Here is a 134168-nt window from a genome sequence, read left to right as displayed (position 1 = left end):
GTCCCTGGCGACCAACCGCTGGTCAAGAGCCTAACACAGCCGTTAGGCACATAGAAAGCCATATTTTGGCGAAGGTAACAACATTGTGTATGCTAGGTTTGACTGAAGTGTTTAAAAATTTTCTGTTGCGTTTTTATGAGCGTTTTTAGAGAATTAGAGAATTATGGGTAAATGTGCCTTGCGAATACCGCTATCTCTCATTGCTGTTCATTCGCAAACCACTTATTTAGTCATGTTCGTCTCGCTTAAGTTTCAGACATTCTGCTCCTTCCAGACAGTCCGGTCCGGACCACAAAATTCTTTGAAGCTGTTAAAGGGAAACAAGAGTCTAGAAAAATTTGCCCTACAACGCAAGTTCATGCAAGCTTGAAACATGAACTGAACATTTCGGCGAACTTTACCGGGATCCCTGTGGGCTTGATGTTCGTTCAGCTGAGAGACTTGTGTGGACGATCTTTGATTTTTGACGCAATAACACTAGGGAGGAACTCAAGTTTCCAGACTCTTCCCGCGCCCTGTAGTGAGTACATGGAGTAGCAGCTGATTGAAACTACGCAAGTCATTCTAGTGTGACGAAAGTGGATTCAAAGTCATCGCGAGTCGCGATCCTATTCGCAAATGTGACACGGGTAGAGATCGCCATCGTTTTATGAGTCGGTTTTGTTTTAATGCTTCCTTTATTTTGATCATCAAATAATTCTACGTCTATATCTTTCACAAGTAAGCATACAAAGAGATTTCAAAAGTAATAATGCATGCGCGTAACCCATTAGTAAGTAAGTAAGTAAGTAAGTAAAATTTTATTTACACAGGATAGCCCATTCAGCTCTAAGGCTGGTCTCCATAGGGGCCCTGTATCTTAAAAAATAATTTACATCAAGAATTTTCATGAACTATTACATTTAAAATGCTTAATAAAAATATTCCATTCTCAAATTAACTCCAGTAAGAAAGAGCGCATTTGAACGTCACGCAACGAAACGATTCCATTGCAAGACAGCACGTCAACGGTGTTCAATAACTGAAAATCACCCTGTAAGTTAACAATTTATTTGGAAATTCAATTTGTGTGGTAACTATACACTAGAGTTTTGACCCTGAAAACGCGCCTAGTCTGAAATGTCAGCGCCTCCTCCCCCTAACACACAGGGGGCGCGTCCCCTGTGGGTTAGGGGGAGGAGACGGCTGACATTTCAGACTAAAAATGCGCCGTACATTGAAGCCTTTGATTGAAATGAGCCAATTAGTGAAGAGAATTTTAATCACGTTGGCACGTTCGCGCCATGTTTAAAATTCATTTAGTGAGTTGACGAAGTAACACGAAGCAGCGCCATGTTGGAACTGTTCTGTGCAAACAAGACGAAAGAGAAATGGCGAGTTGAATCTTCCTTCTTTATTAGCTTATCTACAAGAAACAAACGTATTTTTAGAAGCAGCTCAAGAAGCCATTGAAACACAGGTAAAGTGTCAGTTAGCCAGTTTTCACCGTGCAATGCACATTTGCCCTCATTCCGCGGTTAATGGAAGTAATTCAGAAAATTGAGCCTCTCTATGGGTACCCACGGTCTTCGTTTTCTTCGCGATTTTTTCGCTTATCTTCGTTTTTTTAGGAAGATCTTCGTTTTTTCAGATTGAAATAGTTTAAACGTTTATTCAGTGTTATTCACAATTGATAAATATTTCACTTCAATAGGAAATTGCATAACTCACTGTTTAAATTCACGAAAAGCAATATAAACAGTTATTGAAACAATAAAGGATTGTTGGATTCTTTGGCGACGTTTTAACCACATTTTAACATGCTAGCAACTGATGAGATTCCTAGAAATCGAAACCGCAGTCTTGCAGGAGAAACAATCTTAGACACTCGCCAAAAGAAATTCCCCAATATCCTAGAGACTCACAAGAAAGTTGTCTGTCTTAGCTTAAAATATCTGCTGCGGACGCGAGCTAAGCCACAAAATAATGGAGGTACATGTCAGCTCTAAGAACACAATAGCTGTTTTTCAGATAAGAAGCAACTCAAAGAGCTAAACGACAGCGCTACCTGAACGAAGCTATAGCTCTCGAAAGTGAGAGAAAACATACAATCTTCACGCAGCGAGATACAATAGCAGAAGCATTAATTCACGAGTTAAGAAATCCACGGATCCTATATCTGAGTGTTCCATTTGATCACGCAAGTTTTGGTAAATTTTCAGATCTTCCCTTCAATCTAGAGTTCTTCGTTTTTTTAGCGGTGATCTTCGCGTCTTCGATTTCTTCGGATATACCCATAGAGAGGCTCAAAATTGTCCTTTTCCTCGCTGAACGACGCCTGTAGCTTTGCAAATTATCAAGCAGATACTAACGTGTAGTTCCTGTCTAAAACAGAATAAACGGCTGTGGAAGCCAGTGAAATCAAGTCGAACAGCAACTCACATGTCCAGACGAATTCGCGTGGTATTGAAACATCGAATCTGCCAAGCTTACAAGGGACAGTGTTCATTCACGCAAAGGAATTAAATCAAGGTAAGTCTTTTTCTTTATCAGTTGACAATTTTTTTATTTAAAACAATTTAGCTTTATTATATTTTGAGTCTAGTCTGAAATGTCAGCCGTCTCCTCCCCCTAACCCACAGGGCTGACATTTCAGACTAATTTTGTGTCCTGTGACCTTGAAAAAGCTCTGAATAATATTTTACGGTTGAAATGAAGCCAAGAATACTCGTTGAACGAGCCGCGTGGGTTTAATTTCACCAGCAATTAAGCGCGCTTCAGATAAAATTTGGCTTTTATTAATTGTATTATTTGAAAGTAGAGCTCGAGGGAAAATGAGGAAAAAAATAGAGTAAAGGAATACAAAACTATGGACAAACTTCATCCTCTCTTGTTGCTAGTTAATGTTTTTATTTCGCCACTGACTTGTACAATTCAATTATTGCCTATTTTGAAGCGCTAATGGGTAAATGTAACATTTTTTGCACTGACAACTTTACAATTTAAGCTAGGGTTGTAATTGAATGTTATGCAGAAATTTTCCGTAGAAATTCAACAACAATAGTGGATGTATAAAGCGTTTCCATTCACGTGACTACCGGCCATATTGGTTTATTAAAACAAAAACAAAAAAGTAGTTGCATAAAAATAGAGTTCGATTCCCAGAGGTTTAGTTTAGGACACCAACATGGCTGCCATTTCTTTGTTTTAGGACACCAACATGGCCGCCGTGACGTCATGTGAAAACACTTTCCACATTTTCCAAATAAATACTATGGAAAATTAGATATTTTGTAGTTTTAAACCAAGCTGTTTACGAATAATTCTTATAAAGTAAATTTTAATCAATTGGTATAGAAACAAGACCAGTAAATTAACTTGGAATGTCCGGATTCTTCATTGTTAATGCAGCTGGTTATAACGCTAAACTAATCCTAACACAAGCTAACAATATAACAAGTGACTGCGTTCTAATGAAGATTTCCAGAGGTTCCAAGTGAAGATTTTTCAGAAAAGACCCAAGTAAACCATAAAGATCATTAAAAGATATGCCTATAATGAACAGCTTGATTTAAATTTCTGAGTTTATAATGTCTATTGTCGTTCTAGAGTGAGTTTTAATTTAATATAATTTAACTTAACTGTCAAGGCTTATTCTTTTTACTTCAGTTGTATCGCCTCCTTTGTATGAAAATCTGGTTTGACACGTCCGATAATTAAAAATGTGTATAAACATGCTTCAGTGCCTTTAAATAAGGTTTAGCTATTTTTTCTTTTTTAATTTTGGCTGATAGAAACTACTTATTTGTTTGTTACATTTTGAATTTCTTATGATATGGAGAAGGGAGACTGATCTCTCCCTTGTATCACAAGCTACAGCCCTCTCTGAACCCCCCACGCCCCCCCCCCCTCCCGCCTCGCCGCCTATGCTCGTTGAGAACTCCTGATTTTTAGCATGCACCGGCGAGCGTGACTTTGTGGCGTCACACCAAATTCAAAAACAATATCTCCGCTTCCACAAGGTTTACAGAGACGATTGAAACAGCAAACCACTGTCTTCACGGCTGATATTCGCTATAAAGCTGTTTACTTGCTGTCTATTGAAGAGCCGAAAGATTCATTTACTCTGTCGTTTTGTCTCTCTCACTGTTGGTCACTATAATTTAATCTCTTTTCTTGTGCTCTGTCTTGTTCTTTTACCCGCTGTTGGTGACTATAATTTCCTGTCTTTTCTCGTGCTCTGTCTTGCTGTTTCACCTGTTGCTCGTCATTGATATTTCACCTGTTTGCTCATGCTCTCAGTCGCTAGTTTTCTCGTTTCTTTCTTCTTTTGCTTTTCTAAAAATCAGTTGGCCATCCAACTTCCAATCGAAAAGCCGGGGGTTGCAGGCAAGGGTGAAGTTGAGCTCTGTGCCGTTCATATTGGTTGTCCTGTAGCGCTGCGTACGGAAGGACAGTGACGTCATAAGCAAAACTTTTCGCATCGGTGAAGTTCGTATCGTATGACCTGCATGTAACACTGAATAAACTATTCATATCATGCCGTTACATGTACGTGTCGTCCTTTTAGAAATAATTGATGACTGACAGACGTTTTTAAATGTCCGAAAGTAACGGCTACCCGAATATTGCGGCCTACCAAATCCGAAAGTAACGGGCCCTGTTACTTTCGGAATTCTACGGTGGAGGATTTACAATATGTGTCCCAATGATGATGGATAGCAACTGAAAAGACAGATAATGCATATTATGATTAACAACAGCTGACAACAAATGGACGGAAATTAACTGACAACGACTGAATCATTCATGTCTGTTGAAAAATATATGTTGAATAATGATGCTTATTCTCTAATCTATCAGTTGTTCAAGTGTTATCACTCATTAGTTAAAGACTTAAAGCGGACAGAGCAGATTTGGCACGATTTCAAGATTGTTTCCACGTATGTTAAATAGTCATGTTCGTCTCGCTTTTTTAGACATTCTGTTCCCTCCATACAGTGATCACAGAATTCTTTAAAGGTTTAGTCTTGCAAGCTTGAAACATGAACATTTTGGCGGTCCTATCTGGGATCCTTGTGGGCTTGATGTTCGTTCAGCTGGGAGACTTGTGCGGACCAATTTCATACCGCGTGAGTCTATACCAACCACTGAAGGGAATCAAGTAAGTTCACTAGACTTAAATTAATTGAGCGTTTAGAACGCTCACCCCCGGTTCATTCAGCCTTGGATAAGCCTTAGAATAAGGCTAGGCGTTGGCTTATCACGAGTAAAATAATTGGGGCTACAGGACTCTTCAGGAATGGCTCGTTAAACACTGACTTGGTCTTCACAAACGTCTAAATTTCTATTGCGCTTTAAATATTGCGGTCAATCTCGAGGGAATCCAACGGTTTACTTCGTCATGTAAAGGTTTTAGGAAGCCCTGGATTGCCTCTTTAAAAGTCGGATTCAATTGAAAAGAATTGTGAAAAATGACACTTCAAGCTTTCGTGACTGACGGGGAAAATTGATCCTATTTTTGTTTTGTTCCTCACTTCAGCATTAGGCGCACAATTTCAGTTTTTACAAAAGAGTGTTAAAAAGTCAGTTGACTTATTGAACCAGAGCACAGAACGATATAAATCATGATCATAGATAAGCCTGACAAAAATGTTATTACTAGTAACCTATAATTAGCTTGGTAACATTGTCCCGTGCATGCTGAAAAAAGGGGTACAATTTTTGGGATGAAAATTTCAATGGCTGAATCGAGAAGCTAATGAACTAAACAGATGGGATGTAAATTATTTTAAAATGAGGCATGCAACCAGTTTGAATCCAGTCGTAGTTGTGAACTATATCAAAAACCAGATGTGTTTTCTTTTAGGAAAGCTACTAATTGTAATTACGGACCTAGGCTCCCTCGGGTCCGGCTTTGCTACCCGAGAAGAGACGCTTGCAGGGGACTTTCCCGAACAGCGGCTGGTAATTTAGCCTATTGCGGACCCAGATGAAGAAGGATCTAGAATAAGTTCCATGTCTAGCCTGTGAATGAGCCTAAAACCAGAGGAGATAGGAACAGTCCCTGAAGTCGTACCAGTTGACTAGCTGTCATTTTCGTTTATCTTAATTATGTGAGCTTATAATTTCCAGAAGAATGTTCGAAAGTTCTAACTTAGCGACAAACCAGATACAGCTAACCGCCATTGTGTTACCCTTTCCGCCATGCCGCCAATGTGTTTTTTTCTCCCACGAAGTAAGCGCTCAATTCTGTTTCTTTACAATTTCAATTCGTATAATTTTGTTTGTTTTTTCCATAGAACAAAACGATACGGAAGTGGAGAACTCGGACAACTTTATCGAAGAAAGGTGTGTAGTACGTGGCTGCATTAGTCAGAGAGTGATTCGATCTTCTTGTTCTTGTTCTTGTCGCTTCTTGTTCTCGTTGTCGCCGACCGGTTAGCTCAGTTGGTAGAGTGCCGGACTACCGTGCGGGAGGTCGCGGGTTCAAACCCCGGCCGGACCACCACTCAGGGTCTTTAAATAACTGAGGAGAAAGTGCTGCCTTTGTTCTGACATCTGCAAATGGTTAGACTTTCTAGTCTTCTCGGATAAGCCGTAGGTCCCGTCTCACAAACCTTATTTGTAAATAACTGTGTGGGACGTTAAGAACCCACTCACTCTTCGCAAAGAGTAGGGGACGTAGCTCCCGGTGTTGTGGTCTGGTCTTTGTGCGTATATTCCGTATATCCCGGGTCCGTAGTAATTGGCCTTAGCTGTTGCGGTATCCCTGTATATATTGGACAAAGCTAAATAAATAAATAAATAAATAAATAAATAAATAAATAAATAAATAAATAAATAAATAAATAAATATTGCTAATGTTTTTCGTCTCCTCCTCCTCCTCCATCTTCTTCTTCTTCTTCTTCTTCTTCTTCTTCTTCTTCTTCTTCTTCTTCTTCTTCTTCTTCTTTTTCTTCTTCTTCTTCTTCTTCTTCTTCTTCTTCTTCTTCTTCTTCTTCTTCTTCTTCTTCTTCCTCTTCCTCTTCCTCTTCTTCTTCTTCCACTCTTTTCTTCTCTTCAGTCTTCTTCTTCTTGTTTTGTTGCCGTCTGACTCGAGATTGAATAAATGCGATTTTAGAGCCGGTACGTCATGCCACCCCTACTGACGAGTCTCTGCTGTATGATCCCATTTTAAACCTGTTTTAGGCTTTTGGTAATGGTTTCCAACACTTTGCAGCACTTATAATTTGAAACCTTAAATTTTCGAAAATTTAAGGTTTTTGGCTCTGGAGTCCTCTAGTAGAAGTTTTTAAAAACTTTGCAAAAAATATATCTAAACATGGGGGTTACGGAGCTCGCTTTTGAGCTATAACTACTTAGAGGTAAAATAGGGGCTGTTTCAGTATACTGTTGCTTTGGTAACCCATTAACACAGTGGGTGTTTTCACTTAACAGGGTTATCTCCCAGTTTTGAGTATAGTGAAAGAAGGAGCCCTACGTGGAATAGAGGAATGCAAAAATCAGTTTAAGGACGAGATATGGAAGTTTGAGCTCGACGGCCTACCAGTGAATAAGGAGCTACCCATTTTTGTGAACACAACTCTGCCTTCAGGTAAGGCTATTTGTCTTAGTGCTTGCGCAGTGTCAACGTATTCAGTAATCGCCAGAAGCTAATGGCAAGATTGATTTCGATTGTGTCGTTAACACGAGGGTGGAAAATTTTCACCCTGCTGCTTTCAGTTGAGTGTAGAAGGAAATTTTGTATTTGTTTTGGTTAATGGACACAGCTGGCATTGTTAAAAAAAACTCCCGTCCCTTCGGCTCGTCCAGACACAAATCATAACTTGCTAGCAAGCATTTCCCACTTTGGACGCCATTTGACTTTGCTTCGAGTTGTGATTGGCTAGTTACTCTGATTAATTACTCGAGTTCTGAGTGGTTAATTGATTACTCTGATTTTGAAACTCACACAAACAGCAGGATTTGTCTTGGTTAATTTAGCTCGGTGTGATTGTTAAAAGAAACTCGCGTCTCTCACTTCTCGTCACTGACCAGAATTCATACTTTTCTCGCACGAATTTTCCAGCATTTGACGCCATTTACTTTTATTTTCTTCGAGTTCTGATTAGTTCATCACAGTTTTTGCGTCAATTGTGATTGGATAAAGTGATTAATTCGGTTTTCGTTTTGCGAGCAAATTTGAAAATCATATACAAACAGCGTCTCTGTCACGTGAATAAAGAGCAACGAATAGATATTGATTTCAGTTGACCACAACTGACGTTCGATACATAGTCTTTTAATGCAATCTATTGGTTGATGGTCCAAAGCATTCGTCTTTGCTTTGATTATAAATTCATTTTACAAACATCTGGCTCGATTTTCACAACCTGTTCTTAAAACGACAAAGTAAAAAATGTAAAACCAAAGCTAACCAAAACTAATCGGAACCTTTGCTGGCACTGCTTGCTGCGGGTTCAATGTTACGGATTCGATTGTCAGTTTTTGATTTGCTAACGGCAAACGTCATCATTTTTTGCAGCGACTCGAGAGGCAGCCTTTCTCCACGCCATCAGCTCTGCTGCTATTACACACGAGTTCACCCGTCAGTGCACAAAAGGCAGAATAGATGCACCTGGGTGTAATTGTTCATTTCCCACGGAGGAATTTAGAGGAACAATTAACCATTTGCCCGGAGTCTGTGGTGAAAACATTGAGTTTGGACAAAAAGAAACCGAAGATTTCTTTAGCAAACTGGAAAAAGGAAATAACTCCCGAACGGTGATTAACCTGTATAACAATAAAGTTGGAAGAGAGGTAAGCGTGGTAAATTTTCATTTTAAATTTTCAGAGCATCTCATTTTTCTTTAACTGGGTGGGTCGCACTTACAAGTTCCCAACAAGCTCGAACGAATGATTCGGAGCAACGACGTCTTTCCCTGCCATTGCAACACCACGGCTTTACCAGATCATTTCCACTAAGGGCCTCTTCATATGAGCCAGGTCGACTGGGCTGGCTTGGTTTCCGAGACATTTTCTTGACAAAAATTTCGATGTGCTCATAAGAGAAGGGGGGCAAGCCAGGTTACCGAGATCTCGGAAACCGAGCTGGAAATTTTTCCCATATGAACACTCCAGCCCGGATACCGGAACTGTCCGTAACAAAACATTTTCAACTGCGCATGGCTTGTAAGGTCGCTGACAAGTCTGTCCTTTTGGACATTTTTCATCGCGGTAACCGGGATTAGAATCCCATATGGACAGGAACAAAATTCTTCCCGCCTACACGGCTCATATCAAGAAGCCGTAACTAGTTTGTCCGTTTGTTCTCGCAGATTGTTCGATCAAGTGCTATCAAAATGTGTAGGGAAGCCACCTTTACCTTCAGTAGAGTATATTTCACTTGCTGGAGGGAATTGGCACCATTTGAGAGAATTGGAGCCCAGCTGAAGGAGTATTACGACAGGGCGTTAGAAGCGCGGGTCGTTGACAACAAAATTCAAGTTCGATGGGGAGATCAATTCACAAATATCTCAGACGCTAGGATCCAACGCTTCAATTGGCCGGCACTTCTTTATCTTGACAGATCTACAGGCTACTGCGTAGGAGACAATGCCACAGGCTCCAAAGGGTTAATGCTGAGAAGGACTTGCAAGAGTGATGACGCCGATGCCATCAACTGCGAATTCTTCAAATACCGTTGCCTTTCATGTGATTTGCGATATAAAACAGAGGAACATTATGAGCAGGTTAAATGTGAGTGTAAGTTTGTGTGGTGTTGTCGTTTCCAATGCAACACATGCACGAGGAAGTATTTTGTAACCAAGTGTACGCCGTAAACCGCCCGCTGCCAGGAAATTAAATTTCGCATGACCGAAGCTGGAAGCGGAGATAGGTTTCGATAGCTTCCATTTACCTTGTGATTCGCATGTTAAAATTACTTTGCTACCTAGAATATGTGTCAATTAATTTTTTTGTTTGACTGTTGTCTGTTTCAAGAACAGGATGCATTTGTGCCAAATGCTCTAAGTACCACTTGAGATACACTGAGTCTTTCGAGTAAAATATGTTGTTGTTGTTATTGCCGTTGTTAGGTATACATGTTCACTCTTAAAATTAACTAGAAACACGCGGTCGTCGCGGCTCTAAACACAAACAGTGGCTTTTCAGGGATAATGATACAAGCCAGACAGAAAAAAATATTTCAAATAGAGCATAACATGGACATATGAATCCCAGCTGGCTGGAGGCAGACCAGCTGGGTACTGATTTATGAACGTGTACAACGGGGACGTTAAAGAGACAGAACGTAAACTGCGGTATTGCGTCGTTGGAGGACTGAAAAACAACTGTGTTGATAACTGTAAAGAGATTGGAAAGCTGACGTTTCGAGCGCTAGCTCGGGCCTTGTTCGCTAAAGCGAATGAATTAAGGCTGGTGGGTTGTGCGTGGTATTATATTGCACAGTGGAGGTACACTATTGTTGACAAGATGGTAAAATGAAAGGCAAGAAAATAGTTGATGCAACTATCCATTCAATTAATCTATTCTTTTTGCGTTACCATTCCTCCAGCAATAGCGTAACTTCAGTGCTCAATAACTGTTTTAAATATAGTTTAATTTCTTTCACAGCTGTAGCATGAACTTATTCTTAACAGAAACAGTGATACCTACATTTGATTACCAGGTCAGTTCTTTGAATGAGAAATTATCGTTTCAGTAAAGAGAAATATAAAAATCCGCGTTTACAAGTTCGCGTTTTACAAGTCCACGTTTTACAAGTCCGTGTTTTATAAGTCCGCGTCTTACAAATCATCATTTTACAAGGCTTGTTTTACAAGTTTGCGTTTTGCAAATCCTCGTTTTACAAATCCGCATCTTACAGCAGTGCAGTCCACTCCAGTCCAGTCTACGAAATACAGTATCCCCTGACAATTGGCAGCTACTGGGAATTGATATTTTGTGTCTGACAATTGAGATCCAAAAGACGTAATGTCATCTAAAATGATCATTTCCAGAGCTTCTCCAACCAGAGCTTCTCCCATCTGCATTTGAAAGGAAAGAATTGGAGCTTCCTTGAGCTTTCTCCTCTCCCCTCCCCCGCCTCCCTGGCGAAGCGCATCTCACGGCTGCCATGTAGGTTCTTATGACTGATTGCAGATGAAAGTTTGATAATGATCATTAGCAACTACAGCTAACGGGCGGAAATATTCTGACAACAGCTGAATCATCCATGTCTGAAAAAATAATTATGTTGAAAAATGATTACTGCTTATCCCTTAGTCTTTCAGCTGTCGAGTAAGTTATCAATTGAATAGCTCATCCCAGACTAACAGAGGACAGAGCAGATTTGACATAATTTCAAGAATGTTTCAGCTAATAGTGATTTTCGTCTTACTTTTTAAGACATTTATTTCCTTTCACAGTGACCCCTAAATTCTTCCTAGCTCAGTACATTTAAATTTATAGTCAGGCTAGAAATATATACTTTTTGTTGCTGGGAGTACATAAATCAAACGTCAAACGTTCAGTTCTATCTGTCTATCTGTCTGTCTGTCTGTCTCTCTCTCGCGCTCTCGTCGTGTCAAAAATTGATTTTGTTTTCCTTTATGGTTGAAAGACAAGTGATATCTATTCATCACCTGTAATCACTTGTGAAAATCTGAATGAATGTGGCGCGATAGAACACGACAGAAATATTAGGCTGACTATACTATCTTACTGATGAATGATAATGTCAGTTTTTTCTTCTCTTGATTGGCCGAGCAGAATTTTGCTCGATGCTTGGCATAGTTTCAAATTGCTTTCAGCTTAGAAGTTGTGTTGAACACCAGGTTCAGACAGCAGCGATCGCTGCTCAGAATTCTCTAGCATCATAGTGCCACAAGCTTGAAGCATGAATTTCTGCAGGATGTTCTCAGTGGTTGTTGCTGGTTTGTTGTCCGTGCATCTGGTAGACGCATGCGGGCCAGCTCACCCATTTAATGCTACCTAGTAAGTTGCCAAGCGTTCAATTCAAACTGCTATCACTCGATTTCAGTCTTTACAAACTCAGTGCACTTCAGCACACTCAGTAACAAATTGCGCCATGCACATGTACCTTGTTCTCAAACAAATGGAAATCACTACCGTGAAGGAAATTTGGAAATGTGGTATTAATTTATATCATTACTCTGAATTTCTCCAGGAAGTTGGTTAGAAAAATCTCGGCTTCCCCACCCTTTCAGACCACGTATCGGTATTTGGAAACCGGAGGGAACAATCTTCCGTGTCAATTGATAAATTACATCTTTTGTGTCTTTTATTCTGAGTCACCAGTTTGCTTTACGGGAAGTGCGTGGCTCAGCCCAGTTTTAAAAACATCTGACAACATTCAGTCTCGTGCCGTGCTGTAACGCATTTTTCATACATTTATATTTAATTTGCACGTAATTTTGTAAACCTTATGTGTGTGTGTGTGTGTGTGTGTTTTTTTTAACCATGCTACATGTTCGTCATTTTTCCCCACAGTACGGTGAACAGGACAAGAGAGGTAGACAACATGTCGTTTTTGTTTCATGGCAGTTTTATAAACCGTTGTGATTTTGTAGTTAGAGTCCAATTGATAACGTCACTGAAATTACATGCATTCAGTTTTCTTTTCTTAAATATTGTGTACAAGCTTTCACTTTAGTGAGACTGGAATAAATTGGCGGCTTGACATCTCAACAAACTGACACATCAGATGCCGAGCTCATTGTAAAGCTCAGCAAATCCAAATTCATAGTTGACTACAACAGCTTGTAAGATGCGCTTTACCGGCCAGATGTACAAGTTTACACTTAACTACCCGCTCAAGCGACCCGTTGCTGAGCCATTCTTCAGATTCGAAGGGGGTGATCGTCGGGAATTTTGAAAAGAACCCATAAAAAGTACCAGAATTCTGTTTTCTGGGCGTGGTGCGAATTTGTTTTCTGCCCCTACGAGGTATCAACTCTAAAAAATACAATAACTGACAGTTGGCTGACATTAACTTATATTTCTCACATATTTCAGCTTAATACCCCTAAAAGGTACCACCATCACGGCTCTGACAGAAGTCATTTCAGAATTTTGTACCATAAGGGGTACCAAACCACGAATTTTTACCCCTAAAACGTAAGACGATCACCCGGCCCCTGTCACTTTTATATGGGATCCCCCCCCCCCCCCCGTGTTTAAAGTTAACATCACCTCGTTTGTGTACGCTCAGACCCGGGTAAGAGACAGTCTGATTAGGTTCGTCACCGGACAGAACTCACGATGGTGCTATCCTCTCTCAGAATCTAATAACCTGAGAGAAAAACCTAGTATGCAATTTTCTTTTGGTTTTGACCGGGAGTTTTAAGCAGTTCTTTTAGTTGACGAGGTCAAAGCATTAATTTTGACTCTCGTTTTCCAGTTAGGTTATTTGCCTTTGTTAACCATTGTGAAATTAGGAGCCCGCCGTGGAATAAAAGAATGTCAGAAACAGTTTAACGAGAGCTCCTCATGGAGCTGTTCTTTTGTCAACCAAAGCGTCGATCCAGAGTTGCCCATCTTTGTTAACACAACACTTCCTTACGGTGAGAATTTCTAAGGGAATGCGATATTTGAATCGTTCTCCTGCATGCTTTTTAGCTAGATATGACTCATTTTATGCCTGAATTATATACCTACTCTGTACGTTCTTATTATTACACTCACCCGGCGGTTTATAATTATTTTACATCATTGACCACGTAAACTATTTACTTTAAGAGACCTACAGGTGTTTTCGACAACTGAAGCGCTTTGGTCTTCAAGCCACACCATAATCTAACTTTTTTAAAAGTACTTTATGGCAGATAGTATCAAAAGCCTGTTGAAGATCGATAAAAAATAATGGCAATGTTTACATACCCTTTGTTAGTGGCGCCAAAAAGTGCGGTTTGTGTGGGCCCAAGTGGTCAAAGCCTACTTAAAATTTAGTAAGAATACTGTTATCTTCAAGATATTTGCATGATTGGCTAAAAAAAAAAATCTTTGGACCGATATTTGTCTATTATGTGCTATATCAAGCCTTGAATCACCTCTGTGCATTGGATTTACTCTGACTAACAATTCCAATCATTATGTATATTTCCGGTGTCTATGATTGATGAAGACATGTATCAGCAAGACAGCGCTCAACGAAATGAAAACTTTGAGGATATCGTGAAGGAATAAGAGGTTTGACAAGCTTAATCATCGTTTTTCAGCAATTTCAAATCAAGTGAATTATCATTTTGCATTGCAGAGCCTGTTTTAATTTTTTTATTCTTTTATATATTTTTTTATTTATACAGGAAATCTGGTTTAGCATAGCTAGAGTCCTGGTTAAATAGGAAATAAACAAATAACAGAAAATCAATACAAAATAGCACAGTAATAAAATACATAGACGCACTATTATTAATGGGATTCTGTGCAGAAGCGCTTGAAGTGGCGTTTCGCCAGAGATTTGAACATACTTAAGTCAGTTGCTGATCTAATATTATCAGTTAAGCGGACATTGCTAACGTCAGACTTAAATTATTAGTGACTTGCATGCTTTCCCTCTTCGCCAATATAGAGTTTACATAGTATGCAGGATTTATACCATTTCAGAGGTAGATTTAGTCAAAGAAAACATAATAATAACTTTTCTTACCACCCCAAATGAGGTTTACTCCATTTCTAGTTTTTGCAGAATTTATACTAACGAGGCTGTAGCAATCCTCTTGACTTGATCTCTCCCACGCATAAGCTCTCTTACTATCTCTCGGGTTATATGTGGTGCCGAGGAATTTGTTCTTACTCTCTTAAAAGATAGGGGATGAGGCTGAGTTTTTGAAACCCTGACCCTGTTTAAGACCAAAATATGTAATTTGTCGGCACCATTACTTTTTTACTCTAACATTTATATCCATACATTTTCAGGCCTGTTCACTGGAATCATATCCGTATTAGCCTTTCAGACTATGCAGATCGAATTGTTAAAATCTACTTCAGACTAGCAGCTTAACATACCTCTATACACACCATAGTCAAAAACAGACAGAAAGCTCGATTTCTAGATCACGGCACTAACAATAGATCATCAATCTGTTAGTTAGATACATTTCGTCTTGAAGTCATTTATAGACACCCAAAGGTTGAGGGGTCGAAAAAAACTTATACATTCATAATGCAACTAGTCTCCCACTCAGATGCTACAATAGGTTCGTCACCTATTCCTCTTTTTGAGGGGGGCCGGGGGAAGGGGGAATGCGTGACGAGCTCAAAGGGCACCTTCATAGGAGGTTACAACTAAACTGATCACCATTACCTTGCAGCAACTCGAGAGACCGCATTCATTCACGCCATAAGCACTGCCGCCATCACTTACGAACTGACTCTAAAATGCCGGCACAACATACGAGGATGCAAGTGCCTCTAAAAGAAGCACACATTTCGGGCAGGGTGTGAGCTGCCTGTTACCGGCTGTGGGGATAACTTTAAATATGGACAGAGACAAACCAGGCAGTTCTTCAAAAATCTGGAAAAGGGAAACGCCGCTCGAACGGTGGTTAACTTGCACAACAACAAAGTGGGAAGAAAAGGTAACTAATACTGGATAAGCGCGGGAGGGATAGTGGGAGCAACTAAAATGACTTCAAAGGGGAGGTTAAAGGAGCCAATGATGCGATATCCAAATAGTTCATTGAGACAATTTTCAGTGGTGAAGAAAGAAATTAAAATGAGAATATGCGCGGTATCCCTTTTCTCCTCTTCTTTCTTTTTCTTCTTTCCTCCCCCTCACCCCCTCCTTCCCCCAACACACACACTTTTTTGGGGGGATGGGATTGGGGTGGGCTAGAAACCTCATACATTAAGAGGTTATGGAGGTGGTGTAAACTTATTTTGGATTGACATGCATACCTCCACTTACCCCAACCCTTCCTCCTCCCTACAAAACCTGAAGAGGCTCTTTGAGACGGTCTAGTCTCTAAGACCCTCTTCAGGAACGTCGAGGCTGTGGTCATGTCATGGCAAGCTCATTTCCTATTTACATTTTTTAGGTTGTTGGAACAAGTCTAATTTTATGGTGCAGATGTCTTGGGTGGAGCTCTTCTTGTGCTATTAAAAAGTGCTGGGAGATACTGCCACCATTTTAAAACATTGGAGCAGCCCTAAAGCAGAAATACCACAATGCAGTGAGAGTGTGGGTCGTGGGCAACAAGCTGTATGAGCGAAAAGGAGACAGTTTCAAAGCCATCTCAAGCGAAGACTTAAGGCTTGTTTATCTCGCCCCTTTTCAGGATCGCTGCGCACGAAACGAAGCGTTAGGAAAGAAATGTAGAAGCGATGACGTCACCAACAGGGAATGCCAAACTTTTATTGCTCTGTGCAGGGCGTGTAAATTGAGGCTACAAACGAAGGAAAATATTAAGCGTGTTAAATGTTTCTGTAAATCGAAGAACATTTGCTCCAAAAAGTATTTTGTGACAAAATACGAAATAAAATGACTTCATTGTTAGTTAATAGCTTACATCAAAAGCTTTTTCATCAGCGTCAATTATAACATAATCAAGACGCCGAATTAACATTTTACTTTGTTTTTAATTGGTTATTTGAGATTTGATGTTTTGGTAAACCTAATTTTGCAGCCAAATAACACAAAGGCTGCGTAACTGAAACTTGTTTTTCCGGTAGTTTGTTGAGTATGTTTTGCGTCAAATGTAATTTAGCTCTTTCTTTCTGTTCAACTTATACACTTACAATGTTTACGCAGCCTATATGATGCTCAGATTTAACCTCCCTATTAAGCTGCAACCCCCCTCCCAACTCACGATCTCCAAATCCTTAGTACCGTTTTAAAAAGTGATTGATCGAAAAATGCCAAACAAAAGCAGCTAAAATAAAAAAAAGATGGTAAACAATAACTGTGCAAATTATTTGCGATGGTGGTGAGACTACTATACCAAGCAGTCGATCAAGCGGTTTGAAAAACTGAACTCCAAGATCACACACCGACTTTTTATTCTGGAGCCTCCTTGTCTAATACGCCACTCCTTGTTGAGGTCTGAAATTTTGAAGTATCAATCATAACATCAATCAGCTACCTTATTCTTTAATTAACCGCCATGCAGATGATCTGTAGTGATCCAATGTCGATGAGACGTCAATGTATCAACACCTGCTGATCATTCGTATAACGTAAGATCTGGCTCAAAATCCTATGGAGTCCTTACTTGCCGCACCAATCGTCATCAATTGTCTTGCACTGTCGCAGAACAGGAAACATTCAACAGATTTATATGTGCATATCTCCTGCCAATAAAAGTAATAATTCCCCTTTTAAATGCTTAATGTAGTTTTGCAAAACCCTCTAAAAAATCCGAACGTCACCATGATAACAATGCTACGAAAGGTACTTCAAAGAAACATCTGCGGACCGGCAAATTTATGTTGCAATGCACCTTAAACTCAGAGAGGTTCTAATGTGATGGATTCCGTTTTGTTTGAGGAAGTCGATATTCAAACTCTTCGCTTGTGTCGTTGCTGCCATTGTCTGTGTCGACGATTACCGGCAGACCATGTGTTGCGTAAGCTATTAATCTCGATTTCTCAATAGTCGCACTTGATGTCGACGTGTTCATTGGAAATGCTTCTATCCACTTGGAGTGGGCATCTTTCATGATGAGGAACATTTTTTCAAGGAACGGACCTGCATAGTCTAGGTGAAGTCGAACCCAGGGTTTATGAGGCCATTCCCAGGGATGTAAAGGAGCTCCTGGCGGTAACTCCCTGTTTTGTTTGCAGAGACTGCACTGACTCACTTTCTGCACCAAATCTGCATCCATTTTCAGGCACCACACGTAACTTCTCGCTAACGCCTTCCTACAGCAAATTCCAGGGTGTGTCTCGTGTAACTCCTCCACCACGCTTCCTCTTTCTTTAGGGAATACCACCATAGCAAACACTCATCTTGAACACTTGGCTTGGATACTTCATCTGAGTTGTAATTAGGCCAACCTTGCCGTACGTACTCGATTACTTGAGACAGTATCGTGTCGAATTGAGGAGTTTCATTGCAACACAGTTTCTGCAGGTAACAGTGTAGTCGGTGGACTAACCGGCAAGGGCAGTCAGCATAGGGCATCAGCATTGACGTGATTAGGTCCTGGTTTGTAATCAATCGAGTATTGGTAATCACAGCCAGTGTCAAGACCTAACGCTAAATTCTCGCTGCTGCCATGGTAGGCCTTCTTGTAATTAAACAATGACTCCTATTTGTGGTCAGTCAGTAAACTTAAATGTCTGCCGTAAATATACTGGTGAAATTTCTTCATGCTGAAAACTAGGGCTAGGACTTTTCGTTCTAAATCCTGGAAGCATATGCGATTGGATGCTCCGAGCCGTCATCCATAAGAGAGAACGGCTTGTAAACCATATTGTGATGCATCGCATGCCAAGGTTAGCTTCCTCTGGCTGTCGTAGTGGATCAGTAGTCTAGGAGACTTCAGGAGTACCTTCGACATCTGGAATGCGTGCATTTGCTCTTTACCACAATGTTAGCGAGTCTCTTTGCCTGGCAACTCATGCAATGGAGCCAACCCACTTGACAAGTTAGACAGAAACTCTTGATAGTAGTTAATTATGCCCAGGTATGATTTGAGCTCTGACACATTCGCAGGCGTTGATGCTGTAGCATCGACCTTGTCTTCTAACGTTTAGAATGCCTTTATTGTTGTCGTTGTGACCCAGGTAGGTTACTTGAGGTTCCATGAACACACACTTGTTTTTGTGAAGTCGTAAACCTGCGCGTGTTATTCGTTTCAAGACTTCTTCCAGGTTGTTTAAGAGATCTTCTCCTCAGACTCCGGACAGGCTAGGATGTTATCCACCCGGAAGATTACATAGGGAATAGAATGTTCTGCAGTAGATTCTCCATCATGATGTTCCGCTGAAATGTTTCTGGTGCTGACGATATTCCGTAGCGCATACGCACGGTTGTGCTGGAAAAATCCTTTGTGCGTGTTGGTGGTAGTGCACAGTTTAGATTCTTAATCCAGAAGTAACAGCTGATAGGTCTGACGCATGTCCAGTTAAGCGAATTTTTCACCAGGTCTTCAACCTTCGGGATAGGATCATGTCCAGCTAAGACACTTGATTGACAGTTTTTTAGTAGTCTCCACAGATGCGAATGAAGCCGTCTGGTTTCAGGATAGGTACAATGGGAGCTGCCCATTCCGAGAAGTGCATGAACAGGTTCGATTGTTCCCTCATCTTGTAGCCTCTTGAGTTCAGCCTCAATCTTCCCTGTGCGTGGCTTACGGCACTGGCCTCCCCTTGAAAAAAAACTTCGGTTTTGCCTCTGTTTCCACATGGATCTTCGCCCTCGGGCCAGTGAATGTTCCAAGTCCTTCTTGAAACACTTCCGCATACTGGTCGATCAATCCTCCAAGTGAAGACTCTTGGTTCTTTCATTAACTTGCATTTTAAACAACCCCTTCCAGTCGAGTCTCAACTCTCAACCAGTCCCCTCCCAGTAAGTTACTTGTCTGCTTTCGTGATTACCATGGTTCAAGACAAGCTGAACACTGTTGGTGATATATATGTCGACTGATAACAAAGAACACCAAACCCATCAGTCAACGCTAATTGGAACATACAAGTAGACATTCAGTTAGACTGAACCGAACGTTTGCAAAGAACAGCAGAACAACGAGAATATGAACTGACTTAGAGTAAAAGGACAGAAAGAGTCCATTCATTGTTCTGATTGTTCGCAGCCAATAATCAGTCACGGCTTAATTGAACAATCAAGTCAATAACTTGACTGACACAAAATAATGCCATCACCCGACGTCACACGCTATATTAAACTCGGTCAGCTACAAATGTGGTTCCTCTCAGTTTCTTGATACATTCGTCGATGTCACCGGCCTCCAGATACCGTAATAAGGTGTTGAGGAGTTTCACGTGATATTTTTAAAGGGCCTTATTTCTCATCCCAAAGTTGCAGAAATTAAAGCAGTACTTAACCCGAATTTTTTGTTGGATTCAGGATGGATCGATGTACTTTATAGCATAGCCAATGTTATTACTATCCAGGTGAGCTTCCTGTACAAATTAGCTTAAGCAAATATTAAGCTACATCTGCTTTGAACAGTGAGTAAAATTGATTGGGTTATGAGAGATTATTATACGTTATAAAATCTCCGTAATCTGCAACCCATTCACTCCTGACTCAAGCTCAAAACAGGAAATACAATTATCAAAAATCTTTTTGACAAGCACTGAAAAAACAAACAGTACATTAGAGCTGTACCTTTTAATAGAATTGGAATTGGTGACGGTTTTATCCAAAGGTTCAAACGTTTAAACCTTGTATTCATGGTAACATCACCTTTTTATAGCTCAACTTGTAGATAACACAGGGAACTGGTACTCAATGGTTTCGTTAAGGTGTTCAAACTTTGGAATTCTATCACCCGTACACTTAACGTTGGAACCAGATTGCAAAGCAGAAAAAACATCGCTGGCTAAACGACGCGAAAGTGATGATCAGGGCATACGTTAATTTTTTCCTACTTTATTTTTCTCCTGACCGACCTGAAATTGAGATAATTTTGGAGAGTTATTCGCGTTTTAGGTTAACTTCATGTGACTTTTAGTTGCTGTTGTTTTTGTTATCAGTGTCAAGTTGTTGTTATCGTTTCTGCAGTTCCTTCTTTGGCCAAATGGTCCAAGTAAACTGAAGCCGAGATACAATCTGCTCTGGTTGCTTCGTGGTGTCATTTCCATCAACCCCATGGGCGACTCACATGTAATTCAAGCTGCGGTGACAATGTTAAGCATTTTGTCAACTCTATATAATCTCCACCGGATCGAACAATCTGAGCCCCTAGTCAGCAATAAGCCGGTTTCTTCAAGGATCGTTACTAGTGGTATAAGCCCACGGATGACGCGAATTAGTGCAGGTATTTGCAACGTATTTATCTCGCCAGGTGTTCAAGCAAATTGGACTATTTTAATGTAATTAACACTTGAAGTCACGCAAATGAGCATCAGTTTGGAGATTTGTTCACCGTCTAAAATCTTGTTCATCATGCGCTGAAGCCCATTACCTCTTCGTGCACTCAACTTTTTTTTGGTGTGGCAGTCTGTGGAAGTAATCTCGAAGTCAGGGACAATTCATACGAGCAATTCCTTCCTGCATTGCTTTTTGTTATGCTATGTAAGGTGGTCTAACCTTTCGTTTCTATGACAATTTAAATGATAGCAGCTGAGCAGTTCTTTCCTATATTCCCCTTTATTACGGTAATATGTTCTTTGAACAGACGCACCACTGGTATATAGAAGCGCGTGACATGTTTACACGCTGCTGTCACGATATCGATAATATGGTCAAAATATCGTGACCTTTCAATAACGTGACCTAGCGGAAAATCACAAAATTGTTTAAACTACATGATGACGGGCCGACCTACTACGTCAACTTGGACCTTGAATTTTTGTAGTAAACTAAAGATGCGATAAGATAAGCTAGTAATGACTGTATGCCAGAATTGTAAATGTTGTGCTATTCACAAATCTTTCAACTTCCCATCCAAGAGTACCTTGGTCTAGAATTAAACAAACCCTATCTAAATTCCATTTCCTCAAAGGCTGAGAATCCAAGCTAGCTACGTAACAGTTTTTATTATTTGATAAGGCAATATATTGGTATTCAAAGAATCAAAAGTCCATAGGATCCTCTTTGTACCCTGGCATATTAAACGAAAAGAACGTCAAACTAGGCTTGTGATTAGTTTGTATTTGCGTTAAAAGAAAGACGTATCTTGTACAGCACAGTAAACAGTATTAAGGCTTAAGGTCATCATCGATCATCATTTTAATAGAGAGACTGAAAGACATTCCTAGTTTGTATAGCACAGTAAACAAATTCACAGGATCACAGTTCAAATCAATGGCTTCAATTTCTCTCAATAGCTAAAGATTTTGTCAATAGACTAAAAATGTAAGAGCCACTTTATTCAGCACAGTAGACAGTAGCGGTTCGCTGAACCCTGACCCTAGATATATCTTTTACCAAAAATATGTAATTTTTCAGCATCGTGGTCTGTAACATTAATTCAAACCCGCTTTTAGACTTCATAACAAAACGGTTGAAATCTATACCTATTTTATCCCAAAACGGCTCATTATCAAGAATTGTTCCCCTTAACTGCGGGACGGCACAATTCTATACAGCTTTTATAATGAATTACTATCTCCCCTTCCCCTACCCCAAGGAAAGAATGATTCGGTGGCTGATATATATTAGCCAAGTGAACTATATAGTTCATTTGAATAGTTACAACACGAAGTCACTGTGATATGGCGATAGGGCTCCACCTTGTGCAACATACCGAACGGCACTACAGAATAGTGTTCCTTGGCGGATTTGAATGATCATACTAAAAGTGCTGGAGTGAAAGAAATCGAAGTTTTTACGAGGAGTGCAGTGAAAGATCGTCTAAATCCGCTTCGTAACTCCAGTGACAATTTAATAAGTGGGGCGGGGAAAATAATCTCCTGCCACCCACTGATAACCTATATAAGTCAGATAATGGGTTTACAAAGACAATATTTCCTTTAGCGCAAGAGATGACAGCGTTTTATAAGTAAATATTGCCACAAAACGATTCAAAAACAAACAATGACAACCAAAAGAATCTAAAAGAAAACCTTATCAGTTTCAGGAAAGGAAAGCTATTCGAATCCACTACGTAAATAGAGGCCTTATTTTGCGCTAGCTTGAGATAGTACAAGTGTAACAGGACACCCAGCGCGATCGCAATCCCATTACTAGCCAATGAGATTCGAGAATTATGTAAAAGATATGATAGTTACAGCCACACAGACTCTGTGGTTTAAGTACAATTGCTATTTCGATAACGCCGCGTGAAAAGTTAGCTACTCAAGCGGTCTCTAACGTCCTGGCATTTTGCAGAGGCTTTGTAGCTAGACGCTACCTTAAACGGCGATGGTTTGTGATCTCTGACATTCAGAAGTGCAAATGTGTGGCGCTCTTTGCATTCCCATAAGTGGAATTAACTCTTGCTAAACAAGACTGCACTCGAGTTGAATTTCTCTCTCAGAAGAAAAATTGTACAGAAGCGTCACAAAGTCAGCAACGCCTATCTAGCGGAAAACATACTTTGACGACTTCGTGACTCGCGGCGAGATTTATAGCTACTTTAACCCAATTCAGGTAAGTTTTTAATCTTTTAGCAGAGTAACATTTCTTGAAACTCGTAGAGACTTGTCGTGCCTGGACTAAATCCGTTTTAAATCTGCCATTTCGATTTTCACGTGCGGACTTTGTCACGTGAGTCTAACTACCGTGAAATAGATTTTAGGGTCAGTGTAGTGAATATCAACTTCGCGTACAGTGAACGAGTGAATAAGACTCGCTGGCCAGTCATTTTCAGTGTGATGTCGAAAACTACTTTTGATTGCCACGTTGGCTAATTGAATGATTGGGTGAAAATTTTTGCGGATCATACTGCGAATATTTAATTCACGGACACGTAGTATAAGATATCGGTGGAATTTTGTACTTGGGCGATATCGTGTTGATAAACTTGAACTTAGTGAAGAAGTACTTTAGTCAATTGAAGAAAAAATGAAAACGTTCTATCCCCCAAGAAACGTGATTTGTTTCGTCCTTTTGATTCATTTAGGTCACTCAACGTACATTAGCAAAGAGCTTTTCTAAATCGAAATTAATTGCAGGGTTTCCGGGTTTCAGTTTTCCAAACACTTATGCAAATAACAGGGTGAAGAAATAAAGACTACCAAATTGTCATAAGAACTCATCGACCTCGCGACCCCACAAGACAACCTCATCGCCCGATGTAGACTAACAGTAGTTAAACAGTCCCTCACTGACTTGCAGGCTTTCGGTATACAGTCAACTCCCTTTATTGCGTACACCCTCGGGACCACGAGTTAGTGCCATTAATAGCAAGAGTCCTTAATAGCGGGAATTTATTTCAGTCAAACATCTATAATTTATTTTTGCCGGGGATTTAGTTGCTGTCCGTATTATCGGGATGTCCGTGATAGCGAGGTGTCCGCAAGGCGAAAGTTGACTGTACGAGTGTGGACGCGAAAGAGCGGGCGAGCATTCACAGATTTCTATTTCTATTTTTGTTTTTATCATATTTTGTTGTTGTTGTTGTTTTATTGTTTTGTTTTTTGTTTATTGCATTGCATTGTTTTGTTTTGGTTTTCACTCCGTTCGATTCGGCATCTCTTTTAAATTTTCACTTGTTTACCAAGAGCCTGAAACATGCTAGCAATCCTAGAACGTCGTGATTTATATCTCTACGTGAGGACTAAAAGGGTGACGCTATTGTTTTTACCACTATGGACATTTCCCCTTCTGAAGCTAACAGTTAGTGCGTTGATAGACAAATTGTGATCAGCTTTCACAAAGGAATAAAATTAAAAAATATATAGTGTTATTCACTAATTCTTTAATGATACAGAGCTACCAAAGATACATCATGATATTACAAGGCGCAGTTCTATCATTATGTGAAATTTCATCTGCGGTATTTACCAACAATTCCGGAAGGGGGAGAGGGTGGGGAGTGAGATAGCATAGTAGCGGGCCCCAGGGGAGGGAGGGCTGGTGCTCCTATGGCGTGCGTTAAATACTCTTACATCATTCCAGTCCAGAATAGCACCCCCCCTCCCCTCCCCCACAGGGTATTGGACCAAGCTCTCGACAGGTTAGGCCTGGTACTTCCTTAAAAACATTTCGTGATGTGTAAGAGCAAAAGTGTTATAATCCGTTTTCATTAACGCCTAATGCTGTTGACACGTGAACTCGAAAAGCGAAGGCCCCCTTCGTGCTAGTCGACCTACAGGGAAACTAAGGGTTTTATTTGACAACATAAATCAATTATCCGTTGTGCACAGAGTTCAACTTCTTAGAAATATGCTGGTTTTAAAATGCGGCACGGAGGAGTGAAGTGTAGCGGGAGTCAGTGTCGTCATCGCGAGGTACGCACGCGTAAATGTTTATCTTTCCTTGTAAGGTTGTCATGTAGACGAAACTTCATTGTTTACAATTATTTTCACTTTCTTTTTCATTTATACCCTTGTAAATATACCAATCTACAGGAGTGAATTAACAAATCACCCCAAAGAGCATACACAGGTGGATCTAACTTTTACCGCGTATGGAGATGAAAATCAAACGTTTGGCCGTTTAGTTCAAAGTTCAGTGGTAATGCTTAAATTTCTTCTCGACATTTCTCACAGTTTTAGTCGTGGTGTATTTTTGGCTACAGTTTGGGTGTTTTGGAGGTGAAAAGGCCAAACAGAACGAATTTTAAAACTTTATCCTAAAGTTTTTATCTTCTTTTTGCTTAAAGCTAAACTTAATATGCTGACCTGCTTTATGCTGTAATGAGATCCTAAGGTGTGACAATTCACGGAACAACGGAGGTTATGATCATGAGATGCCAATTAAGTTGCTTTACTATACGATGTCGTCGTTTTCGAAATTTTTAAGGAGGAATTCGAAGTTCTAGAAGTTTGTTTTGAAGCTTGTCACTCGAAGAGGATAAAGGGGTTGACGATTTTACGACAAAACAAAGACAAGCTTTGTTAATCTTGATTACTTTTCCTCAGTATATGAAAACAGGTCCTAACTGGCATTTTGAATCATTCAATTGATTGTAGCTAGTGCGGGCTTAATACCTGCCTATACAAATTAAGGCCTGACACGCTTGTAAAATTTAAAATTACTGATGCATAAGAACACTTGGTCAGTTGTTTTCAATTTGTTTTTAAAATTGTTGCACGTGACAAAATGTTATGCTACTGTTACTTAATGCGGAAATTACGCAGGCCATTTAACTCCACGAGCGTCCACAGCTAATTTTCTCGGTCAGGGCTTAAAATTCTTTGAGTAGCGACAGTAGCTAATAAACAAATATTTAAGCTAAACAATGCTAGACATCCAGCTTCCACTTTGAGATCTACAGTTTGTTGATCGTAACCTCGTGGTCGCATAACTAAGGGCTTTTCTTATGACCTTCAGTATAAGGAAAGAAAAGGAACTCTGAATATCTTTAATAAGCTTATAGAAACACCTATCTTAAGTGAAGATGAAGACTGCTAAAATACAAAAGAAAACATTGGAACTAATGTTTATCCGCACAAGATTAAAAAAACAACAAAGATTGTGGTTAAAACACACGCAACTTAAAGACGTTTTAAACAAGTTCATATTCAAGTTAATTTGTCTTCACAAAACTTTTCTGAAGAGAGATCTCTCAAAGAGGGGCTCGTTTTCAATGGCGTCCCCAGAAATATGTCGACTTGGTAGCGTTTTTGAGATACAATGTTATTTTACCCTGTTTGCTTTTCAAATTACTCGGGATTATCTTTTCACTCACAAATCCTTCTCCGCGAGCCACGTACTGATGACTGCCTCGGTTTTAACGTTTGACTCTTCGCATGAAATCCTAAAGGTTGACCTTCAAATGATAGCTAATGACCAGAACTTTACTTTTCTGTAGTAGAGCTGTAAAACCTATATAATGAGGCGCTAATGTCTGAGACTGCGTGTTTAAGCATTACTTTCTTGTGGTACTGTAACTCTGCGAGGTGATTCTTACCTTTGATTCTGTTGGCAAATTATATAGAGTGTGGGATGAAGGTTTAGATGCAAGCTACTCGGCAGTTCTTTCAAGTAGTGTTGTTTAATAGAGCTTCGCAAGATGGTTCTATCCTTTGATTCCGTGGATGAAATCCTAAAGTGTGACCATTCCAATGAAAGCTACTGAGCAGTACTTTCCTGTGGTGCTGTTTACTATGCAGTCGCTGTACAGGCGATTCCATCTTCCAAGTCTCTTGATAAAAGCCTAAAGCTAAGTGTGAGTCCGTTTCATGATCAAATGGAAGCTACTGAGCAGTACTTTCCTGTGGTGCTGTTCATTTCTAAGCTGCGCAAGATGGTTGTAAATTTTGAGTATTAGAATTAAATCCTTAAGTGTAACTGTTTGATGCTGTTTATTATGCTGTTTTTCGTGGTTCTAACTTCCAAGCATTTGAACGAAATTCTAAACATTCAGTAGACGCTCTGTGGCATTGGTTGCCGTTCACCATGTTACACCAACAGCTGCGATTTCGAATTTTTTCACTTTAGTTTTGAATGTGAGTATTCTAGAAAATCAATGTTCTAATAAGTGGAGAATATATCGTTTCATGTACATGGATGGACAAATCGTTAGTTATGGCGAAAAATCGTTAGTTATTAGATGATATTTGACACACAGCTTTTAAACGAGCCATTGATATGTCATGTACCTTGATATGTCAGCTGTAAGGGATTTGGGGCAGGAGAGGGACAGGAGTAAAGTGAATTTCGTTTTATACTCACCTCCCTGATGCGTATAACGTTTGCCAAATAAGTCCAAAAACCTCCTTTTGGGGAGAGGGGTGGGGCAAGGGGTTATAACTTACAACGGTGCTTATGGGTCGTCACGGTAGTCACAGAAAAAAGTTGCTGTTTTGAAATTCAACAATTGAGAGGATTCTAATACCTTTTTCTAGCGTTCTCTGAGCGTTCTCAAAATTGCTTGGGTAGTCTGGAAGTGTATAAGGACAGACAAAAGCATTTGACCGGTATTGCTGATTCAAGTGTGTAAGGGGAACGTAGACACATTGCTCAAAGAAAACTCGATTTGAATTCGCTATACCTAACAGAAAAGCAGTTTTCCATGCGTCTTCAACGGTTGCAATTACTGGAGTCCATTGAAATGACCACAATTTATGCCAATTGACGCCAATTTTTAAAGCAGACTGCTGATTGGTACACATAAAAAAACGCGATGCCACTCTATCGCGGAACTCACAACTCCTTCTCGATTGTCTAAATCCGTATCGATTGTTATTGAAAATCACTGATTGATGTCAACTGGTCAATGTCGATTACTACTGATTGTCATCACCTCTTGTCGATTGATTAAGAGAAAAACTTTAGCCTACTCTTTTTTTAAGTGGCGTTGTGTCTTTTATAGTTGTAGTGACTTACAGAACTAAGCTCGGCAGTCATTTCTGTGTCTTTCTTTCCAAATTGAAAAACATAGGACGGAGCGTAGGCCACTTGATCGGTTTCAACTCGGCTGGCGAGGGTGTTGTACTTGATATTATATCAAAAATTAATTTATAGTTCTTTCTTCAAGATCGTGATCATAACTTGTGGTGGAAGCCTATATTTGACGCGAATCAGTCCTCGAATATTCGTTCGTATGTTCTTGGAGGCGAAATGATTCTAGAAGCGACCAAACGTTTTTTGACGTTTCGTTGCATTGTAATTTGCATGTGACTGCAAGACAGAAAAATTGGGGATCGAGGGTCCCCGGCTTTATTCCAGGGCTCGTATCGCCCCTGACCTTGAGGTTTCGCAAAGTCCATGATTGTCCGAGTTGGCTGACCGAATACAAGCAGAAGCCTGCGCGGTTTTGATAAAAAATTATTCAAAACTACCCTTGCACGTTTGAGTAAAGCACAGCAGTTTGACGAGAGGGTTCTGGGGCTGCTACTGTTTGCGAACGTGGCCCCCGTAATAGCTCTTACTTAATTTAAACTCCATGGGTATTTAGGTCGCCATTGGAGCGTTGTGCACGTTGTTTTTGAAAGGGGAAGAAAATTTGGGAATTTCACTTCGATTTGGCGGCTACTATGATCACACTAAGCTACTCTTTTCTATCCAGTTTAAGTTAGAAAAGGAGATGATCCCAAGAAGAGTCGAATTCGGGTCGTTGCATTCCCGAGCGGGAACCTGACCACTAGACTACAGACGACTGCCAGCTACCAAGTTTTGCAATTTTTTTGGAAGGTATCCTAACCCTAAATATAAAGGCTAACCGCAAGCTACCTAGGCTAAATTAGGCTTACCGGAAGACTATTTTGGCTAACCGGAGTTCTATTTACGTTAACCGGAGGGCTTAATGGAGTGCTATGTGGGCTAACGGGAGTGTTATTTTGTTAGTTACCAGTCTTTCACGGTCAGTATCTGCTATCTTGAAGAGAGCGTAAAAAAAGTGCCGTGTGTGGAGCTCAGCGGAAACCCTCGGAACAAAGACGAGACTGGTACTGATAGAAAACAAACACAATTCTCATTTACACTGCGCTCGGCAATCGAACGTTTACACTGTGGTGGGTACTTATACTTAGCGAGGACCCAAAGACATTTGCCCTGATTAGTCAGTTCATCGTTCTTGCTAGGTGGATTAAATTTAACCTTTAGTTAGTCCGTAGGTTAGTGCTAGCCGAGATTTCAAGAAGAGAATCTAACTCGGATAAAGTTTCATCCCCCATTAGCGGTACTTAATTGAGGCTTAACGCCAATCTGCTTTCTAGAAACCGAGGCCTGATCGCTACGCTACTCAGAATATCAGGCTTAGTCATACCTCAGATCGTACAACATTATGCAAAGTTGTAAAGTTATGATCGAGTGATTAAGAGGGGGGCGTGTGGAGGTGAATGTAAACCTTTACGCTTTGGAATATATTCCCGGGCAAGGGTTGGATACGAGATGGTAGATAGCCAATGAGGCGCGTAGCGCAGAGTTGGCTTAATCATCTCATATCTAAAAGGGGCGAGTGGTATAAATTAGTTTTATTAAAATCTGCCAAGAAATGTTGCTAGTTGCAGCTGATTTCATCTTGAAAAACGACCAACAGCAAACGATGTAATGTGCTGCTGATAATTTCCAGGCGTCATGAATTGCCAAGATTTGGTAATTCATAACGTCAGGTTGCCACGTGATTTGACGTCATAAGAGATTATTAAATCTTTCAAATCAAATACATTTGAATGCATGATACAATACTGATTCAAATCCTGTGGCGTATCTTAAACGTAGAGGTACAAAAACATCTGACATGAAGCCAAGTTTATAGAGAGCTTAAATCATACTTCGTCTTATTGGCATTGACATGGTTATAGGCTCTTGTGAATAACAATATTTCACATATTTGTAGGGTTTAAGCCACTTGGAATGTTAAAGACCCTCTCGACATGCGTGTTTTCGTTCTCTAATTTGCTTTTAATAATCTCGCTGCCAACTTGTCATTCTCGCATTCTAAGGATCCACGTTTAAACCTGCAGCAAAACTTGCTCACACGAGAATTTTCTGCACCGCGCTTTGCCGGCCAAGAAACTCATACATCATCTAACGTGACTGTACATTTTATTCCAGCACAGCATTTGAAACATCATTAACCAGAAAACAGAATCGCTTAATCGTCCAGGAGATCACTGAAATTCTGAAGCACTCAAGGGACTTATAACTCCAATTTTCTAGAGTACAACATGAAGCTACGTTCACTTTCCATGATGTTTTTTGTGGGATTTTTGTCAGAGCAGTTGGGATACAGCGTCACGGAGTAAGTAGTTCAGTTTTTTGTAGCTTTTAGTTTATCAGTTTTCCCCATTTTTAAACTGAACGCCCCAAACCTCCTTATTGTCATGTGTCGTGACTATAACTCCTAGAGTCTCTGCATGAGTTGAAATCCGTCACTCCGCCGGGTCATATAAAAGTTGATCTTGCTCTTACACATCTCTCTCCAAAACACAGCAACAGCAAAAACAAAACCCAATTAGTTTTTAAAGTTGTTTTTAAAAACAGGACTATCTGAAGGTGACATATTTCCCGTTCCTACACCAAGAATTTATTTATTTATATATGCATTTATATCAACCATTCTCGCATCACTGGGTCTTCACTTGAAAGGAAATTTTCCACTAGCTTGCAAAACTCTGCTATCGCATGGCAGGATTTTGCTGTAAATCCCTCAGATATTCAATTAAATCTTTTGTTGGATTTTGCAATTCACATATTAGCCAAGATAGATATCATGTATCATTTCATGTAATTTAATTTTCTCCGGTGCAGTAAAATTGTATTTCGTTTCATGTTAAAGATGTTTGTCCTTATGGTAAAATTTTTGTACTCTTAACATATAGAGATAAAGGTATCAATAACACACTTCTGAACTTTAATCTTTGAGGGAATAAAACTTTTTTGCCCTGTAGTTCAAGTGGCGTTAAAAAAATGAACCGTAACATTACGCGTTTACAAATGTTTTCCGGATACACTTACAACGTGTTTAAAATAATTTGGCCCAAAGAATTCGTTGTAATGAATTTAGTCTTCCTAACACTAAAGGAAAGCTCATTATTTTGATAAATAACAGTCTGCCGAGGTTAAGATGAGGCACAAGTGGCAGGAGAATGCCTCAAGATTACGAGCAAAGGAATGCAAAATTTAGCAGGTGTTTTTTTCCTTTTAAACCTTGGGGCACCTTAATCCTAAATTTCCGTTACAAAACTAGTGGGGAAAACCAAGTAAAGGGGATAATCAAGGGATTTAAAAATAATGAATTTGTCACTTATTTCCCGGGAGGAGTCCTATTCAGTTTCGTTGTTTTGGTGTTTTCTGTTTTGATTTGTTTTGTTTCTTTGCTATTGTTGTTGTTGTCCTTGTTGTTTTGTATTTTCGTTGTCCTTCCTTGCCATCATCTCTGTCTTTGTTGCTGCAGTCGTTGTTACCTTCGTTTGGCTATTTTTGCTAGTTTTAGGGCGCTCTTCCTTTGTCAGAGCGCGGTCAGTCGGCAAGTCTAATGCGTCAAAAAATGAATGCTTCGAAAAATGGTAAAACTTATCCTTCAAATTGATACAGTCCGTTTACGAACTGACTTGCCTGGCCAGGAAGTTATGACAAATGGAAAACGCCCTTAGCATATGTTTCTTGTAGTCTGGTATTCCTGCCTGTTTTTCAATTAAGTTTGTGTTACATATTTCTGTCTATAGATCTAAAAGTGAACTAGGAAACGTTCTTGAGCAAAAGGTATGTCGGAACCAATTTCCTGATTTTTTTGGTTTGTGTTGTCTGTTAAATAGAAAAATAAAAATATGCAACATAATAGAAAATATCTTAGTTATACTCTAACGATTCGCTTTTAATGCTAAGCGGTTCTAAACACGCCCAGATACTGACTTTTAATTCTCCAATAATCGGATAAATTCGAGTCGGTAACTTCTCATTGCAAATTTGATCTCTCCGCTAATAGTGATTTTCATAAAAAAAAAGTGAATTAATTTCTTTTCCCAAAAGTAAACCGAAAGATTATATATAAGCATAAGGTGTATTTAGAGATTAAAGAGAACTGGTTAATTACCAAGTTAGGCAGTTCTCTGTTAACAGATCACATATGACAATTTGATCATGTTCTATAATGCTTCACTCCCTGTTTCTATTTTAAGCATTTAGGTTGTCGAGGATATATAGCGCGATCATATTAATTTTTCTCGTTTTGAGGAAAGGGACGAAAACTAGCAAAGAGGCCTTTCGCCTTCCGTTCATCCGGGAGAGGGGTAGGGGGGAGGAGAAGGGAGGGGGGAGGGGTAGTGTGAGAAAAGGACTCCGCGCTTTGAACATAACATTGTAGCTCAATAAATCAAATACCACCAAACTCTGCGACTTTTCTTAAAATTTTTCCTGTAACAATTTGATTTAAAATTCTATTGTTCACTTGATTCGATGTCTCCTTGGCAACATGATTTCGAGAGCTGCGCTTTTCGAATTTCGGAATTTTTGTACCTTTTGGTAGTAAATTGATTTTCATTATTTTTGAGCCAATTTGTACGGTTTTCTGCGGAGGTCTTGCAGAAATCGAGAAATCTGAGTGGCGGAACCAGAAACTAACCAGACGTAATAAATATAACATCACGGGAAACCTTTTTGGGCATTCTATGTGTCATCTAAATTTCATTTTCATAGCTTCAATGGTCTTGAAGTTACGTGGGGGAGGGGGGAGGTTCACAATGTCCTCCCCCCTCCTCGCCCTTCCCCACTTGGCTCAGGACCTTTTTGAATAATAACCAAACAAGCATACAAGAACGAGCAAGACTAAATACGGTTAGACTTCAAAGTGGGCCCGTTATTCATCCACTTAGGTTTATTGTGCGTCCTCTAAATATAAATACGATCATTGACTCATACCGTCAATCACAAAATTTCTACACAAATCCAGAGACTTCACATAAGACCTATTCAGCATGTGTAGAAGTCGTTTCCTTCTCAAGCGGCCGAAAGAAGCGAATGAAAGCCTCCCGAAAAAAGAAGCGAAAACAAATTGGAGCTCACTTAGACACAATCGGTTCGGCATCAGTCGGGAAATCGGATGTTTTCGCTATACTGCTCACTCTCGGGCAAGTTGAAGAGAGTCTACTCTCCGTACTTAAGATGCCATACATGTCCATCTGTCTATTTCTGCGCATCAGAATGACGCCTAAAAATAGCGAGGTCGTAGGTAAGTAATTCGGATCAGTATCGTTATAGGATTCTGAAACTTCCCGGCTAAACGATACATTTTAATTTCCATCCAAAATCGCGTCTGATAAATATATCTGAACGTCTAGCCGCCATTTAGAACATTTCATCTAACATCTTGTTTGACCAAAAAGTTTTCCAGTGCTTAGCCAGACCATGTCATTTCTACCAAAGAAGCTTGCGTGTGTAGACTGTAAGGAGGCAAGCACAGACGGCAGCTTGAGTAATATTTTAATACTATTTTAACGTTGGGGATTGGTCGGAAAAGAACCTTTAATTTTTATGCTGTCAAACAAGCTCTCAATCAAGCTAAACCCGTTTGGGCGGACGCAAATTGGAGATCAGACAAACACATATTTTGTGATTGTCTCAATACATAAAACAAGTCAAAATTCGCCAACTTCATAATATGTATAATTTAGCAACTTTAGTATTATAGAACGACGTCCTCGTCGTTGCACAATGGCGAGGTGACTAAATATCTATATAGAAAGGAGACTGAAATCTCGCCGTTGTACAACGGCGAGGTAAAATAATTGGATCGACGCCTGTGAAGAAAAGCTTACAGAGAAGAAGAAGAGACAGCAAAGAAAATTTTGTGAGATTCCAGGACGAAGAATATCTTAACAGGCATGAACCAGAAAGATGTTTTATGCAACAAAAACGTCCCTGAAAAATTTTTAATTAACCGTTTAGACGGCATCCTGAGCAAATGTGTCAAATTAAGAGACGATGTTAAATTAATTGCATCTTTTATCCAGGGATTAAGTACAACTTATATCCGGAAATCGCCAGTGATCCCTCAAAGCAGACGCTAATCTACGTTTAGCTTAATCTTATTTAATCTGTTAATCCGACAATGAAAGTAACTGTTCTAACAACGGATTTGGCATCTTTGTAAATTCGCCCTTTTTATCACACCGAAAATATTTTTTGCGATGCTTGGGCCGAGAGTAAACCAGAGAGTTAATTGTAAAAACTGTAAAAAGGAATTGGGAGATTGGCGCTTGGAAACAGGATTTTGAAAACAAAGTTGGGCAAGAAAAAGGGCCGCTATATCCCAAACGGGAATGTCGCCATTGTCCAAGTGGGTTTTGTCACAGAATGCCGAACCGGGACAAACAATTCCGACATTCTTTCGTTTAGCAAGTTTGCATAACTTAGTAACTTAGATTATTACACTCCTATAATAGCTTGCGCTAATCCCAGGCAGGAGGTTCTTAAGATACATTCACAATGAATCCATAAAATTAATTTAAAGTTAATGTTAATTAATATTCGAGGCTTAGAATCGCTTTAGGTGACAGAGCACTTTAAGACTAGGTATCGCCGTTTAAGCTCCTTTTCTGAAAGAGTCAGTAGTTTACCGTTTCTTGCGGTAAGTTGTTCCATAATCTGATTGCTTTTGGGAAAAATTAAAAAGAGTAGCACAATAAATTAGCTTGAACTTGGGATAAGTTAACCCATGTCTTCGATTACATCTCTTACCAGCAACAAATTTAGGTGGAATCTGAGAGCCGACCAGGTTGTTATGAAATTTGAAAAGCAACAAGGCCATGTTTATACACGTCTCTGTTCCAGCGTACACCATTCAAGCGAGCTAACTAATCCTGAAGAACTTGTTGACCAAAGATAATCCCCGCATGCACCAAACAGCAAAAGGCCTTGCCTAATATGATCAGAGAAAGGCGTTTGTCAATGTCAAAACAATGTCAAAACTTTACACTGGACGAGTATGAAATCAGTAAGACAGAGCTACAATCCTAAACAAAACTTCTTGAGAAACACTAAAAAAATTCAAATTCCTCAATTTTCCTCATTGAATCACCCACACTATTACTTTTCACCAACATTTCTGTCATCCCTGAGCCGCTGAATAACACATCCTTCTCATTGATTCACCAGGCTTAAAATAATTATTCCATCACATTATTTCCATTGTGCATATGCAACACCTTGACATTCCAGTCCTAGCAGTATGCAGGATGTTTGTCTCATGAACCTAATTTAATGACCTTAGCTCCCACGAGTCTTCCTGTAGCTCAGTGGTAGAGCATCCGAACTAGTAATCGGAAGGTCTTAGGTTCGACTCCTGATAGGAGTACTCGGATTTCCTTTTTCCGAGTATGCCTGTGTCATTCATTGAATAATACATCATTCTCACATGCAATTACGTTCACAAGTATACTTTTAATTTATTTCTAGGCTTATCCGTTGCTATTTAGCATCGTGAAAGGAGGTGCGCAACGTGGCATACAGGAATGCCAAAAACAGTTTCAGAACGAGATTTGGAACTGCACGCTGGATAACAAACATGTGTACAAAGAGCTGCCCATCTTTGTTAAGACAACGCTGCCTTATGGTAAGCTGATCCTGTACTTACACGCCTCATTTTTGATTCACTTCTTTGACTCACCAATGAGACTCTTTCAATCAACACACCACAATAGGGTAACCCTGTTAAAAAGAATGATTGCATGTAGGACGAACCAAATGACCACATTGAATAAAGTGATGGTGTATGTTAAAACCATCAGTTTCAATAAATGGAACCTCCACTCTGACAGCAAACTTTGGCGTTAAATGGTTGCAAATGTCTAAATTCCAAAGTTTAGTTTGGAAAGTAGAATTAACATTCAATTGCGTTAAAATTTAGAAATGATAATCGTCTATTTTTTCGCTTTTATATTTCCTGCGCGCCGCCATTTTGGATTTTATGACGTCATCCAGTTGCCGCTATTGTCAGTGAGCGGAAGTTCTTTTGTGTAAAATAATTGAGCAACCATGTTACGTCTGAAATCCAACATGGCGTCGCCCGGGAAATTTATAAGCGAAAATGACTGATCTAATCAAATCTTGTTTTGTCCGACACAGAAATATTATTTCCATGATTTCAAACAAAACTTATAATTAGATTGTATTTTCGTTAATTTATTTCAACAGTGGAGGTTTCCTTTAAACCTTTGTTAGAAATACCTTAACCATCTAACTGAAAATTGAAAGGAGTAGCGCGAGTAGTCACGTGACACGCGCGATATTTGAAATTATAATGGCGCGTACATTTTACGCGTACAAAACGTTTTTAGTTGGCAAGGGTTTTGAAGTTCTTGTTTTTTTATTTGCATTAAAGATTGGATTTTGAGCCCAAAATTTCATGGAGAACTTTTCTTAACACGTTAGCTACAAACTTTTATAATACCATAACTTCAAGATCATTTTCTTTCAGCCACGCGCGAGACAGCTTTCATCCACGCAATCAGCACTGCTGGTATCATTCACGAGATCTTAGTCCAGTGTAGACTTAACAACATTCCCGGATGTGGTTGTGCTGAGACGTCGAAACAGCGAGAAGGGAATGGTGACTGGCAGTGGGGCGGATGCAGCGATAACATCAGGTTTGGTGAGAAGGAGACGAGACGTTTTATCAACAAACTAGAAAAAGGAAACGACGCAAGAACGGCTTTTAACTTGCACAACAATGAAGTAGGAAGAAAGGTTATAATTTTCTTTTGTTACCTTACTTGACGGGCTTTTCTGTTTGTACCTTCAACTAGTGCGTGAGAAGTGTCCAGTTTATACGTCCATAAATTTGAAACTTTAGCGTTCAAGGCACACCAGGGTGTTTGCAGATTAGCTTGCTTGTTCGAATTACTGCCGCCCTGGGCCAGCATTGGGTACAAACGCTTACCCTAGGGTTCCAATTTTACGGCCAAATGCGCCCCTCCCAATTCCCCTAGATCCATTGACTGGCCGTCACACGATGAATTTAACATTCAAGCTATAGAATTTTCTATAATGATTTCAATCTAGTTTTTATACCTAACTTTAAATACCACGAAGCTGTTGAAGACACTTTTGGGTGAGCCATTATCCCAGCATTAGCCCAGCATTAGCCAAAATCTTTTCCCTTGTAACTAATCCCTCATTGCTAAAAAAGATGATAATTTGTACTCCTTAGGTCTACAATCTATTATTTTGAAATAACTGGTTGAAATCCGTGCCCGCTATCAGCTTGTAAGCCTGCCATGTTGGATCCATCTGTCTTCAAAGGGAGCCAAAAGACCCTACGCAAAAATGGCTGACGTTTTAGTAGTTATTTGTTTGCCTTCAAATTAGCTTTACTTACCTCGTTCCTGAGTTCAAAACGTAAAAGAATATTTCACCCTGAACAAGGCTAGTGGGGGTAATTTGAATGCAGATAAAAAATAAATAAATAAATAAATAAATAAATAAATAAATAAATAAATAAATAAATAAAATTTCAGCCATTTTTGCGTAAGGTCTATACAAGTTCAAGTGCTTGGGATAATCTCTTTTAATGCCTTCTTATTAAGATATTTGCTTTGGTTTGTAAAATCTTTTATTCTTTCTTCAATCGTGGTAACCTGCATATCAGGCGTTTGTTTAGCGAAGCGCAAGCCATCGAGCGCAAAGCGCGAGACACGAGCGCAGCGTGCGAGGCAGGGGAAAGGAAAATTAGTTTCCCTCTCGCCTCGCGCTCCGCGCTTCACGTCTCGCTAAATTACGCCTATTATGCAGGGTGTCATGCAGGTTATAATTATGCAACATACATATATAATTAATAATTATGCTTATAATTATGCAACATAATTATAATTATACAACATTTTGTTTACTGGTCTAACAGGTTGTACGACTAAGTCTAAAGAGAGAATGCAAGTGTCATGGCATAACCGGAAGTTGTAATTTGAAAACTTGTTGGAGGCAGATTCAGCCTCTTGACGTCATCGGTTCAAAGCTGAAGCTCAAATACCGAAATGCATTGCGAGTAGTATTCGTGGACAACGCGCTTCAAGAACGAATCAAAGACAAACTCGCATCAACAAAGATGGACAAAAAGCTCGTGTTTCTTGAACCCTCTCCAGATTACTGCAAGCGAGACGTCCTGAAAGGCTCGCCAGGAATGTTGGGAAGGACTTGCAGTAGTGATGACGTCACTACGAACAAATGCAGATCTCTGTGTCAGGCTTGTAGACTGACGCCTCAAACGGTGGAAAATTACAAGCAAATTAAGTGCAGATGTCAATTTGTCTGGTGCTGTAGTGTGAAATGTGCGACATGTACGAGAAGGTTTTCCGAAACGACGTGTAGAAAAAACAAAGGACTTCCGAGCGCCCGAGAGAAGCCGGAATAAGAAAAGTATTATGTGACATAGATTCTCGCGTTCAAGGCAGCGTTCACACTTGATATTGGGTACAGTAGTAGTTTTCTTTTCAAGGCTCTTTACAAAGGCGATTTTTTATGCCGGCACGTAAGTAACGAACAGTTTGAGCCGAATTAATTTCAATTTCAAATCACTTGTGTAAGCTTCGAGGATTTTGCAGCGATCTGTTTTTTTCTTTGCTCTCATTGAAACAATTAAAATAACCAAACCGCTGCAATATCATCAGTAGCTAGTTCAAGTCGCCCTTGAAACGTTAACCTAACGCTGCGTAATTCTTTGGGTAAAATTACAACCCTAAAGCAAAAGCGGGCAACCTGATTCAAAGTCCCCAGTATGAAGTCTTGACTTTGTGTCCCGTGACTCAACACTGTGCCAAGGTTTTGGCACTGGTGCACATGCGTAATTATCAACGTGGACATTGCAATTGGTGCCACCCAGGCACTGTGCCAAGGCACAGTTTATCAGTACCAAGTCTGATCTCTGTCTCAGTCGTATGTAACAGCTTTGTTAGGGAGCTTAGCAGCGACGACGACGACGTCAACGAGAACATCAGAAAACAATAGTTTTAACTAGGAAAGCACTGGCACTGCACGTGCGTTAAACACTTTGGTACATTTCTTTGCCGTCCTTTGTAACACAACAGGAAGCTTAAGCAACGACGATGGCGACGGCAACGACAACGACAACGCCGTAAAGCAATAGGTTTAATGACCAAAAACAATCGATCTGCACGTGCATTTTACATTTTGGTACATTTCTTCGCCGTCCTCTGCAAAACTGCAACGTAAAATGATCACATTTAAGGTTTTTTCGGGGAACATGAACGCACGACGGCGAATTTTCCACGTTCTTTCTTAACTTGTACGCCACTCCTACCAATTTGGTTCCTGGATAGTGCACCATTTTTGTAAAAGTTGAGCAAGTTGAAATAATCACGAAGTAGCACAAATGAAATAAAAAAATGACCAAATTTTAGTTTTTATGGAGAACGTAAACGGATTATGATTAATTTTCCTTTCTCTTTATGAACTTTAAAGCCGCCCCTACGACGTTAGCTCCTGGATAGTTCAGCCACATCAAACAAACTAAAAGAGTGTAAATCATCACGACTTTATTCAGAAAACGCGAAGGTAATTTTTTAAAGTGCCGTTTCCGTTTGCGTCGTCGTCGTCTCTGCTTAAGGTTCCTAATGTTTCAAAAGGCGTCTGCCACAACACTAAAGAGCTAGTTACCGATGCAGCCAAACGCCGGACGGAAACCTATGCTAGGACTCCTGTTTTATTATCAACCAGGCAAGCTTGCACTCGCAGGAATTGACAAATATATTATCATATTTTAAGTAAGTAAATAAGTAAAATAACTGACATTTATAATTTACTTTAATTTTCTACGTTCTCGATCGCTTTAAGTACGTTTAAGTCTTCGATTGGCTCCACGGCTTCGTGACACGGTTAAAAATTAGATGTTCGAAAGTAATGTTTCGGGAGCTTTGTCAGCCGCACGTTTGTAAGATATAAAATAATGTATACGAACGCATACTATGTAATAATCGTAACCAGAAACTATTAAGAAACTTTATTTAAGCGTCAAATGCTTCCAGCGCGATCTGTACTAATTGGGACAGGAAAATTTCTAAGTTATTACCAAGTGGTAGATATCAAATGATTTACCTCGGGAATTTAACTATAATATTGTTTTAACTGATAGCTGAGCACAGTTAAGAAGACTGTTAGCTGAAATGGCAAAACTTTGCTTGGGTATAGTGTGAATTTTATCCTTGCAAATAACTCGCCAGTAACTACGGAGTGAATGCCTGGAGAACAAGTTACTAACGGCGATTCTTGGAGCTCTTCACAAATTGTTTGTAAAAGTCGTAAAGTTGTCAAGAGGTGATTCGCTTGCCTGGAAAGCATTGCTGTTGGGGTTTTGTCGGTTGTTCGCTTTTTGACTGCTACTAAGAAGAAATCTTTGACAAAGAATGATTTGTTCGACTCAGTAAAGACTTGCTGCAATACCCTGATTAATCACGAAGAAACAACAAAGTCAAACTCAAGGAATTATTGGATAAAATTTAACTGATTTCTATTTGAGCTCTCAGGAATTATTTTACGGAAAAAGCGGCGTCATAAACCCTTTTTTGTTTCACTATTTTGTAAAGCAAAAGAAACTTATATATTATATGAGAAAACAATATAAGTATAACTTTATTTAGACAAGTGGCATTATGAACATTGTCGACTCGTTACAAAAGTGTACAATGTTAATAAGTGATATGTAAATTATACAACAAGTATTAAACAACTTAAAGACTAACGAGTGAAAAAAAAATAAATAAAAAAATTTCTGGTAAGCACTAAGTGCAAGAAAAGCTTATATTATACAGCTGTTTCGACAAAGGTTGTCCGAAAAACAAAACAAAAAAAAAAAAACAACAACAACAACAAAAAAAAAAAACAAAAAAGAAGAAGCGTAAAAGCGCACGCGACAATGCCGAAAGGTAGTCTAGAAAATACCCAATAAATTTCAATAAAAGCTCAGAATCCATATTGCCCGCCATCTTAAGTCTTTGCTGTACGGTCGAGGCATATTGAAATTTATTGGGTATTTTCTAGACTACTTTCGGCATTGTCGCGTGCGCTTTTACGCTTTTTATGGACAACCTTTGTCGAAACAGATGTATACAAACGTCTTTGTAGTTAATTGATTACAACCTCGTCCCAGGATTTTCGGCGGTGAAATCCAAGATGGCGACAAATGATAATACCCTGGCACGGAGATTACCGTTGTTGAACTCTCGCTGTAAACTACAGAATCTTATCTCCACTCCAGAAATCATGAGGAGACTGATGCGAGTGAGGGATTGTGGGATCGTTTGGGTAGAAGGATGGACAACGAGTCGAAGAGTAAATGCATTTGCCGGCTTTTTTTTCGGGGGGAGGGGGAGGGGGAGGGGGAGGGGGAGGGGGAGAGAGGGACGGGGTGGTTGTCGCGTAGCTTTTGTTAAATGTTTTTTTTCCTGTACAAATGGCTACCGCCAGAGATGCACTTATTCATCGGCGCAATAGACCTTTATCACACGGCGGCCATGTTGAGTCTCAGGAGAACAAAAAGCTCTGTTTTTGCACAGCAAGCCTCGCACTGAATTCGCGTCTGGCCGAGGCTTGCCGTGCGAAAACAAAGCTTTTCATTCCCCCGAGACTCAACATGGCCGCCAAATGATAAGGGTCCATTTAAATCTGCCCATAAACCCTGACTAGCTCTGAAATCGTAGTTGTTGGAGTAGGGAATGTAACCGATGCAGCTAAGTCCGTGAGCATTCCCCTCCCCACACCCCCTCACCCCGGTTAAGAATGGCAGCTTCTACACGTCATACTGATTAACACCCAACTGATCTTGGATCGGACGCTTTGTGATTAAAAGTTCGAGAGTTTTAAGATTGTTTTTTAATGAGAATGAAAGTACATAATTCAGTTTAGCGTTCAGCTGGAATTCCGAAAGATACTGATATACCGAGTGGCTGCTGGATGCTCTATCTTGACTACTTGCAAAAGCTGGGCAGAAAATGTTCCTTCATTGATTTTTTGAAAGCTTTAAAAGAGGAAAAGATGTATGAAAGATTCTCTTGAGTACAGAGGCTCTGCTTTATCAAAGAACTTTGCTTATAGCTATGAAAAGGAAGTTGAACTTTCCAATTTTAATGATTAAAAAGCACTAAGGATTTTTCAACATTTTTAAAACAATTCTTAAAACCGATAATAGATTCAATTTTTGACGTTGGTTTTGGCTCAATCACGTACTTCAGACGAAACGAATTCGTTTATTTTTCACAAAATTAATATCTATTAACATATAATTTTATTGAAACTAGATTTTTATCAGTTCATGCATTTGAACGCCAATTCTATATGACAAATGTAAATCTGATAAACTTGGAGCTTCCGTGTGAAAAGCTAAGATAATCCGCGCTATTGCAGCTTTTGTTCAACTTCGTCATACGTTTAACACTCGAAATGAAGATTTCTCTCAGTCTGCGGTTTGGCCTTCGGTCTACAGTCAAAGAATTGACGTAACTAATTATACGCTGTAGCAAGCAATACAACTCAGGTTATTTGAGAAGGAAACTTGAAATATTATATAAAAATGCTTTTTTTAGCAACAAGAAAAATAATGGGTAAAGAAAAAAGAAAGAATGGGTCAAATTCTAACAGGAGGCTGGCTTATGAGAGTGTCAGTGGGAGAATCCGAGGGGGGAGGGGGTGGGCAACGGACAGTATTTCGTTCCCAGAGCTTCGCGCCCATGGCTAGTTTCCAGGAAATGCCGCGGATTTCGAAACAATCTCAAACTCGTGACCGATCAAATTTTTATGTCATTTTCATTTTCTTGCGTTCTCCATGGAGGAAAGCGTACCTCTTCTGCACAAAAACCGCTCTAAATCACACCGAGATACAGGGTGTTATGTGCCATGTCGATATGTGTTGGCGGCATTGTCCTGTTCTGGTTTCTGTGTAGTGTATCTTCTCCGCGTGAATCTCAGTGTCGCGCTGGTGGCCATGGTCAATTCTACGTACGCGAACGGCAAGGCTTCAGCGAACAATCCAGAATGTCAAAGGAATTCATCCAGTACTTCTACTGAAAAGGTAGTGCATTAAGATTAAGTTCAATGCAGTTGAATCGCTCCTAAGGTTAACCCTTCTCTCAATTAAGCGACCTTCGATTCACGTGTGACCATCTTTGATTCTGATAAGTTAAGCTTGCTGTAGCTTATGACTGAAATAAGCTTAACTTAAAATTTGGGTTTTCAATACGCCGGTCATCGTTGCTTTTTAATAAACATGGCCTGAATCACAATATTTGGCAGTGTTTAGCGCAGATGCATGTCAGTAAGGTTTCAATCAATATGACCGATTAACAGAGAGTTTCCTCATAGAAATTCAGCTTCAGCTGATAAAATGCACTAGTAAAGGTCTGTTTTAGCACGTGCCCAGCCTCCGGGTCAAGAAAGGCTCCCTGATAAAAAAAAAAACAAAACAAAAAAAAAAAACAAAAACAAAAACAAAAAAAACAACAACAAAAGAAAAAATAGGCACTCGAAGGAGTGCATGTGGTTTCAGCTACCATAATGAAAAGTTATTGTCTGTGTTCGAGTGACCCTATAAAAGGTCATTGTAAGAAAATGAAAGGGAATCTCTTGATCTGTAGCAAAGTCAGTGACCAAGAAAATGCCAAACATGCAGTCCAAGAGAAACTTTTAGAAGCAAATAACCAATACATTGCTCTAGAGTTCTAATTCTGTCTAGTAAGCAGTGCAAAACAACACAAAATCATTGTAAATAAAAGGCAGTCTATGACTGCATGTGGCTACTGCCTTATTTTTGTAGAATATTGCAGTAGTAAAAAACAATGTTATATAAAATTCAGAGGGATTAATGAACAGTTCTAGACAGTGCCAAAATGTGCAGCGTAATTTGATCGTTTGTTTACACTTTAAAACACAGGGGACAATATGGTTTGGCTCTCTCATGGTTTACATCGCTGTTTACATAAGATCGCATGGTCACAAGAAATTCCGTGAATCAAGACACACAGATAAACAGACAATAAGCTTTTTTAATTGAAAAATTTATTCAGACAGACCTGTGTTCACGCCTAAAAAGCAAATTCGTACAATTTTCGCCTCGAGTGAAGCTACGTGAAGCGATCCAAGCGAATTGCGAGTCACCATTGTAAAGCACAATTTCTCGACTGTCTTAAACTGAATACGTTTTTCGAAAATCTCGCCAAAGCTATTTGAAATATGGCAAATCGATCAATTTAACATAAAGCACGGTAAAATTCACATTCAAACCTGTAGTATTTTATAAAGTGGATTTCCAGTAGCACACAAAAATTTCCGAGAACGTCTACAGCTCATGCGATGATTTGCAGATCTTCTTTTGCGATCGCACATGTTTCGCCTTGACACACTCTCGAACAGGAATCTCTTTGCTTTGTACTCACTGATTTCCTCTTTTTAAGCAGCCGAGTGTTCCTTAGAAGTTGTTCTTGTGATTTACAGTATTGAAAACCTGTGTTCTCCTTCCAAGAACCACAAACTGCCACCTTGAAAATCCACGCGTGAGAGATCTGGCAGCCATTTTGAATGGAATACAAAGATCTTCCGTACGAATAAAGCCGACTGAGATCTCGTAACCTGTCGTGGTGAGCTTTCGGCATTCCGAACCTTGACGGAAGATGGACTCACTTTGCGATCGCACCTGTTTTCGATTTCACACAATCTCGAACAGGAATTTTTTCGCTATGAACTCACTGACTTTTTAAGCAGCCAAGTGTTCCTTAGAAGTTGTTCTTTTGATTTACAGTATTGAAAACCTGTGTTTTCCTTCCAAGAACCACAAACCACCCTCTTGGTGAGCATGAGAGACCTGGCAGCCATTTTGAATCTCCCGTACGAATAAAGCCGACTCAGATCTCGTAACCTGTCGTGGTGAACCGTCGGCATTCCGAACCTTTACGGAAAATGGACTTACTTACTTACTTACCTACTTACTTACTTACTTACACAACACGACGACAATGTAGGTTTCAGCTTCAGAAGCTGAAACCACAAAAATTGGGCTTTAGGGTCTTAAAGTCTGAAGTCTGAAAATATCATCCCTAGACTGTTCACAGTCCCCCTATTTTTCCGTGCGATTCTCAAGACTGGTTTGTGGTACACTTCACAGGAGCTGTCGCCATCTCGGTTTGTAAAAGCGAGTGCTATCTGGGGAGAGTGTCTAAACTACTAAGGGGAGGGGAGCGGAGTTGGGAGGCGGGAGGAAAATATTTTTGCTCCCCCTCCCCCACTCAACTAACCCCCACTCCAGCTCCCCTTGGTAGTTTAGACTTCATCGAAGCATACCAGTCTTGAGAATACCACGGAAAAATAGGGGGACTTTGAACAGTCTAATATCATCCCCCAAGAACTTTGCACTCCTATTATGAATGCAGACTAGTGGGCCCATGTTGAAAAATTAAAAGGATTTATACACATGATATATAGATCTGGGAAAGATTTCTGCACAGCCCCATACATTAACTATACATGCATAAATGTCATACTAATCCTCTTGCGCAAAGAACGAACATGAATAAAATTTGAGTCGCAAAATGTATACATAATTAATGTATGGGGCTGTTGGAGTAATCTTGCCTACATGTAGATCTGTACTGAAGAAAGTTGCTGAACAGTGCCAGATACTGTAGATCTAACAATGAAGGTTCTTGTTTCTTAGGATGGAGAGTTTAACTGGGATCAAAAGACACAAGGTACATGTAGTTGAGATTCCATAAAATATAACTGGCACAGATACACATGCAAGGGGACATGGGGAAGCAGGGATGGCGCAGTGGTGAGAGCACTAGCCTCGCACCAGTGTGGCCCGGGTTTGATTCCTGGCCTCGGTGTCATGTGTAGGTTGAGTTTGTTTTGCTCTGAGAGGTTTTCCTCCAGATACTCCGGTTTTTCCCTCTCCTCAAAAGACAGCATTTCGCAATTCCAATTTGATCTGGAGAGTGTCCCCATAATGTAAAAGCACATTTGATTGACTTATCATGGAATTATGCGCTATACAGTACATAACAAATTTACAATTTACAAATTTACATTATACAGTCAACTCTCTCATAGCGACCACTTCTAGTAAGTGACCACCTCCCGTAAGGGACCACTTCGTAAACAACCGTTTTGTTTCTCTGTTAAATACTGCTTCAAGAGCTCTCTCATAAGCAACCACCATTCAAATTTCTTAAGGGACCGCGACCACTTTTTAGGCCAGAAATTTGACATATCCCATTGTTTTCTGTTTCTGGTAAGCGACCACCCAATATTATCACGTATCATCGTTAGTAAATCATTACTCAGAAGTTTAATGACGCTGACAGATAATATTACAGTGAACTGTTCCAAAAATGTTACACAAAGTTTCGACAGAGGAATAAATAAATGTGAAAAAATCAAATAAATTACTTTCTGTTCGCCTAATTTTAGCTGCTAAGGTAATATTTTTATGTAATTAATTAATCAATCCAGTATTAGGCATATTTTGTTGATCTTTCCCATAAGCGACCACCTCCCATAAGCGACCACTTTGTCTTGCCCCAAGGGTGGTTGCTTACAAGAGAGTTAACTGTATTTTACATGTGCAATGTTAGTTTAAAAAAAAAAAAGAAAAGAAAAGTCGGCTTTACCTCATTTTTTCAACCCAATTCTCAGTGTTTAGAAATCGAATGAGAGACTCCTAATTAATGGACTAATGCATGTATTTCGCCCTAATCCATAGTGGACGTGTTGCAAAGCAACAAAGAACATTCTAGACTGTATCCTTTTTTGTCTTCACAGGTCTTATTTTGGGTTCATTTTTCTATGGTTACATTTTCACACAATTACCAGGTGGCTGGCTAGGAGCTCGTCTTGGCGGGAAGTACTTGTTTGGTTTTGGAGTGCTTTGTACAGCTGTGTTGACAATGCTTACCCCCCTTGCGGCACGTCACAGTGTTGGCATGTTGATCCTACTGAGGATACTGGAGGGCCTTGGAGAGGTAACACTACAATGTTAAGTCTTCCTTAAGGATATTGTGGTCATACATGTACAGTGTACATGTAATAGAATCTCGGACCCTTGATTTTTCGAATTTCCTGATTCTTCAAACCAAAAGTTGTTTCTAATTCCCTTAGATTTGCTTTGGTCAGATTTTTATCCCTGATTTTTGGAACTCCCAATATATCAATCCCAATTCAGTTTCCCAAGGAAGTTAGAAAAATCAGTATTCATACTTTCATTTGAGGATGGTGTGCCTCCTAATACAGAAGTATTGCACACTTTTATGACTATGTAGGAAAAATTAATAGTCATTTTAGCAAGGGCCATTGGAATGCTGGAAAAAGAAAATTGGGAGTACATGTATATAATCACGTCTTTCTCAGAGGTACATACATGTAATGTAATTACTGTAAGTAACAGAGATAATTCAGCAGCAATGTATGGCATTTTTAGTCGAAAATGCACCTTACATGTAGGTACATGTAATTACATGTATCTCTGAAAAATGTGTGGCTGCCTTCTATTTTCTTTTTGGTTTCCACTAAACCCTTGCTAAGATCCGCTTTTCCTACACATAGTCATAAATGTGTTGGAAATAATGTGATGGAATATCTTAAGCCCGGTGAATAAACGAGAATGATGTATTAATCAGTAAATGACACAGGCAAACTCGGAAAAAAACCTGAGTGCTCCTATCAGGGGTCGAACCTAAGACCTTCCGATTACTACATGTAGTTTGGATGCTCTACCACTGAGCTACAGGAGACTCGTGGGAGCTAAGGCCATTAAACTAGGGTCATACATGTTACAAGTCATGCAAAAATACCTCTGTCTGTATTAGTAGTCACCGTTCTTTTGAAACGCGAGTTTCTAGGTTCATGCCAAGATGTACAGAACATATATGTACATCTTTATGTCAGTAACAAAAGGAGTCACCATCCAAAAGTATCTGTTTCAGAGCTCATTTTACTGTAGCACCAAGCTAAGCAGGCTTGGCTGTTGTATGACTGTATCAAGACTTGGTTTTGTACAAACTTTTAATTTGTACACAGCCACTGTACATTGTAATCTTGCTGTTCCAAAACAAAACACTTGTCCACTGTCTTCACTGTAGTGGCCAGCCATAGTAACTGTTGCGTACTGCTGCCAGCTACATGTATTAATGGCAGTCCAAAAAATTATTGTTAGAATAATTATGATGCCTAATGATAAAATAAATAAAATAATGCAGACATGCTACAATGCAGTGTACATTGTAGTACAACTGATCTTTTTAGTTTGTCACATTGCCCTGATTATTCTCACATACAAATCTAATGTTTTGTGTTACTGGTAGGTTGTAAACATTGATAAAAGTTACTGGCAATGGCAGTGCTACTTATACTTATTTAGAGCTAGTCAACACCATTGTCTGATGAAGACCAGGTCCCAGTTGTTCAAAGGGTGGATAACTTTATCCACTGGATAGTTTGCCATCTGGCAGATAAAATGTGTGCAAGATTTTCATGATAGTCCTATAATTTGTGAATAAAGTAGAAGTATATGTCAAATTTAAGAATGGGATTGTGTGGAAAACTTGCCAAAAGCATTGGTTGGAGTACATTTGCTCCACTGGATAGCGACTTATCCAGTGGATAAAGTTTTCCGCTCTTTCAACAACTGGGGCCTGCTGTATAATGTTTGAGTGTGTTTGATTGCATCCAAGGTTACATGTACAATACAGTAAATCCGATGTATATTAATTTCGTTCACTAATAACCATTCGCATGTTATACTTTCTACAGGGAGTCACATTCCCAGCTATGCATGCAGTTTGGAGTAGTTGGGCCCCACCATTAGAGAGGAGTAAACTTGTTACCTTGTCATATACAGGTACGTAACTTGAAGGTGTTAGGCATGCAAGGTTCTCCTTAGGGTTATGGGGTGGGTGGTTTGGAGTTTGAGGCTGGGACATTTTTTCAGTGACTTCTTTCTCCACAAATCGAAAACATGTGAGGAAAAACACTAGACCAGGAGAGTTGCCATGCACTTAACAGTCGCCAATTTTTAATTCAGTCCATATCTATGGCCATCAGATTTTGTTCTTAGTGGCATGGTTTGTTTATGACGTATCATGACTACCAGCCGGTGCTTCATATAATTATTATTTATTTATTTATTTAGCTTTGTCCGATTTGGACAGGGATACTGCAACAGCTAAGGCATTTCTTTATTTGCGAAGCAGAAAGCTTGCATTTACATGTACAGTGTATGTGCCAGGTTTCTGAAGCTTTCAGAATGTGAAAAAGTACTTACACTGTATGTTAAGATTAGATTTTGTCAAAGATTTTCTGTTACAGTTTTATTTTCCTGAAGGTTCATGGAAATTCTACTCGCGAAACCGGGCGAGTAACCTGCAATTTCCACTAGCCCAATAGGCGTGAGACTCGCATCATTGGCAAGTGGGCGAGTGCTAGTTTCAAACCCTTCAGTTGAAAATCAAACTGGGCAAAAATTTCTTTTTGAAAATTACATGTAAGGTTTATTTACAGTATTTATATTTTAAAATGTTTAATTAACTCATTCTTATCTGGCAGGGCTTCAACTTGGTACCATCCTAGGTATGCCATTAGCAGGGATCTTGTGTTCTTCTAATCTCTGGGGTGGTTGGCCTTCGGTATTTTATATTTTTGGTAAGTCTATGTGTATGTATGCTATAGTCTATAGTGTCCCAGTATGTTGGTCTCTGTGATGTAAAGAACATCTTGAGGGTTTCCATATACAGTGCAGTGTGTTTGTGTGTGTGCAGTTTATAAGATGTATTGTAAAATAATAAAGAGACTTTAGTTAGAACTATTTTTACAGCAAACGACAAACTGCAAACAGCGGAAATGACCATGTGACTATGTTTATCCTTCATTTGCCGCTCAATGTGTTCAGTTAACTCAGTAAAATTAAGTAGTTAAATTACATTAGCATGTTGGGCAAGAATTATTTTGCAATACATGTACCTGTACATGTATTCTCATCTAATGTACAAATTTTTTTTCCAAGAAAACATAAATGTGAGTGTAAATCTCCTTATTGCAAGATGTATTTTTTCCATACCCGCCCCATCCATGGAAGGTCATCAGAAATTCCGAGGGGGAGGGAGGTCTTAAAAGTTAAAATTTTACAAGCAAAGTATGAAGTTAAACTGGAATTTCCCGGGGGTATTTGGGGGGTGGGGGTGCAAAAGAAAAAACCTTCCATACAGGGAGTATGGATATTTTCTGGAACTGCACAATTATAGTTTTGATCAAGTTATTGCAAAATTTCTTGATTTGTAAACAATGGCCCTGCAATGGTAGTAAATAAATGTTGTTTTTCTTTTTTCAGGTGCAGTAGGTGTTGTTTGGTTTGTTATTTGGATGGCATTAAGTTACGACAGGCCAGCCAATCATCCTAGAATATCCATTAAGGAGAAAGAATACATTCAGTCAAGCATAGGCGCAGGACAAGACACAAGCAAAAGAGTTCATGTAAGTTTACATGAATATGAATATGTGACACATGTATTTAAACTGTCAGTGGAAATCTTAGATTAAATAGAAGAAAGACCCTCGCAGTTAGTTAGGGAGGCGGCATGGCCTAATGGTTAGGGCGCCAGACTCAAAATCCGGGGCCCCAGGTCGAGTCATGCTCTGACCACTTGGATTTGTTTCACGGTAGCCCCGTTTTCTAATTCAAAGCCAGGTTTTGTAAATAGCGAACTGGTTTGCCTCCCACCAGTTGGGATTTTGAACATTATTTTGTTATGTTCAGTTTGTATATTTATTTTATTTCACTGATTTACACGAACCCCAGGGCCTCTGCATTATGGAGGCCATGTTCAGGATCGATTTTCTGACAATTTAAACTGCGTTCCAAATTTTCATGCATGGCAAATACTGTAGAAGACGAATCTTTGCTTGGACAAAACCCGGAACAAGAACCTTTCATCTTTGCAGTTTGAAGACTGTTAGTTCGAATTGCGCTTGAAAATGGTGCCTGTTTGGTTAAAGAGCTATTGTTTAAAGCAAGGTTGCTTTTGCAAAAATTCGTTATACGGGGTTTGTTTTGTAAACATGCAATCCATAAAACGGACACCATTTCTTGGCACCTCGTTTTATCAGGGGTTCCACTAAAACGAAAGTCAGGCCTTGTCATTTAGGACCAGTTCAACATTACGATCACACCTGTATTTTTCTTTTCAGAAGTATGATACCCCTTGGCTTGCAATCTGGACATCACCAGCTGTTTGGGCATTAATCGTAGCACACTTCTGCAACAACTGGGGCTTCTACACGTTCCTCACTTGTCTTCCATCCTACTTTAAAGAAGTACTCAACTTTTCAATTTCTCAGGTGAGTAACCTTGTTCCCAGGGAACAACAACTTTTGGATAGTAGTAACTTTAGTGTGGCCGTTACTTCTGGTTAGCATAAATACGTGAGGCTTTAAAATTTGAGTTGTCACAGAAATATTCAGGTACAGTACATGTAGCTAGATAAACAAGAAAAGTAAAACTGCTTAAGGACGCTGCCTACTAATACAGAAGTATTTTTGCACGGTTTGTGACTATGCGGGAAAAGCAGATCTTAGTATGGGCTACTGGAAACTAGAACGAAAATTACGGGTAGCGGGTCATTTTTAAGAGATAATTAAGCAACAATTATTCTAAATAGCAGTAAAATACAAAGAAATGTGTGGCGTTTTTTTCCCAAATTGAAACTTTATTCCCTGTTTATCTGAAAAATGCATGGTTACCCTCAATTTTTCAGAGCGCCTGCTAAGTTCTGCTTTCTCTGCATAGTTTTAAACCGAACAAAAATATCCCTGTATTAGTGGGCACCGCCCCTCGGACGCACTACTTATTAAATTTTTCAAGAAAAGGTCTGCCGTGAAGCCAAAGAAAAAACTGTATTTATTTCTTTCAGAATGGCATCGTCTCTGCCATCCCCTTCTTATGCATGTATATAATTGGTATCGCTGGGGGACAGTTTGCGGATTGGCTACGTTTTAACCATATACTGTCTACTGGGGAAGTCAGGAAAGTCTTTGCTACAGGAGGTGAGTGCATCGTAATGTGCAACAGACCGACGACAGTTGGAAACGAGTAAAGTTGTGGTGAAGACGAGGCTCTTAAACTCTCTTTGAATTCGTTTTTAAAGGCTGGTTTTAAGCTGAAGGTAAAGAAAAGTTCAAGTCGAAACTGAAGGGCAAAAATCTCTTGGGAAAATGATTATTGATTGGTTATTAAACTCGAATCAAATTTCATGTTAACCTAGGATTACCTTAATCGGGCTTTGAACTACTGGACCCTCAATAATTATAAACATAATTGTTATAAGTCCCTTTTTAAGATTTCTTGTGAATAGTCTCAGCTTATTATACAGTCAACTCTCTCATAGCGACCACTTCTCGTAAGCGACCACCTCCCGTAAGCGACCACCTTGTAAACAACGGTTTTGTTTTTCAGTTAAATACTGTTTTAAGAGCTCTCTCGTAAGCGACCACCACTCAAATTTCTTAAGGGACCGCGACCACTTTTTAGGCCAGAAATTACACATATTCTTTTGTTTTCTGTTTCCGGTAAGCGACCACACAACATAATCTCGTATGATCGCATGTAAATCATTACTCAGAAGTGGCAAAAGTTCAATTTTGATGACGCTTCCCCGTGCTGCTGACAGATAATGACAGTTTACAGACAGAGAAGATGGCTACAATTAGATCTTTAGGTAAACGGGAATTGTTACAGTGATCTGTTCCAAAATGAACCATGAACCATGTTATACAAAGTTTCATAAGAAGAATGAATAAATGTGAAAAAATCAAATAAATAAGTTTCTGTTTGCCTGATTTTAGCTGCTAAGGTAACATTTTTTTGTAATTAATTAATCAATCCAGTATTAGGCTTAGTTTGTTGATCTTTCCCGTAAGCGACCACCTCCCATAAGCGACCACTTTGTCGTGCACCAAGGGTGGTCGCTTACAAGAGAGTTGACTGTTTCTTTTAGCGGTATAAGTTTTATATCCATGAACGGAGAGTAGCCCCAGAAACCATATTTAGCTTTTTTGTTTGTTTGTTTGTTTGTTTCTTTCTTTCATTGTATAGATGGTTAAATAATCATTAAACCTTAAGCTTAAATCATTCGATACATTTTTTCTTCCTTAATTTTCATTGGCCGAGAGCAAACCACATGACCTGCAAATAACTGCCTACAAATAATGGTCTGCTCATGCGCAATACTGTCCAACTGTGTTTTGCTGCAAATAAAATAATATTCTGCTCATGCGTGATTGAAACCACGCTCTTGTGTTAAAATGGAAAAGGAAAACTGACAAGGAAACCAAAGAGAATATAATTATAATATGATTCAATACTGCTTGTTAATTATTAGGGAGCTTAAGCAACGACGACGGCGACGGCAACGACAACGTCGCAAAACAATAAGTTTAATGAACAAAAACAATCGCTTTGCACGTGCCTTTTACATTTTGGTACATTTCTTTGCTGTCCTTTGCAAATCAACAACGCGAAATGACCACATTTAAGGTTTTGCGGAGAACGTGAACACATGACGGTGAATTTTTTTATTTTCTTTCTTAACTTGTACGCCACTCCTACCAATTTGATTCCTGGATAGTGTTGTTGGCCGTTTCCTTCGTCGTTCCGTAAGCTCCCCATTTACAGTATAAAAGCAATTGCATTAAGCTGAATTTGGAAATTGTGTCGGAATGTTTGTAATTTAAACTCTGCTAGCGATGGCGCTTGTCTTAGGGGTATTTTACGTGCATGGGACGCAAGATAATATTTCCTTATTTTATTATCACAGGTTACCTCATACCAGCGTGTTTAATGGTATCAACAAGCTACGTGGGCTGTGAGTCCACCACTCTAGCCGTTGTATTATTCTCCTTAGCTTTGGGTTTCTCAAATCTCAATGCATCCGCGTATATGGTGAATCACCTAGACATCGCCCCCAGATTTTCGGGGGTGCTGATGGGGATCACGAATGCAGTGGCCACAATCCCAGGGATAGTTGGACCGTATGTGGTCGGAGTTTTAACAGACAATCAGGTAAGTTAGCATTTCTTCTGTTGGCTCTCAGTAAATACGCAAAGGCAGGTATGAAAAGCAATAGCATAGCAGCTCTCGTAAGCTTGTAAGAGACCATTTCCGAGTTGCTGTGAACCTCATTATGAAAGCGAAGGTAAGTGCAAAGCTTAACATGTGAAAATTAGTTTTGTTTGCATATGAATGAAAGCTAATTTTCATAATAAAAAATCTGCACTTAGCCTTAAGTGTCGTATAAAGTTGCTGGTACCCATTCAAACCCTACAGCCCCAGTGGAAATCATCATGTTAACCCGCTGCAAACGTACAGAAAATATTTATTCATTTTTATACCTTCTCTCTCATGCTTGAGGTCATTATAGTCGAGTAGTACTGGGTCTTGTGGAAAAGACAGTTGTAATTATGCGACCCCCCCCTCCCCCCTACCAGGTTGTGCGGGGGTCATGTGATCAAGCAAGCAAAGTGTTTGCCATTCGCCTCGATTGATTGCGGTGGAGACATTCGGCATATGAAGATAAGAAGCTTGTCAAAATACTGAGATAGAAGTGGTAAACATGCGAGTAAGAGATCCACCAAAGTACACTTATGGTCTCATACAAAATAGGAAAATTCCTAAGACTTGATTGTAAGAGTAAAAATATAAAGTCGCTGCTATTGTTGCTACTTTCACGGAGGGAGTCGTGCAGGCTTCTCAAACTCCCTCTTATTTCTCAAACTCTTTTTGGCAGTACTTCTCTCTCCACCTTCCCCTACTCAACATGGAGGGAAAGGGGGAGCCGTGCATGTACAATGTACTTAGATGTTTTCTCATGTTTAGCGAGGCGTTTGAAGTAAATATGACTGACGCCGTGGGTTGAAATGGGCAGTTTGGAGCAACGGGAGTAGACTTAGCATTTTATTAAAGTTCCCTTGTTGTTTTTCTTCAAATGTCGATGACAATGTCAATTTGAGTGAGTAAAACCAAGTCTGTAAGTTTTAATTTTTTCAACTTACGCGGTAAGAGAAAAGAACTACAAAGAAAGTACTAAGTCTAAAATTAAAAACTGAAATAATATAATTACAGCTGCAATAAAACCCGCGTTACTAGGGCAAACCCAGATACAGCTAAGTTACTGTGAGAATATTGATATGTATACACTTATGTGACTAGTGGGTTTTGAGCTTGTTAGTCTACGAGTCAGGTCAGCTATCTTTTGCGTCTGGTTTGAACGAGATTAGCAGCTAAACTATATGTCTATAAGCTTATACACCTCTTGTCTTATTTAAAAAGTAATAACTAATGTAATTAAACGCGGACTTTGTACTTGCCACTTCAGTTTTACTACTCAGTCTGAGAGTTGTGTTTGACCATAGTTACTTGAGGGACTGGTTATGAAACCTTGCAAGGAAACAATGTTGCTGCAATTTATGTTGGAAGGGCCGAGACCCTGCACAATTCATTGTTTAAACGTTCCACCACAGTTGAATATCTTAACAAAAACGTTTCTATTGGTCAGTTGCTCCAACACATTCCAAATTCTATTGTTGTTTGTGCAGGGTCAAGGCCAAAAAGGCAAACAAAATAATACATATAACAAAGCCGTTTGTCAGGTTTCATAACCATTGCCTTTAATTAACTATGTTCAGTCCGAGAACAGCTTTAGTTGGAGCTAAAAGTCAATAACATTATCTAAAATTGTGTTCTTTGCTTACTTTTACTTCGCAGCTAAAAAAAAAAAAAAAAATGAATTAAATAAAACAAAACAAACAACCAACAATTTCTTGCTTATATGTAACCAAATTTGGAGATATGCACGTTTGTACCGTAACGCGAGGTACCTTTCTTCTTAAAATGAGCTGCAACTCTTTAAATACACCACTTTCAACCTAACAACATCGGAAGTGCTTTGAATTAATCTTTCCGATCCTGTCGTTCCTTGGTAAGACAGTTCTTAGGGATCCTTGCACATGTAGTCTTTCATACGTCGACCTCCTTGTACAATTTTGCTCCTCACTTCTTACCACTCTCCGTCTCATTTGATGATTGGTTCAGCACCAGCCTACGTTTGAAAGCGATGAGATGGGCAACTAAAGCTTTGGCCACCGGTGGCTTTTGCATCTTTCAGTGTTAACTAACCCCCATAAAATCAAAGAGCTCTTAAATTTTAACACTTGTTAGATATTGGAAAGGCCCTTGAATCAGGAACGGGCCTTGCACAGTACTAGTACCTTTAGCTTAACAGGACTTTAAAAGCGCTGCTTGGAACGTTTTGTTTTGCGCAATCGTCTGCTGTGTTCTTGGTGCATTTTTGTAAACCAGTTTCCACATTTGATGAGCAAAATTTAACTCTGACAGCAACGATCGCGAAGGATGTCTATGGCCTCGATAAAGTGACTTGAGATCTAGTGTTTTTGTCTTTTTAATGTCCTGGAATTTTGTTTGACCAAAGCTTTATCAACCGTGTTGTGAGAAGTGTTTAAAGGAAATCTGACACCAATCAAGGCCAAAACTGGACTTTGAGTTTCTCTTGGTTATTAATGATCAGCATTAAATTTCTCCTTGTACTGTCAATGCTTATTCAACCCCTGAGGTCATGAGAATTAAGGATATGATCATCCAAGGTGATTGTTCTTTATGTTTTAATAACTTCTCCGCAGTACTTTTACAAGAAACATACGGGGACAATATAGGAGAATTTGTTCTTTGATATTAGGGGTTAAAGGGTTTATAACCCAGCTTGTTTATCTCTACTGGATTGACAAACGGTCCTTCCGAATTGTTGGTTGTACTTAACTGTGACTGAAATGTTATCAACCTTTGTCTTTCCCTTTTGTAACTAATACTTTTAATTATTAAATCCTTATTGTCTATGAAAACAAAATCCCCTTATGGCTTCGAGGAGGTAGTAATAAAAGTGGTTTGTTTGTTTTTTAAACAGATATGATTATAATCCGTAGGCTTTATCCACTTTTAAGACGTTTCAATAAAACGAACATCATTGTATGACTGAGTGGAAACGTAATCCTAGGTCAATATTTTGATTGTGAACTGCACTCAGTTGGTCAAGAGAATGGAACTGCAAACACGTACAAAGTAACAAAATCGCCAAAAACTCGACGAGAGTAGCCTCCCACGAAGTCATTAAAAATTCGTAAGTTAAAACTGAACTATTTAAAACCTGATCGGATTGGCAAGGAATTTCGTTTTTGTTTTTGTTTTTTGTTTTTTTAGGTTTCTCCCATGTGTAGTGGAAAACTGCGTTAAACGGTTTTTGATTTGTTCCTTCGAAAAGTCCCTTTGATATTTTCTTCCTAAAGGAAATTTCGCGTTTGAGCAAAGGATCTATGTCAGATAGTTTGTGCAGTTTTGACAAGAACACGGTACAATTTCCGTGACAATTTCCCTTTAATAATGATGTAAAGAGGACAAACGTGTCACCAGTGAGGCAAGTTTCACTAGAGCAACTTTTCGTTGACAATTCTGACTTGTTCGTGTAAAGGGAGACCAAGTTTTCAGTGCACTCGTTCAAAAACTGGCGTTTCAATTTTTGAACTAGAGACTTGTGGAGAAAAATTGATACATGTTCTCGTACAATAACAACAATGATGATGATGACGATGATGATGATCATTTAATTTATTTAATTTATAGAGCGCACATGACATTTGAATATGTTCTTGTGCGCTTTACATTACTCAAATTCTTAAAAAGAAAAATATCTAATATAGTTAACATAAATGTAATTTTAAAACTACAATAAATTCTAGAACTTAACAAAAAGCTAGATAAAAAAAGTGTGTTTTGAGCTCTCCAAAGGCGTGGGGGGGGGGGGGGGGGGTGGCAGAGTGAAATGCTTGGTCAACTAGTGTGGCATGCTACTACCGCTAAGGAGACTGTATGCAGATTCTTTTGTAACAGAAATTAAATTAGTTCAATAGTCTGGCTCTAGGCCATGCAGGCATGTACATGTTAAAAGCAGTACTTTGGATTGAACGCGATAATATACTGGTGAACAATGGAGGGAATTTAAGCCGGGGGTGATTTGACAAAAGCGTGGGCAACCCATAACAAGCCGGGCAGCGGCGTTCTGCACCTATTTCAACTTAGTAATATGAGTGCCAGGAGGGCCATATAGCAGAATAATACAGTAGTATATTTACTGGTGATTAAAGGGTGAACTAGCGATGAACTATCGAGTACACACGAGAATATAGGACTTGTTAAAAGTAGAATTGTTAAGCAAGACTTGCTCATGTACAACCAACCTTAGACTGCGTCCATGCTAGAGCACTTCTCCTTCATACCAATGTGTTGTAGAGTCCATGTTCAAACCAAAGTTTTATTTTTAATTCTTGTTATCTTAATCCTCTTCCTAACAATGAAATTGATTACCCAACCCTCTCTTCCAACCTCTTCCCTTCTTTCTAGACGTTTTTAAACCTTCGGAAACATTGATGAGGCTGCGTGCCAGAAAGCTATGCCGTGCTGTTTTTGGATGTAATGAAACCTAGCAATGAAAACATAGAAACGAGCCTGAAACATTAGAAACACAAAGCTCGCAGGTATATCCACTCCATAAATGCATTTCCTTTTTTCTTGCAGCCCACTAGGGGTCAGTGGCAGAAGGTATTTTACATATCTGCAGGAATGTACGTTCTTGGGTGGGTGACATTCCTACTGCTCGGTTCGGGTAAACAACAGTCGTGGAATACACCGTATGAAGACCTATTGGTGCCTGTTAATATGCCTAGAGAACCAAGGAAACCCGTCATGGCCGATATTCTTTCAACAGTCCAGTCTGGTGGTGATTCGTTAAACAGTTCTGATGCAGAAATCTGATACTTCGCAGTCTCCGGCCGAGTGTTAAGGATAATAAGAGAGCTAGAATTAAAACAAGGGTCTGCAATGAATGTCAGCCAAATTACAGTATTCACAGATTTCACAATTTTTTTTTGTGATTATGTTTCTCTTAATCTGAAGTACGCTGACTGTAGAACCACAATGGTCTGCTGGTCTCATGTCTAGACTTTTTTCTTGTAAACTTGATGCGCATAAAAACTAAGGAAAATGTAACGATAGACCAAAGAGTACGGCATAGTACGGTGCTTGCATCTGCGGCATCTTGACAACAACAAAAATAACAATAACATTTTATTGATATTTTGAAAACGTAATTACAAGGTAGCGTCCACCCGCAAATAGAAAAACTTGACTACTTGCTTGGGCACAAAAAAAAGAAGGTTAAAGCACGAGGCAAATGGTAAGTCATATCCTGCCTGTTTTGTTTGTTTTTAAAAAATTAGTTGCCCATGGAGCGAGAACGCAAATTACACATACCTGTAGAATCTTTACATAGCAATATAAGGAGAGAAAATTAATATCAAAATCGATATTGGTCCAAAGACAAGTTTTGAAAATGTTTTGGTACTTCCACGGGGAACAATTTATGTTTTTGCAACAAATTTAAAATATTCCAGAATTTATCAGAACCAACTCTTTTTCTAATTTAATAATCTTATAGCAGAAGTTAAAAATAAAATGATATCTGTCACTTGGAGCTGTTTGTTTTACTGTATTGGCTGGCTGCATGTCGATGGATGAAATCCCAATGTGTTTCCTCTCAGTACAAATGAAAGCTATCGACGAGTAGTATACATTCCCGTAGTGTTGTTTATTATGGAAGTAAGTCAACTTTACTTATCCATGGTTAACCCTTTAACCCCTAATATCAAAGAACAAATTCTCCTATCTTGTCCTCATACTTTTCTCATAAAAGTACTGGGGAGAAGTTATTAAAATATCAAGAAAATTCACCTTGGATGATCATATCCTTTATTCTCATGACCTCAGGGGTTGAATAAGCATTGTTAGCATACCTCAGTGACTGACTATTGCGTAACGCGCAATCTGATTGGCTACACAGGTGCCGTCTATCGATCGATAGACGGCAGTTTGCCAGAGCGCGCGCGATTTAGCATGCATCATTGCACAAATATATCAAAATTTATGAAATAAAAAGATTTTTTGCTTAATAGATCGATCACTGAGGTATGCTAAAACAATTAGACGGCTCGCTCTCGGTTTCTATCGCCTTTGATAGTTGGCTATCAGCCGATAGAAACCTCGACTTCGCCGTCTAATTGTTAAAGATTACAAGGAGAAATTTGATGCTGATCACTGTTAGGGCTTAAATGGTTAATCTTTCAGAGTTACATAGATAAAACACATACCTAAACGCGTCTAAAAGGGAAACAAAATAAAACTGATAAAAAAATCCAGCTTTACAGGGATGCCTTGCCCGTGAAAAGAATTACTCACGTTGGAAATTGTGGTCAAGTAATTTACATCTAAATTCTACCAACGATCCCGCTTGTGTAAGCTGTTCCGCAACACCACACCGCTAAATATGCAGAGATGTGGGATTAATAGCTGTACCGAGTGGTTCTAACTTCTGTGACTGTGGGTTAAATCCTTTAGTGTGACCGTTCAAATGAAAGCTACTGAGCAGTACTTTCCTGTGGTTCTGTTTATAATGCTGTACAAGGTGGTTGGTAACTTTTGAAGTCCGCAGATGGAATTCTAAAGTGTGAACGTTAAAATGAAGTCTATTGCGAGGTCAACTTTGCTGTGGGTCTGTTTACAGTTCTGTACAGTCTTTAAGCCCATAGGTCAAATCCTGAGTTCTTGACATTCAACTGAATGATTCTTTGCAGAACGTTCCTGGCTGTGGTACTTCTTATTACGCTGTTTAGGTTGGCTCAAACATTGAAATATTTTGGTGGAATCATAAAATGTTGACGCTCGATTGGCTGTGGTACTGTTTATTTAATACGCTATCTAGGCTGGCGCAAACTTTGAAATCTTTGGATGGAATCATAAAATGTTGCTGTCAAGTACGTTCGATTGAAAAGCTTTTGAACCAATTATTGTACAAAGTGGTATTGACGTTTTATTCATTCGAATTTTTACGTGTGAACACATTCAAATGAAAGAAGCTTTTCCCTATTTTGCTGTTTGTTTCCCCAATAGTCCATTTTACAAGGGTTGTTCCAAGTAAGAATGGATACTCCAAAACAAAGTTGGACACCGTATGATATTTACACAATGTAGTATTCTGAGACGTGCTTAGTCCTAACATGGACGAGAACAGAAGCCAATTTGTTAGGCAGTGAACTGAGAGAATGCGGGACCATTTAGGTAGGGAACAGCGTTTTGTGTTCAAGCACTGATCTACACTATTTAGGCCTAAGCACTGATTTGAAAACAGGTAGCTGTTATTTGCTGTCATGACAAACTCTTTGAAATGTGTTAAAAATTACCATTTTCGTTAGCTAGCCCTCGTTGTTGTAATGGATATACATTTGTAGATAAGAGGTATGAAACAAATGGCGCGGTTTCGAGACTAACACTATTCTGATTTTAACTTTTTTGCTGTTTAGTTTGAACTAAGTTGTTTGTTGTGTAAAGATCATAAGGTGTCCAACCTTGTTTTGGAGTACAGTATCCATATGCATTGTAGTAATGTGGTTAGAGACCTGGCCTTCGAGTGGAAACGAGACTGCAGTTGTTTGTGTTTAGATCCCTCGGTCTCCCTCGGTGCTATTCCCATGTAAATACAAACTAGTTATCGTAAGTACAACACGAATTCCACATGAGAAGCAGTGGAGTTTGTATCAAAACAGGGTGAACTCCAGCCTCGCTTCCGTTCATAGGCATGGTCACCAAGCATATATGTTTTTTTTCTCTTTGGAGGCTCAACGCATGCAATTCTGGCATGCTTGACCCTGACGGACACCGTTATTTATCTTTAACTTAATAAAAGCTGTCCGAATCACAAATCTCGCCAGAGACAGACTTCAGCTGTGTAAGATCTTATTTGGATTGATCAAACCAACAGGCACGCGCCGGCTTATTTTGCCCGCCAGCCGCCCACGTAGGAAGCACAGCAAGACTGCACTGCTACCAGTTAAGGTAAAATATCTTTTCGAAGTGTAACTGCGATCAAAATAACTCTGCTGTTATGTCTCCTCGAAATTTCGAGACATGGGCAAATTATACAGTCAACTCTCGCCTTGTGGACACCTCGCTATTACGGACACCCAAATAATACAGACAGCAGCTAAATCCCCTGCAAAAATAAATTACAGACGTTTTGACTGAAATAAATTCCCGCTATTACTAATAAGGACACTAACTCGCGGTCCCAAGGGTGTCTGCAATAAAGGCAATCGACTGTAAATGCTAACAAAACAAAGTTTAAGTTGAAATAAGTTTTTGAAAATGCCAATTCGCTTGAATTTTCAAGGTTAAATCGACTGTTATTTCTTATATTTTCGAGTTGTGTATCCGAAACAAACTAAGACAGTTTTTATTCGCTTTTACCAACAAGAGAAATAAGCAAGCCAATCATGGTTTTACCCTCGTGAGTGAGTGATTTAATGAAGTTCAAAGTCTGCGTGTAATCCTAAAGCATGGACATTCAAATGAAAGCTTGGAAGCATTACTTTCCTGTGGTGATGTTCATTATGGTTCTGAGTTTTGAGTGTACACTTGAAAGTTACTGAGAAGTACTCTTTATTATCCTGCACAAGGTGATTCCAAATATTGAGTCTGCGTGAAGTTATAGGGGCATTAAACGAGAGCATCAAAGCAAAACACTTGAAACATTACAAAACGTTTGAATGCCGGGGACCTCACGACGCACAAATAAACTGTTCTGAAAAACGTTTCGTTGCCGGATCTCTTGTAATAGAAATGCACGTGCCAGACGTCACTTTACGTGTAAACAAGCCAAACTGATTGCAGGACTAAAACTACGGCAAAGGGCATTTTAGTTGGACCAATATATCAACTAGTACAACTAGTCTTCTTCATGCAGCGCCAGAGTCACAATGAGAAAAAAATGAAACGGCTCTTAAAAGTTTAAATTTGATCATAAACATGAACGGTCAATGGTTAACGTCAAACAATGTTGTCTCTTGTGTTAATTCGCGGATTGTTTTCTGGCCTTTTCCAAGGCGCATCTGTGTGTGTAAGTTAATGGGGTATGATCCGTTCGCGTGCTAGCAGAAATTTTTAGCACTTTTAACGACATATATTTTGTCCCTTTCTAATCGAAGGACTGAATTTGTATTCCAGTGTTATGAAACTTTGAGCTGATATTTTGACGAAGAAAACTTTTGATATTTATTACAACTAAATAACGAATTTCTGAAGCGATTAGGGCCAACCAAACAGATATCCACCGAATGAACGGTAATGTGGTACCCCAGTAACTAATTTTAATTTCTGAAGAATCACTGTTTCCCAGTTTGTAGGTTGTTGCTCTTAAGGGGGCCAAGAGATCACTATTATCTCTGCGTTTGTCCAAAAGAAGGTGATCCATTGCTATTTAAGTTTGTATCTCTAGTTTAGCTTGGTCATCTAAGCAATTACGATGGCTTTATGATGATTATATTTCGATCGATTTTCGATTATCTGTTTGGTATTACTTAACTCCGCTCTGGGATTTTGCTTAAAGAAAATTCATGTATCCTCATATATTTGTTTCGAGCTCTGATAGGTTCAGCGTGTTGTTTTACCTGCCGTGATTGGTCAGAGTATTTACCTTACCTCTCTGTTGAACTGCAAACAACTTAAAATTTTTGTCTTGAAAGCGAAATTTATTTTGAAAACATCCCGGTCTTCTGGAATGACTGAAACCTTTGTTGATCTGAAATGTCGACTGTTTGGAGTTTTGGCTGTCGGCCTCCTGACAGACTTTGAACTTTTGAAATGGTCATTTTAACCACTCGAGCGTTAGCCCTTTGTCAGCGTTCGAAACGTCAGCACTCGTATGTCTTTCGGGTGGCCTAATTCACTTACCAATCTGTTGATAAAACAAAGCACTCATAATTAATACTAGTTTCTGTACACTATTAAGGACATTGCTAACAAAACTGAACCATTATTTTAGCGATTCCATCGATTCAAATAAGTTTTTTGTGGCTATTCAAAGTGACACTAACTGAATAGCTGAAACGTCAGCACTCGAATGTCTTTACGGTGGCCAAATTTCCTCTGTTGATAAAACAAAGCATTCATAATTGATACTAGATCTGTACACTTATCAATTCTGTTCTCTCAGTTGATAAAACCAAACTTTCGCTTTCACTCCACGCTGACGCAAAACCACAATTTCCTTAGGAACTAAAACTCCTTATCCATTTAGTATTAATTATGTTTGACTGTGGATGACTAGATTGGGAATGGATTGCAACATGAAAAACTTCCTGTTTAAGAATAAAAATTAGTGGAAAGAGTTTTGCACAACTGAGGTTTCGATGTCGCCGTGATATCATTTTCAAGTCACAAAAATAAAGATCAGACAGCCTAATGCATGTATGTCTTTTTCAGACCATTCACTGCATACATCAGACAGTGTTTGAACTTTATTTTTGTCACTTGAAAATGATGTCATGACGACATCTAAACGTTGTGCAAAACTCTTTTTTTAAATATTTGTCCAAACCTAATCTCCTCCTGTTTATTTTAGAGAAGTAGCTAAAAACTAATTATAGTTAGTTCTTCCTTGGAGAAATCCCTTTAAAATATTTTCTTCCTTGTGCTCTAAGAGCATTTTTATCTTCGAAGAAAGTCGGATTTTTTGCCAAATATTTTTTGGTAGTCTTGAACAAAATGCAGCAAAATCGCTGTTACAGTGGCTCTTTAATAGACAGATATACGCTTAAACTTTTTTAAACTGGAGGAATGTTTTACAGTAAGATATTGGAACAAAATTTTGGTAATTTTTTTTTCAATGTCCATGTAGTAAATGGTGAATAGTTTTAACTACATGTATTTACGTTACCTCTTAAATCAAGTTTCACGTTAGGACACTTAAACAATTTCGCACGGTCTGTTATTGTGTTTCTAGATGTAATCGCGATTTGCACGGCTCTAACTACATTTGTTATGGCTAAAGGGCAACGTTAATTTTTCTGTGCATGTCATTGTGGTCGCGACAAATCAAGTAAACCTGTCGTAAGTCGGCTTAAATAACGGCGCCTCGGCTATCGAATGATCGTTACCTAGTCGTCCAATATAAATAAAATAAATCACCTTTATTTATATAGCGTCGATGAGTTAGCACTGTAAATGCCAACCAAGGTACTAAGTATCGCAAAAAAGAAATTTGTATAGGTCATTTGCTCCGCATGTTTCTAGAATTTTGGAATTCCCTGGTAAGCCCCGCAATGTCCCTCACGGTATTGCTTATATAACTGTTCTATCACCTATGAGCTTGCATTTACACTACCATAGCGTACTTTCCCAGTTAGGCAGCCTGTAACAGATTGGACGGTGTGTGAACACCATGCCAAACAGAATGTATATTAACGTTTGATAATTGTTATTATTATTATTATTATTATTTTTTTAAATTTGGACATGAATGATATGAAGGCCATTTCCTAGTCAGTTTTGGCCCATAAGTATTTTTTTCTGGAGTCGGGGGGAGGAGGGGAGGGGTGGGGAGAGTTTGTTTCGTGCGGGTATACGTGTATTGTGGGCTTTATAGTTACGTACCCCTCCCTCGTGCCCCTCCTCTCATGCTTAACACCTAAGCTGTGGTCCTCCTCACCCTTAAAATGTATTATTCGAAAATGGCATCTTGTAGGGATTGTTGGAAAACTGCCACATTGAAAGTGGGACGAATTTACAAATACTTCTGCTTTGGTTGTTGATTAGGACGCAAGTGCAGCAGACAAATCTTTATGACGCAAAACCGGGAGCTCGACGTAAACAAGCCAAAACATTATGAAACTTAAAACTTGTTGATGGGTCCGGCTTTTTGAGCTAAACTGAGTAATCCCTTATGAATCCACGCAAGGGTCACGACTTCAATATCTTCTTAGCTCGTTTTATTGTCCTCTAAGTGCCAAACAAGAACTAATCCTATTTGAAGATTTCCAGACTCGACATACACAAGTAGTTCTCAATTAGCCAAGTTTAACTCTTGTAAACGTCTTTCTTCCTAAAAGAAGCAACTCGAAGTTTGGCAATTGGCTAGTGGTGTTATATTTTGTGAACGGAATGAAAGAAAGAACTTCAACGCTTTCTTGTGAACAGGCAAGCGACGACACACTGGCGAAAAACCGCAACAAGAAAACTAAATCTCTTTTTCTTTCCTTTGCTTAACAATCTAAGTATTTATTATTAAAGAAGAAACGCGACTCGCGTCACGTGAATAGCTGTGGGGTGCTAATGTTTGGATTTCGATTACGTCAAAAAAGGAATAATCCGACAAGTTATCCGTCTGTTGTTACCGATTAATTCAAGAGTTGGGTTAACTGACAACAAGACTAATTATAATCAACTTGGCTACAAAAATATAAGGACGGGAACTTCTGCCCGGCGGTGCTGTTAGTTCAAGTACATTGCTTTAATTTGTGGAGCTACAATTAGCAGTGTTCCAAAATCATTCGACAAGAAACCTGGTGGTCGGCTTGTGTGAGTGTTAAAGTTTGAAACACTTACGTAAACTAAAACAGAAAAAGAGGTAAGAGAGACTTTCGTGTTGTTAGCTCAGTTTGAAGGCTGTTGGCCTTGATCGATCTGACGCACTCTTAAGTGTTTTGCCCTTATTACTAGTCTAGGTCAGGCAGATTTTACTACAATGTTTACACGCAGTACAGCTTCACGAAAAGTTCAGCTGCCTATTGTTGAAAGATCTAGTTTTTCCGCACGGTGTTTCTCTTGGTGTCTCTGCAATCGAGGAATCGCATAACCTTTTCGCAATAAGCTACCAATACGTATAGAAAAGTACATCCGTTATAGTGAGCTAAATTCTTGAGGAATCAGTCTGCATTTCTTATTTCAAAAAAAAAAGAAACAAATTGTCCGAAAACTGAATTTTGCCACATTCATAACAAACCCACACAGAAGGAACAAATCTTGTAGTTATGAAAAAAAAAAAAAAAAAATTCAGGTATGCACAAAGGGTGACAAGACACGTTTACATTACATTAATGGTTCTACTATATAGAACATTTCAATTACTGGAAAGTGAGCTGAATCAGTTTATATAAAAGAGCAAAAGGAAAACTGCAACATCCATAACAAGTGCATTGATCTGCGTCAGACATTCCAAAAGACACCTAGGGAGACTGTTTTTTTTTTTATATATATTATTTTTATTCATTTTTTTCTTTTTTTTTTTTTATCATCAAGCCTTTTTGAGTACCTTTTCGAATTCACGCTAACATATTTTTTTTTACTTATTTACTGATAGAGTTTCCATTAAAGTAACATTGGTCTTAATATAACAAAGAACATTTTGTGCAGAATAATTTAACTTAAAAACTCTTGTTATCATCGTATAAAGCTTTCTGTAACGTGTCATAAATAGTTATTGATCTTGTCCAGATTGAACCAAGTACACCTTACTTTTTCGGATCATCTTCTTTCTGTTTTTCTATTATTTTTAGTCAAAAGTTGGAAGTATTTTTATTCGATGACAAGTTTGACAATACGTTTAACCAAAGTAGCGGAACCTCAGTGTTGTGGGTAGCACATTCTAAAATCTGACAATAAGATTAAGAAAATTTTTCTTCATGGAAAGTACTTAACTTCTTCAAGCTTACTCTGCTAAATTTTCAAGAAATTCAGCAAGACGTCATTTCTGTAGGCAAGGTAAAAACTAAAAAAGCGATGGCCTAGACGTGATTACATCTATTAAGGGACATATGATTAATAATTTAAACCGGAAAGGGGATTAACTTACGGCTTATAATAAAATCAAAATCCTTTTAATAAAATCGCATCCTCACGTAGGTATTAAATAGAGTTTAGGCTGCGATCATGATACATACCATCTGCGATAAATAATCACGCCTTTCTTCAAATGGCTGAAGCCCAAAGTTAGAGACATCATTGTGGGGGATGAATGACCCCGATGTTTAGAATGAAATATAGGTCAGCCCCTGCACTTAATGTACCTCAAAATATAAGAAGAAAAAATATTTTTGTTAATCATTAGTCTCTTAGACATTTTAGCTTTATTGACAACTAGTGAATTAGCGCAAATTTCATGAAGGAACAGAAAGAGATACCATGCGCTATTTTTTCCTGTTTAAGTTACCCGATAACCTGGGAATATAAATTTAGATTACACGATGTTTTAGACTACGAGTAGCCTCCATTTTTTTGGGGGTGGGGGGTGGGGGGAGGGTGGGGGTGGATACAAAAGACCGCGCAATTCATGCACTCCAGTGTTTTTTAGCTAATTAGGTGCTCCTCCTTGTCTAACGATGCTTTAGCCTGTTTGGGATAGCCCTGCTCCCAGCTTCTTTTATCTTCATCACCCAGAGGTCATCTCGTTTTACGCGGACAGAGAAGTCGAGGACTACATATTTCCTTTAAGGGGACATTATGGTTGAAATTTTGAAGAATTTAAGTCTGATTTGAAATAAATTAGCGGTTTCAGACTCTATACTATACACTACAATACACGTTGGGTTGATAGTGGACTGTCTGGAATTCGACCGTTAATTATTACCTCTAAATTATCAATCACCTTAAAATCTTATATTTGCACTTCCCTCCTACCCCCTACCCCCAATAAATTCTTCACCACCCTCTCTTAGTTTATCTTCTTTAAAAGCGTTCTAAATATCGTTAAAAATTCTCAATTAATTTTTTCCGAGTATGCCTGTGTCACTTTCTAGAATAATACATGATTCTCATTCATTCACCAGGCTTGAAATATACCATCACATTTTATTTCGTATACCACACGTTCGACGTTCAAATCCTAACAGTATGCAGGATGTTTGTCCCATGAATTTAGTTTAATGGCCTTAGTTCCCACGAGTCTCCTGTAGCTCAGTGGTAGAGCATCCGAACTAGTAATCGGAAGGTCTTAGGCTCGACTCCTGATAGGAGCACTCGGATTTCTTTTTTCTGAGTATGCCTGTGTCACTTGCTAGAATAATACATCATTCTCAATTCTCAATACTGATTTAATTAATTGCGCCATGGACTTCGACCTAAAGGAGGCAAGATAAAAAGTTAAAGTGAAAGTGCTGAAACGTATTAAAGGAAAGAGATCCAGTGGGCCAGAATCCGGCCCCCTCAATCGATACTTCAGACAATAGCTACAACCGAAGATTTAAGCTCAAATATCACTTTCAGCCCATTCGCACAATACAAACATTACTAGGATCGCCGGGAGTTTAGTGTGTGGAGTCTTAATTCCCTGATAAAAAAATCAACCATCTTAAAATTAATAAGAAATTACACTGCAATTCACAGCAATAACTTAGGAGATTTTGAACTTGATGAGAAGGACCAACTTAAAAAAGCAAAGAGATCACTCACGATAAGTTGTTTGAATGAGACAACATATTTTTTAAGCTATTTTTCTGAGCTGGTAGATTGGAAAGCTTTTGATGATTTCCACAGAACAATGCTATGGACTGCCTTCAAATGATCTATGATTTAGCAAATGTGGTGTTGTCTTTGGCTTCACAATGCGTGCAACCGATAAAAATTATATCTCTTTTTCTTTCTACTTCCAACAAACAATTGGCACGTTTTGTCAGTGTCTCAAAGCTTAATCCTAACTAACCTATTTCCAAGTGCATTAATTCGTAAAGCGATTAAATGCACAAGCACTTCCTCAAAGAGGCGTTTTGTTTCCGATCATACTGTGGTGGCAAGAAGAGGTTAAGGAGAGCTCTCGGCATGCCGGCAGATATTTGTCTTTGTACGGATTCAAGCTCATATTGTAGAGGCACGTACTGTCCTCTGCTAGTAAGGACTTTGAACGACTTCCGTCCTCCAACCACACCCAGCATTGACTGTAGTCTTGAGTGCTACAAATGTATTAGTGCTAGGCACTATTATAATAACAATAATAACTTTATTCACGTGTCGATGTATTTAGCTAAACGGTAAGCTAATTGAGGACACATTTCTACTACAAACCAATCTAAAGCCTCATTCACACCAACAAAACATGTTTAATTAAACCAGGTTTACCAGAATGAAAATTTGTAACAGAGAGCTGAACCATTGACTTTGACATGGGATTCAAGTAAACTTTAACTTATGCTTTCGTTTGTGCTAAATCCGTAGTCAACAAAAATTCGAAAGCAGCTTCTATGAAGGAAACTGTTTAACAGCTTTTTAACGTGCTTAAGCCTTGATGTGAATGGGGCATAAGATACTAAAACCATTTACAGTGTGTAGGAACAGTAGTAAACAAATCTAAGTCAAGTATCACCTTCGCTAAATTAAGCCAACTCCCACCCCCCCCCCACCCCCTCGCGTCCGTCTGTTGCTCCAATTGTTCTGTGCTAAATATTAATCGTCAAACTCTACCACAAACAGGCATTTGTGGTACCCTTTAACCTTGCACGTTATAGTGAATTTCTACTGCGGTTTCTTTAACATGAAACTGATATATCTTTTCCTGGATAGATTATACAGAAAAACAATGTATTGTGAAGGCAAAACGGTGTCAGTTACTGTAGTACAGGAACTAAAAAGTCATTTTTAGCTTCTTTACACAGCAGACACATGGCGCCAGTCACGTTTTTGTAGTCGATAACAATCGATAATCTGCAATACCAATCGATATCAGTCAGTTAATACAGTGTAAATTGTTATTGTAACTCTCTTGAAGTATGCAAAATTCTGGTTAAAAGGTGATGTCCGGATTTCTACCATTAAGTTAATTTAAAGATCCTTTTTTATGATTTTTCTTTAATACTGTCTTGACTCGTCTTCCGTCCACTAAAATTATCTTGATTTATAAAAAGCAGATTTTGTTGCTCGCAATATCGATAGATTTTCCGTTTAGTTTTGGAACAGTTCTGACATTGATAGTGCTGTCCATACGCTCATTCGTTGTGTGGTATTATTATTTTTTTTATTATCATGAAGATCCACCAATCACGATTTGAGAACAATTTTAGGGGGATGGGCCGCAAATTATCGACATTATACAACACTGGAACTGGCTTTCAGACGCTTTTCAGTGCTTTGATCAAAGATGCGAACAAAATCCCAAAGTCCATAAGACGGATGGATGGTTGCTAAAAATAAACGAAAACGCACAAGCAAACAAAACGTAGCGCTTAAATTTAGATTGCCCTATCAATTGTCATACGTTTCAAGCACGCAGCGTGGAACGTATGGCAGTTTGTCATCTGTTGTTTCGTAGCAAATTAACTCAGTAGAGTTCTGGTGTTAGGCCACTTAATTGTCTCGCTAATCGACCATAGACTGGATTATAGGGTGTAGGTCAAGCCTGTTGTGGTTTTGTAATTCCTCCTTGTCATCCAAAGGGAAGAGATTGTGAGGTGGGGGGGGGGGGGGGGGGTCTCTAAACCCTGACTCTATTTCAGACAACCCAAAATGTCTAATTTTCTGGTATCCTTTTCTAGCCCTGGCGTCTACAATTCATAACCATTTTCAAACCCGTCTCTGTAAAATTCACACCCGTTTTCAGACCTTCGCACCGAAATGGTTAAAATCTATATAACATGAAACTGACAGCAATGAATATTCATATACTAAATGAATCAGCCATATTTTTACATCGAATCACTGTAATGATATGTTATATTTCAAAGGACCAAAGTGAGTACACGTGTGAAAGCAAAGTATAAAATACTATTTGAAAATATGGTTCGCTGGTGAGGACTCGAACCCGGTCTCCTGTATTTAAGGCCGACGTGATAACCGCCACACCACAGCGAACCCACAGAAGAAAGGGACAAAATAGCACAGCTTATTCTTATTACGTCACTAAGGTCACGTGGCCAATCACTCAAAACGGAGAGTCTGACTTCAATGAGGATCGGCTGACAGTGATCTGAATATTGAAACTATTATATAGCACTATACAGACAGCAAGGAATATTCCAACGAAGTGAATCTAAAATCTGTGCCCTTTTTTAAAACGGCTCAAAAACTCTTTAGCGACGCACGTACCTATACATCTTATAGTGAACTGGTTATAACAAGTTTCTTCGAAGAGGACCACCTTGTCTTGGGTAGGGGGGGGGGGGGTCATCGAAGACACCACCTCCCTCATGAACGATACCGTCAAAATTTCAGTTGACACAGAAATATTCAGCTAGTAAGAGTCAGCATTTCTAGATAAACAAGAAAAGAGTGAAACAGACAGTAAGAGTCTCCTGTAGCTCAGTGGTAGAGCATCCGAACTAGTAATCGGAAGGTCTGATAGGAGCACTCGGATTTTTTTCCTAGTATGCCTGTGTCACTTACTGAATAATACATCATTCTAAAGAAAAGAGGGGTTTGAATCTCATTGTCATTTTTTTTACTGCATGCTGGATAGAGGGGTGGCTATGGAATAAAGACACCATCTTTTAAGGTCGAGGAAGGGAGCAACAGGCAGAGACCACCATCTATTTTGTGGTTTGGAGGGTGGTATTCGAGTATAGAAGTTTTGGCCACTTCTTTTATATAGGGGAGTACCCCCTTCCCTCTCCCGGGAGGGATCGTCTGACGCAATTTTACGAAATATGAGGAGTTGTACACAGTATTATTTTGATGCCATTTGGAGCGGAAAGGGGGTGGGGTGGGGAAATCCGGAAGCTAGAGACAAGGAAGAGTAGATACTCAAATTACCACCACATGAGGGCGAGGCTGGTTGAACTGAGTAGCCTAGCCTGTCTCGGTGTTCATACAGTCTCTGAAGTAATAACCTGGAATGTCACAATTCAATATCCTCTTGAAATTTTAATTTTTCTCGATATTTTCCTAACATCAGTAGATCTTCTTTTTGTCCTGCTCCATAAACATTCTAGAAATTAAACCGAAGCAAAAGTTGGGAAGATTTATGGAGTATCGCGCTAAAAGCTTATTGAAGATTTGTTTGGATTGCTTTCAACCTCAGATTGATACTTAAAATACGGAATAAGATTCATCGAACAAAACGGGATGCTTCAGTGGGGAAGGTAGGATCCCCTAATCTTGTCTAAATGTGTATCACCCGTCCTCCTTTCTGGATTACTGCGAAATTTCTTTGGGGTTTACACAGTTGTGAATTATTTTCTTTTAGATAAAGAGGTTTCTCCAGCTAGCTGGTGTGATGTATCCACGTAGTAGAAAACATTAAACTCTGATATTTTAACCCTTGCTCTAAATTCTTCCTCAAGCTCTAAATTTATAATAAAAGCTCGTGAAATTAGTCAAAGATTCCTTTTAATGGTTACCAATCCGTATTGCAATCAAAACTTGATCAAAAGCATGTGGCATAAACTTAATTTACGTTGTTAGTGAAAGTTGCACTTTAACAACTAATCGAAGTTCACCTTCTCCAGTACATATATTTGAGGCTTCAAGTCATCATTTTGTTTGCTTTAAGTTTTAATCCTCGCTCGAAGTGCTCGGTCTCCTGGTATACAGGTTCCACATACTCCGTATTTCCATCACGATCAGCAGAGATTGAACAGCCCAGTGTAACAAGGCTCTCGAAATCCAAAGTAATCTTTTAAAGGGATTCGTCGAAATTGGCTCGCAACCTTGGTTGAACTAGTTAACGCGCATTTTCCCTTTTTGTTTTGTTTGTTTGCTTGTTTTGCTCATACATTTCATTTCTTTGTCTACTCTGGTTTATTACAGAGACCAGTCAGACCAATTTCCAACTGAAACACAGATCATTGAAGAGGAGGAATTTACTTATTGAAACTTCTTGAAGGTATGACAGAACAATCTGAGTGATTTTTTGTGATCTAAAGTTATCTTTTAATGCAGTTTCCCTGACAAGTTGTGGGTATTGTGTTTAGTTGGTTTAATGGTCTGCGTAGTAGGACTATATCACGTTTAGAGGGCCATAAGGGTTACTCTGTGTCCTACAAGACAGTGGTACGAAACATATACGTCGATATACGTCGTGTTTTCTTACTCTGAAAGAAGAATTCAATTCTTAAAAAGAGTAGTATGGCATTTCATGAATACACATATGACTTTGAACTACACAAACAATGTCGATTTAAAGTCTCTAAGAAGACACCAGCTTGAGCCGAAGCTTATAAATTTAAATGGACCTTATAGGTTCATAAAAGTACACATGCAGGGGCGTAGCGTCCATATACGCACGTACGCCCGTGCGTACAGCTGAGATCTGAGATAAAACTTTTTTTCTCATTCGATTTGCTGGGTAATTAATAATTTCATATTTTCACATTATACTGGCGATTTTTTATTAGAATTCCCATTATCCAAGCATTAACAATTCAGTGCTGGCCACTAATAATGGCAAAATGCATTCGAGTGGTAAGCAAAAATAGGAAAAACGCCTCACAAGATGGAAGCACAGACGGAGTGGCATGGATCCGAATGCGACGCCGCAGACTTTGGTTAAGACTCTTGATCGCGCAAACTCCCAGTTTTATCCCGGTGTACTATGTTGCTCTCGTAACATTTTAACTTATTCTGTGTCTACATGCACTGCCGCACGTAGCTTCAGTAGCATGAAGAGACTAAAATCTCCTCTGCGAAGTACGATGACGGACGAAAGATTAAGCTCCCTAGTAATCCTTCATATACATAAACACGAGAACGTCGATATTGACAGGTTGGTAACGGAATTTGCCCGTCTTAAGGACGGTGCCTACTATTGTTACTGCGCATACGTTCTGCGCATCTCGAGATACTCGGTTTCCTATGGGTAGTGCTCACTAATACGGGGATAATTTTGCGCGGAGAAAGCAGAACTTAGCAAGTGCTATTGGTATCTCAAAGGAAAATTAGGGGTAACCATGCATTTTTCAGAGATTATTAATCTTCAATTTAGGAAAAAAATCCCATTCATTGCTTTATATTTTGGCGCCTTTTAGAGATATTATTGCTTAATTATCTCTGAAAAATGCGTGGTTACCCCCAATTTTCTTTTTGGATTCCAAGAGGCCTTGGTAGGATCTGTTTTGCCCGCATAGTCATAAGCCGCCCAAAAATACTTCGGTATTAGTAGGCACCGTCCTTAAGGGTCGACGCCTCGCCCTTTGCTTGTGACTTGTCTTCATTGCCTTTGCATTTTTTTTTTCTTTTCGGAACACTGTAGCTTACAGAAATCACTAGGGAAACGGTTAAAATAAACAACTTTCTACTGCATTTTTGCCGCATTACTTATTGAAAATGCCCCGCAGAAAAACCAGGAGATGGCATTTCCGAGACCCTAAATTTCAAAATTTTCTGGGGGAGCATGCCCCCCAAACCCCCCTAGTTGTAAGCGCCTTTGGCGCTTACGAAAAATTTATTCTCGTGCGTACATCTTCAAAATCCCACGCTACGCCCCTGATATGTATGTGTTAATTTTATCCAAAAGTCCTTGTATCGATAATTGTATTTGTGGTCCTCTTATTATCATTAACATTTACAAATTTAATAAGTTCGGAAAATTTTTAAGGCCATTGTTCAAGCCCTGGGTCATATCTTCAATTCATATCATATCAGACAATAGACCCTTCTCCAAAATGGCGGCCGAAAATTCAAATAAGTTAAAATTAAAAACGTATACCAGCACTAGAAAGAGCACTTTTACTTTACTAACCCCGCAAAGTTTCAGCATATCAGGTGTAATATCAGCTGAGAAAATGTAAGTTGGAAAATGAAAAATTTACAGACGTTTGTATGACTGGGGTTATGACGTATACCCCCAGCCATACAAACGTCTGTAAATTTGTCAAATTTCATCTCACATTTCCTAAGCTGTTATAACACCTAATGTGCTGAAACCTTGCAAGGTTACTAATTAAAAGTAAAGGTGCTCTTTCCAGTGCTGGTATCAGTTTTTCATTCAGTTCAATTTTAACTCATTCAAATCTGTTGCCGCCATTTTGGAGAAGGGCCGGTCTATTTGAAGTGTTTAGCTTCTTCTCCTGAGACAGGTACAAATAAGAGCAGTTGTAGAACTGAGTAATATGTGTTTTTAAAACAGGAGAATTTTGAAAAGTGCAAGATCCATAGAATATTCATATAAACCTAGTAGCAATATATTTCAGCTGCCATTCCTCACTTGAAACTTGGAGATAAGAATAACTGTCGATTACAAGAATGGCAATTGTTTGCAAGGGAGCAAACTAAGTCGGCTTGTTTGTTATTTTATGACACTGAAAAATGAAACTTTTTCGCTTTGATTCCATTTGTTATATAGCATATCCATAAACAGAATCATTTTCTAAGGTAATTTATAGCTGCTTTTGTCTAGCAATTTTGCATCTCCGTTGTTTAGTCGTTCCCATCATAAACGACCGACCGCCAGCAGAACGCCATGTGCTCAAACAACAGCTTTATTTGCTTTTCCAAACATGGGCGTGCAAGGACCATGGAATTCGAGTGACGTAGGCTCTCAAAAAAAAAAAATAGATATCGTAGCATCTTGCCCTTTTAAAGTTCATTCCTTCATTTTGGTAAATTTGGAAAACCCAAAAATGCTTATTATGCACTGAAGAAAACTCGAACCAACCAACAAACTAATAAGCAGTCTTCAATAAATAAAAATATAAGGTCTCAGTTAAGTGAGTTTGTGCATGTCATAAAAGTCATGGTTGTTTGACCAAAAGTCTTTAAATCTTGTGAGCAGCTTGAGCCTTGTATGAGTGCGTTCTGCTGGCGCACATAGAATCGGACGCTGAGACAGCTACAGGCTTGGTTGCAGGGTCAATGTAGAGATGAGAAATCTGTCTTAAGCTGCCTTGGTTAGACTCAACATCATGGGAACAGATACTCCATCAGGTTCTGAGATTTCGGGCGCAACGTTTGCTTTAGAAGATTCCTTTTCTTTAAGAAACTGCTTGTTTCGACGAATAGTTTCTGTACCAGTCGTCACCAAGGATGACCGATCAGATAATTGATTGACTAGAGCTCCCCTTGGTATTCCTTGCCTCTTTGTCCAGGTGCTGTTATAAATTCTTGGCTAACTTCTAGGGGGTAGAGGTCTTGCTGCATGACCATGAAACCCCTACGCTTTCTGCCTTTCGAGTTTGATTAGGTCTTGGACACTCTTTACTAAGCGTTGGCGAAGATATTTTGAAGCTGTCGGCATAAGTGTTTTAGTTCTCCTTGACGCAAGTCTTTCTGAACCAATAGATTCAGTAGTGTAATAGTGAGGTTGTGTCGCTTAGTTCTTGACTTCCACGAAGTCGGAATAATAGTCAACCAGGAAGATGTACTCTTTCTCCTGGAGAGTGAACATGTCGATTGCTTTTCGACCTTTAGACGTTTTTCGACCCTTGGAAGTTTCGACCTTTGCAACGGTGGTTTCAGGTTCTTTGCTTGAACGTCTTCACACATAGAACACATGGAAATGGTTTCATTGGTCTCACTGTTCATTCCTGGCCAGAAGACTGTATCACTAGCTTTCGTCAGGCACGCTTCAATTCCAAGGCGGCTTGAATGACTTCTCGAGATTATCTCTGATTGCCTTGGGAATGATGAAGCGATGACCTTTGAACATATTTATTTTTCGGGCGGGCCCAGTGGCGAACACGCGACACAGCTTTCTCTTCCATTATTGTGGATTGTTCAGTACTAGACGCTGCATCAGAGTCCTCCATCAGAGCCTTGACAATAGTTTCAGGTGACCAACCTGGGTCTATCATCCTACCATGAGTGGTTTCCATGGGATGAACAGAACGCCATTATGTACCGTGATTTCTTCTTGTAGGTCCCGTGTTCTCTGTCTGAAGAGGCACTTCACTTTTCTGCTCCGGACGTAAGGGTTTTGTAGCACTGGGTCTTCTTTAGACGCTTTCTGTAACTGTGTAAGTCTTTCACTTGATTCTCGAGAAGTATCCAATACTACTCAAGAATCCCAATTGGTCAAGGTTACATCTTCCGATGCAAACACTTGAAACACCTTATCTTTTTCTTCATGGCTGGAGAGATAGGCTCTTGACAGCTGATCCGCTATGTATATCTGTGAGCCTGGTTGTGCCTGACGTCCATGCAGATTGTAGCTTCCACAAATTTAAGACGAACCACTCGTACGCGACGTTGCGTTGCGGTTTGAAATAATTTTTCAAAGCTGTCATAAAGGGTTGCGCATTGTTTCGGTCTTTGGTTGAAATCAGTTGAGGTTGAGGAAGGACTGAACGTAGTCTTTGCCCCTCACGGATCGAAGTGAAGCTAATGGTATCTTCGGATCTTACTAACCTAATCCAGTCACTACTTCCCTTTATAATATTCCCAGTTGGGAGTTTGAGAATGAATATAAATATATCAATTTACTTCTGTCTTGAATAGGGTAGGAAAATTATAGATGTTTGCACGCACAGTATCACTGCCGTGTTTTGTAGGGGCATCCCACTTCTCAGGATGTTTGACTGTTACGACCAGGAAGATCAATTTAGTTAAACTTTTATTCAAGAAGGAACATGGCTTGATAATCAAGACAAAGAGATGAAAAAGCTGAGTACACAGCGCTCGTCTTTTTTAAAATAACGTCATGGTGTCACACAAAAGTCAAATTGATGGTTTATTGACCTGGTGACTAGGGTGGGGTTTCCCGCCCATTAATACACGAAACAATTATCCTGCGAAATCGCGCGGCATATCGCCTGATACAAAATCAGGGGATATTCTTTAAGATTGAGCGGGTTTATTTTTTTATTATTCAAAACAAAGTACAGTTTTATCGCGAAAAAGTTGGACACGATCTTTATTTTGCAACTTTTCGTATATCGCAGGATATCTGTCGTGTACAGACGACGAATATTGAGTACATCATGACCATATTTGGGCGGTGTTACAATGTGTTGTATAATGACACCACATAATGGCGCATGCGCTTTGTGAGTTAAAATTAAGATTTAAGAATGATGTATTAGAACTAAAAATATTTTTGTTTGGCACTGACTATTGTTAACGCTAGCGTTAACAATAGTCAGTGCCAAACAAAAATATTTTTAGTTCTGATGTCTATCCCTGACTGCAATTTTAGTATTTTTAGTTTAATGATGTATTATTCAGTGAGTGACTCAGGCATACTCGGAAAAAGGAAATCCGAGTGCTCCTATCAGGAGTCGAAACTAAGACCTTCCGATTACTAGTTCGGATGCTCTACCACTGAGCTATAGGAGACTAGTGGAAGCTAAGGCCTTTGAACTAGGTTCATGGGACAAACATCCTGCATACTGCTAGGATTTGAATGTCAATGTGTGGTATATGTGCAATGGAATAAATAGGATGGTGTGTTTTAAGCCTGGTGAATGAATGAGAATGATCTATTATTCAGTGAGTAACACAGGCATACTCGGAAAAAGGAAATCCGAGTGCTCCTATCAGAAGTCGAACCTAAGACCTTACGATTACTGGTTCAGATGCTTTCGGTTTACACTGTCTCTAAAGCTTTCATTTGAATAAGAGCACTTTAGGACTTTATCCACATACTAAAAGGTTATAACTTAATTAAATTTGACTGTGGTATCAAACCAGTTAGAGAATGTATCAATTTACCACGAGGAGACTTGGGTGGCTTTGAGAATTGTTTTTTTCTTTTTCTTAATCCCGCCTGTTTTAAAACACCGGAAACGTTCATTAACCTCCATAACTTATTAAAACTTGATTCTTGAGAGCCAATGATTTTTGGGAGGATTAAGCAAAATAGTTGAAAACTTTGGTTGACCAATTGTATAATTAACATGCATTTGCTACATTTTTGGCATAAGTTTGGCTGCCTGACTGCGACAAAGAGTTGTTAACTCCACTGATATCTTTTCAGGTAATGTAATTTCTTTCTTTAATTTAAGTTAGTGTAATCTTGGCGAATTTGTGTTATATTGAAAATGGATTTTGTCCATGTTTTATACAGTGATACTATGACAGATTATGATTAGTTAAGTTTTTCTGTGGGGCAATCTGCAAAGCTTAACCCTTTTACTCTCGATACGCGACAAGAAAACTGACATCTGCTAAAAATGTTGAAGAATAACATCCCAGTATTCCGCAGTTTAAAACAAGGAAAAACAAATCTAATGTTCCTTTCCTTTTCTCCAAACGTTAAGAATTATCAGTGCCATAGGATTACATTGCATAGTAGTGTTAATTTGAATGGTCACACTTTAGGATTTCATTCACACAATTAAAACTTTGCAGCAAGATTGTACACTAAAAATAAACTATACCACAACCCCATTTTGTCACAGCTTCGCCTTGCGGTTTACGAACGGCGTGTATAGCTAGATAAAGGGGATTCGTTTGCAAAGAAACTACTGCATATGATGCTGCGTCGGTAGAGCGGTGAAAACAGACATTTGCTGTCGTTGTTGTTTTTTGTTTTGTTTTTTCAACTGCGCTGATAGGGAAATAGAGCACCGTAAAGATGCTAGAAGGTTGATCTCGTCTCGAGCGCTAGCCCCTCGTTACGGTGCATCTAACGAAGGCGGGCTAGCTAGCGCTCGAAGCGTCCGCCTTTTAATCTCTTTATGGTGGTCAATTATCAACGCAGTCAACAAAACCGGATGCCGTGCACAAAACCACATCTCAATGCGCTACTATTATTATCCCATGATTTTAGCTGCATGTGGTAGGTATGAAGAAAGGGATGGCATTGTCTGTGTACAAACCAATAATGCACATTTTTCAGATGAACTTTAGCCTACGCACTTAGGCCTCCTGTGTTTTAGGTATGCAAGGAACTTGTTTGCAGTCGTTGACTTTATTCGCAAAAATAAGAAAGAATAAACAGTTAAAAAATCGGACCTCGACCTTTATGTGAGCTTTGTATCGATCAAGCAAAGAAAACTGGAATTATTGGGCAGATGAAAAATAATTAAACTTTCTTTGAAGGGAATGCGAGGCACTTGCATGCAGCAAGGTAGAACGCCAATTTACAGTACTAAAGAACTTCTTACGGTACTCTGAATTTTGAGAAGGACCCTTCAAATTCTGAAACAAAAAGTACTGGAGGTCTAGTTTTACACTGAGATTTGATAGTAACAGTAACAAGTGACAGTCGCAGATTGTAGGTATAAAAATTCTACAGTCTGGAAGACTTAACTGTTCTGTAACTTGACTCTTTTGTCGCAAAAATACAGTGGGATTACAGATGGTGTGAAACTGATACAGCACCGATGTTGCAGAAGTGCCGTCGATAAATCCTATTTCTTTCATGTAGATCGCTATATAAAAAACAGAACGTTCTCGAAATCAAACAGAGTCAAAGTTTACCAATGCGATTCTCTGTAACCTGATCCAGTCTATGGATGGTTATTCAAACTATCTATCTACTGAATGTATCTATCCGTGAAATGAAGGCTATGAACTGAGGATTTCTTTTATATACTGTTGCTTGGCGAGTTAGCTCTATCCTTTATTATTACAAAAAAAATGGACCATTGTATAATGCAATTCTAAGGCTTTGATTGACTTAGCGGCCATGTGATTTGAGCCATTATACCATGCCCGTGAAAAAGCGACCATTAAATTGCCTTCTGCTTTTGTTCTTGCAAAGCGAAATCAGCAAGATCTAGCAATATTTCTTGATTTTTGTTTTTAACAAAACAATTATTTCACTCGCGCTTGTTCGATATGAGAAAATTATAGCCAACTTGGCGCTACGCGCCGCGTTGGCTATCAATCATCTCATATCCAACGCGCGCTCGTGGAATAATTGTTAATTATGCTGAACAAGGTGACTATAACTTTTGAGCCTGTCCATGGAATGCTAAAGCTCAAGTGCGCCATTCAAACGGAAGCGAAAGATCAGTGTTTCCCTGTTGTACGGCCCTAGTCTAACGTTTGAGTCTGAGATAAAATCGAAAAGTGTAATCTTTCAAAAGCTATGAAGTAGTATTTTTCAGCACTGATTATTAATTACTAATTGTTAATTATTCTGTGGAAGGTGGTTCTTTCTCTACTTTTTGAGTCATGTAAAAGGAGATCACACTGGCAATTTAGGACACCAAAAGCAAGCCATGGGGCTTAGCTTATAACGTTAGACTTCCTCGTTACAAAATTTACAAAATGTACCTTTTAATTTGCTATGTTGTTACGGGGACTATAAGACGGTTAAACCAAAAGAGGGAAAATTTGAAAATGTGAAGATAACAGCCATTCACATGATGGGAACGTGACAACTCAGTTCAAAGCTGGTACAGATAATCTTGTTAGGTTCCTTTTGGAATGAGTAAAGGGGGATTGATCGAGCTTTTAATTACTGGATAGCAAGTTGAAGCCAGTATTTTATTCCTTGGAGGTTTACAGAGAATTGTTTAAGATTTGGCTAAATAGGGTAAGCTGGTCGAGGGCATTTGGTCAGGTTGAGTCTGTAAAGAGGGTGTAGTAAGTAAGACCATTCAACTGAAAGTTGTTGAACAGTTCTTCTCTCTGTAATTACTGGTTCTAATTATCTGAATATGCGTCCTTTTCTGTGGTGCTGTTTGTTTCATAATGTATTTCGAAGCAAGAAATACTTTCTGCCATTGTAAGTTCGAACTGTCTTGAGAATAAAAGCCCAATTATAGCTTATTATAATTATATTTTCTTGAAAAACTCATTAATAATTCATAAGCCCATTGACCTATCAAATGGTCGATAAAATGTCACGTGCAGTGGTTTTAAAACCCGATAAAACCTCCTTCCTATTAGTATGCGGTGTTTAATGTTTTTCTTGGTTGCTAATTTCCAATGTTCACAAAAGCATCATTGTTATGAACTCTCTTGACACACGCTTTTCCAGGAATGTTTTTGAAGCCGTTCAAAAAACTCACAGCACGTGTTTCATCGGGTCTAAAATCACTCGGCTGCGCCTCTTGGTTTTAAAATCCCGATAGAACACTGCTGCTTGTGTTTTAAACATTACATAAACCATTATATTGAACAGTTTTTCAGAGCATTCGGGCAACTAATTGGTTTAAATCTATTGTGAGTTAAATTAGTTTAGCTATGCTTTGAATCATATCAATTAGATGAGTGTGAGGATCTTGGGGATCAATCGACCGATAACATATTTTAAATAGAAATTCTGGCAACTTTGCAACAAGAATTTAGTTTACATTGGGGATAATCGAGTGACGAAGAAAGAAGCTAAGTGTTGCAATTGATTTATACTTGTCCGTGATAAATTTACACTCTTCAGGATTGCTCTCTGAAGGACTTGCGTGTGTATAAATACCTAATTCAGATGTTAAACATTTTTTTAATCCGTTGGAATACCGAGCATGCTAAGCTCGTAGACAGAGCACTCTTAATCCATTAATGGAAAAGCAAATTTAAAATTGAGTCTTTTTAAGCCCTGGGGGTGCTTACCATTTACATGTAAAACCCGGAAATTCCAGGTTGAAAATCAAATGGTACACATCATTCCATTTGGAGTACTTCTGAAATTAAAGGCTTCTGGTCAAAGTGATGCATTTTTAATACTCCTTTTGGGATTTACAGCTGATGTTCATACAATTTGCATGTTATCCAACTTCTGTTAAGACAAGCTAAATCATTTCGTATTTATGCCGAAAGATTTCATCCAGGTTGTCTGCTTAAATGGTAAGCACCCCTGGTTTATATATATTTCTGAAAGACATAAAACGCTAAAATTTGCAATGGAAAGTAGTTCACACTACGCAATCTTTTGCCACCCAAGGAACAAATATATTAAACATATTTTGTAGTCCGTCTGTGGATCTATCGTTAAATGAAAGCCATAGCGTTAATACGATAATGCATGAGAGATTCCATTTTCAGGTTTATGTCATAGAAGTGGGTTCTGCATTTTTTCTTGTCTCGTTTGTACGTATGGGGGAAATATATTTAATATATGTGACCTTTGGAAAATAACTTTCTTCTTTTTTCCCCTTCTGTTTTCCTAACTGAAGTCCTCGCCGCGATGAATGCTTTTAAGTGAAATGTTTTGATTTTTATAGAACTAAAAGTGATGTGATGTCATGTAAATTTTGAAGTTGTATTTTTCCCTCACTGGGAGGGATTTTCTGCTGAGAATTTTATTTTAAGGTTTGACCTGGCTACATGTTGCCTGGCTTTCAAGAGAACCGGTTTTTCCTTACTCAGAACAAAGTGTTTGTTGTTCCAAACAAATTTTTAGACTTGTTATGTCAACGCTGAACACTTGACACAACGTTCAAATGTTAACAGTCAAGGCTGTTTCCATAAACCGTAAAAGTTAACAAATTTTCAGAACATATAACGCAACGGATAGGCTTCAATCAGGAGAAATCACTTGACCTGGCTTGAGGAAAGAATTTAGCTTGAGGATAAAACCACGACATAATATTAAATTAAAAACAGAAGCTGACCAACTTGCAACTTTGGTCTATCTCATTTAGTTTACAAGTGGGATCATTTATTAACGAGTAATGCATTCAAGCATTCAAGTGTTTCAATGTCATTTTATGTTTTCCTTGTCGTTCATTTAGCTTATTAATACTGTCTTTATAAAAGACTTTAAGCTTGCGTGCGTATAACTAGTTCTCTCGCATCAACTTTTTTTTTATTATTAGTCGACTTAAATGCAAAGTATGTGAAAACTGCATGTAAAGTAAACTTGATCATGTTGCAATCGTAGGTTTATTTTATTTTGAACTTCCTGTTACTAAGCGTAGGAAAATTATTTATAATTGCATTACCCCTCGACCTTTTCTCTTAGCGTAAAAAATTCAGCTCCCGCTAAGGCGAAAGGTTGTGCTTCTCTTGGCAATTTTACAAACACACTTCATATTTCTTGTCCTTTTTTTAAGTTGTTGAATTAGTTCTGTCGGCTTAGAAGGAAATCCAGTTAGGACTTACGCCATTGCTATAATCCTCACTTGACTTGTGTACGTTCTATCTAGCTTTTCATTTTTCCATGTGACCTACGCCGTGATCGGGAAACGATTTTTTTTGAACTATTTTTTTTTTTTTTGGAAATAATGTGATGGAATATGTTATGCCTGGTGAATAAAAGAGAATGATGTATTAACCAGTAAATGACACAGACATAAATTTTTCCGAGCATGCCTGTGTCATTTACTGATTAATACATCATTCTCATCTATTCACCAGGCTTTACATATGCCACACATTGACATTCGAATCCTAGCAGTATGCAGAATGTTTGTCCCATGAACCCTGGCCTTAGCTCCCACTAGTCTCCTGTAGCTCAGTGGTAGAGCATCCGATCTTGTAATCAGAAGGCCTTAGGTTCGACTCCTGATATCAGCACTTGGATTTTTTTCCGAGTATGCCTGTGTCATTTACTGATTAATACATCATTCTTTTTGTTTTCTGTTTTTTGTTTTTTTTGTTTTTTGTTTTTTTGGTGAGTTTGCATACCATTCAGAAAACTGAGAACACTGGCGAAGAGAAAACTGTTTTCTTACTGCAGATCTCTTGAACATGTATACTCGAGTTCAGTTTTGATCTTCCATTTTCTCCAAGTTTTGTTAATGAAAAGGGTGCTAGTTTCTAAACAAACTGTGGTGCTGCGCCAGTGGGGAAGTGGAAATGAAATAAATATTTGGTTTTATCAACTGAGGTTATAATTAAAGGGGAAGTGTATTGAGGTTTTTGACCTCTTTTGTTAAAAATGGTGAAATAAGACCTTCACTTTGCTACAAAATAATTCTATTGAACAACGAGAGGAGAGAAATCAACTCAATTCTTGACAGGAACAACTCGTACTCTGTTCTAGTGCATTTTGAAAACAAAAAATTTGAAAACTTCAAAAACATTAGCCTAACATTTTTCAGGTTTCAATTCATTCCGACCTACTCTGTCTCTGGCCAGGGACACTAATCGACAGTTTTGTTACACTGAGGTGATAATTTATAACAAAATTAGACAATTATTTTTTGTTTCTGTTGTCAGACAAACATTTTTGGGTATTGAAATGACAGAAAATTTTCGTGATACTTCCCCTTAAAGGTCATTGGGCCACCGCAAAGAGATTCTTCTAGAGCTGAGGTTTCGAAAGTTAGGCCGTCGTCAGAACGAATCCCCGCCACAAATATTCCGTCTTTCACGTGTTGTTAGAGAAAACCTGGCCTTAACTTGTCTATACGTGCAGCAAATCACAAACTAAACGTCATCAAGAAAGAGCATCAAAAGAAAAAAAGATCTTCACTTATTTCTGTATAACTCTCCCTTAATATTCATTTAGATTTTATAAGTTTAGTGTAGATTTGACGCCAAATAGTTTGTGCGTAGACGTCGCCATTTGAACCGGCCATAGAAAATGCGGTCGGTTGCGTGAAGGTGAAACGGCCAACTTTCACAATTCAAATAAAAGCTAGCTAGCACTGTTGAGCATGACTTTCGCCGGCCATGTCAGTTTATTAAGCTGTATAGCGTGGTTCTTACTTTTAAGAGCGTGGCTAAAATAACCGCAATGACTGTACTTATGTATAGGTAGTGACTATTCTAAAGCTCTTGAACAATGCTTAATTTTTGTTTCTCCTATTATTTTTTCGTAACCTATCGTCTTATGCAATAATTTCCTTGCTCTATGTCTGTGTCCTTGTTGCGTTGTTAGTTTTTGAATCTTTTTCCGAGGAAGAATTTTCCGGTAATAATAATAATAATAATAATAATAATAATAATAATAATAATAATAATAATAATAATAATAATAATAATAATAATAGTAATAATAATAATAATAATAACTTTATTTTAGTGTCAATCCTCTAGCTAGCCTATAATTGGCTTACTAATCGGGGACACTATCCTAATTAAAACATACAACAATCAAGTAGTAAGCCTGTTTTGAAGTCAGACAAAAATGCTTTCAATTTTTTATTGTTTTATAAAGATAGGCTTCGCCATCTACTACTGACTGAGCTCAGGAAGTAAAGTTGTTGGCAATGGAACGAAGAATTCCGGTTCAACACAGCGGAAAAAAAAAAATTCTTGGCAACCTTTACTGCATTTATTAAAGGGGAACATGTAAAAACAAGTGAAAAATGAATTGAACCGTGGACAAGTGGTAAACTGCGTTATTTTTAAGCCGGCACTAAGACTAATTAAACAAGCGATTTTAGTAGACCTATAAACGATATAATTTCAGGGCCGAATTTATTCAAAGCCCGATTAAGCTAATTCTGGGTTAACAAGAACTTTGGTTCGAGTATGTTTACTAAATCCGTAAGGATTCGTCTAAAAGATTTTTGTCTCTCAGTTTTGACTTAGACTTCTCTTTACGATTAGATTAAAATGAGCCTTTAAAATAATCTTCAATGAGCAAGTTGAAAGCAACACTTATCAGCACTGAGACACACGTACCATCCCCGTGGTATGGCCAATACCGTACGCATGCGCACAACCATATCACCCGGGCGGACAGCTGTTTCGCCCTTATTGGGGCTCATCAGCATGGCATAGCCATGAAAGCGTCGGTTAACTTTTAATCGTGGATTAGCTTTAATCGGCTTTCGAACAACCCGGCCCAGATCCTAACTGTGTTTTTACCTTCTGTGGGTGTGCAGGGTACCTTGTGATATTCTGGACAGCTATAGTGGGGTTACTTGTTACCCGCTTAACAAACCCGGCGGCCGTTATCAGTTTTTACATACAAATGTTCACACCTTTCCCGCAAGAAACGCTGTACACTGCGCAAAACATACAAGGGTTGACAGCCCAAACTATCTCAATAAACCACAAAGGTTAACAAGTTTTTATAACGTCTTGTGCAACTGATTGGCTTCAAACAGGTATTGATTAAATCAACTTGACTTGGCTGAGGATCAAAGTAATATAAAGAGTGCATCTTGAGGAACAAACCACGACGTAATATCATTAGAAAAAAAAGTTAGCAAACTTGCCACAGGCGTCTGTCTCATTTAGTTTAACAAGAAGTTCCCCTTTAAAAGGCAAAGCCCCTCCATCTGTGTGGGCGTGAGATGCAATTTAGACACCTTTTCAGTCGAAGCAAGTTGTTAACTTAAGCGTCCTCTGAAAATATATGCGTCAAAAGTTCATGACATTACCACAGCAATAGAAAATATCGGTTTGTAATTCGGTTAACAGGATATATTCCGATAAATAAGCCAATTTTATCAGTAAGGGTCATAGAAAAAGACGCATGATCTTTATCAGTTGTATCTTTCAATATCCTTTGAAATAAAGGTTTTGAATTTTTTCTTGTCTCAAACTTAGTTTAAAAATTAAACATAAGAATTAAAAACTTTTGAGTCTTTGTTAAAAATTTCCTGAGCTTTTGGACGAGGTTAACATCGTCTTGTTTTAATACTTTAACGTTCACCCATGTGCACGGAATTTTCAGTTTCCCTTAGTTATGTTGTTGGTTTTTGAAAGTTTCTCACTAGACAGGTATTTTTTTTTTTTTACCAATTTTCCAAGTATATATACACCTTGGTTAAAGTTTGTCCTAGAATTACGCTTTATTTGTTTGTGTCTTTGTTTATATTTTGTTTGCTCTCTTTGTGCTCATCATGTTTTTTCGCATAACTATTTGTTTGTTTGTTTGCTTGAACCGAGCGAAAGCTCAGGAACTAAGATTTCTGGTAGTGAATTGATAAAATTCTTGTAATATTTCAAGCACAAACTAACGATTTCTTGCTATGTTTAGCTGGTGGCTAGTTTACAAAGTGTTAACCACGTGGTTACATTTTCAGACAACAGCAAGACAAAAAAATGCAACACGAGACTAACTAGCTGTACTCAAGTGCGGATTAGCAGAATGGAAAAATTCTTAACTGGATTTTGCGTCTTAGCTTACAGAACTCTAAAAGTTTGTCGTCTGTTTGTAGAATTGCCAAAGGAACTATGACCTAACCTCTTGAAACTGAATTTTTTGCAAATATTGATCTTACTCCGTGGCCGGGGGAGAATGTCCTATAAGTTGTAGGTGAGGGCGTATGTCCCTGTCCAAGAAAACTGCTCAAATTGCCCTACTCCACCAGAGCTGTTTAACATACATTTGTTTACTTCGCAAAATTAAACTGTGCATTGCGTCCAGCGACTTGTTTCGCTCGCTACGAATTAACTATAATTGACGCAGTAAGAGCCTACGCTACAGACACTTGTTAGATGGCCCCCTTAATTTAGACGGAATAAGAATCTAATGAAGTTATCACGATTTTTGAAGGTGAAAGCTCATTAATCCATTCACCGCGTTGATACAGTCAGTCTTTCCAAGTCATTTGATTGCCAGATTAATGGGGCACCACTGTTGAAAATGTCTAAAAGTGTTAATTAATTTATTAAATTATTTATCTATTTCTCTGTTTGCTCATTTAACTTCCTCGTTTGCTTGTTTCGCCAATGCTTAAAGCGAACCCTTTCTAAACGGTCTTAAAAATGTGCTAAAACGCTTCTGCGTAACACATTTGGGACTAGTCCATCACAAGCAGGGGTTTACGCTGGATTCCCCCCGGGAACTCACTAAAGACAAAAGTGAAAAAAAAATCGTTTGAGATGCTCAGACTTTTAATCCCACAAAAATGCACTTGTTTTCGCATGACCTGTTGCTAATATCACTTTTCTTGGTCTAGAGCGTCATAGGTATAAGTGTGTTCCATTTGGCCTCGCTGGCTTTATAACGCATTGATCTGTTACTAATCACAAGCATCGCTGCGCAGTAACAAGGGTAAGACTTTTGCAATGTTAATCTGATTTCAAATGAGCTTTTTATTATATATAGTCTTGTCTAGGAAGTCTCTGAGAAAATATACGATAAAATCCGCTGCAATGGTTAATTGGGGGTGTTTAGAAATGTGCTAAGAGTTTTGCATATCGAGAGGATTGTTGATATTGATTCACGTCAAATTTTTGCATTTTTTAACAACAATCGAAGCTGTTTCTGCTGCACGGTGAATGTGATACAAATTGCATATGTCCTTTCACAAAAGAGGCTACATTTTTTTCTCCAAACATGTTTCTGTTCTTTTCAGTTGTTATTACGCACGGTCACACCCTTACAACCAACTGTACTTTTTTTAAAAATTTAGAATTGTTTGAAATGCAACTTACCGCCAGTTAAGCAAAACAACTTTGCTGATTTAGCTAAGTGCCTTATCTTCCATTCAAAACTCAGCCAAATATTCTACCACTCAGTTAATGAAACGGCACTGCATTCAACTACATACCATCTCCGTCAAAAGTGGTCACTCAAGTACCTCAATGTTATAAAAAAAAAGGACAAAAAAGCTGCTTTTTATCGACGTTATCAAATGAGAATGACTTGAGGCGAAACTTCCTGCTCTTTAGAAAGGCGCCATGCACAACGCCTTCATGAATTTAATTCTTTAGTTTAAATGACACGAGCCAATCGTCTTTGTTGTGGTCCTTCTTTCTTAGATCTCTGACTTTATTCAAATGAAAGCTATTGATCAATTCGTTCTTGATCCATAAGCCATTTCCTATAGTGCCCTCCGCTCCGGATCCCCGGCATTGGTAGCTTTGAAAATAAGCTGACGAATGCCCCATGTCCGGAACAAACTAGCTGGCCAAATGCCCAACAACGCACTTAAAAAAGACTTCGATTTCTTCGCCTATTTTAATAAAAGCCCATTTACGCCAAACTTAAGTCTCGGATAAGTCCCATTTTGAAAATGCCCGGCGAATGCCCGGGGGATGGGCACTGCCGGTGGTACTACAAGGAACACTAGCTATGCATTATGCTGTACATTTTCAGCCCAACCTGTGGGTTTGTAAATGCAGTCGCTGGCAACGTTTTTGTCCCATGATTCCAAAGTTAGGAACAGTGCTTTCCAGCACATTATCCTTTTTGGTGTGCACGTGATACTAACAGTTTTTTAATTGCGGTTAAAATCTATCCCATTCTAAGGCGAACTTAGTGTTCGTTGCCTTTAGATGACTATGTTAATGCATCATCTCTTAAAATTGGCAATACGCCCGAAACCCAAAATACAAACGGATATGGACCCCCTTAACCACGAATGTAAGTTGTTAACTCATTAAAGAGCATTTGTCTCAAGCGTTTCATGTAGATTGTGGGCACGCGGCTAAAAGAAATTTAGACCGGCACATGCAGTCCAGAAATCACTGCATTAAAAGGCAAATTAATGGCAGCGATATTTTCTGCAATCAGAAAATCACTCCGGCACGCGAGAGTTTCGCTTATTATGATGGTGATGAAGTAATCAAGACCTATCACGTGTTTCAGTAACGTCTGCTTTAGAGTAAGTTAATTCGTTGTAGAGGTGTACTTTATACAGAGTTGAACCGTGAAAGTAAATAAATATAGACTGGTTAGCCTAGCAGCAGAAATTTCCAACAGTTTCCTTACAAAGCGACCGTAGACATTTACCCCTTTTGGGGCGCATGATAAAAACAGAAAAAAGGAATTTGTCGCCAACCAGACTGCAACATTCACCGAGCGAAGTGGAACGCCTGGCGCCAAAAGCTTGAATCAACTACCCTCCCGTCCAGGAATGCTACCTTCAGCGTGCTAAAGTGTTTTAAACATAAAGCGTTGTTCAAAGCTATGTACGTACAGAGGGCAAGCTATGGTAATTCAAGGCTGCTTGGCGAGATATTTTCACATTTGGCCAGCACACCCCTCGCGAGGGTCGAAAAGCAACGCTATGCTATGACGAGGTCGATCATTTTTCAAGGAAGGTTCTGGAACCTCATTACTGTTTTAGTGTTCATGCTGTGCTTATCTGTACGGAAGAACGAAAAACATTCTTATGTTTCTTTTAATCTCGGGATAAACGCTAATCCCTCTTGTGGTAGTAATGAAAGATCCCTTGAACAAAGCGAAATTCTGTCGCCATAGTTTGCATTCAAGTCGTAATTCCTTCATGCAATTGGAATCTCTGTACCGCAGTTGAGCTTGAGATGTGTAAGCTAGCTATGTTTTATAACAAGATCCTTGGACAGTTTATATGTGCTACTACTAGCTGTAAAGAGTGTATAAAAATGCATCGGGTTATTTTAGTGTTAAAATTTTATGAGGTCAAAGTGTTAATCACCAGTTGAGTGAGAAGGCGGCAGAGCTGATAGCCAAGGATCTAGAAGAGGTCGTGAAATTTTGTCTAAAAGTAGTAAATGATCACAGCTAAGAAATCTGTTTAACTGTTACCTAAAAATCTTTTGTCTTATTTTGTTTACTGACAAAGGCCAGCGTTTCAGTGCAAATTTCGCCATCTACGTCAAGTGTTTCTTTTGGCTTGGATTAAAATAATTTCATTTGTTTCTTGTTGTTACAACAACTTCTGCTTCGGTTGCTCTTCAACAACGTTTTTCTTGTTCTTGTAATTTTTTTTTGTTATCACATATCTCTCCAGCAGTGCATGGACGACACTAAAAACGCTCTCCTAGATTGAACAAATTAAGCCCGGCCAATCTCTTTTCGATGGGTCGAATCGGGGAGGATTCACAGATTTTCTCGTTTAATTCTTGTTATTGATGCTACTGTTATTATTACGAGTGTAGTTGACTGTTACATACGCAAGAGTTTGTTCCCACTAAAGACGAAAATAACGGACTTGCAGCCAATCTCCTTCAGCCGAAATGTGATACAAATTGATTGTCTCGGGGCGCCACATTCTACTTGCTGTGAAATTTAAACCATATTTGGGCGGTGCGTATTTGCCGAGTAAATCCAATTTTTCTCCAGGGCACTGTCAGTTAATTAATTAATCCAGCTAACCATCTTATGAATTCGCCCTTTTTATCGAATATATCGCTATTAAAAATTGTTCTAAAACGTCCACGAAATACAAAGTTCAAGTGTTTTTTTTCATATTTCGACGTGAGGTATAGCTCGTCGGCGGACAATGATTTATACGCGGGCCCCATACATTGGAATTGAAGCCAGTGAAAAATAAAACTTGTTCTCATCCGATAAGAACAAGTTGTTTTTCTTTTCACTGACGTTTCGGGATTCGTTACATACGTGACACTGTTGCTAAATGAGAGGCAACTGCGGAGGTCGGCATTCATTGCCCTTTTGTAACATATTCCGGTGAGGAAGATCATTAATTTGCTATCAGATTCGAGATAGTTTTATGGACGTTTCGCGTACACTTGTAAAAAGTACCTACTCCGTACATTGTTGATGCTATATTCTCAGTCAAATTTTTAAGTAAACTGAACTTCAGTTTTGTTTTGTAGATAAACTCAGGGGGTAGCCCTCAGGAATTTTGTCGTGGGTGTACCAGCTTGGTTTCTAAATTACGACCCATTTCAGGCCAAAACACGTAATTTTCCAAAACCAGTTTTCATATCTGGGTATCAGACCAAAAGCTATCTACCATTTTATACTCCTCAGGGCAGCACATGTAACTTATAGCAGGGATTATCCTTCCCCCGGATCCCTAAACGAGAAACCAGCAGATGTATCTCGGCCATATGTGAGATTGCCCGGATTATATGATAAATCAGAGTCATTGAATATTTACCCGAAATCATGATCAAACGTCAATTAATTCCCTTTCATCGGGGTAGAAAGCATTTGATTAATGGTTTTTCTGCGACTACACAGATTTCCTTGATTTTTCGGCATGATACTACGAATGAAATCCCGGTATGTTAATTGAGATTTCGTTTCTCATCAACCGACACAACTCTTCTGATCGATTTAAGAAAGGAAGCAAAAACCTGATTAATTATCTGCTCTCTTTAATCCAAATCACCCTGGCAATTCGAACGTCTACAATCATAAAATATACGACTGATCAGACTATGTTAATGGAGGCTTCGTTTCTCTCAACACAATCAGTCTTACCTTAATACTTTCCCTTTTTTCCGAGTGTCTCTACATGCACTTTTTTCAAGTACCTGACACAAGAGACGCCACCAACCTATTCATGACACAACCACAGACTTGCTCACTGCTGAACACTCATTTTCGAAGCGAAAGAAAAGAGACCACTACATGTTGATTTGCAAATCATTCATAAACGTCTCTTGAAGGCTCTTTTTAAAATGGCACCCTTGTTACAAAATTTGATTCCGTCGTGGGACGGTGCTGAGATGTGAACTACGATTGTTGGTTTCGTGAGAATTGCTAATAAATTCTTCAAGAACCGCGAAATCTGGACGCCCACGCCGACCACTCATTTGTTCGGCGGTGCGGTAAGGTCCGATTAGGCAATCTCACAAAGTGTTTTATTTAACGTTAAACTGTCACGTAAATAATTGACGCTCCTAAAAGGGGGGAAGAGAAAAGAAAGAAATCCAGATTTATTCTCTGTTCCTCTTTGTCAAGTGTTTCTATGTTTAAACTTTATGTTCAAGTGACTCTTAAAATCTAAATTATCCTCATAAACGTCTGTAGGGCAACTTTTAAAGTGATAATGTGTCGGTGGCAAAATTTCACCGTCGGAGTGAAATGATCACAGCTAGATTACAAAAACACGACCAGTTTTTGTTCGGCCGAACCAGCCGTTTTGACCTGAAAGATGACATTGGGAAAAAAAACTGGATATTTCAAAATGTTTTGAAGTTCAAAATAAGATTTGGACTACCAAAGTCCGTTTCGGCGATATGACAAAACAGAGAAATCCTATAGAGATTGTGGCCGGGATTTATGGTTTTCGGAAATTTCTGTTTAAACCTATTCAGTTTCAGTATTAATATCTGCCATCCCGTGCATCAAAAACGGAGGGCTGCTAGCTCAAACACTTTCCTGAACATGACAAAGGGAGTATTCTTAAGTGGTGAGTGCAGCCGGAATTTATGCTTAGAGAAAGTTCTATGCTTGGCATATATTCGTCAACAGCGCAATTCAGAGCAAATACGTACACGAGAGCATGTAAGACTTGAATTTCGGTAAATACGAGATTAAAGAAGGAGTGAAAGCTTATCCACCTGTCAGAAGGAAATACCGCCAGTAACAAGGGCTTAAAAATTAAAGTGTATCTTTCTCTCATGGTCGCAGCGTTGACGCAGGTAGAAATCTAGAACTGGGCATCAAAGGATTAACCGAATTTAATCTGTGGAAATCTGTCTACCTTATATAGCTACTCTAAAAGCGGGATATCCTTTCTAAATCATATTTCTGTCGTTTACAAATGAGCAGAAACTTTGCGCAAGGATTGTACGTTCGATTTTTCCCCCATACTCTTCAGGTATGTTGTTCTTATTTGGTTAATCGGTAAGCTGCTATTTAAAACAGCTATAGAATGGATTTTTCGCTAGCTTAAAAACAAAGTTCAGAATATACGCGTCGTGCGATGATCCTAACCTTTCTCCACATTGTCTTTCGCTTCTTGGTTGTTTAAATTAATGGGTATCATGAAGGCAACCTTCTTCGCGAACTAATTAATGTAAATTCTGGGGTTAGCGTTGTGATGGACCTACAATTAGCATGCATCAGTGTCTTTTGGACGAGAGAGTAGTAATGCTCCTTAATTTGGCGCTGTATACTATTGCCGCCAGAAAGATTATACGTTGTAAACTATAAACTTTACTACTAACGTCTCCAAATACTGCTGATATCTCATTGGTCATACTCGATACTCGTACGGCACTTTTATAAAACGACAAATACCACGAACATTAACCGACAAAAAAGAAGGAAAAAAGGATTACCTGCGTTTCAGGTAACAAAAGTCGACTGGATGATTGTGGCAGAAGATATCACGGTTTTCCATTTTTATTTTATTTTTTAATTTATATAGTTTGGGCTGCATGTAAGGGGTTGTCAAGCGGTTTTGGAACTCTGCTCGAAGCGTTTCAATCCAATCGTTTACAATTATTAGCTCAATGACTTCAGGAATTTTTTCTTCGGCCGTGCCACACAGACAAACAAACATTGAATCATGGTTTATACGAAGCTTATATCACGTGTTACAACGGTTTGGTCTAAGTCGAGATACGGAAATGTTTCATTTTGCAACAGTAACGTTTTCTTTATTGTCATCCCTTGTTGACTGGGGTCGCAGAAGCTTTGATCTTTGACATCGTGTTTGTTACAATAATAGAGAGATGTCCAACGCCGCCCTTCAAGGAATAATAATCAATTAATGCACCGATTCGCTAAAGTTGCAATCTCCTGTGAGGTGGGGACTTCCGTCTGAATTAAAGGCGTCGGCCGATTAATGTAAGGAAATCTAAAATAAAAACAAGTCGAAGCTATAAAGCTTTCACGTTATGCCAGGGTCAATCCATAAAGCATGTAGAATGTCAGTGGCGTCTGAGCCAAGATGACATTTTAGAGGGTGAGGATGAAGTATCATTGTATAGTGCTTCAGTCACTGTTATTGCTAAATAATCTGCGGATGAAATCCTAAACTGTGACGATTGACATTAATGAAATCTATTGAGCTTCTTGTATCAAATGACTATTCACAAAGCAAATGAGACATCGAGAGACGTATTTTTATGCCACAGGTTCTCTTGAAGAGGCTGTTAATTTCAAGTCGTTACAGCCTTTGTATGAAAGCTATGAGCACTTCTGTTAACATGATGAAACCAGTTTTTAAATATAAGTTGAAATGCTGTTTCTTTGCACTTACTGGAATTGAGATAAAGGAAGGTAATATGTCAGTAGGTTAAGTCAATGAAATTCGAATTACTGTATTTCGTGGTTACAATTATCAGCTCATCTTGTTATAAAGGCACAAAAGCTCATTAGAACTTTGAATGGGATAAAATCCTTCTAAGCGCAGAATGAACTTTTATACCCAGCAAAAAACAATTCCTCTTACTATATACCTGATTACTGTGGGATAGGTTTTCATATACTATATGTGGCATGGTTTGAATTACTTTGGGAAAATCATTTTCTTGTCAGGGAAGGATAACATCGGCAAATAACCTGAGAGCAGGGTGTATCTTCGTTTCGCTTGGTAAGTTCCGCGTGAAACGTGAAAGTTACGAGAAATGGAGTAATAGGTAACAATAAGTCCTTTCTTCGTGGTAGTATTATCCACAAATTAGAGACCATCACAGTTGGCACGCTATCTAAAACAGTTGCGATAAGAAAGCCCAAACAAACAAACAAAAAAAGAAAGAAAGAAACGAATTTGAACCAATGCCTTTGCGATATCAGTGCAGCGTACAACCAGCTAGGCTGAGCTGGTTATTTTTGAGTTCGTAATACGCATTTACCGGTAGAAGATGAAAAGGTGGCAGTGATTTTCTCACATTTGTTAATTATTTTATCTTCTTTCAAATATACGACTTTGCATATACTTTACTGCCATGTACGAGTATTCGTAACTTAGTTTTGAAGAAAAAAAATGGCACGTGCTTTAAGCATGCGTTTCTCCGTTTCAGTATGCCTAGTCTGATTCCCATGGTAATAATTATCACGCCACCGCGAAGGAAATAATCGGGAAAAAAGTAACTGAATGGCCAAAACAATCGAAGTCGATATGACAACTCTGCAAAGCTGACGTCTGATGTATCTCTTGGTTTGTAGCGCGTGGCTGTAGTTAATCTTCCATGGCACTGAATTTCGAACTATTTAGGGTCAAACGAAGTACAGTCGTTTGAGACACAATCAGCAACATGCCATAGTGTTTCATATATAGAACGTTTTCAGTCGAAAGTAATTTGTGTTTGCCTTGGTTTTGCTTTCAGACCACGTCTGAGATTCGTTAGCAAACTAGCGCGCTTGTCCTCTGTGCGTTGTCAGAGTACAGACCCAACAGCAAAATGAAATCTATTTGTTTTATACCATAAGCAACACACCAGATTTCGTGAGCAAGCATCACGTTGGCTGAGCCGAGTCAAAGCTTTCCAAGTAAGCTTTCAGACTACTACACACACGCAATTGTGATCCTCCAAAGAATTTCACTAACAATGTTTTCAAAACTAACCTTTATTCCAGAAGGAATTTTTGACCCCAAAATACTACAGCATGTCAGTCGCTAGCTTCGCGACATATTTGGACAAATATCTCCTTCCTTTTCATATAAGTACAAAGTTCTAGCTTTTTTTGACCTGCTTGAGGCCGCTTGCAACGAAATTTGTCCAATTTTTCAACGGAGAGTTTTGCTTTCCTGCGAAAATTTCGCCATGTTTGTTCGCTACTCGCCAAAACTTTTGTTGACCAGTCACCCTGGCTGGACTCTAAACCGCTCTGATCACATGCGCCGGTCACACGCTCGATGACGTCATCCCTGCATCTATACTCTAATCACAAACTCTGCTGATCTGGGTACGAGATTAAAAGTACGCTACACCAATCAAAACGCGAGTTTTACACTGTTCATTGTATAAATTGAAAGCTCGCCACAGTTTGTACTTTGTACCTTATCACGTGACTTGAAACGGGACTGAGCACTACTATTTAACAAGGACGGTGCCTCATTTTGTTACGCGCATGTGTTCTGCGTTTCTCGGGATGGTTCGAGTTACGCGGTTTTAGGATTATGCAAAAAAAAAAAAAAAAAAAAAAAAAGGATCGTAGCGAGAGTTGTCGGAATCCGAAAAGAAAATCAAAACATAAAATGCCTCAAATTGTCAAAATTGTTAAGGCTTTTTGAATTATTGTTGCTTAATTATCCCTGATAAATGCTTTGGTTCCGCACCCTCAATTATCCAATAGCCATTGTTAACATCTGCTTTTCCCGCATAGCCGAAAACTGTGCAAACCTGCCACTGTGTTATGAGACACCCGCCAATACTTCTAATGTAAGGGGCGTCAGGGCGTTTTTGAAAGCTCAGTTCTTTTCAAAGTAGGTGGAAAGGAAGCCACAAGATTCTATTTTGAGAAATTATCACTTCGGGGCTGTTAACACCATTCAGTTTTTTCAAGGATCCTTGACATTTTTTAGACGTTTGTAGTACCACAAATAATGCCAATTTTCAGGGCGTCATTACACGGGTTTATTCTCCCAAAGAATCATCAAAAAATCCTCCTATCATCGGCTTGACTGCGAACAATAAACTTAACGGTTTACTAATTTCTTTTTCGTGTGGCTTCACTCATGATCTCATTACGTACGGGGCTAAATGGCCATAAATCTTTTTTTTATGAGATTTGTGTCAATATTTATTGTTATTTTAGCCCCTCTTTCAGTAGAAATTAAAATACTTCAAAAAGAACGTCACATAGAAACTTTTCGAAGCTGCAATTTTAATAATGGCTCCACTAAATACAAACAAACCACTACAGATCTACATGTAGTCGCTCTGACGAAGGCCTAACGCTCGAACCATCAGCGTGAATCTCTTAACTATGGCCAATTTACCTTCAGTTTTCAACTCCGTTGTTAAGAGACATTCGTTTCTACTCCTCAATTGCGCAGCACCGCTGTTTCTTTAGAAAATAAACTTCTTATCCACTTCTAAATGTTTACTTATGTTTTGTGACTTAATAAGCGGGTCAAAAACGATTGTAGGTCAATATCACCTTCTATTCTATTTCTGTAGTTTGTTTGTCGTGACGTTGTAGCTTTCTAATCTTTTGTTGGGGGAGTGCGTGACTAATGGACGCTTTTTAACCTTTTGTGTAGAACGAGAGATAAAAGATCTTTAAAAGAACAGGACACGATAACAACTACACAAGTCTGGTGGAATACATACGTATCGTCGAAGCATCAAGGATGAGGCTAGCCACGATAATTTCTGTAATTACTGTCGTGGTGCTTTTGGCACGAAAAGGAAGCAGTCGAAAAAGGTACAGATTAAGTGTTCCTTGAAGGTTTGTTACTGAGGGCTGATTTTGACAAGGAAAATGTGAAGTGAAATAGCTATGCACGACAAGGATACAACTTAGCGAAGGAAATTAGCCAAAACGGCACAACGCGCGAACTGCGCGTTTTTACTAAGTAAAATTAAATGGCGACTTGAGTAGAGTTGTTTGAACATAAATGAGGAGGTTTTTCACAGTAAAAAAAAATGTTTCAAAACAACTTGCCACTGAGCTTTTAATTAAGAAATAGCTGGTAGAAAAAAATTGCAGTTAGGGACGAACAAATGTTTAAGAGTTTCTTCTTTAAATTGTATCTAATAGTGTTCTTGATATTTCATTGAGGGAAATTCCGACGGGTGCATTCTAGCTGTCTGAAATTGCAAAGGTGAAGGACATCCATTAACTCAAGTTACCACAGCGCTGCTTTGCTTCATTTTCAAAACCCTTATGTAGAATTTTAATAGGCATTTGGTGGAAGCCTGAAACATCACTCATTGCACGAATGATGCAGACTGACTTGTTTCTTGTATTTTACGAATTGTGAAAGTTACTGCAAGTTTTTTTCTTTTAGTTTTCTATACAGGCTTATCATGATATCACTATTAACAACAGTTTAACATTTTATCAACAGGAATCACAGAACTCTGCCAAACTTCGGTGTTCGACAAAAGGTTGGTTAGTTTTTAAGCTGTTAAACCTTCACACCAAAGAAAGACAACTGAGGAATTGAAGAAAGAATGCAAATATCAGTTTTCAGCAAACTAAGTAAATAATAGAAAAAAAAAAAACTTAGGAAAGCACTGCATGTGTAAAGAGCTTTAATTTGAATAGTCTCACCGAAAACGCCTCACGGAGAAGTTAGAACCTCTTGTGCGGCATAATAAACATTATCACAGAAAGGTATTACTCATTAGATTGTATGATCACACTTAAGAATTTGAGCAAAAAGTTAAAAGAGAAATTACACGACTCAATGTTGATTGTTGGTGAGGGAAAATCTGGTTTCTCTTCCAAATCAAGGGATCGATTCTTGAGTTATGCAACACACTATTGACACTATTGGATCTAACAGTCTAGATCTTTAAATGAAACTCCAAAAGTGGACGTTTCCATTCGTGTGTCTGTTGACGGGTTTATTTCAATGTTAATTTTAAAAGTTAAAGACACATAGAAAATTCGGTTTAACATATTGCTCTGCTCAGAAGAAGGTTCCAGATTTTTCGCGGGGTTTTAAGCTTTGTTTTTAAGTTGTGAAAAATTGCCAGATGAATAGATAACTGCAATTGACACTCCACAAATTTAAGACACATAATTAAAGAAATTAGGCTTAATGCTTTGTTTAAAGTTTCCAGATTTCTCTTTTGGAGCTTAGCATAATAATGGCAGCCTCTGACAGTTTTGTTTCTAATCCGATTAATTGCAATTTGTATACATTAAGGTCACGAATGATCCTCTGATATGCCACCTTCTATACAGCTATTTCAATTAACGTTGTCGGATCAAAGCTTAAAGCTTTAAGTAAAGACATCTTCAAAGAGGCTGCCACCTCATCCTTTTGATTTTTGATATCCTAGCATTTCTTTCATCCAAATGGCTTCCCTTCGTACATCTTCACTGGACGGACGAGGCATAGCTGATTTTGAAGAACTTATTAATAAAAAATCGACAGAATCTTGAGGTCATGTCCTACAGCTTTAAACTTTGATCCGACAACGTTAATAGCTGTATCAAACGAGACTTAATGTTCAATCAGTTTTGCTGGCAATTAACCTGGAGAAAAATTACCAGTTCTGCGACTAGTGGGCACAAGACAAAGCACGGGCAATGATCTTATCTTGCTATTTGTTAGTTTTGATAGCACTGATCACCGACTAATTTGCAAATCGTATATGAGTTATCTCCACGAATTATCTACCTATTTGCGGTTGATATATTGCTTCTTCGTGCTAACGTTTTTTTTATTCTGTTATTCATTCCCATCCATTTTTAATTCATCGGAAGGAAAATCAAAACCTATCGTGCCTAGCTGTGATCGCGTTTTCTTACGTATAGCGCTGGTTTCATGCCATTTGCTACGAGCTGTTTGTTCATCGCGTTTAAAACAGTCAAATTTGTTTTTGGTGTGCGACAGTTCGTTTGTGAGCTTTAATTTTATATAATAGATTTTCTCTGTTTTTTTTTTCCTGAAATTTCCGAGAATTATAATGCGCAACTGAAAATTCATATAGATAACTGTGCAATATAAATTGATAACTTTTATAATATTATATTTCTGTGAAATTTTTATTTAACGTCAAGAATGACTTCTCTTATGAAATGTCAACCATTGATAAACAATTATTATATGCAATTTAGTGATCAACATGTCTAGTTCTGACTGGCTTAATCCTCTAAATATACATAGGCGTTTCAGTGCAGTGATTAATCATTAGTGACGTTTACTCTATTATTTGTTTAACGACTGACATAATTTCCATGGTACTTAAGCACTTGTTTAAAGGAATTACACCCGGGTCAAATTTTTGATATTAAACAGGGTAAACTTGCTAACGCCATGACCCCGGCGTTGTTTGCTGTGTTTCTTTGTTTTGTTTGACGGAAAAGATCAAGGCTCTGTAAGTTTTACTACGTTTAAAACGGATGATGAATTACTTATATGGAGAATTAACATACCATGATGCGGCGGCTTAGCATATTAGTCAGCAGTAACAAAATTTGCCACAATGAAGCACGACAGTAAACCATGCGTCAATTGCATTCCTCGGCTTTTAGAGCAATTTAAAACAAATGCAAACCTCGCTCTTTGCATCCATAGTTAATGTAAGGCAATGGTTATGAACCTGACAACTTCTTTGTTATAAGTTTTCGTTAGCATTTTTGGCCTTGACCGTGCACAAACCACAATTTAGATTTTGAAATGTGTTGGAGCAACTGACCAATAGAAACGTTCCTGTTAAGATATTCAGCTGTAGTGTGAACATTAAAACAAAGGATTGTGCACGGTCGCGGCTCTTCCAAGATAAATGGGCGCACCATTGTTTTCATGACAAAGGTTTTTTTTTATTCATAACCTGATTTTCTTTACAGGCCTATCCATTGCTGCTGACTATCGTAAAAGCAGGTGGACATCGTGGTCTACAGGAATGTCAAAAACAGTTTAAGAACGAGATCTGGAACTGCACGCTAAATAGCAAGAATGTGTATAAAGAGTTACCCATCTTTGTTAAAACAACACTGCCTTATGGTAAGCTACTAAGTTAGTTTGTTGACAGCAACAGTCTGTTAGCAACATTCTGTTAGAGTTCCCCATCTTTGTTAAAACAACACTGCCTTATGGTAAGCTACTTAGTTGGTTTGTTGACAGCAACATTCTGTTAGGGTCACTGTCCACTGAACGAGCCTTGCATAATGAAACAATTTCATTCCCCTTTCCGTCACTAGGGGACTTGATACCTTCATTGCCACGGTGCTTGATGATTTGTAATGATACTGGAAGATTACCATCAAAATAAGTCATTCACAATTTGCCAATTTTTTGTTTACTTGTTTGTTTTGTGTGTTGTTGTTGTTGGTTATTTTTTTGGTTGTTTGTTTGATTTGGTCTCGAATATAACCATTAATTCTGAATTCAACAATGTTGGATGAATCGAAATCAATGCCACCCTACAAAATTCGACATTGTTCAACCACGTTTTACGTGGTAAAACGTCTTCCAGTAGTGGTTTCTGCATTGTGCGTGAGGTTTGACACCGTTAGGCTGACACCATTAAACTGACTGTACACCACTCTTCTTTTGTAGCCACTCGAGAAACAGCTCTGCTACACGCTATTAGCACTGCCGCCATCACACACGAAATCACGCTTCAGTGCAGACAAAACAAAATCCCCGGATGTCAATGCGTGGAAATAAAGAACAAACAACCAAAAGGGAACGGTGATTGGCAGTGGGGAGGATGCAGCGATAACATCTGGTTTGGTGAAAACACAACCAGGAGTTTTATCGATGAATTGGAATCACAGGTGGGGAACGCCCGGAGAGCAGTAAACCTACACAACAATGAAGTAGGAAGAAGGGTAAATGTCTTCTTTTCTTGTTCTGTGAAATTTTTCACCCATTGCAATGATGCATTATTCGGTGATTGGCACAGGTATACTCGGAAAAAGGAAATCGGAGTCGAACACGAGACCTTCCGATTACTAGTTCGGATGCTCTAATACTGAGATACAGGAGGCTCGTGGGAGGCAAGGCCATTAAACGAGGTTCATAGGACAAACATCCCGCATACTGCTAATGCCTGAAATTTGCTTCCAAAAACAGGTTGTTCGATTGAACTTGAAGAGAGAATGCAAGTGTCATGGCATCACGGGAAGCTGTCAGCTGAAAACTTGTTGGAGATCTCTTGCGTCTTTTAGTGTTATAGGCGAAGAGCTCAAGCGAAAATATCGCGAAGCTGTGAAAGTCGAACTCGTCGACAGCGTGCTCAAAGAAGAAGTCAGCAAGAAACAAGCCACGAAGAGGGACAAGAAGCTGGTTTATCTCGATTCCTCCCCAGACTACTGTGTGCCAAATGCCACCGCGGGGTCGCCGGGAATGGTGGGAAGGACCTGCAGTAGTGATGACGTCAGCGTTGGCAATTGCAGATCTTTATGTAACTCTTGCAATTTGAAAGCTCAAACAGAGCAGCAATACAAGCAGGCTGATTGTAGGTGTAAGTTTATTTGGTGTTGTAGTATAAAGTGCGAGAAATGTATAAAAAAGTACCAGTTAACAACTTGCGCTAGGCGGTAAAACACGTCTTTATACAGCCTCGTTTCCACCATCTCATCCTGCCGACCTCAACCAAAAAAGGCTTCTTAAAGAAAGAGTCTAGAAAAGAGGTTCCTAAAGGTTGTGCTGGGCGGGCAAGATGGATGGGAGAAAAGAAAAATTTAGGGATAAGTTTGTCGTTTAAAACGACGGAAAAGGATTCCGACGTAACCGGGTTGGAAGCTGGAGTCAGACTATTTCGGACTCTACCTTATAGCATAATTAATATGACATCATTAGGGGCTTTATGAAGCCACATATTCTTTTTTTCTGTAGGCTTTTTTTCTAGTTCTTTTCATTTGGATGATGTGCGTGAGGCGAACCATAGAGTTTAATTTGTAGGAACGTGGTTTACTCTCAAAGACAAAAATGATTTTTTCCCTTACTGGCTAAGTTCTCTATGCCACGTTGAATTTCCCTTTTTCAAGTTGTAGTTTTGCAGAGAATGGCGGCAAAAAATTGTAGTAAACGTAAAGGGCCCCCGTAGGGTTTTCACGATGGTGTTAACAACAAGGGCGTTATAAAAAGAAACGTTTATTTAAGAAATGCAACCGCTCTACGCGTTCATCATAAATTTTGTTGTTGTTGGGTTTTTTTCCCTTCTCTGCACATCTACAACTTGAGGCTTCCAAAAGAAAACATGTTAACACAAAAAGTGAATTTTCCCCTCTCCATCTCAACAGGGTGGAACGCCTTCTCTACGAATTGAGATATTTTGTATTTCAGTCACATTAGAGAATTTCAACAAGTTGGAATAACTGCGCAGTAATCATAGTCATCGATGTCGTCGTCATTATTATTAGGGAGCTTTAGCAACACGACGACGGCGAAGGCAGCGAAAACGAATGAAAATGAATTCGCGTTTTTTCAAATGTCGTCGCGATTATTCCAACTTGCTTTAAATGTCAAATGTAGGTGAAATTTCCTGGAGTTGAATTATTGGAGATCGCATCCAAGTTTACAAAGAGAAAGAAAGTTTCGTCGTCGAGTGTTAACGTCCTCCATAAAACATCCCATCAGGAAATTTCACGTCCTAGTCGTGTAATGAAGGCAAAGAACTTCACAATAACATTGCATAATATTTATGCAACAGAAAATTGAGTTTAAAAAAGAAAAATAGAATCGAATAAAAGGTTTAATGAGAGGGTAACATTTAGACAGAAACCCTGTCTCCTATTTTACTCATTTTAAGTTACACTGCTGTAGCACATGAAACCTCGTTCCCAGGGTCTCTCTGCTTCCCAAAGAAGAGAGAGCCTGGGAACGAAGTTATAGCACATGTGGGTTGTACAGTCAACTCTCGCCTTGCGGAAACCCCGATAATACGGACAGCAGCTAAATCCCCGGCAAAAATAGATCACAGACGTTTAACTGAAATAAATTCCCGCTATTACGGACTCTTACTATCAAGGACACTAACTCGCGGTCCCGAGGGTGTCCCCAATAGGGAGTTTAAGAAACGAGGACGGCAACGGCAACGAGAACGCCACAAAACAATGGGCTTAATGAGCAAAAACAATCGCTTTGCACGTGCGTTTTACATTTTGGTACATTTCTTTACCGTCCTCTGCAAACAGCAACGTGAAATGACCAAATTTTAGGTTCTCTCGAGAACGGGAGCGTATGACGCAAAATCTTCTTTATTTTTTCTTACTTTGACGTCGTTCATACTAATTTAGTTCCTGGAGAGTTCGCCAGCATTTTCCAAGTTAAACAAATTTTAATGATTGCGAAAGAGTTACAAAAACGAGAAGTTATATTTTTAAATGACGTTCTCGTCACTGCTGCTGTCCACGTTTCTTAAACTCCCTATAAAGAGAGTTGACTGTAAATGGAAATGTCCATTACTGAACATGATATCTTGTATGTAAGAATGTAGGCAGAAAATCAGGTCATAATGGCCATTGTAGAGCTCTACCCTATAAAGGACTTTCTAAGTTAATTGTACATTACTAAGATATTTGTATGATAGAGATTTGTCGTTTGTAGAGTCATTTCCATTAATATAAATATTAAGGTTTAATGTACTTTGGAGAAATGACAGGCTAGTAACGTATATTTTCTCAACATAAGTTTTCTTTTTGTAGTGAGGAAAGTTTTTTAAAGTACAATTTTTCAAGTAATAAACGAGTAACACCGTCCAAAATTTAAAAACATTTCCTGCTCCTTTTTCAACCAGCTTCTTGTAAAAATTTCGTGGCTCTGCCCTTAGTTTTCGAAGGGAGTAGTAATGTCACCCAAATTATTTATAGCATTATACATTAGTAATTCGTTTTCTCTATTAACTATGCAATGTGAGGCGGTCTAAAAGACCATGAATTGTTCTTATTTTAATTATCTAGCGATAGTTTTGTTACTTACAATATGTCAAATAAAATCTCGTAACATGATCAACCGAGAAGAAATTGGGATTAACGTTTATCCAGTTACTGTTATAAATGGTCGAGTCTTTTAAACCAATAGACCCTTCTCCAAAGTGGCGGCAACAGATTTGAATGAGTTAAAATTGAACTAAATGAAAAACGTATACCAGCACTGGAAAGAGCACCTTTACTTTAGTAACCTTGCAAAGTTTCAGCATATTAGGTGTTATATCAGCTTAGGAAATGTAAGATGAAATTGGACAAATTTACAGATGTTTGTATGACTGGGGGTATACGTCATACCCCCAGTCATACAAAACTCTGTAAATTTTTCATTTTCCAACTTACATTTTCTCAGCTGATATAACACCTAATATGCTGAAACTTTGCAGGGTTACTAAAGTAAAAATGCTCTTTCTAGTGCTGGTATACGTTTTTCATTTTAACTTATTTGAATTTTCGGCCGCCATTTCGGAGAAGGGTCTATTACGCGTCACAGCCTAATAAGCCAAAACGAACCAAAATAGAAATACACTTATTCTAACATGCACAGCACAAACGTTAAGGTGGGACGATACCCATACCAAATACTCGATTCAGAGGTTTCCTTGAAAAAATATCGATATTTGTGAGAAATATCGGCTGATTCGATCCCTTTCGATACTGTTCACGTGACCGTTGACTTGAATATATTTGAAGGCTGCTTTACAGTCCAAAACCGTCTGTGTATGTTCTGTTGCATGCACTGAGCGTGAAGGAAGTATCACAAAATTAAAGTTCAAACAACGTTACTAGGGCTGTGAGTTTCATGTTTGCTCATCTTCTCTTGTTACGGACCATAAAGAGCGTTTTAAGAGTATAGGTGATAACATGACAAAAAAGTCTTGGACGAGGACGTTACAATATCGGAAAATATCGTACTCGTATCGGATCGATTTGAAGAAACTCGTATCGTCGCCCCCTTAGCGAACGTGAACCCTGGCATGAGCGCGGGAAATCATGCACTCGGTGCCAATTGCAAGCTCGGGAATCGCGGCCGGCTACCAGCGCCAAGAGCGGGAAAATATTATCATGCCATTGGTGCTAGGACTTGGAAAAAGACAACTAAAAGTAATTCCCTCGTTATCGTTAGTTATCATACTTCAACAAGAGAGGATGAAGGTAAGAGAGGCAATCGCTCATATAGGCCCTTTCCCTGTCGTAATCCCTCTAAAGTTATTTTTAGAGGGTATCGAATTTTTCGCGGATAATGTTACCTCGCGCGTTACGTGTCTTTCACCGTCATTAATTTTACAACGGCTAATCATAATCGTACACTTCCATAAAAGAAATTGTTTCTCGCGTTACTTGCAACGAATCTCTTAGTAATATACGTGATTTGAAAGCTAATAGAATGTAGATTTGAATGTCCGAAGAGACTTTAAACTCACTGTGACAAAAATATCAAGATTTTTCGTGCCGCGGTTGTGATGTTTATGCTCGTCTGTTCAATCGCGGCTTCAATTCAAATATAATGTAACACTCTTGCAAAAATAAAGCTAAGATTTGTTTCTCGCCTTTCTTTTAAAGAATCTCTTGGCTACATGCGTGATTAGAAAGCTAATGAATTGTAGATTTCAATGACCAAAGCCGGATTTGAACTCAGTGAGATAAAAATACCAAAATTCGTGCGGAGGTTCTGATGTTTGCACTCGTCTGTTCAATCGCGGCTTTCAATGTTTTGTCAGCTAAATGTAACACTCTTGCGTGAGAAAAATATTTGTTTCTCGCGTTTCTTCCAATGAATCTCTTAACTACATACGTGATTATTAAAAGTAAATAGGACGTAGATTTCCATGACTGAAGAAATTTTGTACTCACTGCGATAAAAATATTAAAATTTGTGCCGGCGGTTGTGATGTTTATACTCGTCTGTTCAATCGCGGCTTTCAATGTTTCGACAGCTATTAAAATGTAACACTCTTGCACGAAAAAAGATTTATTTCTCGCGTTTCTTCCAACGAATCTCTTTACTACATGCGCAATTACAAAGCTAATGGAATGTAGATTTCAAGGACCAAAGGGATTTTGAACTTACTGAGATAAAAATATCAAAATTCGAGCCGGAGGTGATGTTTATACCCGTCTGTTCAATCGCGGGTTTCATTGTTTCGACAGCTAAATGTAACACTCTTGCATGAAAAAAAGATTTGTTTCTCGCGTTTCTTCCAACAAATCTCTTAGCTACATACGTGATTAGAAAGTAAATAGAACGTAGATTTGAATGACTGAAGGGATCTAGTACTCACTGCGATAAAAATATCAAAATTCGTGCCTACAGTAGGTTTAGATGTTTGTATTTGTAATATTCTTGCATAATTTCCGCACAGCTGGGCTTTAAAACAAATCTTGCCGGAGCGATTCTTTTCCAATCTGCGTTGTCCAAATACAGCCACTTTAAACTCGCATTCGTCCACAAAACCTATACAGGCACCGCTTCCTGTAAGCATGTTCCGCCATTTGTTTTAAGATCAATTCGTGAAAGACGCGTAACATTGCGTGGGAATCGGCTCAGCTGTCAACGCGGGTAAAATTCAGGATATATGATTGGCTATCACCTAAGACTCTTGGGACACTGGATCTTGCGGGAGATCTAAAAATAACTTCAGAGGGATTACGATGGGAATAGGGCCTATATGGAGGATTACCTCTCTTACCTTCATCCTCTCTTGACTTCAACTATTATTTTAGTCTCTTGGAAAAAAGGCTTCCTACACAATTAAGCTTGTTCACAAATAATGATTTAGCAGTCAGGAAATATTGAAAGTAACGATTGACTTGAAGCAACAATCGCCCAAATACCATGAAATCCATAATAATTTTCAAAATTTAATGTTTTAATATTACTAATATGATGATATATGATTTCAGTGGACCAATTTGATGTTTGCATTGTAAACATCGTATCTGTCCAATTTCACTTAGTCAGAACGTTAATTTTCATGTAATCACCAACCAAAAAGTTATCTTAAATTTCCACCGCTAATAAAGCCTGAAGGCAAATTGCCTGTCAAAAAATTAAGATTGTTTTTGTTTTACCTAACAGCATTATATCTTATTAGATGACAAAGAATTAGCAAAGTATCTGCCTACTTAAATCTGTTTTAAGATAATGCACTTAGAAGAGCTGAGACTGTATGGGGAAATATCTCTCTGATAAACGTATTTCTAGCTTTCCATTTAACATCAACATGCCAAATATCTTGTAATAACGATGTTTTGGTGAACTCTGAACCTTTTCAAACCATATAAAGGTAAGGTGAGATTGTTTTTATTTAATTTTCAACACTCTTACGTGAAAAGAGAAACCAAAAAAACAAAATCTTTTCGTAGTGGAATAATAAATCCCTTACTCGATTGTTTTACATATAATACGCGCGTACATTTTGCTCATTGCTCCTATTTTTCCTCGCCTTTTCAGGGCTCGGAAAAAATACTCCGCAACTCGCAAAATATCTGCGCGTATTATATGTAAAACCATCGAGTAATATTGATGTATAGCCTGCATGTACGACCACCCAAATGGTATACTTTTAAAACTGGGTCATAGATTTTACCTTCTGCCTGAGGTCGAGTATTTTTCAGTATTAGTATTATTATTGTTCTATTTGCCACACCCGTCAGACATGCGAGTAACAATTACACGTACAAAGAAAAACAAGAAGAGGAAACGAGCAGTCAAGAAGGTGAAAAGTAACGGGGAGGCCTAAACGAAACCATAACAAACGGCGGCTTCACGCATAATTAGACCTCCTTTGAAGAAAAAACTGAGGATGTTTTTGTTATAAGTTATGTCGCACTTAAACATACAAATATACAACACGCATTGCAAAAACTACATGTACAGTTTTCTAAAAGTCCTCAAACAAAAGTTGCACGAAGGGAATGGTTTTTTAATGCAGTCAGGATATTGCGCGTAGCAATTCAAAGCATTTGTCTCTTTTTATCGTCAAAAGCTAGAGACAAAGAGACGTAGTGAGGAAAACAATATCAATCAGCACGATAAGGCGCCATTTCGACTTTACGGATGAGCCACGCCACTGATCAGGTCTGAAAAACGAGAATGGATTTTTATAGGATTTTATATTTCAAAAGGGATACACGCGAAATGACATATTTTGAGGACCGCGCGACGCACATCGATCAAAATTTCCCCCTTCCCTATTCACACGCAAACATCTCAGATTTTTAAAACCCGGCCGGCTGAATCGCTGAAACGACTGATTCGAAAGTCCTTGAGAGATTACCGATCCATCTCATTCGACAAAAATCTCTCGTAAATTGTCATAAAAAAAAGTTGAATTGAGGCGAATTATAGTTTCATTTCTTGCCGTTTGGCATGCTACAAAGTTGCGTAAGGATCTATCGTGCATAGACACGGTGATGCTAAAGCTCTGGAATGATGCACTATAAAACACTTAAGACAAACAATAAACAAAACAAACACAGATCATAATTGGCTCAGGGATAATACTGGACAATGAAAGAACCTCCTCGGCTTTAAATCGTTATTATTTTCCATCAGTCCTCCGAAAAAAATGGCGCCTCATTTACGGATTGCTTATTCGGTTGTTATGATAATATTTCGTCAGTTTAATATTCGTGCAACTATTTAGAACAGGTAAACAAAAAATAGTTTTCATTTTCAAATAATTAATTCAATACCTTTAAACGTTAGACACATGCTATAAAAAAACCTACACCTACCTAACTACCCAAGCGAAAATGTTGATGGAGATTTTCCGCCTTTTTTTTTTCATGAAAATTTCTCAATATATATCTACCGGTACCTCATTCGAAGGAATTTCGGCTAAGCAACCTTGGAGACGATACGTCTTTTCTTTATTATTTGTTTATTTTCTTCATTTGCCACTTAATACAATTTATTTATTTATTTTTTATTTTTTTTTTTATTTATAAACTTCGCCAGAGGAGAAAAAAAACAAAATGAAAAACCTCTGACAGGAGAGAACTCACAGAACGATATGTTCCAATAACGAGACCCCTTGTATAACTAAAATCACATCGTAATAATTAAGTATTGACAAATAATTAACAACACATTTTAACTAATAATACAGGTAACGATCTGCTTTGATGACATTTTATGCAGACACTTTTGAACGTTTGAGGTACTGCGGGATCGTACACATTTAAAGTCAAATCTAGGTAGTATGCCCTCAAATTAGTTTTAAATACATCTATAGATTTTGTATTGTCCCTCAAGAAGTCTGGAAGTGTGTTAAATGCTCTTGAGGCTCTTGAGTAAAAACTGTTCTGGAACGTGACAGTCTTAGATTTAGGTATATCTAGTAATATACTCTTAGTTGGAGCAGAACGCCTGGTAACTCTAATAGGTTGAAATATCTTAAAATTGGTGTCAGAACTATTAACAATAGATTTATAAGTGTAGACTAGATCCAAGTATTCATGCCAATAGCACAGAGGGATAAGGCCTGTGAGTGTTAGTCTGTTTTTATACGAGATACCAGTCCTGTAGGGTAGTGAGAGTATATATTTAGCTGCACGTCGTTGTATTCTCTCGATAATTTCGATCAGTTTGACTGACTGCGGGGCCCATACTTGTGAACTGTACGAGAGGTTGCTCATCACTAAGGCTGTATACAGTGCTTTGCGAGCAGATTGATTTTTGACCTCAAGTGTCGACCTACGAATAAAACCCAGCATCCTATTAGCGTTAGAGGCAGCCGCTAGTACTTGACTGTTCCATTTCAAGTCCTTACATACTAATATCCCGAGATCCTTTTGAGCATCAGTACGTTTGATTGGTGTATTTTGAAGTAAGTAAGGTGTTTCCACTAGATTGATTTACAATAGGAAGCAATAGTAACATAACAAAAAAGTCATAAAAACAATTAAACGTAAAGTAACAAATAGCTAACTTGTGGCGGGGAAATCTCTAAGAAGCCGTAGGCTTATAAGATTGAGATTTCCCTTTTTAAACACCATATCTTAAGCGCATTACATAGGCGGTGTTTGAATGATGAAGAAAGAAAAAGTAATATTTTATGGTCATTCCCAACAACTTGCACATGACGCGTATCACATGTTCACGTTAAATTTTGTTTAGCTGAGTTCAGACTTATGCAAAGGGCTAAAAGTAGAAGTGAGGTGAAGATTGTTAGCTGAAAGTTTGGTTTCGAATAACTCTTTTGAGGGCTGAGGTGGAATGTTCTTATTTTTTTTTATGCAATTTGAGCCCCAATAAGTTCTTAAGATCAAGTTCTGAATGTAGTTTCAATTTGCTTGTGACATCGATTGTTAATGTTAAAATGTGTTTCTTTACCATTTGGGTTAATTGGACTGCATAGTCTGAAGTTTTCCATGTATTATTTTATCCGTATTTATACTGTTCATTTTAAAAACATTTGGTCAAAATAAAATGTTCTTAACTGACTCTCAGCCTGGGTAATGTTCTTAGTATGTTCTTAAATTTAGTTATTCTCAGCCTCGACGTTCTTATATTTAAGGTTCTTATATAAAAGTAAAAAAAAAAGAGTGTACATTGTTAGACATAATTGGAATCTCATAACTGCGTTTTTGCCTCGGGAGTTTGTTTTTTGAACAAACATACACGCTAATGACAGGAAACGGGAATCGCCCATTGATCTCGGCTTAAAATCAGGAGTGAGTAATAAGAAAATTTGAAAACTAAAATCCGAATTTTCTTTGCTTTTTTTCAAAAATTTCAAGCATCGTTATTGAAATCACGCAAAAAGTAAACGTTAAACAGTACTCAAGTTTTTTGCTTAGCATAACTTAAATGAAAGATTATAATACTAAGATCAATTAAATTCATCCTCTTCCTGTAGACTCTTACGCGGAAACATCAGCCATTAATATTTTTAAGCGGTGGACAGAAACATGTCATGAAATGCAGCTTTGTATGTACAGTTGTGCGGGGAAATGAACTGGGGTGAAACAGTTTGTCCCATGAACCTAGTTTAATGGCCTTAACTCACGGATCTCCTGTTGGTCAGTGGTGGAGCATCCGAATTAGTAATCGGAAGGTCTTAGGTTCGACTCCTGATAGGAGCACTCGGATTTTTTCCCTAAGTATGCCTGTGACATTTACTGATATAATACATCATTCTCAGTAATGGCTTATATATAATTTCCATAAATTTCACAACCAAGAATACTATGAATTTTAAGCTAAAGATGCGAAATAAATTAAAAGATTTCCACAGCAAATTTGGCAGCATCTCATGTAGCTGGGTTGTGATGTACGTTTAATAGCGCGTTTTCGGTTCAATTTTCTTTACATCTTCACGCACACTTTAACAGGGTGTTACGAACAAGTGCGAGGAAAAATCCAAAGCGAGGTACTGCATTCGTCTCACACATTTTCTGATCAGTTAAATCACTCAAATTTCAGAAGAATAGACTCATGATATTTTACGCTAATTTAATTGATTAGAGGCCATTGGGCTTGATACTTTGTTGAGATTTCAAATCTAGCGGAGATAAGTTGACACCCCCTTTTTTTTTTCTCCAGTCACCCCCTATTCCAACATGTTTGATTTTAACGCGGAAAGGTCTAGAACCCCCCTTTTTTTTTCTTTCGTGCAATCAATCACTCATAGCTTTTGTACGTGACTCTCTGAGCATCGTTCAAGTTCTATCGAGGACATTTTCCTGCCAATTTTTGACGTCTCATGGATTCTAAATCCCGCAAAAAGGGTTTACAGAAACCTCAACATTATGTCACAGCGTTGTGCTTCAGCGGGAGGCAATTAAACGGAAAACATTTGTCGTTAATTATGTTAAGAAAAGGGTAATCGTTTTCGGAAGGGGAGCACACTTTGTCAGTGATGCCCTGTGGCTTTTTACAGCTCTTAGTTTTATTTCATGACTGTCTATTGCTGAAAGTTTGGAGGACTGCAGGAAATGAGGACAATAATATCTACTCTCCGCTGTTATTCATTTCGCTTTTTGCTTATTAAAAATACGTCAACTTTTAAAATGGTTCATCTTACGTCTGCACTATCAGTAAACCACTCAAGGAAAAACCAAACAAATGGCTCTGATGTAATATTTGATCATTTCTCTTGATGTTTTCGTTTAGTTTCTCGTAGTGCTAGCTGAAAATTTGGGGCAATCTGCACCGTTTGCAACGTCTCACATTATTGGTCGAGAGGACAAAAGAACGAACAACAAACACTGTGCTTAGACACAAAAAACAATGGACCTACAGATTGTTAGGGTCCAGTGAAAATAGAGCTTGAAACAGGCTCAGGCCTACTCGAAAATTTGTTTTTAGGGTTACGGGTGCAATTATATCATACGTTCTGTATTTCATCTGTTTAGCTTTCTCTCGTAGTAACCTTGGCCTCCCCCACACACTTCTAGTAGGCCCACCTTCCCACCCATGCAGTTCCAATCTAAATTGCTCTGAATTTTTGCGTCGCGTGCGTTTGGCATTCAAGTATCAGAAGAGGACCGTTAGGTAGGAGGGGCATTGTCTTACTGCAGCTGATGTTGAAGAGGATGAATACGTCGTTGTTCTTTCTTGACTAATATTTTTACAAAAACGCTGTTGTTATTACTGTTATTGTTATTACTATCATCATCACCATCATCATCATCATCATCATCATTATTATTATTATTATTATTATTATTATTGTTTTTGTTTTCTATTTATTTAAACAATCAGTCATCAGTCGTGTCTTAAAATCGGAACTAAAAATTACTTGAAATTGTTTTTTTTTTTGTACATGGTAGGGGTAGGCTTCTTGTTGTTGTTGTTTTTGTTGTTTTCAGTCCCATTGCACAGTAAGGTATTACAGTGATATGTCTCTAATATGTAAGTAGAGTGCATGAACTGTGACTCAACATACCGTACAATAAAAGTTGAAAATATTAAGGTTTCTTCCATTTAAATGTTCTGTCGCTTGAAAAGAGAATCGCAAAAATTAGTTTCTAGTAGAAGTTTCAGTCATCTCGAACCGCAAAAATTTGTTCCCGCAAAATTTTCTTGCTACACGGTAAGTCGCGAAAGGCAACCCCCAAAAGATGAATGAAGTAACGCATTAGATACTTGCTCGCCATAACTCAAATGAAAGGTTATGGTGGTCAATTAATCCTCTTGATGTAGCCCTTTTACGCGGAAAAATTCGCCTTCTTTAAATCAGGAGAAAACGAGACATAAAATGCACCCTTTGCATGTACAAATTGTGCGAGGCGATGACTTACAGTCTCCGTAAGATTTGGTAAAGGAAAAAGCTAGGAATTTTCAGCTTAAGAAGCCAGGAAAAAAAATTCGCACGGGAAATTTAACAGATGTAGTTGTCATATTGTTATAATCTTTGTCCTCCATCCGTTTCTAAATAATAATTTGTTTATGTTTTTAACTTAACGGAAATGCTTAAACACCTCAAGCAAGTTAAGTCCTGCCTATTTATCCTTCAAAGACCCCCCAGCAGAGAAATTAAATACATGTACCCTCGATTTTCTGCTGGTAAAACGACTTTCGCGATCACAGCAATTTCATTTAATAAAGATCTAACTTGCTGATTATTTATCTCGTTTAAAACAAAAGTCTTCCTAAGTCACGTGGCTACCTGAAATTCCTTTGCGATGACGCCACGACGTGCTCTTTGAAAACGGAGCACCGACCTTTGTACTCAAAAAAGTTGGAAAATTTTCGCCCTTAAAGTGTCTACAAAGACCATGTCAATGTAATTTCACCTTTTGGTGGTAATCTCTCATTTTTTCTTTCAAGATATCTTGGCCTTTATTTTATGCTACGTGACTAATTTTTCCTCACTGATCCTAACACTCATAACATGTGAACGTCATTTCAAAATTGAGGAAAACTGAAGCCCTTACTCATTAGCACAAAAAAAATCATCGAACAAGCAACAAATAAGATTAATACAAGGTAGCCTTCCGTTTGCTTGTTTCAAATGAAGATTTTAACCCAAAGTCGTTTCAGATCACTTGTCAAAATTTGATGCGATAAACGTTCTCCGATTAATAAGTAAATTATCTGCTTGCCAGCTTTCAAGCGGCTAGGCCAAATTCTCCCCTTTCAAATAGAAACATTAATAGCAAATTGTTATCCAGATCAAGCCCTGAGATATAGATAGTCTTGATTGAGTTCGTTCTAGCATGGTCTGCATGGTGGATTTCACCAAAGAAAACGTGAATGGTCAGTTTGTCAATGAAAATACAACTCTATTTATTGTACGTGACTTTTGAATATTGTTTAAGTTCTACCCATGAAATTTTTCCGGCCGGGCCATTGTGGCCTATTTTCGCAAATCCTAATTCCCGTAAAAGGCTTTATGGTAACCTCAAATTATGCCACGGAATTGTACTTCAGTGGGAGTCAATTAAACGGAGACTTTTGCAGAGGATTAATGATTTAACAAAACGGCAACTTTTGATGGAAAGGGAACTTACTTCATATGAGGTCTCCGGCCGGCTTTTGGGGCGTGGCTACTGACAATCACGGAAAATCTAGAAGACAGGAGGACAACAATACACTCTTTCAGCTGGTATTCGTTTATTTTCTTTTGTTGTAAAATACGTTTTAGTTTAATAATCTTCGCGCTCTGTCGGTTTCTTTTTTTTGCCTACAGTGGAACCTGAAGCGCCAAAGGACTAGGGACATTCGTTCTTAAATCAAGGTTCGTTATATCGAGGTTCCATTGTATGAGGTTTTTTTTTTTACTGACGCGGTCTATCTCAAGAAGGGTCTGGCCCGAGTGTGTGCCATTTGGATGCGGATACTGGGGAGAGTCTAGTCGATAAAAATGCGTGTGATGTTAATATTATTTATCATTAGATGCTACGCTATTATTCAGACAACGGCACTGTCGTTCCATGGAAAATTCATAACCCTTAAACAATTTCTGGAGCTGAAAAGGTTTAAACCAGCACTCACAAGACAACATTGAGGTAAGTCTCTGTCTTAATATAGCTGTTCGTTTTATTCTGTCAGCAAAAGCGGAATAACTTTGTCGATGAAATATTTCAACGCCCGAGTGTCTTGTAATAATTTTATGAAAAAGAAGATTGACGTTTCTAAAAAATATGACGGGATACAGTCAAGCAATTGGTAGATGCCACCAGCAAGCTCAATTTCTTCTTGTCCGCTCGTCGATATTTACTATTTGCTTCACTGGTGATTTCCAAATTTCTGGGATAAACCAAAGCCTTTATTTTGTTTAAGTTGTGATATAACAAAAATATGCTAATATTTCCGAAGAAAAATATGTTGGGCGTCAAATGATACAAAGCATAATACTGAAGTGAATCAAGCCAATTGAATAAACAAAAAATCGACGATAGCATTAAACAATGCAAAAAAAGCTGTTATAAAATTAGGTTAATAAAATTCGTCTGGCGGACAATTGATAAATGTTGAAGAGACTCTTAGAAAGTGAATTCACGCTTAATTTGTTTGTTATCAAAACAACGACAAAAATGATGATCTTCTCAAGTTTTGTTTACCCCGAGGGATGCTCAAAATTTGAGAAAACATTATTCTCTTTACTTTGTTTGAATTCATTTATTAAAAAAAAAAAAAGAAGAAAACGTGCTGATTCTACCGTCATCTTAACACTTCCTGGAATGGGGGGTCAATGACGAATTTCTTGTTTGGGTGGGGTGATTTACGTGGGCAGTGTGTGCGTGTTCATTTGAGAGCTGGGTAGGCTGGATTGAACAGTTTTTTGCAAATTGAACACGACGTACACTTTAGGCTCAATTTCCAGCCGCTGTTCGGGAAACGGACTCAAGAGAGCGGCGGAAATCGAGCCTACGTACACTTTAGCAGCTAGAAAGTTACATGACCTGTATCAATTCAGCGAAGGTTGGCAGTTGAACTGAAGCGTTCTGAAGGGGCGTGAATGAGATTAATCGATGAGAGCGTATCATGAGAATCCATGAGAACACTCGAAAGTTGATGGCAGTGTGAGAGAGAGTTTCGTGAGAGTTTGACGTTAAATTAAAGAAAAAGCTACTTCAACCCTCAGCCAGTCGTTTGTTCGTTCGATGACAACAGTTGCGAGATCATGTGTCAGTACCATACAATGTAAGTACTGACTACAATGTCTCGAACAAAACTCTGTGCGGAGGGCCATGAATTGTTTAGTTCCGTTGTGGACGCATTTTTAAGGGTTTTAGATATATATGCTTATTATAAAAAGCATTAAATGTCAATAATTCTCGGGCGAAAAAAATGTTAAAAATGTCAATCGGATTTGCGGTGGCCGAACGTGGCGCTTGTTGTATTCCCTCTGTTTTTATTTTTTTTTTTTCTTTCGTTTTATTTTGTTTTTTGTTTTGTTTTTCTCGTCAGGAATATATAAAAAAGCAACCTCAGAATAAATGCATGCAAACTGATTTCAGTATTCGTTCAACAAGTGCAAAACAAAGACTATTTCATTCGATACTTTAAGTACCTTTTCGATCTATTTTCAGCTACTTTATTTTTAAAAAGCGAAAATTTAGTGCGGAGTGGCGAAGTACATGCAACCGTGCTAATCCGACGAACGAGAGCTTAATCTCATCCAGCTCAACTCCATCGTGTCTACAATAATGTGGTTTGCTGAAGACAAATTGCACTTAGACGTCAAAAGGTCTCGCCTTCCAGTAATTTCTTAAAACATGAAAACGTGCTGAAGTTTATTTTGCGGATTGCCAATATATTTTTTGCGAGACACGAGGACTTTATTTATAAGGTAAACCAATGCTTTGTTTTCGGTAATGATCGCTTGCGGTCCTTTTAACACTTGAATATAAAGGGTATTAGATAACGACACATGTACTCTTACGTAGAGCTACTCTTACGTAAGGATTAATTAATATCGTAAATATTCTTAGGGGGGATTAAATTTCGCGAGTGATCTAATTCTTAGAGAATCGTGAAAGAATTCCAAAACACGAAGACCGCAAAATACCGTGCATTGCAAAATATTCTGCTCTGGTTCTTCTTAACTCAAATCGAAATCCAATTTCTTCGTCTTTTTTGTTTATTTACTTTTTATTAAAGTAAACACCAGAAGAAAAGCTTCTTTTGAGAGGAGTTTTAAAGACCTGTGTCAGCCGAGGGTTAAGTCTCTTGAAAAATGTTGGGGGTAGTGAGGAATAAGCGTTTGAAGTTGATCCGTAGCGGCGCCGAAAAAAAAAGGTAACTCTGTATCCGAAGTCTAACTGTTTTTTTATTGTGGCATAAGCAGAGATTGCAAGGAGTCAGGCAGTCAACCAATTTTACAAGAGTGGTTATTGTTAAAGAACCGCGGTGTGGAGCCGCAGAAGAGCAAGGTCGCCAGCTGCATGGATGATCTTAGAGAGTGGTGGGCTACCCACTTGCAAGCCGGTTCCGTCAGCGGACGCCATGTTGATTAATTTGTCTGCCAAGTAGCCGAGTCGAAAATAGTGGAAAGTTCTACTGAGAATGCTGAATAATATGACCTTTGACTGAAATTCTAGGCACCATCCTACTTATCGTTTCGATATCGTTGTTACGAAAGTTTAAATAAACGAAGGCCTTTCTCTTCGTTTCATATGCCGGGTTCATGTATGCGGCGTTTTCATTTGTTTTAGAAAAAAACCGACAGGTAAATACTCCTCCATTTTCGTGGTGTTCTCAATCGTTTTTGGTCGCATGCGTTTGGATGGCAAGCAGGTCGGCTCAGTGGATGACGTTAACTAAAATATCACCTTTTTAAAACAAACAAACAAATAAACAAAGACAATATTGAACACGGGTCAACACAAGCGAACTGGGCCCATACAAGGTAAACACTGAAGTAACCCAAGGAACTTGTAGTTTCTCGAAATGGAAAACCTTATTTTAAAGAAATACGAATTCGTCAAATGTGATAACTAAGGTGCCTTCCATTTGTGAAACTGGCTGGTTTTTATCAACGTCCTTCGAATTTCTTCAAAATATATAGTATCTTTTTTGGAGTGATTACTTTTCGAAATTTTGCAGTACTATCCCTTCAAAATGGCGCATTCTATTTACAGACTTTACAGTCCTCTTTTTGTCACTTGTACTGAACGAAAATTTAATGCACCATTCAAAAACAAGTTTCGTCATATTGAATGCATAATTATGACCATGTCTTGGGTTTCCTTTGAACGTTTAATTAAGGTAAAGGGTATTGAAGTTGTACTTAAGCTGAATAATCCTCGACACTGATATAAAGTTCCTATCTTAAGGTTAAGGACAATGCCTCGTAATACATTTTTTTTTACCCAGTTTATGACTGTGCGGGGAGAGAAAAGCCGAGATCTTAGCAAGGGCATAAAATCCAAAAGGGAAATTGGGAGTAACCACGCAGTTTTCATGATCAGAAATAATTAAGCACAAGAGACTATGAGATCTCTTGTTAAGCAATAATAACTGACAATAGTTTTATAATACATAACCGAATGTACGGCTTTTTTTCCCCTTTCTTTTCTCATTTTTTCAAAATTGAAGCTTAATTATCTTTCAAAAGTATCAGTTTTTTCCAAAAATTTCTTTATGGATTTCTTGAACCCTTGCAAAGACATGCGGTTCGCTTATAGTAATACAGCGCTCAAGAAAACTTTCCTTGGTTCCCACGCACGCTCCTAGAATCCTTAGATGCGTAGAACGAAACTATGCTAATTAGCAAAATGAGGCACAATCAAAAACTCATCATTCTTTTACAATAATAATACATTCGTTAGGACTTGTGGAAGATAACCGCGACCACTAATAGGATTGACTGCTTCACGCACGTCACGTTTATTGTAAACGAGGGGAGCAGTCTGGCGGGATCATGTTCGAGAACTAACTGTTGTTGAGTCAGAAGCCAAAGAGTTCTGTTTTCAGGCATTTTTCAGGCAACGAAATACTTTTTTTTTTCTGAAGCTATCCTAGGTCACTTGATTTCGGTTTGCCAGCCTGCATCCTTTCCTAAAGGGCATGAAATAACGGAAGATGAAACATTCAGCGCTCGCAAAAGAATCCATTAGTATCTGATAGAGCGGTTTGTGGTCTGCGTTAGCTGGTAGCTTGCAAAATTGTTTGAGGTCGTTATCACGCCCGCACTATTTCCGCAATTTTAATGAGCTATTTTTATGGCGCTATAATTAAGTATACTGAGCCAGATTTTTTTCACTGTAAGCTGCTTATGTACTGACCAAAATAGAACGTGATTCTCAACAATGATCTTTTTGTCCTTCTCCCACCCCTGTCCCCTATCACTGCCACCCCTTGTGCAAGGTTAGATTGCCCTGCATGTCTATTCGATTTGCATATTTTCAAAATTCATTTGAACCTGCTCTTCGTCATATCAGTATTTGATTTCGGTCAGTAGTTCATGTATGACCCCATGAAATGTCCTGAGACACTAGTGCCATGTCGGGCCTCTAGGCACAGAGGTATTTCAGTAATTTGCAGTTTTCTAACATGTTCCACTTGAAACGCACTAACTTGTCAAATAGACTATTATAAATGTTAGATTCAATGCTTTCTTACTTGATTTTAAATTGATTTGCTAAACTGCAATAGGTGTTTAACGAATCAAATTTTATGCTAAGGAGTGGACTGGCGAAAGGATGACATCACAATAAAATAATTTCCGGGAAAGAATTCTAAATCGGCTTGTTTACCTATCAAAATTGACCGTTCAAAATCGGTAAACTTACATCAAATTAGCTGAAAGTTTCGTCAAATACCTAGGTGGATAAGGCATTTTGTACTTACTCAAATGGTAGTACCCGGCCGAAATAAGCTAATTATAATTTTCAAGGTGACAACGTGGAATTTTTTCAGAAGATGATGTCATTACACGTTATTGTTACCATCTGCTTGCTGACGTTTGTAATAGCAATTTCTCACGAATCCTCTTGAAAGTGGATATTTGTAAGCGGACACGCGTGGGTAAACTTTCTGAAGTATTTTATGCTTGAAAAACACATTCAACTCTCTTAAGTGTGTATCTCCTGAAGTAATTAATAGTGGTTTCAGGCTTCCGAGCGAGGACTGTCGGTATGTTCTGAAAATCTAAACAGAGCAAAATGGCCACATTTCACCTTCGAAATGCATGCAGCCAAGATTAGGCTTGGTTGCAAGCGTAATTGGAGGAGCGAGGAACGTGTCCCACTCCCCCCCCCCCCCCCCCCATCTTTTCCTCTGCTCTCCTTCCAAAGGCTTTCCCATAATTTCTGATTAAATATGTTGTCTTCATCTTCGTCTTCTTCTTCTTCTTCTTCCTCTCCTGAAGATTCTTCGTTTTATTCTTTGTATTTCTTTCATTATTTTTAATATCCTCATAGTTTTATATATTGCTCAATCCGGATTTCGCGAAATTTTTATCGGGCGAAAAAAGCCAGTGGAAAGAAATCAATGCATAAGAAAAAATGAGGAAAATACGCGCGAGTATAACTTTTTGATAACAGAAAGGCAGTCATTTTAAGGAAGCGGAAAGTTAGCCAGTTTTGAAAAAAAATTTCCAGATTAACTTTCTGAGAGAAGAAGAGTTATGTTTTCCCAACTCAGTGGAACGAAAAAAAAAAATGGTTTATACGGTCGCAAAAGTACTTATCTCCTTCACTAATCAGAAAACTGCGACAAAGAATACATTGTATTTGATAAAGAATTTTGTAGAATGTCATTTTGCCTCAAGCGACATGTGGCATTTTAAAACCTCAGTCGACCGAGGAACAAAGGACGTTACCTCAATGACCACGAGATTATCAGAGATTAATGAATTATAATGAGATAACAACATTATTGTGACTAAGAAAGCCCTCACCTATATACAGGAGCCGCCGGCTAACACCTCCTCCCACTCGCCTGTAAGTTTTGCATAAGAGAGTTAAGCGCTATTGTTTGGTGTATTTTATTGATGACTTTATTTGTTTTCACCTACTCCGTATAAAGGAAACACAAGACTGTCGGCACCCAATTGATCTCAACCCATACAGTTACACAAGACATTCAGAATGTCAGCATCGAACGCGAACAATCTTGCCGTGATTTTGGTAATCGCTGCCGTGTTTATAAATCATGGATTCGGGCGAACAAGGTTAGCGAATTCCTTTCTTTTGAAGTAACTTTTACTTCGCGTTTTGTTTTGGCTGATCGCGGAATTAAGTGAAACAGGACATTTGTCATCCTTTCAAGCTTAGAGAAAGCCGTGGATCGTTTGTTTGACAAGGAAATAAATTGCATTGCATGCAATAGCGCAAAGATTTCAAGAGAGCTCTTGTCTGCTCAAGTTTAAAATTTTCGCTTACCTAATCGTATTCTTGATGCACCCATGTGAAACGAAGGCAAGAGACGGAGAGGTTTGTAGTTAATACTAATGGCTTAGCACAGAAAAGAACAACTGCTTTAATTCGCGTTAAGAATAACTCTTTCAAATTACTCCTGGAAATTCAGCAAAACTATCCAAAGAGGGTGTTAATATCCCAAACGTTACTGCGGTTTAATTTTGAGTATATAAGCTTTCAGACACTTAAAGTGCTAATGTCTCGAAAGCTCAGAATTTAAGAATCATTGAGCATTTGATGTTCCTGTCAGGGAAAACAAATTGCTTACCGTCAACACGCAACTCGAGTTGATAAGGGTTAGTTGTTGTATTGAAATTTAATATCCGCAGTAAATGTTACAATTTTAGCTAAATCACTTTAGTTGAGCAAGAAAACTTTAGCATTTGAAATTTTAATTTGCGGAACTGGAATGTTTTGATATTGAATTTAAATAGCTTAAATAAGTGGTTCTAGAACACCATTTTTTAAAACGGAGTTCAGTTTTTGTTAACTTTAAGGTTGATTGCTTTACAGATCCGACAGCATCTTAGGACAAGAGGTATTTTCCATTTTGTATCAATCCTGTTAAGTTTTAAACGTTTGTTCGTGGTGATGTCTAGCGTCGTTAGGTTTCGGTGTCTTTAAGAACAACAATAGTTCGTTTAACGGCGGTATACCAAAGTTATTAAGAAATGAGTGCCATTCCTTTATACCTTTAGCAGAATATACCATGACACTGAGACAATATGCGTTGACATAGAGACAATATGTCAAAGCAGGGAGCCGAAACCACGGCAAAAGAATTCAAAGCGCGATTTTCGCTATGGACGCAAGCATTGTGAAACTGCGCAAACACAAAAGAGCGTTTCCAAGATACACAGCCAAACGCAAGTATAAGCTCAAGTCACAGGCACAATAAAAAAGGAGCTTTTGATTCAGAAGACTGAGCTCGCGTTGAATGTGTTAGGCTTTAAAGTAAGCTTTCATCCCTTGCGAAAATCACAGTCATTCTCTACCTTGTAACTGACACCTGTTGTTGGCAAATTCGATAATTACTAAATATGATCGCTTCTTTATACCGCTCGATTTAATTTTCCAGGCTTATCCATTGTTATTGCGCATCGTGAGGGAAGGAGGGCATCTTGGACTACGAGAATGCCAAAAACAGTTCAAGAACGAAATCTGGAATTGCACACTGGATACCAAACATGTGTACAAACAGCTGCCCATATTTGTTAAGACAACGCTGCCTTATGGTAAGAGTAGTGTGATCTTCTATTCTACCCAAAGTGTGATGGCTCTACTCATTAATCCCTCTTCAATATAAACACCTATAATAGGATTTTTTTAATGAATATGTCACTCTGATCTCGTCTATGCACGTTATTTATTTCGGTTGATCAAGGTAACGATATTTTCCTTTTTAAAAGTGACTGGATCTTCTTCCATTTACAGGAACCTCGAGTGTTCGTATCTGGACATTAAGTTAAGTCCCTCGCCAAGATTGAAAAAAGCTTATACAAACGCCATCTCTAGAGTGTGAACTCTTATTGTTGCTCGGTTTAAGGCAAAGCTCAGTTAAAACTGATACAGCTTTCAATTTGTTTTTTCTTTTTATCATTCCAATACGAAGTCACCTTGTTACGTAACTCTAACATATGAATCGCTGGACAAAATCAGTCTTACATTGGAATTGCAACCATTCAAATTGAAGCTTTTTGAGTCAGTATTTTAAGGTAATTCTTGCTTTGAAGTCCATGGGTGAACATAATTAATGTTCGTCAAAGCGTGCCGATCATTTAACTACAATATTCAGTGGGTCTGTCCTTTCGTGTATATTTATCATCCAATACCAGGAGGTCTTAACCTTTTAGATCATGAATAAGAATCTTGAAGTCTATTCGAATCAAAGCTACTGATTATTGCCTTCTTAGGCATGCTGTACTGCCTTTTTCCCAGTTTATTCGCATGTTGAAATTTGATATTTTATCGTTAGTTTTGAGCTTGGACATCATTGGAAGCTTTTAAACCAAAATGCCGCTAATTGCACCGAACCGCGGCAATGCAAGGTGACGCCATTTATAAATGCGCCAAACAACTGTCTCCGAAAAGAACGCAGTTTAAATTTGAAAGCTAGGCTTTGCATTTAATGCAAGAAATAACTTTCGGATTTAGGAAATCTATTTAACTAACGCAACCCTTCTAAATTAGAGTTGGAGTTAAGTTGTCTTTAATTTCCATGCGAGCGGAACATAACAGTGTTGTCGGTAAACTCGACTGTCGTCTTTTGTCATTTTAAATCTTTTGTTAATTGTTGTAAACTTAGTTTATGTTTTCACCTTAGGAGTCTCGTTAACTAGTCAAAACACCGAAAATAATATCAATTAGCGTAGACAGTACTAATTAAGTCTCTGTATTAAGATTTGGGGAACTTAAGCAACGACGACGGCAACGCTAGCGAAAACGTCACTTGAAAATAAAATTATAACTTTACTTCATTTGTGCTCACCTTCGCGATTATTTCAGCTCGTTAAACGTTCACAGAAACGGCGGAGTCACGGCCCAGGAACTAAATTAGTAGGAGTGGCGTTAAAGTTAAGAAAGAGAATGAAAAATTCACAGTCGTGTGTTCACGTTCTCCACAAAACCTTGAATTTAGTCATTTCACGTTGTTGTTTTGCAGAGCACGACAAAGAAATGTACCAAAATTTAAACGCGCTTTCAGGGCAATTGTTTTTACTCAGTAAAGCTGTTGTTTTGTAGCGTTATCGTTGCCTTCGCCGTCGTCGTTGCTTAAACTGACTATAATCTTTCCCGGACAATCACGCTAAACCACCGTTTGAGAATTGTTGAAAGCTACTGCCTTCATCTCTGCGGACAGAATATTATGCACCATTACTCTTACCGAGTTGAAGTATCCAAATTACACCTTCTATTTTCCTGTTCCTATTTGTTTTTTGCTTTTTTAGGGAAAACGAGAGTTCAGTGTTAGCGACCGCGGTTTGAACGTCAGCTTTCAAATCATGCGCTCCTTATACAATCGAGTATAAAGTTATTAAATAAGGTTGAAGTGAGCAACAGTTCCACCTGTCTCAACTTTCTCGTTTGATCACCACTAATCTCCCTTACGTTCAGTTTTCGACTCTCGTGCGCTCTTAAAGATTTTGTATTTGCTCAAATTGTCATCATGTAATGAATCAGCCAGCGTTTGCATTCTCCATCTAATTTAACGGCAGTCATTTCAGTTCCTTGCGTTCAATAAAAATCCACGCTCTCGTTCCTTCCTCAACCATAATCATGGCTCTCCTCGAGCTCAAAGTTCAATTCACTGAAACGTTGACCATGCTTCGCTCACGCGCAGTAAAATTTATTCAAACCTTCACCCCCAATAATAAAAAAGGAGAGAGACAAACAAGCTGTAAACATCGAAGAAAATCAGCGCAATCTACCCCAGAAACGACAAGTAAAGTTCTTTGCTTTGAGTCAACAAATGAAAATTCAAGTAGAACGGAGCGCATGTTACGTTCGATTTTTGTCTAAAACTTGAACTGTATTCATCGTGGTCGTAAATGCAACCTATCGCTGAATTTAGTCAGCCTTAAATCTGCTCCAAGTTTAAAGGGAACTGATGAGCACCCTCGCTAGCGCTAGGCTAGCATAAACTTGAAGATCAACAATAGATCATATTCTTAGTCTGGTTGGCCGCCATCTCTACTCGTTCTTGTTGACTCTGAGCGCTTTTATCGAGTATCTAAAACCTCGAACGTTCAAATATGCGCTTTTGTCAACGACCCTCGGTGCTGCATTATTCTTTTTGAATGCTGACCTTATTCAGTTATTAAAAAAGCGGTGAGCCGATCCGACACACTCTCTCGTATATGATTAGTCCACAAGGCTTACACTTCTTCCAGTTGAAAGCGGTCAGGGTGTTCGAACTGTCGTCATATTTTTCAAGCCACAGATAAATGGCAGAAAGTTTGTCTTAAAAAAGAGTTAAGGACCACAACAGTTAACGTTATATCAAGAGCTTTTCATCTGAATTAAGATTTGAAAAGATTCAATCAGTCGAGAGTGACGAAGAGTCGATTAGATCGACAGCATGAAAAAGTACTAGAGCTAGAGTTTAAGCTCTAAAAGCTTTCAGCAGAGCATGTGCTGAATGAATAAAAACGCCTTGAAAGTTGACAACTCAGTAGGCGCATAAATTAAACGAGAACGAGATTTTCAATTCGAGCCCCTAACTAACTTCAATTTTGTTCAAATGCAGCTAACTTTGTGTGTTTATTTTCTGATAGCCACCCGAGAAACGGCGTTTATCCACGCAATCAGCGCTGCCGCCATCACACACGAGATCACGCTTCAGTGCAAGGAGGGAAAGGTACCCGGATGTGGTTGCGCAGTGATCAAGAAACAAAAGAAGCCTGGGGATGACTGGCAGTGGGGCGGATGCAGTGATAATGTGAAGTTTGGAGAGAGGGAAACCAAACGCTTTATTGACAAACTGGAAAAAGGAAGTGACGCAAGAACGGCTTTCAACTTACACAACAATGAAGTCGGAAGAAAGGTATAGTGAGATTGCATTTGTTCAAAGTATTCTTTTTTATATTAGCTTTTTTTGCATGAGGGGGGGGGGGGGGGGGGGGCGAGTCCCCGAATCTCGGTAAATCGTAAGCGCCATGTTGAACTTTCAAAATCTTAGGGAGCTGGGGAGAGGGGTTGGGGACTCTTATACCCACCTCCACGGTCGCAGTTTCTACTCTTCCCAATCTTCCTCTGCTTTTAAAATCCAAGATGGCGGGTAAGCGCTCGCCCAAAATTATACTTCTAGGCTATTTTTGCTCGTTAGGAATTCATCCTTTTTGTTAATACGAAATAATAGTGAAACAATAGTCCTTCTTTGGGAGGAACGTGCGTGGATTTACGGACAGTAGATATGTTTATGCTTTCCTAATCTTTCGCCAAAAATTAGAGATTTGGGAATATAATGGCGATACGTGACCAGCAAACAATCCTGGAATAATCCAATGATTTTCGAGATTTTACCATCCTCATTTTTATTCATGACATTCTTATTTAGGAGTGAAATGTAGCATAGTTTGCAAAGAAGGACGAAAATGTAGGCAAAACTGTAAATGCAATTGTCATTTCCTAAATCGCATTGAAAGGGATTATAAATGATTGTAAATCTAATGCGAACGTTTCTGCAAATACCGAGTTAGTACCATCATGATGTTTTCCGATCGTTCGATAAATATTTTTTTGTTTACTATTAAGGGTAATAAGTCCGTCCATTTTGTCTAAAAGCGATAGTCAGTTGTTTTTGTGTCGTTGACTGTACGTTCAGGCCGACAAACGCGCGTACAAGAAGTCTAATTAATTTAGTATACAATGAAACTAGCGTTTTTTATCTATTTTGCAAGGAACGAGTTCAAACATTCACTCCCTAATAGAAAACTCTCCATCGTAGGCTACGGGATAAGGCAGCTTTCAAATCCGCTGTATTCTAGAGTAAGAATACACCCAGTGATTGCCAAAAATCTCTCGCAAGATGGTTTTGAGTTACCTGAATACAAAATGGTTCCAGAATATCGTGTGGCAGCAAACGTTTGTAGGTACTTCTTCGCAAATTTACCACCAAAACCAAAAAATCTAGAGTCTATTCCATTTATACATATGTTCGAATACAGCCAATCGAACGCGACCTAATTGTTAAATAACACATGATGTCTACAAAATGTCAAATAACGAAATACTCACATCTATATATGCTGAGCTGCGTATCTATTATGTGATGAAATTAAAGTGGTCTCTCTCTACTGCTAGCACGCGAGTCTGACATTTTGCCTTAATATTCCTTTGCCAGGTTGTACGAGCAAACTTAAAGAGAGAATGCAAGTGTCATGGGGTCACTGGAAGCTGCACTTTGAAAACTTGCTGGAAGGAGCTCGGTCCTTTTGAGAGCGTGGGATCATTGTTGAAGCAGATATACCACAACGCTGCACGAGTGTCGTTCGTAAACAACAAGCTTCAGGAGCGAATAAACAGACATTTGAGAGCGGTGTCTGAAAAGGATAGAAAGCTGGTTTACCTCGACTCTTCACCAGACTACTGCGTGCGAAACTACACCGTGGGCTCGCCGGGAATGCTAGGAAGGACCTGCAGGGGAGATGAAGTTTCCACGAACAAATGCAAATCTCTGTGCAACTCTTGTGGACTGAGACATCAAACGGTGGACAAATACAAGCAAATCAAGTGTAGGTGCAAGTTTGTGTGGTGCTGCAGTGTAAAATGCGACACGTGCAGAAACAAGTATTCTGTAACAACATGTATGAGGAGATAAGAAAAAAGGCAGGACAAATTCTCCAAAGGCAGGTTGAATCACAATAATTATTGTTATATCCAGCTGATAGACTTGTAGTGATAGGGATTTTATCTGGTACATTAGGAGAGAATTAGCTAATCTCCCGCCAATTTGTTCGTGTCATCGGTATTTTCCCGCCAAAACGTCGCAGTCGACGCATGTACAGCGTCCCTCCTCCAATTCTTTGCGCGGGAAAAAATGTGTGGTGGTATAACATGAAAATATTGAAATAAGCGGAATAAGTTAGGAGGGCATTAGCTAGTTTCCCGCCAGTTCGTTCACGTCAGTGATGTCTTCCCGCCAAAACACCGCATTCGTCATATGTGCAGCTCCATTCACCCGTCACAACGTGGCGCAAAGGCAAAAAATTTTGTGGTATACTGAGAAATTATTGAATAGCATGAATCGTTGAATCTTTCGCATGTTGTAACGCAAACGATGTGGAATTTTCATCTCATGCAACAACACAAGAGCAAGAGCTATTTAGAAAAACTGACTTTGGTTACTTATTGTATTCAAACACTTGACGAAATATTTCACGGTATACTATTCAAAAACGTATTGCCTTGATCGAATTATTTATTACACAACACATTTCAGTGAAAGCGGAACGGACCACACATAAGCAGCTACACTGAATCAAAGTGACATTGTGTATGCGTTGTGTTTAAGACGAAAGAATTTACAAACCTTGATGGTTTATAATGTAAATATGAATAAGTTGTAAAGCAACTACCTTTTGGCCAGTGGCCGAGTCTCAATATGATGGCTGTTGAATTATGAGCCTCTCTATGGGTATTTCCGAAGACATCGAAGACGCGAAGATCACCGCGGAAAAAACGAAGATCTCAAGATTGAAGCGAAGATCTGAAAATTGACCAAAATTTGCATGATCAAATTGAACACTCAGATATAAAACTGTCAGAACTCGTAAACACTACAGAAAATATCTGTTATTTCTGAATTTTGGCATTTGACCACATTTCACTGAGATTTTGACAACGGTGTCAACAGTGGTTTACAGTTGCTGCCGCGAAACCACATGATGCCATTACAAGGCTGAAAACGACAAAAATAGTCCACTGATAACGTAATAATTAATGACATGACATTAATAAACAGTCAGTTATGCAATATGCTATCTGGCTATTGAAGTGAAATATTTATCATCTGTGAATAACACTGAATAAACGTTAAACCATTTCAATCCGAAAAACGAAGATCTTCCTAAAAAAAAAAAAAAAAAACGAAGATTTGCGAAAAAATCGCGGAGAAACCGAAGACCGTGGGTACCCATAGAGAGGCTCAATTATCTCTAGCTACGTGGTAACTTTGGTAATTTAATCGGGTGTGGTGATTAATATTGTCATGTGTTGAGTTTGCACATAACCAGTAACAATCACATCAACGAAAGGCTTTGAAGCATCGTTCTCCTTACCGCTCTCTAATCTTGTGTAGGGCGCGCAGTGAGCGAGTGTCTTTACAAATTTTGTCAAAATGTTTCAACAACATTGTCTGTTGGGATAACGAGGGAGACACGATTGCGGACACTTACGATGCTTCAACAAGTTTTCGGTGATTGAACATATTATCTTGTCAATGTTTAACTACAAACAAAGAAGGTAAATAGCTAAAAGTCGTTTAATAATAAAACGGTAACTGAAATCATAGTAATTTTTGTTGTTTTTATTCAGTGTGTTAGTCAGGAACACAGTCACATTGAGTCCATCTTGTAGAATGGAGTAAACTAAAGAGTTGTCGATAATTTTTCCCGGCGATGGCAGAGCGAGCGCAACACGCAAAAGCGCGCAAAAATCGTATCCTTCGAGGAGACACAGCGCGCGTTTCCTCGCAGGAGGCCAATTTCGCGCGCGCTGCGTGTTTCGCTCCGTCTAATCGACTGAAAAACATATGAGAATTGTCGTTATTTGGAGTAGAGGGTTTAACACTGAAAAGGTTTGTACGAAAACGAAATTGAGGTGGGGACTGACTATCAATTTTGGGTCGAGATACTGGATGAAAACATCATTGCAAGAAGAAGGATTTTTTTTCTCTTCTGTTAGCGTTATGCGGAAAAGTACAATCCTCAGCACCTTTGGGCGTGGTGATCCTCAGAACGACAGAAAATGGATTGAATGATCATTAGAAAAGGTTCCGGAAATAATCGGGAAGTGCTCGGAAGTCTTCGGTAATCTTCGGGAACTGAAAATACTGAAATCTTGTTTTTTCTTTCCCAAAAAAAGAAAAAAAGAAAGAAAGAAAGAAAGAAAGAAAACAAAAGAACTAAACGGTTAACAAAAAAAGGCCTTTAAAAAATATTCATTAACAGTAGTGAAAGCTTAAACGTTGAAAACTTTGTAAGATTTACCGGATTAAGAAACAATAGGCCAGATTGCATGCGTCACTACCGCTAATGGATAGTTCGATGGAACGAATTTGAAAAGTGCTTCTTTGGTTCAAAAACTCTGCTGGAGTTTTGTAATTTAAACAAACCCTAGTTTATCCGTAACTGCCAGTACCTGCACTAAAATGTCCTCTGATATAATACCACGTTTTTTCCCTGTTTTCTTTCTTTGTCTTCTTTAACAGCCGTTTTAATCATTATATGCTGATGAAAATAAGAACCATAGTTGGAACAGCAGGTGATCTGTCAAAATGTTATTGACAAAACGATATTCTTTTGACAATTTAAAATGATCTGTTTCCCTGAACTTGCATAGTTTATAACTTTCGAAAACTCGGAGCGCAAGGAGCCAGCAGTTGAAACGAGTAAGTATGTTTTCTATCCTTGTTGTTATTGGCTATTAGTAATATTTGCTAACTTTTCCTACGTATTGGCATTTTATTTGTATCTTCAATTCTATTAACCGTAAAGAGTGAGTTGATATAACCTGCCGTAGCAGCTGGTGGTTCTCATTCGGTTTCTGCAGCTGGTCATTTTACGGTGGCCAATCCTCACTATTTTTTCGCTTTGTCGGTTCTACTGTGATTAAATCGGAGACCTCGGCCCAGTTAAATCAAGCTCACACATCCTGAAAAGAGTATAATATACAACTCTTACTGATGCTCCGGAGACGTTTCTCGTGTAAACTAAAGTAGTAAAGTAAAGTAAATTTTTAATGTTAATAACATGGGAAGTGCTTGCTCAACCTACCGATTCATAGGCTCATGATAAGTGTTTGGCAATATCAGAGATCGAATTGAAATTTGGAAATGTTGGTTTGTGAGGAGAAGTGAAAACCGGAGTACCCGGAGAAAACTTCTCGGAGCAAGGAGGAGAACCAACTGATGTGTCATAATTCCGATAAATTTGTACGTAATCAATGACCCGCCTTGTAATTCAGTTTATGCTGCCAAAAGGTTGAATAAACGATCATTATTATTACGATCATCATCATCATTATTATTATTATTATTATTATTATTATTATTATCATCATCACCATCATCATCATCATCATCATCATCATCATCATCATCATCATCATCATCATCATCATCATCATCATCATCATCATCATCATCATCATCATCATCATCATCATCATCATCATCATCATCATCATCATCATCATCATCATCATCATCATCATCATCATCATTATTATTATTATTATTATTATT

At 38.6% G+C, this 134168-nt stretch overlaps 6 protein-coding genes across 11 annotated transcripts; 5 read left to right on the top strand and 1 right to left on the bottom strand.

Moving 5' to 3' along the window:
* The first annotated feature begins 4744 nt into the window (after positions 1–4744).
* LOC146454396 (protein Wnt-8a-like) lies at positions 4745–15556 on the top strand. Its single transcript, XM_085095507.1, has 11 exons — positions 4745–5143; positions 6282–6330; positions 7421–7577; positions 8508–8782; positions 9301–9803; positions 10598–10652; positions 11151–11263; positions 11876–11959; positions 12476–12497; positions 13386–13548; positions 15298–15556. Exons 1-11 carry the CDS (start codon positions 5025–5027, stop codon positions 15399–15401), a joined length of 1644 nt encoding a protein of 547 aa, XP_084951633.1. The 5' UTR covers positions 4745–5024; the 3' UTR covers positions 15402–15556.
* Positions 15557–22803: 7247 nt separating this feature from the next.
* LOC146454395 (protein Wnt-8a-like) lies at positions 22804–40894 on the top strand. 2 transcript variants are annotated; one of them, XM_085095480.1, is made up of 6 exons: positions 22804–23207; positions 30225–30411; positions 31838–31874; positions 35565–35721; positions 36586–36854; positions 38008–40894. In XM_085095480.1, exons 2-6 carry the CDS (start codon positions 30338–30340, stop codon positions 38512–38514), a joined length of 1044 nt encoding a protein of 347 aa, XP_084951606.1. In that variant the 5' UTR covers positions 22804–23207; positions 30225–30337; the 3' UTR covers positions 38515–40894. The 2 variants fall into 2 exon arrangements, with proteins under 2 accessions (XP_084951606.1, XP_084951607.1); XM_085095481.1 differs by lacking the exon at positions 22804–23207 and adding an exon at positions 24800–25009.
* Positions 40895–42876: 1982 nt separating this feature from the next.
* LOC146454394 (sialin-like) lies at positions 42877–59737 on the top strand. Of its 2 annotated transcripts, none has more exons than XM_085095538.1 (10): positions 42877–43182; positions 45817–45850; positions 46923–47122; positions 48909–48996; positions 49701–49796; positions 50482–50618; positions 51339–51488; positions 52061–52193; positions 53963–54207; positions 58786–59737. In XM_085095538.1, the coding sequence occupies exons 1-10, from the start codon at positions 42937–42939 to the stop codon at positions 59020–59022; spliced, it is 1566 nt and encodes a 521-aa protein (XP_084951664.1). In that variant the 5' UTR covers positions 42877–42936; the 3' UTR covers positions 59023–59737. The 2 variants fall into 2 exon arrangements, with proteins under 2 accessions (XP_084951664.1, XP_084951663.1); XM_085095537.1 differs by having other exon boundaries at positions 50482–50624.
* Positions 59738–62038: 2301 nt separating this feature from the next.
* Positions 62039–104602, top strand: LOC146454393 (protein Wnt-8b-like). 4 transcript variants are annotated; one of them, XM_085095541.1, is made up of 8 exons: positions 66588–66721; positions 73822–73897; positions 95141–95189; positions 99528–99691; positions 100338–100377; positions 102794–102950; positions 103506–103780; positions 104025–104602. In XM_085095541.1, the coding sequence occupies exons 4-8, from the start codon at positions 99618–99620 to the stop codon at positions 104493–104495; spliced, it is 1017 nt and encodes a 338-aa protein (XP_084951667.1). In that variant the 5' UTR covers positions 66588–66721; positions 73822–73897; positions 95141–95189; positions 99528–99617; the 3' UTR covers positions 104496–104602. The 4 variants fall into 4 exon arrangements, with proteins under 4 accessions (XP_084951666.1, XP_084951667.1, XP_084951665.1 ...); XM_085095540.1 differs by lacking the exons at positions 66588–66721; positions 95141–95189 and adding an exon at positions 62039–62154; XM_085095539.1 differs by lacking the exon at positions 95141–95189.
* Positions 104603–111812: 7210 nt separating this feature from the next.
* Positions 111813–112885, bottom strand: LOC146454392 (uncharacterized). Its single transcript, XM_085095506.1, has 2 exons — positions 112819–112885; positions 111813–112734 (listed from the first exon to the last, which is right to left on the bottom strand). The coding sequence occupies exons 1-2, from the start codon at positions 112883–112885 to the stop codon at positions 111968–111970; spliced, it is 834 nt and encodes a 277-aa protein (XP_084951632.1). The 3' UTR covers positions 111813–111967.
* Positions 112886–117715: 4830 nt separating this feature from the next.
* Positions 117716–132216, top strand: LOC146454391 (protein Wnt-8b-like). Its single transcript, XM_085095441.1, has 7 exons — positions 117716–117844; positions 123813–123957; positions 124718–124742; positions 125283–125439; positions 128479–128747; positions 130047–131315; positions 131848–132216. The coding sequence occupies exons 2-6, from the start codon at positions 123875–123877 to the stop codon at positions 130521–130523; spliced, it is 1011 nt and encodes a 336-aa protein (XP_084951567.1). The 5' UTR covers positions 117716–117844; positions 123813–123874; the 3' UTR covers positions 130524–131315; positions 131848–132216.
* The last annotated feature ends 1952 nt before the right edge of the window (positions 132217–134168 follow it).

This window comes from Pavona decussata, unplaced genomic scaffold, assembly GCF_977016875.1.
Source record: "Pavona decussata unplaced genomic scaffold, jaPavDecu1.1 SCAFFOLD_302, whole genome shotgun sequence".
NCBI lineage: Eukaryota > Metazoa > Cnidaria > Anthozoa > Scleractinia > Agariciidae > Pavona > Pavona decussata.
This window is presented reverse-complemented; position numbering and strand designations above follow the sequence as displayed.

Excerpts from the sequence above, each read along its gene's own strand:
- LOC146454396 (XM_085095507.1), top strand. The coding sequence starts at position 5,025 with ATGAACATTTTGGCGGTCCTATCTGGGATCCTTGTGGGCTTGATGTTC. Across the intron at positions 10,653-11,150 it reads TACCTACATTTGATTACCAG|CAACTACAGCTAACGGGCGG; the intron begins GTCAGTTCTTTG and ends AATGATCATTAG. Across the intron at positions 13,549-15,297 it reads TAACACAACACTTCCTTACG|CAACTCGAGAGACCGCATTC; the intron begins GTGAGAATTTCT and ends ATTACCTTGCAG.
- LOC146454395 (XM_085095480.1), top strand. The coding sequence starts at position 30,338 with ATGAAGCTACGTTCACTTTCCATGATGTTTTTTGTGGGATTTTTGTCA. Across the intron at positions 30,412-31,837 it reads TTGGGATACAGCGTCACGGA|ATCTAAAAGTGAACTAGGAA; the intron begins GTAAGTAGTTCA and ends TTCTGTCTATAG. Across the intron at positions 31,875-35,564 it reads GAAACGTTCTTGAGCAAAAG|GCTTATCCGTTGCTATTTAG; the intron begins GTATGTCGGAAC and ends ATTTATTTCTAG.
- LOC146454394 (XM_085095537.1), top strand. The coding sequence starts at position 42,937 with ATGGAGGAAAGCGTACCTCTTCTGCACAAAAACCGCTCTAAATCACAC. Across the intron at positions 45,851-46,922 it reads CTGGGATCAAAAGACACAAG|GTCTTATTTTGGGTTCATTT; the intron begins GTACATGTAGTT and ends TTGTCTTCACAG. Across the intron at positions 48,997-49,700 it reads TGTTACCTTGTCATATACAG|GGCTTCAACTTGGTACCATC; the intron begins GTACGTAACTTG and ends CTTATCTGGCAG.
- LOC146454393 (XM_085095540.1), top strand. The coding sequence starts at position 99,618 with ATGAGGCTAGCCACGATAATTTCTGTAATTACTGTCGTGGTGCTTTTG. Across the intron at positions 99,692-100,337 it reads AAAGGAAGCAGTCGAAAAAG|GAATCACAGAACTCTGCCAA; the intron begins GTACAGATTAAG and ends TTTTATCAACAG. Across the intron at positions 103,781-104,024 it reads ACAATGAAGTAGGAAGAAGG|GTTGTTCGATTGAACTTGAA; the intron begins GTAAATGTCTTC and ends TTCCAAAAACAG.
- LOC146454392 (XM_085095506.1), bottom strand. The coding sequence starts at position 112,885 with ATGGTGTTTAAAAAGGGAAATCTCAATCTTATAAGCCTACGGCTTCTT. Across the intron at positions 112,735-112,818 it reads TAGAGATTTCCCCGCCACAA|TGGAAACACCTTACTTACTT; the intron begins GTTAGCTATTTG and ends AAATCAATCTAG.
- LOC146454391 (XM_085095441.1), top strand. The coding sequence starts at position 123,875 with ATGTCAGCATCGAACGCGAACAATCTTGCCGTGATTTTGGTAATCGCT. Across the intron at positions 124,743-125,282 it reads ACAGCATCTTAGGACAAGAG|GCTTATCCATTGTTATTGCG; the intron begins GTATTTTCCATT and ends TTAATTTTCCAG. Across the intron at positions 125,440-128,478 it reads TAAGACAACGCTGCCTTATG|CCACCCGAGAAACGGCGTTT; the intron begins GTAAGAGTAGTG and ends ATTTTCTGATAG.